The sequence below is a fragment of the Pristiophorus japonicus genome, chromosome 1, assembly GCF_044704955.1.
Source record: "Pristiophorus japonicus isolate sPriJap1 chromosome 1, sPriJap1.hap1, whole genome shotgun sequence".
NCBI classification, from domain to species: domain Eukaryota; kingdom Metazoa; phylum Chordata; class Chondrichthyes; family Pristiophoridae; genus Pristiophorus; species Pristiophorus japonicus.
In genome coordinates this window covers 177,086,901-177,231,079 of record NC_091977.1, presented here as the reverse complement: position 1 = coordinate 177,231,079, position 144,179 = coordinate 177,086,901, and the positions used below count along the sequence as shown (strand labels likewise).

Below are 144,179 nucleotides of genomic sequence, written 5' to 3'. Positions count from 1 at the left end.
TGTTGAGATAGTCCTTTCCTCAGGTTGTTCCCTTTGTCTGTCCACCAGGTGTGGTGTGAGTTCCACATTGTAGTCTGCCTCTGGTTCTGTAGTGTTGTTGGTGAATCTACTTTTTACTTGGTCTACATGCCTCCGGCAGGTTTGGCCATTGTCCATTTGTCCAACCAGTAGCCTGTTTCCTTCCTTGCCTGTTACTGTCCCTGCAAGCCATTTGGGACCCCGGCCATAGTTTAACACAAACACTTTGTCCCCATCTCATTCCACTGCCCCCTCGAATTTCGGTCATGGTACTCAGTTAGCTTCCGGCGCTTTGCCTCAACAATTTCATGCATGTCTGGGAGGATTAACGAGAGCCTGGTCTTTAAGGTCCGTTTCATCAATAGTTGCACGGGGGGAACCCCAGTCAACGAATGCGGACGAGATCTGTATGCCAGCAGCAGTCGAGACAGGCGGCTCTGCAGCATGGGACCTTGGATTTTTAGCATGCCTTGTTTAACGATTTGCACTGCTCGCTCCGCCTGGCCATTGGAGGCCGGCTTGAACGGTGCCGTCTTAATGTGATTTATGTCGTGGTCAACTATAAAATCTTGAAATTCTGCGCTGGTGAAGCACGGACCATTATCACTGACCAATATGTCAGGAATTCCGTGCATTGCAAACATGGTTCTAAGGCTCTCCACAGTGGTGGAGGTGGTCTCGAGTTTAAAATGGTGCATTCGATCCACTTTGAAAATACATCGACGACTACGAGGAACATTTTGCCCATGAATGGGCCCGCATAGTCTACATGCACCCGCGACCACGGTTTGGTGGGCCAGGGCCAGGGGCTTAGGGGGGCCTCCCTGGGGGCATTACTAAGTTGGGCACAAATGGTACACCGCCGGACGCAGAGCTCCAAATCCACGTCAATGCCAGGCCACCAGACGTGGGATCTGGCTATGGCCTTCATAAGGACGATCCCCGGGTGCTCGCGGTGGAGCTCCCGGACAAAGGCCTCTCTGCCTCGCGGGCATAACTACTCGGCTGCCCCACATCAGGCAGTCAGCCTGTAGTGATAGTTCAAGCAGGCGCCTATGGAAAGGTTTGATCTCCTCGGGGCAGGCATTGTGAGCCTCTGCCTAGTCACCAATTAAAACACATCTTTTGACTAAGGATAACGTGGGGTCGCTGGTCGTCCAGGCTCTGATTTGGCGAGCCGTCATGGGCGAACCTGTGGATTCAAAGGATTTGATTGCAATGACCATCTCACAGTCCTGTTCGTCTGACCCTTCCGTGGTCACCAGGGGTAGCCTGCTAAGCACGTCGGCACAGTTGTCTGTGCCTGGTCTGTGCCTTATTGTGTAGTCGTAAGATGCCAGCATGAGTGCCCACCGCTGAATGCACGCCGAGGCGTTGCCGTTTATTGCCTTGCACTCAGATAGCAGGGACGTGAGGGGTTTGTGGTTGGTTTCTAAAAGGTATTGGTGCATCTTTTTGACACCGTACACGCACGCGAGCGCCTCCTTCTCAACCATACCGTACCCGCGCTCCGCTCGCGAAAGTAACCTGGAGGCATAAGCAATGGGTTGTAATTTACCCGCATCATTGTCATGCTGTAAAACACACATGATCACGTACACTGACGCATCACATGTAAGACCTTGGTTTTCTTCTGGGTCAAAAAAGGCTAAAACACTGTTGGAACATAGAAGGTTGCGTGCCTTATTGAAGGCGCGTTCTTGGGCGTCCCCCCAAAACCAATCGCACCCCTTTCTGAGTAGCATGTGGAGAAGCACCAGCAGCATGCTCAAATTCTGCATAAAGTTCCCAAAGTAATTGAGTAGCCCGAGAAAGGCGCGCAGTTCCGAGACATTCCGGGGCCTGGGTGCCAGACGAATTGCTTCGGTTTTGGATTCAATCAGCAGCAATCCTTCTGCCCAAAAATTCAACCTCGGGCGCGAGAACCAGACACTTGGATTTCTTAACTCTTCGGCCTACCCGATCCAATCAACTTAGTACTTCCTCCAAATTGCGGAGATGGGAGTCGGTGTCCCTGCCCGTGATGAGGATGTCATCTTGAAACACAACTGTCACCGGGATGGACTTGAGCAGACTCTCCATGTTGCGCTGGAATATAGCAGCTGCCGACCTGATGCCGAATGGGCATTGATTGTACATAAAAAGGCCTCGATGTGTGTTGATGGTGGTGAGTAACTTAGACTCTTCGGTCAGTTCTTGCGTCATATACGCAGATGTGAGATCTAGTTTCGAGAAAAGTTTTCCTCCAGCCAATGTGGCAAATAGGTCCTCCGCTCTGGGCAGCGGGTATTGGTCCTGTAGGGAGACTCTGTTTATGGTCGTTTTGTAATCCCCACAGATTCATACGGATGCATCAGGCTTCATGACGGGGATGATGGGACTTGCCCAGTTGCTAAATTCCACGGGTGAGATAATGCCTTCCTGCAGAAGGCGGTCCAGTTCGTGTTTAATCTTTTCCCTCATCACATAAGGCACAGCTCTAGCCTTGTGATGGACCGGTCTGGCATTCTGTGTGATGTAGATTCTAACTTTAGCCCCTTTGAAGGTGCCCACACCTGGCTGAAAGAGATGTTCAAAACGACTTAGAACTGTTGAGCAGGAGGTCCGTTCCTCTGACGACATGGAGTGAACATCATCCCATTTCCAATTTAGTTTTGCCAGCCAGCTTCTCCCCAACAGTGCTGGGAGATCTCCAGGGACAATCCACAGGGGAACTCGGTTCACCGTCCCTTTGTGTGTGACTGAGAACATGGCGCTGCCAAAGACTGGGACAATTTCTTCGGTATAGGTCCTTAGTTTGGTGTCGATCCTTGTGAGTTTTGGTCTGTTGCTTTTGTGCGGCCACAGCTGTTCAAATTGTTGGACGCTCATGAGAGATTGACGAGCTCCCATGTCCAGTTCCATGTTGATGGGTATCCCGTTGAGTAGGACCCTCATCATTATTGGAGGCATCTTGTTGTAAGAACAGTGGACATTGATCGTGTTGACCCGCTGTACCTCACTGTCCCGGGCACTGTCCCCACCGTCTTCTGGTCCGCTTTCCGACCCTTCCGATTCGTATACCAGCCGAGCTGCTGTTATTCTGCACATGCGAGCCAGATGCCCTGTATAGTTGCAGTTTCTGCAAACAGCATGCTGAAATCGACATCCCCTTGTTGAGTGCCTTCCCCCACATCTCCAGCACAGACCGCTTCCATTGTTTCCGAAGTATGAGCTGCGTCTGGCTGATCTCTCTTGAGCTTCTCTCAGTCTGTAGTTGATTGCTCGCATTGTGGGTTGATGAGGTGTGAACGGCCGTTCATGTGGCCCTTGATGGCTTCTGGCGCCACTGCCTGCTGTTGAAGGCCTGCTCTCCTGCCTTTCTCTGTGTGTCGGGGTAGTGGCTTGTTTCACGCTGTGAACCCCTTATTCCCATGTTTCGTTAGTTGTCGTACCCACAGTATAGATCAACCTCGTTTGTTCTTCTCCTGCCAAGAATGTCTGTGCGACCAGTGCTGCTGCCTCTAGGGTCAAGTTCTTGGTCTCTATAAGCTTTCGGAATATGCCTGCGTGACCTATTCCTTCAATAAAAAAGTCTCTCAGTACTTCTCTCCTTAGTTCATTGGAGAACTCACATAAACTAGTCAGCCTCCGAAGTTCTGCCACAAAGTCGGGTATGCTCTGGCCCACACAGCGTCTGTAGTTATAGAACCTGTGTCTGGCCATGTGTAAACTGCTCGCTGGCTTCAGGTGGTCTCTCACCAGTGTGCTCAACTCCTCAAAAGACTTGCTTGCTGGTTTCAGCAGGTCCTTCATTTAGGCATATGTTTTCAAGCCACAGCTGGTCAAGAGATGGACTCTTCTCTTGTCTGCCTTATCATCGCCCAATCAGTCTTTGGTTACAAAGCTTTGCTGGAGCCTTTCTATAAAGTCCTCCCAATTGTCTCCAGCATTGTATTTCTCATCTGAACTGTTGGTAGCCATTCTGTGGATTCTGTGATCCCGTAACTCGTCGCCACTGTAAAGTCCTGACCCTGCAGTACAGACTTAGACGAGGCATATGCTGAAGTCAAGGTCACTCTGGACCTGCACCTTTATTTCACAGTTCTCGAGTGCCACACTTGCCTGAGACCTGCCTTTATATACCTGTGTGGAACAGGTATGCAGTGTCTCCGACAAGTGCACCCCTGGTGGTAAAGTATGCTTGTGGTTACAGGTCATATCTAGTTATAGTCATGTATAGCATGGTAAGATACAGTTATATACAGTAGTGTGAGATACATGACAGTTAAGTTTAACCACGATGACCCTATTCCCCTCTTTGTCTATTACAGTACCTTCAAGCCATTTGGGCCCCAAAGCGTGATTGAGAACAAATACGGAGTCACCGATTTCTATACATCTCCCCCTTGAATTACGGTCATGGTACTCATTTTGCGACTGGCGCTTGCCTTCAACAATGTTGGACAAGACAGGATGAATGAGGGACAGCCGAGTTTTGAGTGTGCGTTTCATAAGGAGCTCCACGGGCGGGACCCCCGTGAGCGAGTGCTCAGGAGGCATGCTCAGGACCTATAGGCCAGCAGGAGGCGCAATAGGCGGCATTGAAGGGAGGGACCTTGAATCCTAAGCATGCCTTATTTTATGATTTGCACCGCATGTTCTGCCTGGCCATTGGAGGCCTGCTTGAACGGTGCTATTCTGACATGGTTGATGCCATTACCCGACATGAATTCCCGGAATTCGGGGCTAGTGAACCATGGGCCATTATCGCTAACAAGGATGTCCGGCAAACCGTAGGGTGCAAAGACCGCACGTAGACTCTCCACAGTGGTGGATGTCGTGCACGAATTCAAAATGATGCACTCGATCCATTTCGAGTAGGCATCAACCACGATGAGAAACATTTTCCCCATAAACGGACCCACATAGTCTACGTGAATGCGTGACCATGGCCTGGTGGGCCAGGGCCACGGGCTGAGCGGGGCCTCCCTGGGGGCATTTTCCAGCTGAGCACACGTCGTGCACCGGCGAACATAGTGTTCCAGGTTTGAATCAATTCCCGGCCACCAAACGTGTGACCGGGCAATGGCCTTCATCAGTACGATGCCTGGGTGCTCGCTGTGGAGTTCCCTGATGAAAGCTTCCCTGCCCCTCTGGGGCATGACTACCCGGCTGCCCCATAGTAGGCAGTCGGCTTGGATGGACAGCTCATCCATCAGCTTGTGAAACGGTCTGACCTTCTCAGGGCTTGCTCCGTGTGCGGGCGCCCAATCCCCAGTCAGGACACATTTCTTAATCAAAGGTAGGAGGGGATCTCTGTTGGTCCAGATTTTGATCTGGCAGGCTGTGATGGGGGAGCCTGCGCTGTCAAAGGCATCAACGGCCATGACCATCTCAGCGCTTTGCTCCGCTGCCCCCTCAGTGGTGGCCAGTGGAAGCCTGCTGAACACGTCAGCACAATTTTCAGTGCCGGGCCGGTGCCGGATGGTGCAGTCACACGCAGCCAGCGTGAGAGCCCATCACTGTATGCGAGCTGACGCATTGGCATTGACAGCTTTGCTGTCTGACAACAGGGATGTTAATAGCTTGTGGTCCGTTTCTAATTCGAACTCCTGCCAAAAAGGTACTGGTGCATCTTTTTCACCCCATAGACACAGGCGAGTGCTTCCTTCTCAACCATCCCATATCCACGATCTGCTTGAGAGAGCGACCTGGAGGCATAAGCCACAGGTTGGAGTTGCCCCTCAGCATTGTACTGCTGCAACATGCACCCAACCCCATAGGACAATGCAGCACATGTCAGAACCAATTTCTTACAGGGGTTGTACAAGGTCAACAACTTATTTGAACAGAGTAGGTTACGCGCCCGATTGAAAGCCCATTCTTGACAATCCCCACAAAACCAATCGCAATCCTTACGCAGGAGCATGTGTAGCAGCTCCAACAATGAGCTTAAGTTCGGCAGAAAGTTCCCGAAATAGTTCAAGAGTCCCAGAAATGAACGCAACGCCGATGTGTTGCAGGGCCTGGGCACTCGTCGAATCACCTCCGTTTTGGATTCGGTAGGTCGAATCCCATCTGCAGCAACTCTCCTGCCCAGAAATTTGACTTTGGGAGCCAAAAACACACACTTAGGTTTCTTGAGTCGCAGTCCTACCCGGTCCAGTCGGCGTGGCACCTCTTCCAGGTTGTGGAGGTGTTCCTCGGTTTCCCGACCCATGATGAGGATATCGTCCTGGAATTCGATCGTTCCAGGAATGGATTTGAGCAGGCTTTCCATGTTTCTTTGAAAGATCGCGGCCGCTGATCGAATGCCAAACGGGCACCTGTTATAAACGAACAGTCCTTTGTGCGTGGTGATTGTGGTCAGTAGTTTAGATTCATCGGCCAGTTCTTGGGTCATGTAGGCTGAAGTGAGGTCCAACTTGGTGAACAGCTTGCCGCCTGCCAGCGTGGCAAAAAGATCCTCCGCTCTCGGAAGCGGGTATTGGTCTTGTAGGGACACCCGGTTGATAGTGGCCTTGTAGTCGCCACAGATCCTGACCGAGCCATCCGCTTTTAGGACGGGAACAATGGGTCTCGCCCAGTCGCTGAATTCAACGGGCAAGATGATGCTCTCTCTCAGCAAATGGTCCAATTCGCTTTCAATTTTCTCCTGCATCACATACGGCACAGCTCTGGTTTTGTGGTGCACTGGTCTGGCGTCCGGGGTGATGCGAATCACTACTTTGGTACCTTTGAACGTCCCAATGCCAGGTTGGAATAGCGACTCAAATTGCTGTAGGACCTGTGAGCATGAACTTCGCTCCACAGATGACAATGCGTGCACATCCCCCCATTTCATCTCAGCTAACCAGCTCCTCCCCAACAGTGCGGGACCATTGCCCAGGATAATCCAGAGCGGCAGCCGGTTCACTGATCCATTGTGTGTGACAGCTAACATTGCACTGCCTAGCACTGGAATGATTTCTTTGGTGCACATCCGTAATTGAGTCTCGATGCGTTCTAGTTTGGGTCTGCTGGCTTTGAGTGGCCATAGCTTTTCAAATTGTTGAACGCTCATGAGTGACTGGCTGGCTCCCGTGTCCAGCTCCATGTGTACCAGGATGCCGTTTAATAGGACCTTCATCATCATAGCTGGCGTTTTAGTATATGAGCTGTGAATGTTTGCCACATGAACCCGCTGAACTTCAGCGTCCATTGATTTGCCCCAGGCGTCATCCTGCCTCGCAGACCCCTCTTCTGGTCCATCCACCTCGTAAATTAGCCTGGTCGCAGGTTTCCTGCACATTCTGGCTAAATGGCCAGTGAGGTTACAATTTCTGAAGGCGAACTGTTGAAACCTGCAAGTCCTAGCAGCATGTCTGTCCCCACACCTCCAACATGAACTGAGATTCCCATTGTTGTGAACAAAAGAGCTGTTACCAGGCATTCCTCACTGATTGTCCCTTAGACTGCTCTTGAGCACCCTGTTAGTGGGTGTCAATGGCCCCATCCCAGAATGCATTGTCCACTGGGATGGCGTAAATGTCTGTTCAGTCTGCCATTGTCTGTGTTGAAAGCCTGTTCTGGGATCTGTTGCTGCCTGGGGTATGTCGAACTGCCCTTGCCTGCCTGCTGGGCTCTGAGTCGCGTTTATGATATTGACCCCCTGATCCATCGCCACGTTGGAGTCAGGACTGCGTGCGTATATTATCTTGGTTTCCTTCTCCCCCACCACAAAAGTCTGAGCCAGCAATGCCGCCGCTTCCAAGGTCAAGTCCTTGGTCTCAATTAACTTTCTGAAAATCCCGGCATGACCGATGCCCTCAATAAAGAAATCCCTTAGCATCTTCCCCCTGCAGGCGTCTGTGAACTTACAGAGGCTGGCCAAGCACCGGAGGTCCGCAACAAAGTTCGGTATGCTCTGTCCTTCCCGACGTCGGTGGGTATAAAATCTGTGTTGGGCCATGTGTATGCTGCTCGCCAGTTTGAGGTGCTCACTGATTAGCTTGCTGAGCTCTTCAAAGGTTTTGTCTGCTGGCTTCTCGGGTGCTAGCAGGTCTTTCATGAGCGCGTAAGTCTTAGATCCACAGCTGGTCAGTAGATGAGCCCTTTGCTTGTCGGCCGCTGCATCTCCCAGCCAGTCCTTCACCAACACAGTAAAGTTTCTCTGTGCTAACGGTGGCCATTCTCGTGGGTCGTTGATTCCCGTTTCTCGTCACCACTGTAAAGTCCTTACACAATACCACAAATCCACACGAGGCACATTCTATGGACAAGGTCACTCTGTGACCTGCACCTTTATTCACAGGACCGAGAAGTGATGACCCTGCGTGGGACCTCCCTTTATATACCTGGATGACCAGGTGAGGAGTGTCTCCCACAAGTTCACTTCCTGTGGTCAATGTGTGCATTTCTCAAGTATATACAGTATTGCAGTGTTGTTAAATGAAGGTTACATACATGACACATTCTCTTAAGGAATAAAAACACCACAGAAAAAATGGTCCAACTGTGGCTAACGAGAAATTAAAGATAGTATTAGATTAAAGGAAGAGGCTTATAATGTTGCCAAAAAGAGTAATAAGCCTGAGGATTGGGAGGATTTTAGAATTCAGCAAAGGAAGGCCAAGAAATTGATCAAGGGAAAACAGAATGAGAGTAAACTTGCGAGGGACATAAAACCAGACTGTAAAAGCTTCTATAGGTATGTAAAAAGGACAAGATTAGCAAAAGTAAATGTGGGTCCCTTACAGGCTGAGACAGGAAAAATTATAATGGGTAATATGGAAATGGCAGAGAAATTAAACAAATACTGTGGCTGCGTTTTGCCTACCAGGTCGAGAGCAAGGTGGCCAGGGTCTGGAGCGAGGTACCACCGCCGGATCCATCCTGTGCACTACAAGTGATTTTACCTTGATTGGGCTTGTTCAGCCCGCCCAGCGAGGTTCCCGGCCAATTAAAAGGAAGCGGGTCTGATGACATCATTTGATGATGCGTCATCAGCCGGTTGCCTTAAAGGGACCGTGTCCACATTAATTTTGACAGTTGTGCTGTCAGTGTTCCACAGAATTGAGGTGCTACAAGCACTGCACAAAGGTGCATGGCTGCACCCAGGCTCTCCCATACATATGCTTATGGAGGGAGTCAGAGCACGCAGGGAGGTTTTCTTCCCTTCCAATGGGCAGAAGAGACCTCTCCAGTAGACCAATGCAGCCTGGTTGCACATTGCACAGGAGGGCACAAGCAGGGATGTCGTCAGGGGGACCTGGCTGCAGTGGCACAAACCTTTCAATGATCTCAGTAAATCACAAAAGGTGACTTCAAAGCTACACTAGTCAACATGGATTTATGAAAGGAATATTATGTTTGACAAATCCATTGGAGATTCTGAGGTTGTAAGCAGCAGAATAGATAAGGGGGAACCAGTGGATCTGGTGTATTGGATTTTCAGAAGGCATTCGATAAGGTGCCACACAAGAGGTTATTGAACAAAATTGCTCATGGGATTTGGGGTAATATACTAGCATTGATTAAGGATTGGTTAAGGGACAGAAAACAGAGTAGGTATAAACATTTTCGGGTTGGCAGGCTGTAACTAGTGGGAATCAGTGCTTGGGTCTCAGCTATTCACAATCTATATCAATGATTTGGATGAGGGGACCAAATGTAATATATTCAAATTAAATCACTCATATTGGAACTAGCATAACTCAAACATGTTTACAGCACTCAAGAGTTACACAGATGGTATTATCTGATGGTTTATTTCCCACAAATCACTGGTTCCTGGCACATGACAGACAACAGAGGCTTAAGATCCATATCATCGAACCTCAAACATGAGAGTAACGCTCGGGATAGAATTTTGGTAGGAAGAATGAGGAGAGGCAATATAAACTAAAGGTTATCATTTTAAAGAGGGTGCAGGAATGGAGACCTGGGAATGTATGTACACAAATCTTTGAAGGTGGCAGGACAAGTTGAGATGGGTGTTAAAAAAAAAATATGGTGTCCTTGGCTTTATGATTAGAGGCATAGAGTACAAATGCAAGGAATTTACGTAAAACCTTTATACAACACTGGTTAGAACACAAGAACATAAGAAATAGGAGCAGCAGTTGGCCATTTGGCCCCTCGAGCCTGCTCCACCATTCAATAAGATCATGGCTGATCTGATCATGGACTTAGCTCCACTTCCCTGCCCGCTCCCTATAACCCTTTACTCCCTTATCGCTCACAAATCTGTCTATCTCCACCTTAAATATATTCAATGACCCAGCCTCCACAACTCTCCTAGGCAGAGAATTCCATAGATTTACAACCCTCTGAGAGAAGAAATTTCTCCGCATCTCAGTTTTAAATGGGCGGCCCCTTATTCTATGCCCCCTAGTTTTAGTTTCCCCTATGAGTGGAAATATCCTCTCTGCATCCACCTTGTCGAGCCTGTTATGTATGTAAACCTGTATTTACTCTGTACAGCCACCAGAGGGCTCATCCCCTGGAGTCCCAAGGGATCCCATAATCCCTTGGGAGCACAGGTATTTAAGAAGACTTCACACGTTGGAGAGGCACTCTGGAGACCTGCAACAAAAGACTACGGTCACACGTCACTTTGAACTCAGTGTTCAGTCTGACTCTTTCTCCATACACAACAACTGGCGACGAGATACAGATAGCGAACCTAAAGATGCAGAGAACAGTGGGCATCCTGGAGAAATTCTCGGAGGAAGATGATTGGGAAACTTTTGTGGAGCGACTCGACCAATACTTCGTGGCCAACGAGCTAGATGGGGAAGAGAGCCATGCCAAACGAAGGGCGATCCTCCTCACCATCTGTGGGGCACCAACGTATAGCCTCATAAAGAATCTGCTCACTCCAGCGAAACCCATGGAGAAATCATACGACGATTTGTGCACACTGGTCCGAGAGCATTTGAACCTGAAGGAAAGCATTCTGACGGCGAGGTACCGGTTCTACACCTATAAAACGTCTGAAGGCCAGGAAGAGGCGAGTTATGTCGCCGAGCTAAGACGCCTTGCAGGACATTGCGAATTTGAAGGACATTTAGAGCACATGCTCAGAGACTTTTTCATTCTTGGCATTGGCCATGAAACCATACTTCTCAAACTTTTGACTGTAGAGACCCCAACCTTGAGTAAGGCCATAGAAATAGCCCAGGCATTCATTGTCACCAGTGACAATACTAAGCAAATCTCTCAGCACACAAGTGCTGCTACAAGTACTGTGAACAAAGTGATGTTGTTTTCGAATCATAATGTATGGGGCAGGTCACACATACCTGCAGTTACACGTCCGCAGATGTCTCAGAGTCCACCATCAAGGGTGATGAATGCAAGGCCATTAACACCTTGTTGGCGCTGCGGGGGTGATCATCATTTCCATTCATGCGATTCAAAGAGTACGTTTGCAAGGGCTGTGGAACAACGGGACACCTCCAACGAGTGTGCAGACGAGCTGTAAAGCCTGTTAAACCTGCAAACCATCATGTTGCAGAGGAGGACAGATCCACGAAGGATCACGACGAACCAGAGCCTCAGATCGAGGAGGCAGAGGTACATGGGGTGCGCACATTCATCACGAATTGTCCCACGATAATGCTGAATGTTGAACTAAATGGACTCCCAATGTCAATGGAGCTGGACACGGGCACGAGCCAGTCCATCATGGGCAAAAAGACTTTTTATAAATAGTGGTGCAACAAGACTTCAAGGTCAGTCTTAATTCCAATTCGCACGAAACTAAGAACTCACACGAAAGAACTGATTCCTGTAATCGACAGTGCTACCGTAACCGTCTCCTACGATGGAGTGCTGCACAAGCTACCACTCTGGGTGGTACCGGTCGATGGTCCCATGCTGCTCGGCAGGAGCTGGCTGGGAAAGATACGCTGGAACTGGGACGATGTTCGAGCGCCATCGCCCGCTGACGACACTTCGTGTGCCCAGGTCTTAAACAAACTTCCTTCGCTGTTCGAACCAGGCATCGGGAAATTCCAAGGAGCAAAAGTGCAGATCCACCTAATTCCGGGGGTGCGAACCATCCACCACAAAGCGAGAGCAGTACCGTACATGATGAGAGAAAGGGTAGAGATCGAGCTAGACCGACTGCAAAGAGAGGGCATCATTTCCCCGATCGAGTTCAACAAGTAGGCCAGTCCTATCATCCCAGTCCTCAAGGGAGATTGCACCATCAGAATCTGTGGCAATTACAAAGTAACTATCAATCGTTTCTCCCTGCAGGACCAATACCCACTACCAAAGGCCGACAACTTCTTTGCAACGCTGGCAGGAGGAAAGACGTTCACGAAGCTGGATCTGACTTCAGCCTACATGACGCAGGAACTGGAGGAATCATCGAAGGCCCTCACCTGCATCAACACACACAAAGGTCTTTTTGTTTGTAACAGATGCCCGTTTGGAATCTGATCGGTAGCGGCGATATTCCAGAGAAACATGGAAAGCTTACTGAAGTCGGTCCCGCACACCGTGGCCTTCCAGGACAACATCTTTGTCACAGGTCGGAACACAGTCAAGCATCTGCAGAACCTGGAGGAGATTCTTAGTCGATTGAACCGCATGGGGCTCAGGTTACAACGCTCGAAGTGCGTTTTCCTGGCACCTGAAGTGGAGCTCCTGGGAAGGAGGATTACGGCGGGCGGCATCTGGCCCACCAATGCAAAGACGGAGGCAATCGAGAAAGCACCGAGGCCACAGAACGTGACGGAGCTGCGGTCGTTTCTGGGACTCCAGAACTACTTTGGTCACTTCTTACCGGGACTCAGCACACTGTTAGAACCACTGTATGTCTTACTATGAAAAGGGAACAAATGGGTTTGGGGCAAAAGCCAAGAAAATGCCTTTGTAAAAGCGAGAAAATTGTTATGCTCAAACAAATTGCTTGTGTTGTATGATCCATGTAAGCGTTTGGTACAAGCATGTGATGTGTCGTCATATGGCGTCGGGTGTGTATTGCAACAGGCTAATGATTTCAGGAAACTGCAACCAGTTGCTTATGCATCCAGGAGTCTGTCTAAGGCTGAGAGAGCCTACAGCATTATTGAGGGAGTGCAGCGAAGGTTCACCAGACTGATTCCCGGGATGGTGGGACTGACCTATCAAGAAAGACTGGATCAACTGGGCTTGTATTCACTGGAGTTCAGAAGAATGAGAGGGGACCTCATAGAAACGTTTAAAATTCTGACGGGGTTAGACAGGTTAGAAGCAGGAAGAATGTTCCCAATGTTGGGGAAGTCCAGAACCAGGGGACACAGTCTAAGGATAAGGGGGAAGCCATTTAGGACCGAGATGAGGAGGAATTTCTTCACCCAGAGAGTGGTGAACCTGTGGAATTCTCTACCACAGAAAGTTGTTGAGGCCAATTCACTAAATATATTCAAAAAGGAGTTAGATGAAGTCCTTACTACTAGGGGAATCAAGGGGTATGGTGAGAAAGCAGGAATGGGGTACTGAAGTTGCATGTTCAGCCATGAACTCATTGAATGGCGGTGCAGGCTAGAAGGGCCGAATGGCCTACTCCTGCACCTATTTTCTATGTTTCTATGTTTCTATGTTAGCGTGTGCCAATGGGGTAAAGAAAATGCATCAATACCTGTTTGGGCGAAAATTCGAATTGGAAACTGACCATAAGCCACTTATATCCTTGTTCTCCGAGAGTAAAGGGATAAATACCAACGCATCGGCCCATATCCAGAGATGGGCGCTCACGTTGTCCGCATACAACTATGCCATCTGCCACAGGCCAGGCACAGAAAACTGCACCGATGCTCTCAGTAGGCTGCCATTGCCCACGACGGGGGTGGAAATGGCGCAGCACGCAGATCTAGCCATGGTTATGGAAGCATTTGAGAGTGAGCAATCACCCATCACTGCCCGGCAGATCAAAACCTGGACATGCCAGGACACCTTATTATCTCTAATCAAAAGCTGTGCACTTCACTGGAGCTGGTCCAGTGTCCCAGTGGAAATGCAGGAAGAGATAAAGCTGTTCCAGCGGCGCAAAGATGAAATGTCTATATAGGCAGACTGCCTTCTGTGGTGTAATCAGGTAGTGATCCCCAAGAAGGGCAGAGACACCTTCATCAATGACCTCCACAGTACCCACCCTGGCATCGTAATGATGAAAGCAATAGCCAGATCCCACGTGTGGTGGCCCGGTATTGATGCGGACTTAGAGTCCTGCGTTCACAGATGTAATACATGCTCGCAGTTAAGCAATGTACCCAGGGAGACGCCGCTGAGTTTATGGTCTTGGCCCTCCAAACCATGGTCTAGGGTACACGTTAACTATGTAGGCCTGTTCTTGGGTAAAATGTTCCTTGTGGTTGTAGACGCGTACTCCAGGTGGATTGAATGTGAGATAATGTCGGCAAGCACATCCGCTGCCACTAATGAAAGCCTGCGGGCCATGTTTGCCACACACCAACTACCTGATGTCCTGGTGAGTGACAACGGGCCATGTTTTACCAGTGCTGAGTTCAAAGAATTCATGACCCGTAACGGGATCAAACATGTCACATCTGGCCCGTTTAAACCAGCGTCCAATGGTCAGGTAGAGAGAGCAGTGCAAACCATCAAGCAAGGCTTGAAGTTGGGAACTGAAGGCTCACTGCAGACTCACCTATCTCGAGTACCGCACGAGACCCCACTCACTCACTGGGATCCCACCTGCTGAACTGTTCATGAAAAGAGCACTTAAGACAAGGCTCTCATTAGTTCATCCTGATCTACATGAACAGATAGAGCAGGCAACTTCAACAAAGTACATACCATGAAAGCGCAAATGTGACACGCGAGATTGAAATCAATGATCCTGTATTTGTATTAAATTATGGACAAGGTCCCAAATGGCTTCCCGGCACTGTCATGGCCAAAGAGGGGAGCAGGGTGTTTCGGGTCAAACTTTCAAATGGACTCATTCACCGGAAACACTTGGACTAAATCAAACTCAGATTCACGGACTATCCTGAGCAACCCACCTTGAACCCTACCTTTTTTGATCCCCAACATACAAACCAGTGGCAACCGGCACCACAGTTGACCACAAAGCAGAACCCGTCATCCACAGCAGCCCTGCAGGGCCCAACACACCAGCAATGCTAGCTGCACAGCAGCCCAGCGAGGGCCCAACAAATGATTCAACAACACCAGCTTTCACACCGAGATGATCAACCAGGGCAAGAAGGGCCCCAGATCGACTCACAGTGTAAATCATTACACTGTTGACTTTCGGGGGGGGGGGGAGTGTTGTTATATATGTAAACCTGTATTTACTCTGGACAGCCACCAGAGGGCTCATCCCCTGGAGTCCCAAGGGATCCCATAATCCGTTGGGAGCACAGGTATTTAAGGGGGCTTCATAGGTTGGAGAGGCACTCTGGAGACCTGCAATAAAAGACTACGGTCACACTTCACTTTGAGCTCACAGTGTTCAGTCTGACTGTTTCTCCATACATAACAGAGCCCCCTCATTCTCTTATAAGTTTCAATACGATCACCTCTCATTCTTCTGAACTCCAATGTTTACAGCCCCAACTTACTCAACCTATCCTTATAAGTCAACCCCCTCATCTCTGGAATCAACCTAGTGAACCTTCTCTGAACAGCCTCCAATGCAAGTATATCCTTCCGGAGACCAAAACTGTACACGGTACTCCAGGTGTGGCTGCACCAATACCCTGTACAGTTGCAGCAGGACTTCGCTGCTTTTATACTCTATCCCCCTTGCAATAAAGGCCAACATTCCATTTGCCTTCCTTATTAATTGCTGTACCTGCATATTAACTTTTTGTGTTTCATGCACAAGAACCCCCAGGTCTCTCTGTACTGCAGCACTTGGCAATTTTTCTCCATTTAACTTATAATTTGCTTTTCTATTATTTCTGTCAAAGTGGATAACCTCACATTTTCCCACATTATACTCCATCTGCCAAATTTTTGCCCACTCACTTAGCCTGTCTATATCCCTTTGCAGATTTTTTTGTGTCCTCCTCACAATTTGCTTTCCCATCTATTTTTGTATCATCAGCAAACTTGGCTACATTACACTCGGTCTCTTCATCCAAGTCATTAATATAGATTGTAAATAGTTGAGGACCCAGCACCGATCCCTGCGGCACCCCACTTGTCACTGTTTGCCAACTGCAAAATGACCCATTTATCCTGACTCTCTGTTTTCTGTTAGTTAACCAATCTCTATCCATGCTAATACATTACCCCCAACCCTGTGAGCTTTTATCTTGTGCAGTAACCTCTTCTGTGCAGTAACCTCTTATGTGGCACCTTATCGAATGTGTAATGTATGTACATAAAGTCTGCCCACAACCTGAACTTCACCTTTGTATCTTCACTTCTGGAAGCCATTAAAGATTGACCGGGTTACACCTAGTCACTGGCTCACACGACGGAGTTAATTGTATCATTTCATACACTGCAGAATGCCTTTAGGAAATCAAAATACACCACATCCACTGGTTCCCCCTTATCCCCCCTGCTTGTTACATCCTCAAAGAACTCCAACAAATTTGTCAAACATGACTTCCCTTTCATAAAACCATGCTGACTCTGCCTGACTGAATCATGCTTTTCCAAATGTCCCGCTACTGCTTCCTTAATAATGGACTCCAGCATTTTCCCAACGACAGATGTTAGGCTAACTGGTCTATAGTTTCCTGCTTTTTACTGCCTCCTTTTTTAAATAGGGGCGTTACATTTGCGTTTTTCCAATCTGCTGCGACCGTCCCAGAATCCAGGGAATTTTGGTCGATTACAACCAATGCATCCACTATCTGTGCAGCCACTTCTCTTAAGACCCTAGGATGTAAGGCCTCAGGTCTCGGGGACTTGTCCGCCTTTAGTCCCATTATTTTACCTAGTACTACTTCATTAGTGATAGTGATTGTATAAAGTTCCTCCCTATCTTTCGCCCCTTGTTTATCCACTATTGGAATGTTTTTAGTGTCTTCTACTGTGAAGACCAATACGAAATATTTGTTCAACGTCTCTGCCATTTCCCTGTTCTCCATTATTCATTCCCCAGTCTCATCCTTCAGGGGACCAACATTTACTTTCGCCACTCTTTTCTTTTTATGTACCTGTAGAAACTCTTACTATCTATTTTTATATTTCGTGCTAGTTTGCTTTCATCGGGCTCAATTTTCCCCAAGCCCGTTTTCTCGCGTACTGCCAGAGTTACGCCGGGTTTTCTAGGCCAGAAATGCGGCAGAAATATTTTGCCAAACTTTCCCCGGTGTATATTTCGAATTTGGCGGTGCGCAGCGTGTCCAGTCACCTCGGGGGTTGGAGCCTGCTGTCTGCGCCAAAAACCAAAGCTGCACCTTCTGCGCATGCGCGAAAAAAGAAGTAACATTTTTGACATCATTCCAATGGATGCACATGCTCAGTACAGCTCGGATTTGGCAGTCGGCCATTTTTAAAGAGCCAGTTGTGTGTGTGTGTGCGAGAAGGAGTGCTGTGTGAGAGCATTGGAAAAATCACAGCTGCAGCAATACAAGATGCAGCGTGGACCTAGGACCAAGAATTTCTTGCTGGAAGAAGTGGAGGCACTAGTTACTGTGATTGAGAACAGATGGCAGGAGCTGGACACCAGCAGAGGTCACATAAAAGTTCCACCAAAAGAAATGAAGAAACGCTGGAACCAAGTTGCAGAAGATTACTGTGTAATGGTGACCACCACGAGATCTGGAAGCCAGAGTAAAAAGAAATGGCAGGACCTTGGTCAAGTAGTTAGTGTAAGTAATATTTTCATTTATTCAATGCAATTGTAAATGTGACCAGCTGTATATGTCCCACCCAGCAGAAAGACACCCTCTCTAAAAAGTTGCATTTTCATTTTTGCAGAGGAAGGTGGCACATAATAAAAAGGGAAAGAACTCGAACAGGAGGTGTCCCGGCAAATCTGCACCCACTGACACCCTTGGAAAAGAGGATCACTGCTTTGATGGGTCCTGCCTGGAAAAAAGCAACCAGTACTGCACAAGCTGGGCCCACACTCAAGGGAGAGGGTAAGTCCTGCAAATTCATCGTGGCCCTTCAAATCAGCCTGCTGCCTGGCCTGCGATGTGTGAGCTTACTCATGCCACCCACCCTGCCCCCTCCTCTGCTGCTAACCATTTGACTGTTCTGTTATCTTATGCAGAACTTGAGGCCAACCCTGACAATGCAGAAGAAGATTCAGACGAGGATGACCCTGAAGAGGAGAACATCTTCTAATCCAACCCTCTAGACCAAGAACATGGGGGTGAGGGGGAAGGGATGGAGCTGGCTGAAGCTCCCACTGTTGTACTGACTTTGGAGGAGGTGCCGCTCACGGAGGTGACAGCCCCTTCCGTGACTAGTGGTTTGAGTGTTGGTGGGACATTCCATGGTTTCACAACTTCCGAGGCTGCGGGTCCCAGTGATGTGGTGCAGCCAGGCATACCCAGGGCCCCACCGTCCCAGGCTGCAGGTCCAGTGGGATGCAGCGAGTCACACCCATGGTGAGGAGGGGAAGGGAAGCTCGACCACGCTCTCCTGAGGTGCAGGATGTAACAGATGTGGTTCAGATGATGTCATTGAGTGCGGAGAGCATTGACCTTACCCGATCACTCCTGGACACCATCAGTCGGGTGAGTGATGATGTAGCGGGACTGTCGGGAAAAGAAACAACTCTTGCCGGGACCATCAGTGAGGGAATAGTGGCCATGAGGGAGGGAATGTCAGGGGTTGTGCAAACCACGTCACGAGCCATGAGGGAGGGAATGTCAGAGGTAGTACTGGCCATTAGGGAGGGATTGTTGCAGTCCGCTGACACACTGTCAGGGCGCATGCGGGACGGCATGTGTGAGTTAGCTGCTGCAATAAGGGAACAAGCCCAGACCCTACGCCCATTGACAGAATCAACTGCAACTCCCACTGCAATCCCCAACCAGCCTCTAAAGAGCGCCAACCAGGCCTTCCACATGACCACCTGACCGCGCCCCCCCTCCCCCGCCCCGATCAAGAAGTGCGCATTACCCGAGATGTTAGAAGGAATAAGCTTGGTACCAAGCCCAAAATCACTGCTCCACCGCCTGTGGGCAAGGGTGGTGGGGAGTCCAAGACCCAGCGCAGCAGGCGGTGTTAGACTAAGGGGGATGAGAGATGGTGTAGCCTTTCTTTGCTGCTGTTATTATTATTGTTAGTGTGGTAACTGTTCTCAAATTAAACGTTTTTTGTAAGTTATATAAATTTACAAGTTTATAAGTGATCTTAAAGTTTTTACGTGATCTTAAAGAGTGATATTAAATTAAAGTTTGATACAAGAATAATTTTATTAAAGTTAAGTTAAGTACATTGTAAACTTTTGAATAAAATATATTTTACATTAAAACTGAATCATGTTCCATTAACACAACACAACATTACGGAACAGCTCCAAACAATAAACATGTCCATGTGGAATAGTTGTCGCTGAGCCCTCAGGCATCAGTAAAGCGTTCACGGATGAGCTGCTGGCACAAGGCTCGAGCAATCATTAAAGGAGCATGATCACCCACCTACCTCCGCCGTCATGCTCTGGCCTCAGGCACTTGCATGGGTTCCTCATCCTCATCGTCATTCTCCTCCTCCTCCTCCTCCTCCTCCTGTTCGTCACCTGCATCTTCCACATCATTATCATCAGCCACTCTCACCGCAGGTGGGTCTTCCACTATCAGGTGCTGCTGCCACATGATGGCTAAGTTATGCAGCATGCAGCACACAGCAGTGAACTGACCGACAATCTCAGGGGAGTACAGCAAGTAGCCTCCAGAATGGTTCAGGCATTGGAAATGCTGTTTCAAGATGCCAATGGTCCTCTCAATGATGCTGCGCGTCGCAATGTGGCGACATGTTGTATTCACGGTTAGCTTCCGTCCAGGTTACGCATAGGGGCGTCATGAGCCAGGTGGCAAGGCCGTACCCTTTGTCTCCCTTCTGGCTGCTGCTGCTGAAACATGGCAGATATAATGCTGTCGCGTAGGATGAACGCATCATGGGTGCTGCCAGGGTATCTTGCATCGACTGACAGGATGCGATGCATCTCGTCACACACGAGCTGCACATTAATGGAGTGGAAGACTTTTCTATTCCTGAACATCTTGGAATCCTGCAAAGGTGCTCGCAAGGCGATGTGGGTACAATCAATGCAGCCCTGTACCTTTGGGAAGCTAGCAATCCTTGAGAAGCCCACAGGCCTGTCACGGATTGCTTGGGCAGTCATGGGGAACTTGATGATGTCATTCCTTCATGCATACAGTGCAGCTGTGACCTGATGAATGCAGACATGTGTTGCATGCTGAGAGATGGCGCACACATCCCTAGTTGTAGCTTGAAACGATCCGGAGGCATAGAATGAAAGTACAGCTGTAACCTTCACTTCAACTGACAAAGCAGTTCTCCTGACACTTCTCAGCTGCAGGTCTGGTTTCAGCAACTCACAGATCTCACGGACAACTTCTTTGTGGAAACGCAGCCTTCTGACGCAGTCTGCATCACTCAGGTGCAGGTACGAATACCTGTCTCGATATACCCGAGGTGGGGAAGGCCTCCTGCCCAGCATCCTACGGCTCTGATGTTCTTGATGCGATGAGCTCTAATCAATTGTCTCCTACGTAGCACCATGATGCATAAGGCTCGCATAAGGTATGGCATTGTCAGTATTGCCCCCATACTTAAAGTTAAACTTTCAAAGAAGCTCAAAATGGCAGGAAAACAAGCAACACGGGTTCGCAGTTCTCTCTCTCCCCAAGATCTGTATGGATGGACCACACACAAAGGTCTTGTGACCTCTCCTTTCTCCCTCCCCTCCCCTCCCCCCCCCCCCCCCCCCCCCGCCTTAAGTCTTGTGACCTCTCTCTCTCTCCTCCTCTCCGGGCTACAAGCTGTAAGATCGGCTATCTCTCTCCCTCCCTGGGCTAGAAGCCATAAGATTCACTATCTCTCTCCCTCCCCAGGCTGCAAGCCGTAAGACTAGCTATCTCTCGCTCCTCTCCTCTCTTTCCCCCCCCCCCCCTCCCCCGCCAACCCCACAGCTTGTTTTGTAGCTGAACCCCGAGCCGCTGTGTCCGGACCTGAGGCCGATTCTGCCGGCCAAATCTACAACCCTCCAGGCCTTCTTCAAGACATTCGGTGGTGGTGTGTGAGTGAGTAAAAAAATGAGAAAACTTCTGAAATCCAACAAATTTACATTTCTACGTTGACAGGTAAAAAAAAGTTGAACTTTATTATTGATTTTGACAGTGTTCTTGACTCCCTCCAAAATCTTCGATTTAAAAACAATGGCGTCTTTCAGCGCAGATTTGTGAATATGCGCTGGTTTTCTTAACTCACCAGAAGGTGTTTTGGGAGTGGCCAGATACGGCGAACTAAGAAAAAAATGTTGGCCAAACTGCGAACAATTGAAAAAACCGGCGCAGACATGAAGGAACGACCCCTTTGAGTTGAAAAAAACTGGCCTAGAAAAATCGTAACCAAGTCCATTATGCAGATCGCAGGGGGAAAGTTTGAAAAAAAAACACCAAAAATGTACTCGATACGCCAAAAAAAAGTCTACTCAAAAAAATGGCACAAGTCACTGGGGAAAATTGAGCCCATAATCTATCTTCCCTCTCTTAATCAATTTTTGAGTCGTTCTCTGCTGGCTTTTAAAAATTTCCCAATCCTCTGGCCTCCCACTAGTCTTGACCACATTGTATGCCTTTGTTTTCACTTTGACACCCTCCCTTATTTCCTTAGTTAGTCACGGATGGTTATCCCTTCTCTTACAGTCTTTGCTTCTCATTGGGATATATTTTTGTTGCGAGTTATGAAATATCTCCTTAAATGTCTGCCACTGCTCATCAATCATCCCATTCTTTAGTCTATTTTCCCAGTCCACTTTCGCCAACTCTTCATACCTTTGTACTCTCCTTTATTTAAGTTTAGGACCCTGGTTTGAGAACCAACTTTCTCACCCTTCAACTGAATTTGAAATTCAACCATGCAATGGTCACTCATTCCTAGAGGATCTTTTACTACGAGATCATTTATTAATCATGCCTCATTACACCGTACTAGATCTAAGATAGCCTGCTCCCTCGTTGGTTCCGCAACGTACTGTTCAAGGAAACTATCCAGTATACACTCTATGAACTCCTCCTCAATGCTACCCTGGCCAATTTGCTTTGTCCAATCAATATGAAGGTTAAAATCACCCATGATTATTGTTGTTCCTTTATTACAAGTCTCCATTATTTATTGATTTATACTCAGTCCAACAGTGTAGCTACTGTTCGGGGGCCTATGGACTACGCCCACCAGCGACTTTTCCCCTTTATTATTCATATCTCTGCCCAAACTGATTCAACATCTTGATCTTCTGAGCCAATATAATTTCTCACTAATGCACTGATCCCATCCTTTATTAACAGTACCACCCCACCTCCTTTTCCTTTCTGTCTGTCCTTCCGAATCATCAAATACCACTGAATATTTAGTTCCCAGTCCTGGTCACCTTGCAACCATGATCCTGTAATAGCTATCATTTGTATCTATTTGTGCCGTCTACTCACCTAATTTGTTATGAATGCTACGTGCATTTAGTCAAAGAGCTTTTAAATTAGTTTTTTTACTCTTTTTTCCTGCTTGTTTCCTCTGTCCTTCAAATTCACTTTCTATATTTTTGCTTTCTAATTCCAGCGTTACTCCTCTCCCTACTGAATCTATTCTCACGTTCACATCCCCCTGCCAAGCTAGTGTAAACCCTCCCCAACAGCACTAGCAAACCCTGCCCCCTCCCCCGACCCCCCCGCGAGGATATTGGTCCCGGCTCTGTTGAGGTGCAACCTGTCCGGCTTGTACAGGTCCCACCTCCCCCAGAAGCGGTCCTCAATGCCTTAGGAATCTAAAGCCCTTCCACCTGCACCATCTCTCCAGCCACGCATTCATCTGCTCTGTCCTCCTATTTCTGTACTCATCATCATAGGCAGTCCCTCGGAATCGAGGAAGACTTGCTTCCACTCTTAGCATGAGTTCTTAGGTGGCTGAACAGTCCAATACGAGAACCACAGTCTCTGTTGCAGGTGGGACAGATAGTCATTGAGGGAAGGGGTGGATGGGACTGGTTTGCCATACGCTCTTTCCGCTGCCTGCGCTTGATTTCTGCATGCTCTCGGCGATGAGACTGGAGTTGCTCAGCGCCCTCCCGGATGCACTTCCTCCATTTAGGGCAGTCTTTGGCCAGGGACTCCCAGGTGTCAGTGGGGATGTTGCACTTTATCAGGGAGGCTTTGAGGGTGTCCTTGTAATGTTTCCTTTGCCCACCTTTGGCTCGTTTGCCGTGAAGGAGTTCTGAATAGAGCACTTGCTTTGGGAGTCTCGTGTCTGGCGTATGAACAATGTGGCCTGCCCAGCGGAGCTGATCAAGTGTAGTCAGTGCTTCAATGCTGGGGATGTTGGCCTGGTTGAGGACGCTAATGTTGGTGCCTCTGTCCTCCCAGGGGATTTGTAGGATCTTGCGGCGACATCGTTGGTGGTATTTCTCCAGCGACTTGAGGTGTCTACTGTACATGATCCATGTACAGTAGACATACAGGAGGGCGGGTATTACTACAGCCCTGTAGACCATGAGCTTGGTGGCAGTTTTGAGGGCCTGGTCTTCAAACACTCTTTTTCTCAGGCGGCCGACGGCTGCACTGGCGCACTGTGTTGATTACCTTGGGGCACCAGGAGTAATCCGGAGATTTCTACCTTTGAGGTCCTGCTTTTTAATCTCTCCCCTAGCTCCCTAAACTCTGCCTGCAGAACCTCATCCCTCTTTCTACCTGTGTTCATTGGTCCCGATATGGACCACGACCTCTGGCTGTTCACCCTTTCCCCCCAGAATGCCCTCCAGTTAGGCCCAACGTTCCCTCTTAATTTTTATTTTAGGTGCGCGGTTTCTTCATATAAAAGCCAGTGAGCAGTCTGCGCGGGACTTCCAGACCACTGCCTGGCCACACAGCTTAGCAAGAACATTGGTTACGCACCAGCTGGAGTATTCTGGCCAAATCTGGGCACCACACTTCAGAAAGGATGAAAGACTTCAGTTAAGTGGAGAGACTAGCAAGATTGGGGTTGCTTTCCTTAGATCAGAGAAGGGTAAGGGGACATTTGAGAGAGGTGTTAAAAATCATGAAGGGTTTTGATAGAGTAAATAAGGAGAAACTGTTTCCAATGGCAGAAGAGTCGGTAACCACAGGATACAAATTTAAGGTAATTGGCAAAAGAACCAAGACGACATAAGGAAAACATTTTTTTGCAGCAAGTTGTTGTGTTCGGAATTGTACTACCTGAAATGGAGGTGGAAGCAGATTCAATAATAACTTTCAAAAGGGAATTGCATAAATACTTGAAGAGGGAAATTTTGCAGCTCTATGGGGAAACACCAGGGAAGTGGGACTAATGGGGTAGCTCTTTCAAATAGACAGCACAGGCACAATGGACTGAATTACCTCCTTCTGTGGTGTATCATTCTATGACTCAATGAAGATATATCTTCTAACTTAATATGAGTTGGTAAAAGACCTACTTTGAAAATGTTGTTCGTGTTATTTAACCAGCAGAATAGATGTTTTTTAAATGGAGCAGGTTTCCAACAGGACCTCCCCTGGCCCATCCCACACTCATTCTCCTTCAGCAATAGGATATTAATACTAAAGTTACATGTGATGGAGGAGAAATTCAACTCACTGTCCCCTATTTTTCAGGCATTAAATCAACGTTGGATTTAGAACTTAAAATTTGTGATCTGCTGTGCCTTCACTGCACTGGAAATGTGCTGAACACCGTATCGCTTGGGTGACATTTAGGCCTGAATTTTCCATGGTGGTAGCGGGCGTGATCGGTGGCAGGTCAGGTGGAAACGTTTTTTTTTGACAGCGGGTCGGGAACACGCTGTCATCTCGCTCTTACACGTTTTTTCCACAGGTGCGTCTGTCATCATGGAGCCAACCCAACCTGCAGCAGCGGGGTCCCACTTGAAATCATTATGAGGTACTTTACAGGAACTTAAGAGTCTTTTCCCCCCTACTTTTTAAATTTCCCTGCATTGTCACGGGATTCACACAACTCAGGAATCACATCTGTCAACCTGAGGCATGAGTTCCGTGGCCATTGCTCCAGCTGATTACTTGACAGCATGGAAAACAAACCAAAATAAAAATATGTCAACTAACAGACTGAAGGAGATTCTGTTCGACTTGAAAAGCTACTGGTAAATGTTGATTCAGAAATTCCTGACGGGATGTCAGTGTTACCCTGGGTGGTGAGAAAAATGCATTTTTCACTGGCCATTCTCAGCTGTTGCCTTCCAACTCAACAATAATTGCAGTGAATTGTTCTGCACGATAAAAAATGACATATAGCATTTAAATACATTTTTGTGTTGTTTCTGGTCAGGTTTTTCTCTCAGTATACTGTGATTGTCCAATTACACATTAAATCACGTCATCAAGAAGGCAACAGTGCAGAGTAGCAATAAGGGTAATGATAACCAGAGTGTGGCAGAAGGGACAGAGCATACACACATAAGAGTGCATTAGAAAGTGGGGTCAGAGTAGGGAAAGATGGTAAAAAGACAACATGTAAAGCTGAATACACGCAGCATTTGTAACAAGATAGTTGAGTTGATGGGACAAATAGAAATCAATGGGTATGATCTGATAGCCATTACAGTGACGTGGTTGCAATGTGACTAAGACTGAGAACTGAATATTCAGGGATATTTGACATTTCGGAAGGATAGCCAAAAAGGGAAAGGAGGCGGGGTAGCTCTGTTAATAAAGGATGAGATCAGTTCAGTAGTGAGAAATGATATTGGCTCAGAAAATCAAGATGTAGAATCAGATTGGGTGAAGATAAAAAACAATAAGGGAAAGAAGTCACTGCTAAGAGTAGTCTACAGGCCCCCTAACAGTAGCTACACTGTAGGACAGAGTATAAATCAAGAAATAATGGAGGCTTGTAAGAAAGGTTTAGCAGTAATCTTGGGTGATTTAAATCTTCATATTGATTGGACAAATCAAATTGGCAAAGGTAACCTTGAGGAAGAGTTCATAGTGTATGCGGGATGGTTTCTTAGAACAATACGTTGTGGAACCAACCAGGGAGCAGGCTATTTTAGATCTGGTAATGTGTAATAAGACTGGATTAATTAATGATCTCATAGTAAAGGATACTCTTGGAAAAAGCGATCATAGCATGGTAGAATTTCAAATTCAGTTTGAGGGTGAGAAAGCTAGTTCTCAAACTAGTGTCCTGAACTTAAATAAAGGCAATTACAAAGATATGAAGGCAGAGTTGGCTAAAGTGGACTGGGAAAATGGATTAAAGGGTAAGACGGTAGATGAGCAGTGACAAACATTTAAGGAGATATTTCATAACTCTCAGCAAAGATATATTCCACTGAGAAAAAAAGACTTTCAGATGAATCATCCATGGCTAACTAAGGAAGTAAAGGATGGTATCAAATTGAAAACAAAAGCATACAATGTTGCGAAGAATAGTGGAAGGTAAAAGAATTGGGAAATTTTTAGAAACCAGCAAAGGACAACTAAAAACATGATAGAGAGAAGATAGTTTACGAGAGTAAACTAGCAAGAAATATAAAAACAGATAGTAAGAGCTCTACAGGTACATAAAAAGGAAGCGAGTAGCTAAAGTAAATGTTGGTCCCTTAAAGGATGAGACTGGAGAATTAATAATGGGAAACAGGGAAATGGCAGAGACTTTCAATAAATATCTTTGATCAGTCTTCACGGTAGAAGTCACTAAAACTATCCCAAAAATTGATAATCAAGGGGCTATTGTAGGTGGGGGGACCTAAAACAATCACTATCACTAGAGAAAAAGTACTGGGCAAACTAATGGCACTAAAGGTGGACAAGTCCCCTGGACTTGATGGCCTGCATCCTAGGGTCGTAAAAGAAATGGCTGCAGAGATAGTGGATGCATTGGTTGTAATCTACCAAAATTTCCTGGATTCTGGAGAGGTCCCAGCAGGTTGGAAAACCGCAAATGTAACGCCCTTGTTTAAGAAAGGAGGGAAACAAAAAGCAGGAAACTATAGACCAGTTAGCCTAACATCTGTCATTGGGAAAATGCTGAGTCCATTATTAAGGAAGTGGTAGCAGGACATTTAGAAAAGCATAATGCAGTCAAGCAGAGTCAGCATGGTTTTATGAAAGGGAAATCATTTTTGACAAATTTGCTGAAGTTCTTTGAGGATGTAACGAGCAGGGTGGATAAGGGGGAACCAGTAGATGTCGCGTATTTGGATTTCCAGAAGGCATTCGATAAGGTGCCACATAAAAGGTCACTGCACAAGATAAGAGCTCACGGGGTTGGGGGTAATATATTAGCGCGGATAGAGGATTGGCTTTCTAACAGAAAAGAGAGTCGGGATAAATGGGTCATTTTCTGGTTGGCAAACTGTAACTAGTGGGGTGCTGGGGCCTCAACTGTTTACAATCTATATTAATGACTTGGATGAAGGGACCGAGTGTAACATAGCCAAATTTTACTGATGATACAAAAATAGGTGGGAAAGCAAGTTGTAAGGAGGCCGCAAAGAATCTACAAAGGGATATAGATAGGCTAAGTGAGTGGGCAAAAATTTGGCAGATGGAGTATAATGTGGGAAAATGTGTGGTTATCCACTTTGGTAAGAAAAATAAAAAAATAACATTATTATTTAAATGGGGAGAAATTACATAATGCTGCAGTACAGAGGGAACTGGGGGCCTGGTACATGATACTCAAAATGTTAGCATGCAGATACAGCAAGTAATAAGGAACCCAAATGGAATGTTGGCCTTTATGGCAAGGGGGATGGAGTATAAAAGTAAGGAAGTCCTGCTACAACTGTACAGGGCATTGATGAGACCACACCTGGAGTACTGGGTACAGTATTGGTCTCCATATTTATGGAGGGATAAACTCGCGTTGGAGGCAGTTCAGAGAAGGTTCATGAGGGTGATTCCTAAGATGAAGGGGTTGTCATATGAAGAAAGGTTGAGCAGGTAGGGCCTGTACTCATTGGAGTTTAGAAGACTGAGAGGTGATCTTATTGAAACGTATAAGATTCTGAGGGGGCTTGACAGGGTAGATGCAGGGAGGACGTTTCCTCTCGTGGGAGAATCTAGAATTAGGGGGCATAGTCTCAGAATAAGTGGTCGCCCATTTAAAATGGAAATGAGGAAGAATTTCTTCTCTCAGAGGGTCGTGAATCTTTGGAATTCTCTACCTCAGAGAGCTGTGGAGGCTGAGTCATTGAATATATTTAAGGTGGAGATAGACAGATTTTTGAAGGATAAGGGAGTCAAGGGTTATGGGGAGAGGGCAGGAAAGTGGAGTTGAGGCCAAGATCAGCCATGATCTCATTGAATGGCAGAGCAGGCTCGAAATGCCAGATGGCCTACTCCTGCTCCTATTTCTTATGTTCTTATTAACCGTAACAATTTAATTCTCATCACTCATTCCACTGGTTCAATTTGCTTTCAGTCACTGAATATGACTAATTTAATTTTTTAGTCTGAGACATTAGGGTGAATTTCTACAGAGGTTCTTTCACTTGTCCATTGTTAACTTGAACTTACACTGTTTGTCAGGGATTCCGCAGTTCTCTCGCTGAACTTGCATAAGATTGTAAATCCACTCCTTTACAATGACATTTAAAATCTGCTTAAATTTATGTCTTATCTATACACACATCTTTTATTTGTACCAGTTACTGATATAAAAGTCTATAGATTTGTGACTAATGCACTAATAACTTTCCAATTAATGTATTATTTTAATTATGTTTTGATCATATTTGTAGATGGAGTCATATTACTTAATAATATTATTTAAATATTTCTTTGTCACTCATATATAACTTTTATTATATTATTGTACAGTAAAGATTCAACACTCACTATGTTAGATTAAACTTAAAATTTAATGTGGTCTGGGTCCCTTTAAGGACCCTGGTTTAATACGTGCCATGAATGTCCTCACCAGACTCGCTCTGTTTAATTGGGCCAGGTAACACGGTTGGCAGGCTTAATAGGCCCCATTAAGTTAAGTTCATTTTCTACAGCAGCGGGGTTGCGACCTGCCACGGACACCGGCCGCAACAGACCAGTCAAGGTAAGGAAAATTCCGTCCTTAGTCATCGATGATGCCTGCCTGAAACAGGTGCCATGCTCTTTAAGTATGCAAATTGGGGTACTACTCCAGTTGTAGGATCCCGAAAGTGAAATTCAGTTACAAATTTGCGGAGTTTACGTTGCACAAGGCATTAAGCAGCCATTACTAGTGATCCTTAAAGGGACCATTGGAGGCCACTCAAAAAAGGCCCAAGAAATTTTCAAGTTTTATTTTTGTGGGTGCAGTAGAACATTTGAGGCCGCCCCCCACCAACCCAAACCCAAATTTAGCTCAGGCCTCAACCTGGCACAAACTGACACATGGAGTCGTTTGTCCACCGACTTTAGGCACATTTTGATACTAAAGTCCTGAAATTGTGGGGGCCAGAGAGGGCGGACAGCAAGTTGGGGGAGGGGAGGAAATTAAGGTGGAACCTGGTTTTGCTGCAATTACACCACAATATTCAGGGCTGCAAATTCCAGTTGGAGAGTGTGTGGGCGACTTTAATGCCCACCCCCGCTTCCATTTCAAGGCCCGTTACACCCTTCTAAGGCCAACAGAACTCTCATCAGATGAGAGCTGGCATAAGCTCCATTTTAGGTTTAGTAATGGACTCATGAGTGTCCAAGAAAAAGGTCTTTGCTTTTTCACATGCACTGCATAGAGGTACAGGCCATCCACCCCAATTATTGAAATGACCCTATTTCTGTAATTTGAGAAGGGATCTATATTGATCATTGTGGGAAGCCACAAGTCCTCCTCCGTGGCACTTCCAGCAGTGGAATTTTGGGCCCAGGCACTATCTTCATAAAAATAATTTTGAAAATAATTTGAGGGAAGGAAGAAATAGAAGAGCATTATGTCATTTATGCAATAACGACATTGCGCATGTGACACAATGATACATCTTGGCACAATTTAAGTCATCATAATAAATGTTTATAAACAAATGAGAAAATTGAATCGTGAATGTGGTGGCTCTTTATTGTGTTGGAATGTGTAATATACAGAACTGTTTTTGTATGTAAAAAGTGACAAAGATGCAATAATAAACATAAATAAAATCCACTTATGATTCATATTTACAGATATACGGGCATGAAAAAGCTGTTTTGTTCCACATCGTGAACATTGGATCTAATCACTGACAAATAAGCAAATAAAATGTTATTTACAAAAATAAGTCAATAAAGTTTTGTTTCATTGGGCTGAAGTTTCCCCAGGAGTTGCTCCTTTTTTTGGAGCAATTTGATTTTTCTGAACTATCTTTTTAGTAGCAATTCTGGCCATTTAATTTGCGCCTGTGTAAGTGAGTTGTTTTTTTTTAGTTCAGTTTTTTTTTCAAAATGGGGCGTTCTCAGCCACTTACTCCTGTTTTAGGTGTTTGGCCAGCAAATAGTTACTCCAAACTAACTTAGGCCAACATATGTTGCCACTTCTGTCCGCACAGAAAAATCTTACCTAGAGTTAAGGAATCGGCGCAAGTAATTACATTTAAAGCACCACCAAGCACGAAAGCACAAAAAGTAATAAGCAATTAATTAACAAATAAAATAGAAGGAACCCTGCCCCTAAAGCACCAAGACTAAAGTGTTAAACAATCAATAAATAACAAATAAAAAAATAGAAGGAACCCTGCACCTAAAACACCAAAATCAATCAGTAAATAAAAAATAAAAAATAGAACTCCTACCTTAGGGAACGCAGCGGGCCGCCAATGAGGGAGCCCATTCGGCCAGGGCTAGGGACAGCAATGCTTCGGGCCCCTCCCACACAGCCTGCAGTACGTACTCACAGGTTCGGCCTGCCAGGAGCTACTGCACATGCGCGCAGACTTTAGCGCGCATGTGCAGGGGTCCCGGCGCTGAAAACAGCGTCGGGACCTGGCTCCGCCGCCAATCCATTGGGCCACGCTGCGCCATGACTGAAGAGAGGCTGGGGAGAGGCCTGAATACCGACGTTTTTTTTCGGCGCGCTTGGAGGCGGAAAAAAATGGCGCACCTCAGGTGAGGGCACCAGAAAAACAGGTTAGGGAAACTCTAGCCCATTATTCTTAGGGACTGTAAAAGATAAAATTCTAAGTATTATTTTCTAGGAAGTTTTATTGTATATAATCAACCTCCCCAGAGTTTAAATAAATTGGAAAGACCATACAATGTGTAGACATCTCACATTTATTGATCACAAATGTGTGTGCTTTACTTGTTCCCTCCAAAACTGCTGGTTTAGCATTGTACCCAGTAGTATTCAGTTGGTTGATCATTTGTTGGTGTCAGCTCTTTTCATCAATCCAGGTTCATAGCTACTTAACTTGCAGTTGTCATGCACATTTGGTGATGCCCTGTAAGAAGCAATCACTGTAATTCCATTCACACAGAAATAGAAAATAGAAGCTAAGAAAACACACCTTAAAACACAAGTGTCGTTATCAGGATATAGATATATGTTACTGTTGTTAGGACTCTTCAGTCTTGATTTATAAAATAGGATAATTGGGAGCAATGTGTATTGAAGAATTTGAAGTACTATATTATTATAGCAGTGTGGAGGCATACCACTTCTGGGAGCAGCGTGAGTGCAGGAGGATGACGACTTGGAGAAGGGTGACTGGATTGGACGTCACCAAAATCAAGGTTGCTGATTGGAGCGTGGGCAGGTACAGCAGGAGAGACAGCAAGCAGCAGAGGAGTGGCGAGGTTGGGGCGAAGAAGCGGTGAGAGATTATAGAGCGACGTGATCGGGGCCCAGGAGAGGCATAAGTCTGAGGCCCAGAAGAGGCGAGGGTCCAGGGGAAGCACGGACCAGCCCACACTGCAATATGTGTGCACTGGGTCCGTGCAGCAGAGCAGGTCTCCAGTCATCTTAGTTAATCCTTGCCACTGGACCAAGACCTAGCTCTGTCAAGCCCGTGTGGTGGCTGGTGTGCAACGGCCGCCATATGATAAAAAAATCTACGCACAGGCACCGTCCACCCTTCAATATGTAGTTCGGGACCTGGAATGTCAGGTCCTTCATTGAAACACCTGTGAACTCATCCCTTTTTGGTGTGGAAGCAAGTCATCCTCGATACGCCTAAGAAGAAGACTGTAGTACTAATGGTAGAGCACAGTGGCACATATTTTTCTCTTTGTGTAAAGTTAAAGAAAAAATATTTTACCAAACTATCATTGGTCTACAATAACACCTTAGTAAAAAAATTCTCTTTAATTTTATAAATAGAACAAAATATACTGTAATATATACAAGAAATACAGGCCAGAATGGTCCTAGATGTTGGTGTTTTGGCTATTCGAACGGTGATTCTACAGTAATATATACATTTTCGGCGCAAGTTTCCACAGGAGTTGCTCCTATTTATTTGGAGCAACTAGTTTTTTTTGGAGTATCTTAAAAATCACAATTCTCCACATTTAGTTTGCTCCAATTTCAGTGAGTTAGTTCAGTTTCTTTTTAGATCAACTTTTTTTCAAAAGGAGGCATTACCAGCCATTTATACCTGTTTTGGCCATTTAAGCAAGTTTAGACAGCGAAAAGTTACTCCAAACTAACTAAGGCCAGTGTATGTGTCCGCTCTGAAAAACCTTGCGGACACTTTAGAAATCAGGCGCAGGTAGCCAAAGATGGGGGCGGGACGGGGGGGGTGGGGGGGGAAGGAGACGGAAGTTAGAGGATTTTCCAAAGCACTAAACACCTTCACAACAGCATAAGTACATTTAAAGCACTAAGCACTAAACAAAACAGTACATTTAAAGCACCAAGACTTACAAAGCACTAAACAAAGCACAAAAGGTAATAAGCAATTAAATAACAAATAAAAAATAGAAGGAACCCTGCACCTAAAGCACCAAGACCAAAGTAATAAACAATCAATCAATCAATAACAAATAAAAAATAGAAGTCCTATCTTTATATGAAGGGAAGGCAGTGGGTCGCCGATGAGGGAGAGGGGAGGGAGAGAAGGGGGGGGGGAAGGAGTGAGAGGAGGGGGTTGAGAGGAGGGGGAGGAGATGAGGGGAAAGAGAGGGGGGAGGAGAGGAGGAGGGGGGGAGGAGAGGGGAGGAGGGGGAGAAAGGAGGGGGAAGAGGAGGGGGGGCAATGTTAAACAGACGAGCCTGCCCTGTGAGCCTGAACTTCCATTAGTACAAAACTCTTGCAAGAATCCAACTCCACTTAAACACTTCACACAAGTATTAATTATTGAAAAGAACATCTTGCCAAGGTGTTGAACTCACTATCAGGCTGAACTCTCACTGAGGCTAAATTCCATAGTCGTCTGTACTTTCACAGTCCACTGTTCCCTCGCAGGTCGCAGTGGGGAGCCCATTTGGCCAGGATTAGGGGTGGCATGCTTCGGGCCCCTCCCATACAGCCTGCAGCACACACACACAGAATCTGGGGGCGAGGAGCTACTGCACATGCGTGCACACTAGTGTGCATGTGCAGAGGTCGCGGCACTGTTTTCAGCGCCGGGACCTGGCTCCGCCCCCCAGGCATTCTGCTGCACTGCGCCAAGGGCTTGGATCGATTGGACTGCGTGGAGAATACAAAGGTAAATAATAAGCGCCGTTTCTGCTCTAAAAAGTCGGCGGACCTCATGGAGATGCGCCGTTCGAAGAGTCGGTGGAAACTTGACCCCATAGTTACTGTTGTATCTTACCAATACAATTTTCTGATTTTTAACATGCTTATCTAAATCCTTTACAGTTAATTAGTTAATAATCATAACAATCTGGTTAGTACAAGTATGGAAGCTTACCTAATATACTGTGGACCCTTCTTACCATCAACAACATCCTTATCTACATGAACACCAATGATATCTGAATTAGGGATCTCATACATCGGTTCCAGCAGTAATTGTTCCTAAAATAAAATCAGACATCACCATCCTTCAAAAATGTTACTTTAGCTAGACTGTTATTATGTTTAAATGGCTTATGGTCATGTAATTATATTTGCACCTTGTAGCACATTGGCATCAGTATGAAAATACATTATCTGCAAAAAACAAAATTAGATCACAATATATGATCACTGCTTCATTGCAATGGACCATGGAGTACAAGATAGTTTATGGCCATATTTCTTCACATAATGAGTTTCCAATCCCACCCATGACACTAAACAAGATGGTGAGTGATGTAGTGCCCTTGGGGGCAGCCTTCCTGTCCTGTCAGCTGGAAATGGTGCAGGGAAACATTTGTTGGGGGGGATACAATAAGCACAAGGGGGAGAGGGCAAATCTAATTCGAAGTAAAGCGCTGCACAGACTTTAATGTGATTATGTTGTTTCACAGGTGTATGGAGAACACTAACGTGACAGCAAAGTGTCACATTGAGGGCCTAGAACTTGGACGTTCTCCTTATTAAAAGATGGCATTGTAGGTGCAGTGGTAACAGATGTACTGATACATTAGTGGTATTGATGTAACAGCACCAATATACAGTGCCATAGAGTGGCAGGATGATATAGTTCCTTGTGACTTTGGATCCCAGCAGTACAAATGTTACAAAAGGACTCCACTTGCTTCCTCACAGAAACAAACATCCCAGAAAACTCATCCCTGGTCCACTCTCTTGTATTTTGTATTTTCCAGAATTTCAGAGCAGTATTGGTGAAGACCGAGAAGCAGACCCATTATCTGCCTGCTTGGCTGCAGCTGGAATGTGGTCAGGGAAAGACAAGGAGTAAAATAGAGAAAGTAAATCCTCAAAAGGAAAATAATATAAAAGATGATTACAAAAAAATGGGTGTCTTTTAAAATCTTTAACCATATAGGGATTTATAGGGTATGACCATCACATAAATGGGAGATTCTGGGTTTGCAAACTTTAAAATTCTTGATGGCAAAGTATTCCCTTTACATTGTTCTGTTCTATAAATTCAAGTGTCTGTGTAGATATGTTTAATTCACACAAGTTTATCATTTTGCAGATTATTAAAATAAATAACTTCCAACACAGAATTCTTTAAAAACAATTTATGAATGATAGTGGAAATGTGTGAATGTTTTTCTCTGATTTTCCCAATCACCTCATTCAGCTGTAAGGCTCATACATTTCTATATTGCTGGTGTTGATTTGCAGCTGATGGAAGTTGTGTTTTAGCTGATATAGAAACAAATACAAGTTTTCACCAAACACTCTATTATCATAGTGCTATGCTAAAGAATCCAACTTTGCCTACAACTCTGCTACTTCATGATGGTCAGCAGGAAGGACAGAACTAGTTCTTATAGTTCACCTGTCCTTCCCAACCAGGCCTTTGTTACAGCCTGGAGTGCAATCTATAACAGAACTCAAGAGAAACATTTTGGTTTTGTTCTCTGACTGATTGTCCATGGATCTACCACTGCAGCGACTGGTTTTGACCTTTGTCCTGAAATATTTAAAGTTTTACTTCCAAATGCAACTGCAGTCTTTAATAGATGCAAGAAGTTTGATAAAAGTGAACATACCATGATTGATCTCAGTCCTCTGGCCCCCATCCTCCTTTCAATTGCTTTACGTGCAATAGCACGCAGGGCTGCCTCAGTAATAGAGAAATGACACTGAAATGAAAGGTCCAGGAAGACTTCTGAGAAATATTCTTTGTCACTGCTGTATTATTATTTAAGTTCAACAATATTTTAAGGATCAGTATGCTTAATTTAAGCATACTGATCCTTAAAATAATTTAGTAATCCATTTTAATTTTAAACAATATATTCTACCTCACGCTTTTGGAGGATACTTTTGTAATTGCTTGAATGTACCTCAGAACAGAAGGATAAACACTCTCCACATCTATCAATATCAAGAAGCCACATTGAATCTATTAGAATCTAAAACACAGTATTTTGAATCCGCAGTATTTTGCTTTTGAATTACTGAATCTATTGGGTCTTTCTCTGCCTTATGTGCTGCTTGAGAAACAGTCCCATGGGCAGGAGAAAGTAGCTTACTCCTCACAAGACTGGAAGCCCTGGCAGGGTGGTTGACAATTTATCTTAATATATATATAATGAATTTAAGGATTATTGGTGATAGAATTGCAGTATTTTAAAATTATTGAAGTTTAATGACAGTATAGCAATTCTACAATCAACAGCATAATTTTACAAATACTGATCCATTAATTAGATGCACTCGTATCAGAGGTTTTGCGAACAAATACTCGTGATCATAAAGCATGTGAGACATGAGCTAGAATTTGTGGCTTTGATCAAAATCTATTATTTGTGTTCTGCCATAAGATATATAAAGCAACGAATCCAAATCTTGGTGGAGTTAATGACAGCAGGCTGAGTATTCTGAATCAGCTGAGTTACTATACGAAGATAGAATCTGGCCTTGATAGTGTCTGTTTTTTTAAAAAATTATCATCAGGTTAATTTGCACAGCACTTCCTGTCTCATTAAGCATAACCCCTCCCTTGCCATAGGCATACTTTTCAATGTATTTGAATATATATCACATGTAATGACAAATATACACATTTCAGATATTTCACTAACTATACATGAATATAACAATATAAAAGCATGTGATTGGGACTTGCCCAAATAGGCTGGTCCTCTAAATATCATGAACCACATTGTGCCAACTTCACCCATGTACATCCTGATCTCAGCTGTTCTGAGGAAGGTGATGAGTGCAGGAAGGGGAATTCAAAGGGACAGTGACTTCAGCCATCTTGTAGTGAAAGAAAAAAACGAACTTGCATGTATATAGCATCTGTCATGTCCTCAGGCATCTCACAGCCAATTAAGTATTTTTGATGTTGTCACTTTGTAATATGGGCAAATATGGCAGCCAATTTTCACAAAATGTCCACATATAGCAATGAGGAAACCACCAGACAACCTGTGTTCGTGATGTTGGTTGAGGATAAATGTTGTCCATGACATTGGGAGAATCATAGAGTTAAAATCTATTCTAATCCTGCTTTTTTTCTTTCATTGTTTTTCTGTCCTGAGCTAGGGCTAAAGGTCTGTGTTTATTTACATTGATAGGCACATCCTACTTTCAAGAGGTCAACAACTCATTTTTTGCTTTTGTTTTCCATTTGCCATTTAATGTCAAAGTAGTTAAGCTATTTCAAATGATCATAAGTACTAATCATAACTTCTTTTCCTCTCAACAAACTCGCTCCCAGCTTTCTATTGTATCCAGAATACCACATACCCGACCAATGTAATAGATCCGTGTTTTTATTTGTTTACTACATATTGTTACAAAGTAACACATATAAAAACCTCCTTCATGGAAATGAATGGAACCAGTCTTGCCTCATGGGGCCTATTAAAACTGCCTGAACTCTGCACCACTAGCACTACACAGGAACTGTGTGCACCTAAGGCTAATTGGGTTAATTAGATAATGACGATCAGTCAGTTTGCATAGTTTACTGGCTCCCCACGGGCATCTCTGAATGCACTTTCTGTGAGAAAGTGCCTGACTTCTGGTTGTTGCTTTCCCACGATGGATGCAGTGATTGGAAACTTAGCAGCACAGAAGATTGTGAGCTTGAACCCAAGTCCCATAATTCTGGCAACATATATTGCCGCTTCAAAGCACTGCCACCACCTCTTCTTCTGCTAACACTGATACAGGTAGAATCAGGCCACTGGATTTTTTATGCTCTGTAGCCATATAGGCCCAGAATTGTGTTTCTGTTTTCTGCGACCTTATCCATGTCAAACAGTTTCTTCATACCTTATCCATGTCAAACAGCATCTTGTACTGAGTTATTATTGCATTTTGTGGTTCTGTCAAAATATGAACTAACATGTCCTCATTTAAATTATGCAGTGCGAGAACCACAGGAAATCTTCCTACAAATTCCGGAATCATTCCATATTCTATCAGGTCTCTAGCCTCCACATTATAAAGCAACTTGTCTTTCTCTTGGAACTCTTCATGTGTATTCACTCCAGAGGAATTAGCCAGGCCAGCTGCTGTTACAGCTCGACAGCCAGTGCCCAGGCTAGACGTTGCACCAAATCCTAGGTACTGAGTGAAGAAAATAGATTAGTTTACTTTCTATTCGATTTCTCACAGCTTTATTACGTAAATAAAATTTCAATAGTTTACAGTTTAAATCATGAGAACAGTATTAACATTAAGCGTCAGAACCTGAAACGGTCATTGACCTGAAACGTTAACTGTTTCTCTCTCCACAGATGCTGCCTGACCTTCTGAGTATTTACAGCATTTTCTGTTTTTATTTCCGATTTCCAGCATCCTCAATATTTTGCTTTTGTAGTAACATTTAGCGTTTTTGGTGAATTCTCAGAGTATTGCAGAAAAACTTTTCAAAATGTTATCGATCTCAGTAAATATTTGGTAGAGAATGAAAGTAGCTTTAATTTTTTTTATCTAAAGTTAGGCTTTTAAGATTAAAAAAGTATTTGTAACCTAACTTTCATGGTTTTTTTTCTTATTTGCCCTTCAACAATTTTCTCCCTTCCTCACCTGTAGGATATAATTAACAAGATAAGCACATAAAAAATAAGAGCAGGAGTAGGCCATTCGGCCCTTCGAGCCAGCTCCACCATTCAATAAGATCATGGCTGATATTCTACCTCAATTCCATCTTCCAGCACTGTCCCCATATCCCTTGATTCCCTTAATATCCAAAATCTATTAATCTCAGTCTTGAATATACTCAACAACGGAGCATCCCCAGCTCTGTGGGGTAGAGAATGCCAAAGATTCACAACCCTTTGAGTGAAGAAATTTCTCCTCATCTTAATCCTAAATGGCCGACCCTTTATTCTGAGAATGTGGTCCCTAGTTCTAGACTTCCCAGCTAGCGGAAACATCCTCCCAGAATCTACCTTGTCAAGCACTGTAAGAATTTTATGTTTCAATGAGATCACCTCTCATTCTTCTAAATTCTAGGGCATCTAGGCCGGGTCTCCTTAATCTCTTTCCATATGACAATCCCCCCCCATCCCTAGAATCAGTCTGGTGAAACTTTGTTGCACATCCTCTAAGGCAAATATATCCTTCCTTAGGTAACGAGATCAAAACTGTGCACAGTCATAATCATAAGCAGTCTCTCGAAATCTAGGAAGACTTGCTTCCACTCTAAAAGTAAGTTCTCAGGTGACTGTATAGTCCAATACTGGAATTACAGTCTCTGTCACAGGTGGGACAGACAGTGGTTGAAGGAAAGGGTGGGTGGGACTGGTTTGCCGAACGCTCCTTCCGCTGCCTGTGCTTGTTTTCTGCATGCTCTCAGCGACGAGACTTGAGGTGCTCAGCGCCCTCCCAGATGCTCTTCTTCCACTTAGGGCAGTCTTTGGCCAGGGACTCCCAGGTGTCAGTGGGGATGTTGTATATTATCAAGGAGGCTTTGAGGGTGTCCTTGAAACGTTTCCTCTGCCCACCTGGGGCTCGCTTGCCATGTAGGAGTTCCGAGTTGAGCGCTTGCTTTGGGAGTCTTGTGTCAGGCATGCGGACAATGTAGCCTCCCAACGGAGCTGGTCGAGTGTGGTCAGTGCTTCGATGCTGGGGATGTTGGCCTGATCGAGAACACTGACTACAGTACTCCAGGTGTGGTCTCACCAAGACCCTATATAATTGCAGTAAGACATCTTTACTCTTATACTCCAATCCTTTTGTAATAAAGGCTAACATACCATTTGCTTTCCAAATTGCTTGCTGTATCTGCATGTTAATTTTCAGTGATTTGTGTGCAGGGACACCCAGGTCCCTCTGAACACCAACATTTCCCAGTCTTTCACTGTTTGAAAAATGTTCTGCTTTTCTATTTTTCCAACCAAAGTGGATAACTTCACATTTCTCCACATTATATTACATCTGCCATGTTCTTGCCCACTCACTTAACCTTCATATCCCTTCACAACCTCTTTGCCTCCTCCTCACAACTTACATTCCCACCTAACTTTGTATCATCAGCAAACGTGGATATATTGCACTTGGTCCCCTCATCTAAGTCATTGATATAGATTGTAACTATCTGAGGCCCAAGCACTGATCCTTACAGTACCCCACTAGTTACAGCTTGCCAAGCCAAAAATGACCCGTTTATTGCTACTTTCTGTTTTCTCTCCGTTAACCAATCTGCAATCCATGCTAATATATTACCCCCAATCCCATGAGACTTAATTTTGTGTTACTAACCTCTTGTGTGGCACCATAGCGAATGCTTTCTGAAAATCCAAATACACCGTATCCACTGATTCACCCTTGCCTACCCTGTTAGTTACAGCCTCAAAAAAGCTCAAACATGATTTCCCTTTCATAAATCTGTGTTGACTCTACCCAATCCAATTATGATTTTCTAATTGCCCTGTTACAACATCCCTAATAATAGGTTATAGCATTTTCCCTACTACTGATATAAGATTAACTGTTCTATAGTTCCCTGTTTTCTCTCTCCCACCTTTGGTGAATAGCAGGATTACATTTGCAACCAATAAATCCGTGGGGATCATTCAAGAAATTAGGGAATTCTGGGAGATCAAAACCAATGCATCCACTATCTCTGTAGCCACCTATTTTAAAACTTAGGATGTAAGCCATCAGGTCCAGAGGATTCGTCAACTTTTAGTTCCATTAATTTCTCGAGTACTATTTCTTTACTAATACTAATTTCTTTAGGTACCTCATACTCACTAGACCCATGGTTACCCACTATTTCCAGAATGTTCTTTGTGTGTTCCATGAAGACAGATACAAATATTTGTTTAACATCTCTGCCACTTCCCTATTTCCCATTATAATGTCTCCTGTCTATACCTATCGAATCTTTTAGAATCTGCTTTTATGTCTCTTACTAGTTTACTCCCATTCTATTTTCTCTTTATCAATTTCTTGGTCATCCTTTGCTGAATTCTAAAATCCTCCCAATCCTCAGGATTACTAATCTTTGGCAACATTATAGGCCTCTTCCTTTAATTTAATACTATCTTTAAATTATCTTGTTAGTCACAGTTGGACCATCTTTCCTGTGGAATTTTTATTCTTTAAGGGTGTAAAGTCCTGACCCTGCAATACAGACTTACACGAGGCACATGCTGAAGTCAAGGTCACTCAGGACCTGCACCTTTATTTCACAGCTCTCGAGTGCCACACTTGCCTGAGACCTGCCTTTATATACCTGTGTGGGACAGGTGTGCAGTGTCTCCTGCAAGTGCTCCCCTGGTGATAAGGTATGCTTGTGGTTACAGGTCATACCTAGTTACAGTCATGTATAGCATGGTAAGATACAGTTATATACAGTGGTGTGGGATACATGACAAAGGGAATGTATATTCATTGTGAATTATAAATAATTTATTTAAATATTTGCCATTGCTTATCTACCATCATATATTTTTATCTAGTTTCCCAATCTACCTCAGCCAACTTGCCTCTCATACCTACGTAGTTTGTTTTGTTCAGATTTAGGTCCCTCATTTCAGTCATAAGGTAATCATTCTCAAACTCATCATAAAATTCTATCATATTATGATTACTGCTCCCCAGAGGCTCCTTTACTACAAGTATATTGGCCCTGAAATTCTGGTCGGAGGCTTCCCACGGGCAATTGCCTCCAACCTGAAACGTTTCTATGAAAGTACCTGGTGGTCCGGGAGGAGCCTACGATTCCAGTGGGGAGGCCTTCTCTTCCCGCGCTGCGAAGCGCACTCCCGTCCTCCAGGTTCCCATGCAGAAGGTGCAGTCACGTGTGACTGCTCAGCCAATCAGGTACAGTATTCAACAGCTTTCTCATTAATAGCAATGAGTACTCCGTATCTACAAGTTCTCATTGCTATTAATGAGAAAAAAAAAGTCACTAAACACATGTAATAAAAAATAAAAAACACACCTCACATAATTAAAATTAATTGAAATTAAAGTTAGTAAATATCTGAGAGAATTTTTTTTTTCCCGAGTTTTTAAAAAGATTTTTAAATTATGGTTAAAAATAAATGTACGTAGCGGGCAGGGTTTTTAAAAATAATATGTTTTTTTTCATTTAATTGAATTATATTTTTGTATGTTTTTAAACTCTTACAGCTGTAAAAGTAGGCTATGCGCCTGCTTTTAACAGGCGCAATAATTTTAAGGTCATTTGCTGGGCAAGATATGGGTAAATACATGCAATCTTGCCCGTGCAAATGTCCCTGCTCCCGATATGCATGAGATCTGTCAAGCTCCAGCTTGACAGATCGGAAAAGCCGGTTTTCAGCGCATGCGCATTGTGTGCCTTCCCGGGTCCATAGAAACTTTGTACAGACCTGGGGAGGCTGGAATTTCAGGGCCAATAATTAGGCCTGTCTCATTGCACAATACTAGATCTAAAATAGCCCGTTCCCAAGTTGGTTCCCTAACATACTGATCTGGAAAGCTACCTTGAATGCATTCCATGAACTCATCCTCTGCACTATTACATCAAGTTTGGTTTGCTCAGTCTGCATGAAAATTAAAGTCCCCCATTATTACTGTATTACCCTTGCTACATGCACCTCTAATTTCCTGATTTATAATGTGCCCGACACTTTCCACTACTATTAGGGGGCCTATAACCTACTCCCACCAATATTTTCTGCCCCTTTGTTGTTTCTTAGCTCCACCCAAAGTAAATCTACATTTTGTTTTTCTGAGCTAAAATCCTTTCTCTCTACTGTTTTTATCCGCCATTTATTCTCAGGGCAGACACTTACTGCAGACGTGGTTGGACGGGATCATAATGTTCGCCACCTGGATTGCCATCCCAATATAACATTGTTTTATTTATTTAATTAACTAGAGTTTATGTATTTAATTAGCTTATAGCTTAGTTGTATTAATTAATTACATCATCTAGTTTAATTTATAGATAGATTAAATTAAATATTAACTGTAACATAAACCACTACAAGTATTGGACACAAAAAGCAGCACTTCCTTCCCTGAATTCCCACTCTCTCCACATTCCCAACTTTTACACTCTGTTTAGGTGCAATTTGTTTAAGACCACTGTGTTCAGACTGTCATGTATGTATGCTTGGGGTTACTCGCCACCAGGTAGCGCCACTGTCGGAGGTCACTGGGCTGTATGCACGAGTGTGCGGCCCTGGTATAAAAGGCAAGCCATCATGTAATGTAATCACTTTGGGCATGAATAAAGCAGAGCCAGTTCATAACTGTGTTAGTTTACAGTATTCAGTCTATTGAGTTATTACATACGTAACATTTGGCGACAAAAATGAGCACAATTGGAATTCTGGAGAGATTCGTGGAGGGAGAGGACTGGGCAGATTTTGTAGCTCGTCTGGACCAGTATTTTGTGGCCAACAAAATGGAGGAACCCACTGATGCAGTTAGGCGCAGGGCGGTCTTCCTCACGGTTTGCGGTCCAAAAATCTATGGACTCAAAGAATCTTCTCTCACCTGCAAGTCTAATGGACAAGGACTATGAGGAATTGTGTGCTCTGATAGGTGACCATCTCAAGCCAGAAGAAGGCATCATCATCTCACGATATCGATTCTACAAGCACATTCGTTCTGAGGGCCAGGATGTGTCGGAATTCGTTGCCGACCTAAGACGACTAGCTGGACCGTGTAAGTTCGAAAACACGTTGGGAGACTTCTTTGTAATCGGCATCAACCACAGGGTGATCCTGCGTAAGCTACTGATGGCGGAGATGCTGAATTTGAGCAAGGCCATCACGACTGCCCAGACTTGTATGACGACGGACAAAAACTTAAAGCAGATATCATTGCAAAATCGGAACTCAGCAAGTACTGTAAACAAGATTGTATTGTCGTTTGGCAGAGCTGCGTAGGCAGGGCCTACTCGACTGCGTATGCGAAACCTGTGGCTACCCAAAGTCCACCAACGGGAATGAATCCGATTTCACCATGTTGGCATTGTGGGCACAATCATCGGCCTCATCAGTGTCAGTTTAACCAGTACATTTGTAAAGACTGTTCGAGAATAGGGCATCTCCAGCACATGTGTCTGCAGCTGAGCAAGCGTGCTGCAACTCACCACGTGGAGGATGATGACCAGTATATTGTGGATCTGGATATGCAATCCGAGATACCAGAGGAGGAAGTGTATGGACTGTATTCGTTTCTAACAAAGAGCCAACCAATAATGAATAATGTGAAACTTAACGGTGTGCCGGTACCGATGGAATTGGACATGGGTGCAAGTCAATCAATAATGAGCCAGAGGACATTCACAAGCTGTGGGAAACTAAGGCTGTGAGGCCTAAGCTGAGTCCAGTCAATGCCAAGTTGCGTACGTACACTAAAGAACTCATAACGGTGATTGGCAGTGCAGTAGTCAAGGTGTCGTATGATGGTGCGGTTCATGATTTACCATTATGGATTGTTCCAGGCAATGGTCCAATGCTATTTGGCAGGAACTGGCTAGAAAAAATCAAATGCAATTGGATATCAAAGCGTTGTCGGAGGAGGATGATACTCCATGTGCTCAAGTGCTGAACAAGTTCCCCTCGCTGTTTGAACCAGGCATCAGCAAATTCGCGGGAGCCAAGGTGCAGATCAATGTGGACTCGGATGCAAGACCCGTCCATCATAAAGCTCGGGCTGTTCCATACATGATGAGGGAGAAGGTCGAAATCGAACTGGACAGACTCCAGCGTGAAGGGGTCATATCACCGGTCGAATTTGACGAATGGGCCAGCCCCATTGTTCATGTGTTGAAGAATGATGGTACTGTCAGGATTTGTGGAAACTACAAGGTTACGATCAACACGTTTTAAAATAGGATAAATACCCATTACTGAAGGCTGATGACCTGTCTGCAACGCTAGCCGGGGGGGAAGTCATTCACTAAACTAGATCTGACGTCGGCCTACATGACACAGGAGCTGGTTGAGATGTCGAAGAAACTTACGTGCATCAACACTCATAAAGGACTGTTTATCTACAACAGGTGTCCTTTCGAAATTCATTCGGCTGCAGCCATATTTCAGAGGAACATGAAGAGTCTACCTAAATCCATCTCCAGAACTGTCGTGTTCCAAGATGACATCCTGGTCATAGGTCGTGACACCGCCAAACATCTGAACAACCTGGAAGAGATTCTACATCATTTGGACAAAGTGGGATTCAGACTGAAACGTTTGAAGTGTGTCTTCATGGCATCGGAAGTCGAATTCCTGGGGAGGAAAATTGCTGCTGACGGCATCAGGCCTTTGAACTCGAAAACCAAGGCCATGAAAAATGCACCAAGCCTCAGAATGTGACGGAGCTGCGTTCATTCCTTGGTCTACTCTATTACTTCGGTAATTTCCTATCTAGATTGAGCACTTTATTAGAACACTGCACATGCTGCTAAGAAAAGGCGACAACTGGGTTTGAGGTGCGTCTCAAGACAGATCTTTTGAGAAAGCTACTAACCTGCTTTTCTCTAACAAGCTACTGGTACATTATGATTCGTGTAAGCATCTTGTATTAAACATAGAAACATAGAAAATAGGTGCAGGAGTAGGTCATTCAATAAGATCATGGCTGATCATTCACCTCATTGCCCTTTGATGCTTCGGCATATGGAGTTGGTTGCATGCTCCAACAAGCTAATGAGTCGAGTAAACTACAATCTGTTGCGTATGCTTCTAAAAGTTTGTAAAAGGTGGAAAGAGCCTACAACATGGTAGAAAAAGAAGCATTAGCCTGTGTGTATGGGGTTAAAAAGATGCAACAGTACCTGTTTGGTCTTCGGTTTAAACTAAAAACAGATCACAAGCCACTCATTTTATTGTTTTCGGAAAACAAAGGTATCAATACCAATATATCGTCCCGCATCCAGAGGTAGGCGCTGATATTATCTGCCCGGAAATACTAGGGGACCGAGGGTCTAGCAAGAAGGAGGAACTGAAGGAAATCCTTATTAGTCAGGAAATTGTGTTAGGCAAATTGATGGGATTGAAGGCCGATAAATGCCCAGGGCCTGATAGTCTGCATCCCAGAGTACTTAAAGAAGTGGCCCTAGAAATAGTGGATGCATTGGTGGTCATTTTCCAACATTCTCTTGACTCTGGATCAGTTCCTATGGATTGGAGGGTAGCTAATGTAATCCCACTTTTTAAAAAAGGAGGGAGAGAAAAAACAGGGTCTTATAGACCGGTTAGCCTGACATTGGTAGTGGGGAAAATGTTGGAATCAATTATTAAAGATGTAACATCAGCGCATTTGGAAAGCAGTGACAGGATCGGTCCAAGTCAGCATGGATTTATGAAAGGGAAATCATGCTTGACAATTTTTTTTAAGGATGTAACTAGTAGAGTGGACAAGGGGGAACCAGTGGATGTGGTGTATTTGTACTTTCAAAAGGCATTTGACAAGGTCCCACACATGAGATTAGTGTGCAAAATTAAAGCACATGGTATTGGGGGTAATGTATTGACACGGATAGAGAATTGGTTGGCAGACTTCCCAGGAAACAAAGAGTAGGAATAAACGGGTCCTTTTCAGAATGGCAAGCAGTGACTAGTGGGGTACCGCAAGGTTCAGTGCTGGGACCCCAGCTATTTACAATATACATTAATGATTTAGGCGAAGGAATTGAATGTAATATCTCCAAGCTTGCAGATGACAATAAGCACTAAGCTGGGTGGCAGTGGGAGCTGTGAGGAGGATGCTAAGAGGCTGCAGGGTGACTTATACAGGTTAGGTGAGTGGGCAAATGCATGGCAGATGCAGTATAATGTGGACAAATGTGAGGTTATCCACTTTGGTGGCAAAAACAGGAAGGCAGAATATTATCTGAATGGTGACAGATTAGGAAAAGGGGAGGTGCAACGAGACCTGGGTGTCATGGTACATCAGTCATTGAAAGTTGGCATGCAGGTACAGCAGGCGGTGAAGAAGGCAAATGGCATGTTGGCCTTCATAGTGAGAGGAATTGAGTATAGGAGGAGGGATGTCTTATTGCAGTTGTACAGGACCTTGGTGAGGCCACACCTTGAATATTGTGTACAGTTTTGGTCTCCTAATCTGAGGAAGGACATTCTTGCTATTGAGGGAGTGCAGCGAAGGTTCACCAGACTGATTCCCGGGATGGCAGGACTGACATATGAAGAAAGACTGGATCAACTAGGCTTATATTCACTGGAATTTAGAAGAATGAGAGGGGATCTCACAGAAACATATAAAATTCTAACGGGATTGGACAGGTTAGATGCAGGAAGAATATTCCCGATGTTGGGGAAGTCCAGAATCAGGGGATCACAGTCTAAGGATAAGGGCTAAGCCATTTAGGACCGAGATGAGGAGAAACTTCTTCACTCAGCGAATTGTGAACCTGTGGAATTCAGTACCACAGAAAGCTGTTGAGGTCAGTTCGTTAGATATATTCAAAACAGAATTAGATATGGCCCTTACGGCTAAAGGGATCAAGGGGTATGGAGAGAAAGCACGAATGGGATACTGAAGTTGCATGATCAGCCATGATCATATTAAATGGTGGTGCAGGCTAGAAGGGCCGAATGGCCTACTCTTGCACCTATTTTCTATGTTTCTATGTTTCTATTTCATTTGCCATAGACCTGGCACTGAGAATTGTGCCGATGCACTGAGCCGTCTGCTGTTGCTCACACCGGAGGTGGAGACGCCACAACCTGCAGACCTACTGTTAGTTATGGATGCTTTTGAAAGTGAAGGAACCTTGTCACGGCTCAACAAGTTAAGACCTGGACCAGCCAGGACCCGATATTATCGGTTGTGAAATGCTGTGTCCTTAGTGGTGATTGGTCTGCCATACCCAAGCAAATGGGTGATGAGACCAAACCTTACAACCATCACAAAGACAAACGATCCATTCAGTCAGATTGTTTACTGTGGGGTAATCGTTCTGTTATGCCTAAGAAAGGCAGAGAGAAATGTGTACATGACCTACATAGCACTCATCCTGATATTGTCATGATGAAAGCCATTGCCAGATCTCATGTATGGTGGCCTGGAATTGACTCTGATCTGGAATCATGTGTGCATCAGTGCAACACTTGCATGCAGCTAAGTAAAGCATCAGCGGAATCGCCGCTGAGTCTGTGGCCATGGCCATCTAAACCATGGTCCAGGGTCCACATCAACTTTGCAGGTCCCTTCCTGGGAAAGATATTTTTAGTTGTGGTGGATGCATATTCTAAGTAGATAGAGTGTATAATCTTGTCATCCAGTACATCCACAGCTACCATTGAGAGCTTTCGTGGCATGTTTGCCACTCATGGTCTGCCCGACATCGTTGTAAGCGACAACGGACCTTGCTCCACTAGTCTGGAGTTTCAAGAGTTCATGAAACTCAATGGGATCAAACATGTGAGTTCAGCACTATTCAAACCCACATCTAATGGTCAAGCAGAGTTTGCTGTCCAAACCATCAAGCAGAGTTTGAAACGTGTAACTCAAGGTTCACTGCAGACTCGCTTGTCACGTGTATTGCTTAGTTACAGGACAAGACCCCACACGCTTACAGGGATCCCCCCTGCTGAACTATTGATGAAGTGAGGTCTCAAGACCAGGCTCTCTCTTGTCCACCCTGACTTGAACGATCATGTTGAATACAGATGTCAAAATCAGCAGTGGTATCATGATCATGCTGCTGTGTCACACGACATTTCTATTAACAATCCTGTGTACGGATCATTATGGTCAAGGTCCCAAGTGGATCGCCGGTACTGTTATGGCCAAGGAGGATAACAGAGTGTTTATCATCAAGCTTAAGAATGGGCAAACATGCAGGAAACATGTTGATCAGATAAAGCTGCGGCACACGGATGAACCGGAACAGTCTGAGGAAGACACAATCAGTGACCAACCAACCTACCCTCAATCATTAGAGGACTTTGCTGTCATCAATGGATCTGGACTTTCAATCCCTGACATGGTCATTGCCATCCCATCAGATCGGCTACCCAGCCCCCAGTCATAACAGACTCAGAACGCTCGCTCATTGCCATCCCATCAGATCGGCTACCCAGCTCCCAGTCATAACAGACTCAGAACGCTCGCTCATTGCCACTCCCATCAGATTGGCTACCCAGCCCCCAGTCATGACAGACTCAGAATGCTCGCCCAAGGTTGGAGTTGAACTGAGACGATCAACTCAGGAGTGGAAAGCCCCGAAGCATCTCAATTTGTAAAAATACTGTTGCTAATATCTTAAAGGGAGATATTGTCATGTATGTGCGCTTGGGGTTACTAGCCACCAGGTGGCGCCACTATAGGAGGTTATTGGGCTGTACGCACATGTGTGCGGCCCAGGTATAAAAGGCAAACCATCATGTAATGTAATCACTTTGGGCCCAAATAAAGCAGAGCCAGGTTCGTACCTGTGTTAGTTTACAGTATACGTAATACAGACCACTATTAACATGCCCTCAATACCATTCCTAAGCGATTCATTTTCATGTGTAAATCCAGAAGGTTAGTGACGGAGCTGTGGAGTATGTGCTGGAAGCATTGAGAGGCAGGTCACTGAATCTTGGAATAATACAAGAAGAACTGTAGTGTGAGGGTATTAGGAGTGACAATTTGATCGGGGATCTGACAGTGGTGTGGTGTTATACTGTTGTGAGTAAAGTTATTGACTTTGGGAGCACAGGAAAGGGATGTCAGTGGTTTGGGAGTAGTAGAATGGAATCCTGAGATGTTGTAGTAGAGAACTGGTTCTGAGGTGCAAGAGTACCGTGGAGAGGGCGTGTAAGGTTCTGGAAGGATTGGAGATAAGGACATTGAGATCCAGAAGGGTTGGCAGTATGATGTGGCAATATATGTTGGAGTGTGTGGTCAAAAGTGGTACTAGTGTATGGCAGTGCTGGCAGTATGATGTTTGATTCTGGGAGTAATAGGAGGCAAGAGTCACTGGGTCTTGGTGTAGTGAGAAAGGAGTCTTCTGGTGTATAACAGGAATGGTGTCTTGAGTGTCTGGCAGTGGTGAGAGGGGGCTCTGAGGGAGTGGCTGCGTTGGAAGGGGCTTTCTGGTAGTGTTGTGAGGGGACCAGGAAGCAGGAGTAGCATGGAGATAGGGTTCTGGAAACTTCTCAGTTGATTAAAGTACTTAGTGCATTTTTACAACACATTGGTAAATGAACAATAAACGCACTTGCGCTTTAATCAACTAAATGACAGTTTCTAACTCAGTGCTGTGAAAATCATGCTATTAACCTTCTCCACCTTAAGAAAGACCATAATGCCAAAATTCCCAGTCGTGACTCAATGCTGGTTCTAATTCTTTGAATTGCTTATTGTGCTTGTATTATCTTTCATGAGTCAGGGAAGATACATCAAGTTACAGCAAGTGCTTAAAGGAGCTGAATACTGGTTCCTGGATCAAAGTCAGGAATTTGCACCATGGTGAGTTCTCAAGTTGGGAGTCTGGAGCATTGTGTAGCAGGTCAGGTCAGGAGACAGGTCCAATATACAGCAAAAGTGCAACATGCACTTCAATGAACTAAGAACCTGTTCCTGGCTCAGTGCTGGGAAACCAGCAGGAAGGTAGCAGTATGTTGTGTTGGGTGACAGGCCCAATGTTTAGAAGTTTTGGGTCAGTGAGGGGTGGTTTGTAGGAACACGGCAGCACGTCAGGTCAAGCAAGTGACCCAATTCGGAGGCCTTAGACTCACAGTGCCACTTAGAGCTGGGAGACATAAGTTTGAAGAGTGGAAGACCAGAGGTGTGATCAGTTTTGTGGAAGGTAAGTTTAAGAAGTCATAGCAAAAGGAGACCACTGCAGAGTTCCAGTGGCTGAAATTACCCCCATCAATAAGCTCCACTACTGCCTCTAAGAGGTGGTAATGGAGTAGATAGGCCTTACCCACCGGGGACAGACAGATGAACTGACCCGTCCTAAATTGCACCCAGGCTGCGAGTGGCGGGAACGGGTTTCCACACCGCCCGCATTCCCACCCCGTCGGGCACACACCAACCACATAGCAACCGGTGGCGACCCCCTTTCTAACCCCCGCGGGAAATTGCCCCACAGGAGCGACACCGCCTCCGGTCAGTGCCACTTACAGCTTTGCCCTGTGGGAAGCTGTGTGTGCCTGGGCAGCACATGTGCTCTTAAAGGGAAGGGAGGGCTGCCGCGGCCGTCATTTTATTTTAAATGCCGGCCGACTTTGAGGTCGGCCCGACAATGGTGGCCCGGGTCGCCAACAGGCAGCCCGGCACTTCCTCTTGGGCGCCAGGCCCCTGGCCTGGCCAAAACCCTCCCTAGTGGCCCAATGGACCTAGAAACATAGAGACATAGAAACATAGAAAATAGGTACAGAAGTAGGCCATTCGGCCCTTCGAGCCTGCACCGCCATTCAATGAGTTCATGGCTGAACATGCAACTTCAGTACCCCATTCCTGCTTTCTCGCCATACCCCTTGATCCCCCTAGTAACTAAAATATATGCAGAGTTCGCAACGGCCCATCCCTTTTACTGAAGGGGAGGAACGTTGTGACTCATCAGCGCGATGCGGCATGTCTGTGTCGCGCTGACGCCATAAGCGACGCGCTGATCACTGGGAGCAGCGGCCGACCCGACAGAACAGCACTTCCGCCCGCAGCTGTCCGGAACACTGTCCCGCTGCAAAAAAAATTAAAGTGCTTAATAATGGTAGAGTTTCCGCTCCATGGATTGGGGGCAGAGAAAAACATTAAAAGTTGGTAAGTGCACCCAGTTTGGGGCGGAGGGCAATTTCAGCCCCCAGTCTTTGAATACTGGGCTGACATCCAGTGGGGTACTCATGTCTGATGGGGACAGAGTGGTGACTCTCTATGACATCTGAACAGTAACAACCTAACCACATAAAACAAAAAGGGGGATCTTCCTTATGGAAACGACCCAGAGCATCATCTGCTGAATGTAAAGACAATGCATGAAATAGGTTCCCTCATGTGCCACATGGAGAAGAAAAAGGAGAAGACGTTGAAGAAACCTTGTATAAGATAGAGCGGGGCCTGGACCCCGGAAAGTTAGATTTCTTTCCCCCATAATAATTTGATGGCATTCTCACCAGGCCTACTTACAGCGAACATACACTGGATTCCAAAGACACCTTTATATAGATGTAAGTGGCAAGATCCACCCACCCCTTGGGCACAATGCAGGATCCCAGCCTAGTTTCCAGCCAAACAAGCAAATTCCCCCTGAAATTACAGGGGAATCCACCAGAATGGCTGTGGATCTTAGGGGCCCAGGTTTTTAACATCATTTTGATACGAGAAAAAGTCTAATTTTGTTCAAAATTATGGAAAATCCCACTGTGGACCGAAACCTGTAAAATATTCCATCTCAGATATCATAAAGGCTACAAGAATACTCTAGCAGAACCACCATTGAGAGAACAGTCTGTTAAATTACCATAAACATTGGAAAGAACAGTTATATTTATAGAGTTAAGAACTGACTTTTTCATTTTTCCTCCTGCTGATTACTCTGTCCAGTCCATTAAAAGCTCCTGAACCGACAAAGAGAATGTTGGTGGTGTCCACTGGAATGGTATCCATACGATATCTCCTCGAGCTGCGTTCTGGGACATTTACTATTGTTCCCTCCATGAGTTTCAACAAACCCTGAAAAATAAGGTAAGTACCATTATCATGCTCCACCCATTTGTACCTTAAAGTTGCAGTTTGGGTCCTATGTATGTTAGGACACCGATTTGCACATCACAAGTGATATACCAGCCCTAAACTTAAACTGCAATGCTGTTAAGATGCCTTGTAAGGTCAGTTACCTTGGCAACTTTCCTGAGACCAGAACATTTCTTCATTACTTGCTCTGTGGTTTGGTGCGCAGGTGAGGCAGTATTGTCTCTGCTATTCTGTGCACAGTTGTGGTCTCTATATTATAAGAAAGATAGAGGGACACTGGAGAAGGTGCAAAAAATATTTTGAAGAAGGATACCAGACCGAGTGGTTATAACTATCAGGAAAGACTGAACTGGCTGGGGAGCTTTTATCTAGAAAAGAGAAGGCTGAACGGTGATTTAAAATTATGAAGGTGTTTCAAAGGGTAGACATGGAGACGAACCTATAAATTCAGTAGCCCCCAAAAACGGGCACAGAGTTTGCGATGCGATTGCAATCTGTGCCCATTCATGCTGTCTGCTACTGATTGGCTGAATGCTCAGCATGGGGCCTAAGTTAATGCGAGGCTAGCTCCAATTAAAGCTAGCCTGCACAACTTAAAGGCAGTCTACACCTCTTAAAGGGGTGATGCCTTCTACCTGTAACAGGTAGTGGAAGTGATTGTGAAGGCTGCGGTCAGAAAAACAAGATTGAGTAATCACTCAACAGACAAGAGAAAGGGCTCCAAGATTCTCCAATGCAGCACTGGAGGCATTGGTCCATGAGGACAACTCCAGGAGAGGTCCTCTTCCCACATGGGACCAGGAGGCCCTGCAGGCAACAGACGAGAGTGGTATTAGGAGCAGATATCCAATGTTGTCAATGCGAGCCACGAAGATCTGGACTCAGTGCAGGAAGAAGTTTAATGACCACACACATATGGTCAAGGTCAGTGAATTCATCTTCAAATGCCATATCCCACCAACTGCATCACTAATCTCACACGCTGTTCAATGCACCACACCCCCATCACTCACCTACCAACAATTTCTACCACTCATACCTCACATTTATAGCTTTACCTCACCCTCACACACTTACCACTGCTGCAAGCCTCACACCCACATCTCACAGCTTGAACACACTGTCAGCTATTCAACCATGACAGACTCAGCACCTAAACAAGTTACACGACACTCACTGACATACTTCCCTTTCTTTTGCAGGAAAAGGTGGCACATAACCGCAGGCAGCAGAGCTTAACTGGCAGGGAACAGGCTCATCTGCATCAATTCACCCTGTTGGAGGAGACAATGCTGGCCATTCTTGGCAGGGGTATGGCTGAACCCGTGGCCAGTGGCGGGGCTGAAGGAATTCAAGATGACAGTATCCTCATACGTTATCCACTTTCTCACATCCCACTTCCCCCTCATCCCACAATCTCTTCCAATTTACAATCTGCAGATGGTTTAAGTATGCAGCTTTTGCTTTATCGCTCCCCTCACCACGACCCCACCCTTGTGCCTTGCTCATTTCAGACACCCAAAAATTACAGCCTGCCCAGCTGGTAGAACAAGAGGGAGAGGAGAGTCTAGAAGCAGAAGAAAAAACACTGTCACTCAATTTCACACTTCCAGCTCAGCTCAGAAACTAACACTCTGCTATTTTAGAAGGTTTGACATGGTTCGATCCCAGATATCCCGGCCAGCAAAAGGCTGTCTGGATTGCCCCTCTTGCTCCTTCTCGTTCTCCTCCTTCTCCTCCTGCTCCTTCTCTTTCTGCTCCTCCTCCTCCTGCTCCTGTGCTGGTGGCCGTATCCCTGGTGGCAAGGGCTATGCCCTCATGATGGCCAGATTTTGGAGGATACAGCAGACCACAATGAATTGGACATGCTCCAATGAGTACTTTGGATTGCTCCAGAGCAGTCCAGGTAGTGAAAGCTTTGTTTAAGGATGCCAATGGTCTGCTCTATGATGTTTCGTGTGACAGTGTGGCTTTTGCTATATGCATGCTGGCCACGTGTGGTTGGGTTGCGGAGCGGAGTAATGAGACAGGTGGTCAAGCAAAAGCCTTTGTCACTCAGAAGCCAGCCTCTGGTTTTATGTGGTGGCTCAAAGACTGAGAGAACAGCGAACTGGTGCAGCATAAAAGCATCATGACTGCTGTCAAAATACTGGTCATTCACTATCATGATGTGCTGAGCTTGGTCACACACCAACTACACATTCAGTGAGTGGTACCCTTTGTGGTTGGGGTCCAACTCAGCATTTATATACGGTGCCCGCAAACCCACGTGCGTGCAGTCGATGGCGCCCAGCCCCACGGGGAAGTCCTCTATCCTGGCAAAGTCATGTGCATGCTCCGTCTGGGGAATTCACTCAAATGGTAAAGCGCTTGCTTCGCATGTGAGAGGTAATGGGATCGATGCCCGCATTCTCCACTTCTCTTTTATGAGGAGAGACTGGATCAACTGGGCCTTTATTCACTGGAGTTTAGAAGGATGAGAGGGGATCTCATAGAAACGTATAAGATTCTGACGGGACTGGACAGGTTAGATGCGGGAAGAATGTTCCCGATGTTGGGGAAGTCCACAACCAGGGGACGTAGTCTTAGGATAAGGGGTAGGCCATTTAGGACTAAGATAAGGAGAAACTTCTTCACTCAGAGAGTTGCTAACCTGTGGAATTCCCTGCCGCATAGAGTTGTTGATGCCAGTTCATTGGATATATTCAAGAGGAAGTGAGATATGGCCCTTATGGCTAAAGAGATCAAGGGGTATGGAGAGAATGCAGGAAAGGGAGGTACTGAGGGAATGATCAGCCATGATCTTATTGGATGGTGGTGCAGTCTCGAAGGGCCGAATGGCCTACTCCTGCACTTATTTTCTGTGTTTCTATGTCTGCTTCTCTCTGGTCAAAGAGAAGACAATGAAGTCCCCTCTCCTGGCATCAAGAGCTTCTGTCACCTCTCTTATGCAGCTGTGTAGGGCGAACTGGGAGATGTTACAGATTTCACCTGCTCCAGTCTGAAAGGATCCCAACGCAAAAAATTCAGGGCCACGATAACCTTCACAGCCACTAGCAGTGCTGTCCTTGCTCTGAAGATAGGCTGCAGATCTGGTTGCAAGAGGTGGCAGAGTTCTATGAGAACCTCCTTCGTAAAGCGTAGATGCCTCAGACACTGCTCCTGGCTCAGGGTGAAGTAAAAGAATTTCACTCAGAAGACCCAAAGTGGGTAAGGCCTCCTGCTGAGAGCCCTTCTCCCCCTCCTCCTTCTCCCTCTGCAAGCAATTTGTCCTCTGTTTAAAAAAGGGGGCAGGCAAAAGGCAGGTAACTATAGGTCGGTTAGTTTAACATCTGTAGTGGGGAAATTGCTTGAAACTATCATTAAGGAAGAAATAGCGGGACATCTGGATAGGAATAGTGCAATCAAGCAGACGCAGAATGGATTCATGAAAGGGAAATCATGTTTAACTAACTTACTGGAATTCTTTGAGGATATAACGAGCATGGTGGATAGAGGTGTACCGATGGATGTGGTGTATTTAGATTTCCAAAAGGCATTCGATAAGGTGCCACACAAAAGGTTACTGCAGAAGATAAAGGTACGCGGAGTCAGAGGAAATGTATTAGCATGGATAGAGAATTGGCTGGCGAACAGAAAGCAGAGGGTCGGGATAAATGGGTCCTTTTCCGGTTGGAAATCAGTGGTTAGTGGTGTGCCACAGGGATCAGTGCTGGGACCACAACTGTTTACAATATACATAGATGACCTAGAAGAGGGGACAGAGTGTAGTGCAACAAAATTTGCAGATGACACTAAGATTAGTGGGAAAGCGGGTTGTGTAGAGGACTCAGAGAGGCTGCAAGGAGATTTGGATAGGTTAAGCAAATGGGCTAAGGTTTGGCAGATGGAATACAATGTCGGAAAGTGTGAGGTCATCCACCTTGGGAAAAAAAACAGTAAAAGGGAATATTATTTGAATGGGGAGAAATTACAACATGCTGCGGTGCAAAGGGACCTGGGGGTCCTTGTGCATGAATCCCAAAAGGTTAGTTTGCAGGTGCAGCAGGTAATCAGGAAGGCAAATGGAATGTTGGCCTTCATTGCGAAAGGGATGGAGTACAAAAGCAGGGAGGTCTTGCTGCAACTGTATAAGGTATTGGTAAGGCTGCACCTGGAGTACTGCATGCAGTTTTGGTCACCTTACTTAAGGAAGGATATACTAGCTTTAGAAGGGGTACAGAGACGATTCACTAGGCTGATTCCAGAAATGAGGGGGTTACCTTATGATGATAGATTGAGTAGACTGGGTCTTTACTCCTTGGAGTTCAGAAGGATGAGGGGTGATCTTATAGAAACATTTAAAATCATGAAAGGGATAGACAAGATAGAGGCAGAGAGGTTGTTTCCATTGGTGGGGGAGACTAGAACTAGGTGGCACAGCCTCAAAATATGGAGAAGCCAATTTAAAACCGAGTTGAGAAAAAATTTCTTCTCCCAGAGGGTTGTGAATCTGTGGAATTCTCTGCCCAAGGAAGCAGTTGAGGCTAGCTCATTGAATGTTTTCAAGTCAAAGATAGATAGATTTTTAACCAATAAGGGAATTAAGGGTTACTTGGAGAGGGCGGGTAAGTGGAGCTGAGTCCACGACCAGATCAGCCATGATCTTATTGAATGGCGGGGCAGGCTCGAGGGGCTAGATGGCCTACTCCTATTCCTAATTCTTATGTTCTTATGTTCTACCTCTGCTCCATCCTGTCATGCTGCAGGCCAAGGGTTTAATAACTAGAGCCCCCATGACTGGGAGCAAGTGGTCTGACTAGAACCCTTGAATTCAGAAGCAAGGCATTCTCCACTTGAAGCACCACTCCCTGTCACCTCACCAACTTTAAATATCTCTAGAAAACTCCAAGCAGTTCCACCAACCTACACAGAACCAGTAGAAATCAAAAAGCAAGTTACCTGAAAGTTGTTGATGATCTCTTTAAATACCTCTAGTGGTGGGTCCTTCCTGCTGCTGAATGCATGTTCTTCTGTGCGAGGTGAGGAAAGGCTGTTAGCTCCAGCGATGAAGACGAATATGGCAGCGCTAACATCAAATCAGCGTTGCATGCTGATTGATGTCACAAACTGCCTACTTACCATACTTCTAGCACATGCTGCTAATGGCCGACCTATCGCCTTCACCAAGATGGCATCTAGTGCGGCCCATATCAGAAGTTTGCATGCACTGCTCAGAAGCCATTTTGGTTCCAATTTGGCAACCATAGTCCCAAAACAACAGGTGCTACGGAAGCAAATTTCTAGGCTAAGTTGTTTCCATTTGCGGGATTGTCCAAAAATAGTGGTCAAAAATATAAGTTAGTCACTAATAAATCTAATAGGGAATTTAAGAGAAACTTCTTTACCCAGACATTGGTTAGAATGTGGAACTCATGACCACATGGAGTAGTTGAGGTGAATAACATAGATGCATTTAAGGGGAACCTAGAAAAGCATAAAAACCAGCATAGACCAGTTGGTCCAAATGGCCTATTTTTGTTCTCTAAAATCGGTGTAATTCTCTGTAACTTCCATCCAGTCTGCTCTGGTGCTGTCTTTACCGTAGGGTGGCCCTCTACTCCAAAGGACCATGCTTCTTTGTGGACCTCTTCCAGCAGCACTTCCAACGAGCCATTCTAGTCTGTGCATTTGCATTATATATCCTTTCCCCCCTCTTCAGGAGCATACAGCTTTAACAGTGACCAGAAGCCCTTTAAGAGTTGCTGGTGTCAGATGACCTGTCCCTTGACCCCAGGACACTCCCAGCAGTTCATGCTCTGTTAGCTGGATGTGGTGACAATTTAGTTAATTGAGCTGACTGTGTACTACAGCACCAGGTCAGAACACTGCATGACAGACATGTGCAACATCCAAGATGTAGTGGACTTATCACTCCCCATGAGCAGGTTTTGTTACCCAAACCTGTAGGGGAGGACGAAAACCCCCTCATTTTACCCAGAAGGAAAAGGGCTGTGGGATCAGTCTGTGCTGTGAATTGAAACCGATGGAAGGAAAACTTTGGGACACAAATGGAGACCCCCCCCCCCCCCCAGTGTTTGGACTCATAGGAAAGGGAATTTAATTTGGAACTATCTACCAGAAAGTTTGAAATCCTAAAGTGCACATGGAAGAAACTACGAACTTTAATCGAATTTGGGATTTTTTTTAAAGGTCTGCAAGAAAAGGGGTGGAGTCAATATCAAAAGGGCCAGTTTGGACATTGGAACTAATCAAATTGTCTCGGAACTGTATACCCTCGAAACTTGCCCCTTGAAAACATTAGCATTTAAACAATGCCACATACATATTCCAACACCTTTTTCATCAGGCATAGAAATATCTGGCTCAGGCCAGACTAGCACAATGGCTACAGGAGGCCAATGCAATCAACACCCACTCAAACCTTGAGTAGGTTAAGATCAGTGGGAAAAAAAAAACTAAAAACCTCAAACTGCTGCATTTTTCAAAATCAAAAGTCCACCAATGAGAAGAATCGACTTCAGCAGGAGAGGCGGACTGGATAATCTGGCTATAAAAAAAGGGGTTTCTGACGTAGTGGTATAGAGGAGTGATGATTTTCCCTGCCCTGGTGATTCAACAACCACAACCACAGGCCTCTCGACACTGAAGGAAAACCAGCGTCCGAAGACACCAAAGATAGAAGAAACAAACCACCAGACTGCGGAAGGCACAGTAGTGAGTATAACCTCTGGTCCCCAGAACTCACAACTCAGTTAGGCCAGGAAAGGTGGGAGGTTGGGCATTGTACTGCTAAACTGGTGTAAAGATATTTGTTGTGTCCGTTTAGTGGGATTTAGGGGGATTGTTTTGTTGGTGTATTGCTGTTTGTTGAGTTACACCTTGCCAAATAAATTGGAAGCCTAAAGTTCCTCTTGGAATCACCTTGTCTCAGTTCTATTGTATTACATCTCCTGATCGTGAGTCTTATGTCAGAACCGTGTAAGGGAAGCTAGGAGCGCCTCGAAAACGCTCAACTGTGTGTCACAGGCTAGGGAAGAAGGGGTTAGGAGTGTTTGACACTCACAGGTGCCTCACAGGCTAGGCATAAGCTGTGGGGACGCACGAGTCTCAAAACCCCCTTCATAAGCTGTGGACACAGTCTCTCCAGGGGTGCTCTTGCAGCACTCAGGGTACCTCACAGGCCAGGCATAAGCTGTGAGGGCAGAAGCCCAGAGAGAGACACCCAAGGCACAACAACAACCCTGTGAAAACCCCTTACAAACCTTTTAGTAACCCACATTAACCACTGACTATTGCACAGTCATTTTTAGGTTACATTCTACTTAGTTTTCAATGAGATATCACCATATACACAGACCTACCAGCAAATCAAAGACCCAAATACCTCCATCAGTTAATGGAGGATATTTTTCTGGGTCTGTGCCCAGGCATACTCAATCAACTGGAATATCAGAAAATCAACAAATTGGAGTGCAATCAGTAAAAGAACCTGTCAGATTTCCCTCCATTTAAATGAACAGAGTAAAATCAGGTGGGTTCTTTTACAGGCATGTGGTTCCATGCATCTGGGCAGCAAATTCATGAAAATCTCCTCTAAAATGTGCAAGCAACAAAAATTGTGCAATTTAGGCTGTAAACATTAAGTAAATGTAATTATCATAAAGGTATTGTTTTCTATTTACATACCATCTAAAAACCTCCAGCTGAGTTACTTCTACTACCCTGCCACATAGAAAAATATTTGGCAAAATAGTGTGCAAAAAGTATTTCTCAAAAATTGCTATTTTTTAAATTGTTCCTAGCTAGCCATCACCATTTCTATAATCTGAGCTGTATTTCTACAGCAGATTTGCACCATCAATTAAAAACTTGCCTCTCTGCTGTATCATTGGATATTATCACTCACTTGTTGCACACCTTCTCCCCCTACGTCACGAAGCTGGTGTATTCCTGGAACTGCTCCAATCTTATCCACTTCATCAAGAAACACAATTCCTTACAGATTAAAAAAGACACAAATAAATATTCGAAAACAGTACCATCTCACTGACACACTCTGATACACTCGTATCACAGCCTGCAACACAACGTGCGCTGTTTATGGTTCCACAAATAGAGGAAGATGCACCCTCTGTGGCTGATGATGGTGACCCCTGTTATGTATACAACCCTATGTAACCTGTATCATACTGCCACCAGAGGGCATATCTGTTCGAGTCCCTTGGGAGCACTGTATATAAGCAGGCCTCCCATGCTGTACCAACACTCTGGAGTTTGAATAAAGGAGCTAAGGTCACACTTACTCATGTCTACAGTACTCAGTTACATTACTTTATTATGAACATAACAACTGGCGATGAGATAACAAACAATCACTTAAAATGCAGAGAACTGTTGGTATCCTGGAGAAATTCTCAGAAGGGGACGATTGGGAGGCCTTCGTGGAGCGAGTTGACTCATACTTCATGGCCAACGAGCTGGAAGGGGGTGAGAACACTGTCAAACGAAGGGCGATCCTCCTCACCATCTGTGGGGCAATAATCTATGGCCTCATGAAGAATCTTCTTGCTCCAGTGAAAGCAACAACCAAATCGTATGAAGAACTGTGTACGTTGGTCCGGGAGCACCTAAACCTGAAGGAGAGCGTTCTGATGGCAAGGTATCGATTTTACACATGTCAATGGTCTGAAGGCCGAAGTAAGGTGCCTTGCAGGACATTGCGAATTCGGTGGATTCCTTGAGCAAATGCTCAGAGACTTCTTTTTGTTTGGCATTGGCCATGAGGTTATCCTTCGCAAACTATGGACTGCTGAAACACCGAACCTGAGCAAAGCCATAACGATAGCCACCATTTATGTCCACCAGCAATAACACTAAACAAATTTCGCAGCATAAAGAGGTTTCGGCAAGTACTGTACACAAAGTAACGTCATTTTCAGGCAGGACTGCATATGGCAGAACGTACACGCCTGCAGCTGAACGACCTCAGATGACCCAGAGTCCACCATCAAACGTTAATGCGAGGCAGTTAACACTTTGTTGGTGCTGTGTAGGTGATCATCGAGCCCATCAATGCTGCTTCAAACACTTTGTGTGCAAACGCTGTGGAACAATGGGACACCTCCAGCGAATTTGCAGACGAGCTGCAAACCCTGCAAACCACCACGTTGCAGAGGAGGATCGATCCATGGCGGATCAAGCTTAACTAGAGACTCAAACCAAGGGGGTAGAAGTGTACGGGGTACACACCTTCAGCACGAAATATCCACCGATCATGCTAAAAGTCGAACTGGACGGAATTCCAGTATCCATGGGACTGGACACGGGTGTGAGTCAAAATGCCTTCGACAGGCTATGGTGCAACAAGGCACACAGGCCCAAGCTTAGCCCCATTCATACCAAGCTAAGAACTTACACTAAAGAGCTGATCCCTGTATTTGGCAGCGCAGCAGTAAAAGTCTCCTATGATGGAGCAGTGCACGAACTCCCAATATGGATTGTACCAGGAGATAATCCCACATTGTTCAGCAAAAGCTGGCTGGGAAAAATCCATTGGAACTGGGACGACATCAGAGCGGTCTCGTCCGTTGACAACACCTCATGTGCCCAAGTTCTGAGCAAGTTCCCGTCATTGTTTGAGCCAGGCATCAGAAGTTTCTCGGGGGCGAAGGTGCAGATTCACTTGGCTCCCGGTACACGACCCATCCACCACAAGGCACGGGCGGTGCTATATATGATGCGAGAGAAAGTGGAAATTGAGCTGGACAGGCTGCAGCGAGAAGGTATCATGACAGCATCTGACATGATCTCCAATATTGAGTATTGAATACAGCAGCTCTTGAGGAATTGTTGAGTGTTCAGGAACACTATCCCAGACATGGTTTGAAAAGAGCCAGAGGCTTTAGTTTAGAATATTGTCTTTTCACCATGAACACAAGGAAATGCAACCATGGCACTCATACAAATATTAATTATACTGACAGTAAATGGCTTGATCTGTGGACGTAAAGGAATTACTTGGCTTGCAAAGTAGTAAAATCAATAGCTGCTTTTGTTAAAATATACATATGGAAAGCATTAAACCTCGACATAAGAATATAAGAAATAGGAGTAGGAGTAGGCTATTCTTCCCCTCGAGCCTGCTGCGCCATTCAATAAGATCATGACTGAACTTCTACCTCAACTCCACTTTCCCACCTGATCCCGATATCCCTTGATTCCATTAGTGCCCAAGAATCTATCGATCTCAATCTTGATTATACTCAATGACTGAGCATCAACAGCCCTCTGGGGTAGAGAATTCCAATGATTCACGACCCTCTGAGTGAAGAAATGTCTCCCCATCTTACTCCAAAATAGCTGACCCCTTATCCTGAGACTATGATCCCTAGTTCTGGACATTCCATCCAGGAGAAACAACCTCTCAACATCTACCCTGTCAATCCCTCTAAGAATTTTACATGTTTCAATGAGATCTCCTCTCAATCTTCAAAGCTCCTGAGAATATAGGCTCATTCTACTCAATCTCTCCTCAAAAGACAGTCCTCTTATAGAATGGTTACAGCACAGGGGGCCATTTGGACCATCGAGCCCATGCCGGCTCTCTGCAAGAACACTCCCCGCCCTTTCCGCGTAGCCTTGCATTTTTTTTTTCCTTCAGGTACTTATTCAATTCCCTTTTGAAAGCCATGATTGAGTTCTTTGGGATATATTTTGCTAATTTTGTTTTGTTTAAATTAAAAATGGAAAACTCGACCTCCTCCCAATCTTTGATCGCCATAAAAAAAGACTTCCACTTATATAGCGCCTTTCATGACCACCAGACATCTCAAAGCTCTTTACAGCTAATGAAATACTTTTGGAGTGTAGTCACTGTTGTAATGTAGGAAACGCAGCAGACAATTTGTGCACAGCACGCTCTGACAAACAGCAATGTGATAATGACCATAGAATCTGTTTTTCTGATGTTGACTGAGGGATAAGTATTGGCCAGGGCTCCCATGCTCTTCTCCGAAATAGTGCTATGGGATTTTGTCATCCACTTGAGAGAGCAGATGGGCCTCAGTTTAACATCTCACCCGAAGGATATAAGTCTCCTGTTATAAAACACCCTGGGGGATAAATTGGCCTCCTTTGCGCCTTGCGTTAGTCCCTCCAGGGGGTGATAATGGTGCGCTAACGGCTTTCAGACCTGGCGCGGCAAAAGTACTGACATCCGCAAACTTCCCTTGCAGGTTAGCACTGGTGGTAAACCATAATGACTCAATCACCCGCGCCCCGGAGATCGTGACGTCATGTGCAATGCCCCGTTACTGCCCCAGGTACTAAATTCGCTTCCGCCCCCTGCAGCGTTGCCCGGCGTCAACAATGGCAGCTGCAGGAGGCGTTGTGAGCTCGGCCGGCCGCTTGGGGAGTGATACTTAAAGGCAGTGGTGGCCAGGTAGCCCAAAATTTTATTCAGAGTCTTTTGTGCTGATTTTTGACTGTTTCCCATGGCGCGCTTGAGCAGCCCTGCACTCTCTTACAGTGCTTGGGGCTGCTCTTCATGGATCGCAGGTCGCATCGCTCAGCATTTCCAGGCTCAAATCATGCCAGCAATGGCCCTTCCCTTTAAGGGAAGGAAGGAGCCTGTGATTCTGGCAGCACTAAACTGGAAGTTCGCATCCACTGGAATTGCGCTCCCGCAAAAGTTATCACCTTAAATGGGGCGCGATGCAATTTGTAATCCCCTATCCTTGACATCACCATAAGCAAAACCATCAATGTATTGATGCATTTGAACAAATATAAAAAATGGTAAAGAAAATTCAAATCCCAATATTCACTGATTGCTCTCACTTGATTCTTTTCTTGGCAAAAACAAAAATGCTTTTACCTTGTTGAGCTCTTGCAACATTGAAGTTTGCATCCTGCAGTAGCTTAGCAATAACCGATTCAACGTCCTCACCAACATATCCTGCTTGCGTTAGACATGCGCAGTCACAGATAGCAAATGGCACATCCAAGCACTTTGCCAGAGTCTGGGCCAACAAAGTTTTCCCTATAAAATGCAAACAGAATATTTGAATTTGTAATTAAAAAGTGACAAAAAAATTAAAACATTTTTGTCACTAAAAAAAACTCACTATAATTCAACTTAAAACTTCAGAGATATTGGGCTAAAAATTCTCTATAGCCCGGTTTGAGGCGGTGACACTGACTGGGGACGGATTTTAGCAGCAGTCAATGTTACTGCCTCCAACCGGGATAGAAACATAGAAACATAGAAAATAGGTGCAGGAGTAGGCCATTCGGGCCATCGAGCCTGCACTGCCATTCAATGAGTTCATGGCTGAACATGCAACCTCAGTACCCCATTCCTGCTTTCTCGCAATACCCCTTGATCCCCCTCGTAGTAAGGGCTTCTTCTAACTCCTTTTTGAATATATTTAGTGAATTGGCCTCAACAACTTTCTGTGGTTGAGAATTCCACAGGTTCACCACTCTCTGGGTGAAGAAGTTTCTCCTCATCTCGGTCCTAAATGGCTTACCCCTTATCCTTAGACTATGACCCCTGGTTCTGAACTTCCCCAACATTGGGAACATTCTTCCTGCATCTAACCTGTCTAAACCCATCAGAATTTTAAACGTTTCTATGAGATCCCCTCTCATTCTTCTGAACTCCAGTGAATACAAGCCCAGTTGATCCAGTCTTTCTTGATATGTCAGTCCCGCCATCCCGGGAATCAGTCTGGTGAACCTTCGCTGCACTCACTCAATAGCAAAAATGTCCTGCCTCAAGTTAGGAGACCAAAACTGTGCACAATACTCCAGGTGTGGCCTCACCAAGGCCCTGTACAACTGTAGTAACACCTCCCTTCCCCTGTACTCAAATCCCCTCGATATGATGGCCAACATGCCATTTGCTTTCTTAACCGCCTGCTGTACCTGCATGCCAACCTTCAATGACTGATGTACCATGACACCCAGGTCTCGTTGCACCTCCCCTTTTCCTAATCTGTCACCATTCAGATAATAGTCTGTCTCTCTGTTTTTACCACCAAAGTGGATAACCTCACATTTATCCACATTATACTTCATCTGCCATGCATTTGCCCACTCACCTAACCTATCCAAGTCACTCTGCAGCCTCATAGAATCCTCCTTGCAGCTCACACTGCCACCCAACTTAGTGTCATCCGCAAATTTGGAGATACTACATTTAATCCCCTCGTCTAAATCATTAATGTACAGTGTAAACAGCTGGGGCCCCAACACAGAACCTTGCGGTACCCCACTAGTCACTGTCTGCCATTCTGAAAAGTACCCATTTACTCCTACTCGTACTAATATTAACTATTAGCGTCTCAAGATGCTGTGGAGCGCTAAGGGAAGCGTTCCACGCTACTTTTAGGGTACTACGTAGCGGTAACACTGCAGGGATAATGAAGTTGTGGCGCTAGGAAATAGTTGAAGGGAGGTTTAGAAACATCAGCAGCAGTATATCAGACTTCACAGAATCACAGAAATATTAAAAGATTTTACACTGACCACCCACCTGCTCCTGCCTTATAATATTTGGTAGGAAAAACATAAGGACAAAGTATTATTTAATTGGTGATGGCTTGGGAAGTGTTGATGTACAGAGGGACCTGGGTGTCCTTGTACACCAGCCATTGAAAGCAGACATGCAGGTGCAGCAAGCAGTTAGGAAGGCAAATGGTATGTTGGCCTTCATTGCAAGAGGATTTGAGTACAGGAGCAAGGATTTTCTTACTACAGTTATACAGGGCCTTGGTGAGACCACACCTGGAGTATTGTGTGCAGTTTTGGTCTCCTTACCGAAGAAAGGATATACTTGCCATAGAGTGAGTGGAGCGAAGGTTCACCAGACTGACTCCTGGGATGGCAGGACTGTCGTATGAGGAGAGATTGGGTGGACACAGTCTGTATTCACCAGAGTTTAGAAGAATGAGAGAGGATCTCATTGTAACGTATAAAATTCTGACTGGGTTGGATAGACTGGATGTGGGGAGGATGTTTCCCCTGGCTGGGATTTCTAGAACAAGGGGGCACAGTCTCAGGATACGGGGTAGGAAATTTAGGACCGAGATGATAGAAATTCTTTCACTCAGAGGATGGTGAACCTGTGGAATTCTCTACCACAGAAGGCTGTGGAGGCCAAGTCATTGAATATATTTAAGAGAGAGATAGATAGATTTCTAGAAACAAAAGGCAACAAGGGGTATGGGGGGAAAGTGGGAATATGGTGTTGAGATAGAGGATCAGCCATGATCATATTGAATGGTGATGCAGACTCGAAGGGCCAAATGGCCAACTACTGCTCCTTTTTTCTATGTTTCTATGTTTCTACGTTAATATCGCTCCAGGAGCTTCCACAGAACGCCTGCTCTCCCTGTCGGTGACGGTGCCAGGCAAAAGGAGTGAAGTTCGGGATCGCGGCGCTAAGGTGAGCGAAAATTTTAAAAGTCAAAAAGAAAGAAGAAGGCAATAGTGCAGGGTAGCGTTAGAGGTAATGATAACTAGAGTGAGACATGAAGGGACAGAGCATCAGAAACTGGGGTTAGAATAGGGAAAAATGGTAAAAACATAAATTGAAAAGCTCTTTATCTGAATGCACGCAGCATTCGTAACAAGATAGATGAGTTGATGGGACAAATAGAAATCAATGGGTATGATCTGATAGCCATTACAGAGACGTGGTTACAAGGTGACCAAGGCTGGGAACTGAATATTCAGGGTTATTTGCCATTTCGGAAGGATAGGCAGAAAGGAAAAGGAGGTGGGGTAGCTCTATGAATAAAGGATGAGATCAGTGCAGTACTGAGAAATGAAATTGGCTCAGAAGATCAAGGTGTAGAATCAGTTTAGGTGGAGACAGGAATTAATAAGGGAAAGAAGTCACTGGTGGGAGTACTTTATAGGCCCTCTAACAGTAGCTACACTGTAGGACAGAGTGTAAATCAAGAAATAATGGAAGATTGTAAGAAAGATACAAAAGTAATCATGGGTTATTTAAATCTTCATATTGATTGGACAAATCAATTTGGCAAAGGTAGTCTTGAGGAAGAGTTCATAGAGTGCATTCGGGTTGGTTTCTTAGAACAATACATTGTGGAACCAACTAGAGAGCAGATTATTTTAGATCTGGTAATATGTAATGAGACTGGATTAATTAATGATCTCATAGTAAAGGATCCTCTTGGGAAGAGTCGTCATAGCATGATAGAATTTAGTTTGAGGGTGAGAAAGCTAGGTCACAAGCTAGTGTCCTGAACTTAAATAAAGGCAATTACAAAGGTATGAAGGCAGAGTTGGCTAAAGTGGACTGGGAAAATGGATTAAAGGGTATGACGGTAGAAAAGCAGTGGCAGACATTTAAGGAGATATTTCATAACACTCAGCAAAGATATATTCCAGTGAGAAAGAAAGACTAAGAGAAGAATGAACCATCCGTGGCTAACAAAGGAAGTTAAGGATGGTATCAAATTGAAAACAAAGGCATACAATGTTGCAAAGATTAATGGTTGGCCAGAAGATTGGGAAATTTTTAGAAACTAGCAAAGGACGACTAAAAATATAATAAAGAGAGCGAAGATAGTTTATGAGAGTAAACTAGCAAGAAATATAAAAATAGACAGTAAGAGCTTCTACAGGTATATAAAAAGAGAGTAGCTAAAGTAAATGTTGGTCCCCTAGAAGATGAGACTGGGGAATTAATAATGAGAAACAGGGAAATGGCAGACTTTGAACAAATATTTTTTATCGGTCTTCACGGTAGAAGTCACTAAAAGCATCCCAATAACTGATAATCAAGGGGCTACTGGGAAGGGGGTGGGGAAACTTAAAACAATCACTATCACTAGAGAAAAAGTACTACGCAAACTAATGGGCCCAAAGGTGGACATGTCCCCTGGACCTGAGGCCTGCGTCCTAAGGTTTTAAAAGAAGTGGCTGCAGAGATAGTGGATGCATTGGTTGTAATCGACCAAAGTTCCCTGGATTCTGAAAAGGTCCCAGCAGATTGGAAAACTGCAAATGTAACACCCCTATTTAAGAAAGGAGGCAGACAAAAAGCAGGAAACTATAGACCAGTTAGCCTAACATCTGTCATTGGGAAAATGCTGGAGTCCATTATTAAGGAAGTAATAGCAGGACATTTAGAAAATGATAATACAGTCAAGCAGAATCAGTATGGTTTTATGAAAGGGAAATCATGTTTGATAAATTTGCTGGAGTTCTTTGAGAATGTAATGAGCAAGGTGGATAAAGGGGAACCAATACAGATTGTGTATTTGGATTTCCAGAAGGCATTCGATAAGGTGCCACATAAAAGGTTACTTACTGCACAATATAAGAGCTCACGGGACCGAGTGTAATGTAGCCAAATTTGCTGATGATACAAAGATTGATGGGAAAGCAAGTTGTGTGGAGGATGCAAAGAATCTGCAAAGGGTATAGATAGGCAAAGTGAGTGGGCAAAAATTTGGCAGATGGAGTATTATGTGGGAAAATGTGCGGTTATCCACTTTGGTCGTGCTAATTATTATTTAAATGGGGAGAGATTACAAAATGCAAAGGGATCTGGGAGTCCTTGTACATGAAACACAAAAAGTTAGCATGCAGGTACAGCAATTAATTAGGAAGGCAATTAGAATGTTGGCCTTTATTGCAAGTAAAAAGTAGGGAAGTCCTGCTACAACTATATTAAGGTGTTGCTGAGACCAACTGCGTACAGTTTTGGTCTCCATATTTATGGAGGGAAAAACTCGCGTTGGAGGCAGTTCAGAGAAGGTTCATGAGGGTGATTCCTAAGATGAAGGGGTTGTCATATGAAGAAAGGTTGAGCAGGTTGGGCCTGTACTCATTGGAGTGTAGAAGAATGAGAGGTGATCTTATTGAAAAATATAAGATTATGAGGGGGCTTGACAGGGTAGATGCAGAGAGGATGTTTCACCTCATGGAGGAATCTAGAACCAGCGGGTATAGTTTCAGAATAAGGGGTTGCCCATTTAATGAGGAGGAATTTTTTCTCTCAGATGGTCGTGAAGCTTTGGAATTCTCTACCCCAGAGAGCTGTGGAGGCTGGGTCATTGAGTGTATTTAAGGTGGAAATAGACAGAATTTTGAATAATAAGAGAGTCAAGGGTTATGGGGAGCGGGCAGGGAAGTGGAGTTGAGGCCAACATCAGATCAGCCATGATCTCATTGATTGGCGGAGCAGGCCCGAGGGCACAAATGGTCTACTCCTGCTCCTATTTCTTATGTTCTTAAAATGTTGCGTTGCACACTCATGACATCAACCAAATGGGTGGCGCTAGAGTGTGTAAAGTTAACTGATAGCGCTGCCGCTAAACCACCAATGAAGTTCGCGACAGGTACTAAAGCGCAGCGCTCGGGCAGCAAGCGCTTAGTGGCCCGTTAGTGCCCCTCTTGGGCACTAACAAACAAATTTTTAGCCCGCAGCTAGCTAAATTGGACTGCAATCTCCTCCCACTATCTCATCATCATGTGGGAGGAATGCCTCCTGCCCCCTGGCGAATAGAGGATGCGCCTCCTCCTCTCTACCTCCTTCACCAAGCCCTCCAGTGCAGTATCAGACAACCTTGGTGCACTCTGCCATTGTTCCAACTTTCAATCAAGATTCCTAACAAAGGCACTAACCCATTTATTTAAACTAGGTTAGTGCTTTTGTTAAAATTCAGAACAAAGAAGTTTCACAGGAGCATGTTAGCACATTCGTTATTAATATCGCACAACACAATTTTAATCTATAGTGGTTCTACCAAAGAAATGTAAGGAACAGGACTTAATTTGAATCCAGGTATTGAACTGGAAATGGCAATTTGGCAGGGAGTACAGTTCCAGTTGATGCTACCATTCGCTTCTGAATCAGTGGGTTGTAAGTTCAAGCACCACTCACAAACTTAATCTATCCAGACATTTCAGGGAATTCTGCATTTTTGGAGGTACCATGCTTCGAATGAAATGTTAAATGAAGATCTTGTCTGGCTGCTCCAATGATTCAGGTGGGCATTCAAAGTACAGCAGGGAGTTCTTCAAGTGTTCTGGACATCATTCCTCCCTCAACTAATACCAACAAAAGCAGATTAATGGGTTGTTCATCTCATTGCTGTTTTGGGATGTTCCAGTGTGCAAAATGGCTGCTGTGCTTGCACTTCAAAACTAATTAATTGGATGTGATGCTTTTGGGCTGTTCTGAGAAACATGGCATTATATAAATGCAGATTCTTTCAATGTACATGCCAGATTCATTCTTACCCAAACTTGATATGAAACTACAGGTAATTTTCTTTGTACTATATTGGGTCACTGAAACAAAAAGATAACATGAAATGGTACAATAGTTAGATTCATATTTCTGATCCTACTGAAACTCCATTATACCTGAACCAGTGGGTCCAAGCAGAATGATATTACTTTTGTCAACATTATTTCTCAAACTTCTCTGTGGTAATGGCTGTTGTGATAAATAAGATGAGGGCGGAATCAATCTTGTCAATTGCAGCAGTTCTATTGGAAACAAATGGATGAACACCTTAGAAAACTTTATTTTGTAATGTTGCTCTTCATGTTAGTGATATTCTTGCAAAAGTTCAATCCAGCAATGAAACTATAAACAGAAATAATCCTGCCTCACTTACTCTAGTCTCATATTATTTAGTTTTAAAAATGTTTCCATCAAAGCAATTTTCTTTCACATTTTTACTAAATAACGGTATATGGCTTTTGAGGTGGACTATTATGAATAGTGAGCATTTTATGAATGCAGCAATAGAGACGAGAGAACATTTTAAAATTATTTTTAGAGACCATTCCATCTTGCCCCATTAGACAATTTTGCACATCAGCACTTATTTTTATATTTTGTGCAAAGCATGTGGAATTACACTTTGAACCAGCAATGGCACCATCACAAGGAAATGTGTGACCTAGTGTATGGTATTTAGACACAGTGTTCTGCAATGTAACATGCACCAATGTGATATACTTTAAAGGAAATCCCACAAACTATCCAATGTAAAGAACTAATAATTTACTCTCCTTATCCCTCTCTCTTTTTCCAGTGACTTATGCTGGAATGGTTCCACAGACACTAGCAGCCTTCGTATCAAACCCAAGAAATCATTCTTCACAAGTGGGTGTGGATAGTGACTGTTAGCTAAAGCTATTCATCCTTGGGGGAGGCATACAACCAGCCCCAAACCTGTCCTCACCTGATCAGTATAAATACAAAGGTGGGTTGTGGGAGGGGGTGGGGGGGGGGGGGGGGGGCGAAATTGGCTAACCCTTGTAAACAGGCACGTGGAATGCAGTACGAGATTAGCCCAAGCATGTTCATCGTGTTGCAAGCGGTCTGCTGGTTCACATGATTACTGCGTGCACTGTTCATTGGCTGCACGCATCAGCAGGGGGCAGAATATCGCGAGTGGTTAGTGCTACTTAAAAGCAACCTGCGCCTCTTAAAAGGGAGGTTTAGTGTGTCTGGAAGAAGTGGTGGAAGTCCTTTGTGAACTGACTGAATCCGTGATCTAATATTTTGAAGAATCGCTCAATATGCAAGAGAGCAAGCAACAAGATTTTCTGATGCTGTGCCGGAGACCTTGGTGTAGGAGGTGGAATAAGGAGAGACATTCTATATCTGCAGTTGGGCAGGAGGCACTCGCGACATATGCTCAGGAGGCAGTGGGAGGAAGTAGGGGCAGAGGTCATTGCTAGGAGTATAGCTCTAAGAACGTGGATGCACTGCCAGAAGAAGTTTAATGATCCAACACGAGTTGTCAAGGTGAGTTCAATCTTCAAATAGCACATCCTACCAGCTGCACAATTAGCCTCATCATCTACTCGATTCACTGCACTCATATCACCCACCTACCAACATTCTCTATCAATCAGTACTTTACCTCATCCTCACACACTTAGCACCGTTGCAAGTCCCACACCCACAACTCACTACTCACACACACTGGCAGTTATTCAACCATGAAAGCCATATCACCCAAACAAATTGCAGGACACTCACTGACACACTTCCCTCTATCTTGCAGGGCATTGGCTGTTGTATGGAGTTCCAAATTTCCAGCAGTGGCTTAAAATCTGCATTGCACACAGATTAGCATCATGATCTGCCTGCTTTGCATGCTGCCAGCGATTGTTAAGTGCGTGTGCGCGTACAAACCAGTTTACCAAGATCCTGTCAAAACCCTAACCCCATTTTGATGGCTGCATAGTGCCTAAAAAATGGGTGCGATGTGGCTCAATTTAACACCCAAACACATTTCCGGCAGGAGTCACTTTAATTGGGATCAGTAGAGTCATAACTGATTTCATTCTCTTCCCCTTGATGTAACCCTCACTGTTCCCCTGGCTGAAATTGGCTAATTCAGCACTGACCAGAGATTGAACTTAGGACCTTCTTTTCCAATATAACTGCAAAGCTTTTCATTTTAATGCCTCGAACAAAAGTGATTTAAAGTTGCTGATTTTGCTCGGGCCATCTATGCTGTCAAGTATTATCGATTTTAACCTGTAGGGATTTACAATTATAAAGATCAAAAGTCCCAGATTAGATTTACCTTTAGAAGAGTTGGAGTAGCCATCACCATAAGTATGCTGTGTGACTTCAGATGAAATATTGTTTTTAAGTCGTTTATAGTGATTGTAGACAGCGACTGAGAGAACTTTCTTAGCTTGGTTTTGACCAATAACATATTTATCCAGAAATTGATGGAGCTGAAACCAAAGACAGTTAACAATTTACCATAACGTGTGAAGTACCAGGTCATTAAATTGAATTTAAAATAGTTTATTTAATTAAAAGCAGGATTCAAATGTTAACATGTTCACTTAGAGACATGGGGGCCGAAATTGCCCACCGCCCGAAACGAGGCGCACCTGCCACTTTTTGCCGTTCACTGCCACTGGAATGGATGCGGCGGTCATTAGAGGGAAATTCAGCACTTTTGCTGAAAAAAAGGTGCGGTGCGGTATTGGTGGCGGGAATGGGCTCTTTGCAGCGGTCTGCGTGCGGAGTCACTGATTAGGCCGCGAACTTCGGATGTTGCTGATTTGCTGATAACGAGGCAGCTGCTCCCTGGCCTTCGTAAAGGGCAGGTTTTGCAGCTAGGCCCTGAGCACTGAGTTTGTCTCTGTTGCTTGCGAAGGTATGGCTAATGCCAGAGTTCTAAAGAGGGCCAGCCACTATACTGATGTGAAACTTGAGACCCTGAACCAGCTGTGTGTCATGTATCCTACATGGCTACTATTGGTACTATCACAAGGTTTGCCACCAGAGGGCACAGCAGTGGGAGACTTGTAGGTTACCTGTACAGGTGTACCTGGCCTAGTATAAAAGGCAGGCCACCAGGTGTGATCCTCACTCTGGAGTTAACTAATAAAGGACTAAGGTCACTACCGTTCAAGTACAACACACTGCCTCGTGAAGTCATTATTATAGCATCCAAGGACACAAACATTGGCAATGAGATTACGAACCTTCACGCGAAAATGTCTACCCTTGGTACGTTGCAGCAGTTCGCTGATGGTGATGATTGGGATGCCTTTGTGGAGAGGTTCAACCATTTCTTCACAGCAAACGACCTAGCAGGAGACGACCCGGCCACACTGGCTGATAAGCGCAGAGCTATCTTGCTAACAAGTTGTGGGCCCACCGTCTATGGCCTCATCAGGGACTTGCTGGCACCAGCGAAGACAACAACCAAGACGTAGGAGGAGCTCGTAACCCTTATCCATGAGCAACTCAAACCCAAGGAGAGCATCCTCACAGCCAGACATCGGTTCTACACCCACCGACAGCCTGAAGGCCAGGAAATCGCGAAATATGCCGCAGATTCAGAAGGCTGGCGGCACAGTGCGATTTCGGCAACCACCTCAATGAAGCGCTACAAGACATTTTTGTCACTGGAATCGGCCATGAGGGCCTTCTTCATAAGCTACTGTCGGCAGACCACAGTCACACTGCAGAAGGCCATCTCTGTGAGCCAGGCATTCACGACCTCGACCTGCGGTTCTAGGCAGATGACTCACCCTCAGGATTCAAACCCAGCAGGTACTGTGTACAGAGTGCCATCTTTTAGAAGCTGGACTGTAGAACATGAACCCTCTCAGAGGAGAGAGAACAGGCTCCCGAGTCCCTTAACTCAGAGTCTGCCGAGGGGGGCTAATCGAGTAGCTCCATGCTGATGTTGTGGAGGGAATCACAGGGCTCACCAGTGCTGCTTTAAAGACTATGTAAGCAAGGGCTGCAGCACAAAGGGCCACCTCCAGCGAATGTGTAAGAGAAATATGACTCACTGTGTTGATGAAGAGTCTGCAGATGGTCATGAATCAAGCGAGGATGATGAAACGATAGGCAGAGAGGCAGCTCAGCCCCACGATGAGGTGTACGGCATGTTTACTTGCACCACCGAGTGTTCCCCGTTGAGGATGGAAGTCGAAATAGATGGCGTTCCCGTCTTCATCGAAGTGGACATGGGTACGAGCCAGTCAGTAATGAATCAAGAAGCCTTTGAGAGGCTATGGGACAATCAAGCTGAACGACCCAAGTTGGTCCCGGTTCAGGCAAAGCTGCGCACCTACACCGATGAACTTATCCCAGTTGTTGGTAGTGCGAATGTAAGCGCGGTGCACAAGTTACCCTTGTGGATTGTTGCAGGTGATGGACCAATGCTACTCGGAAGAAGGTGGATGGAGAAGATCCATTGGAAGTGGGAAGACTTCAAGCCTCCAGCGATCGACGTCCTCCGCGTTCGGAGGCACCAGAGAGCAGACCAGCACAGCATCCGAAGCACAGACTGCTCAGCACGACTGCGTGGAGATGATCCAGCTGGGACGACCCGAACTTACCTTCCAGGCTCCAGTGGCAGGACTCCGGAAGAAGAAAATCAGATCCAAAGGCGACTTCCCAATTTCGGTGGCAGAACCCGGGGAGAAGAGGATCACCGCAGTCGACATCGTGGATGGAGGATAGATGGCGCCCAAACCACAAGGTGAGGCGCTGAAGAAAAAGATGGCCGCTGCCAGACCACGTGGTGCAACGCTGATGGAGCAACACGTGGCACCAAACGGAGAAGCAAACTGTGGTAAAGAAAGCAAAGCTCTAAAAGGAGGCCTGCAACCCACTACAATTAAAGGGACAGTTTCACACACAGCAACTGTATATTAGAGACAAAATGTGTAACTGATGTGTACATGCAATAAGCAAGGAAGGTCACGCGATCACGATCGGAGCTACAGAATATCCACAATAAGTAATGAAAAGTTGTGCGATGTAGGATTTCAACTGCACTCAGCCAATGGAGCGGGCAGACACCCATCGGGAGCACACAGGTCCAGCGAGCTACCCAATGCTGTAGTCTGCGTACCTGGGACCAGTGTTATGCACCAGGGAGTGTGGCCACAAGCAGCCAATACATACGAGCTGCAGAGCAAGCAATCTCAGGAGGGCAACGGCACCGGTATCGATACCCTGCCCCTGATCGGCTCCACCTCTCAGGTACCCGATGGCACCAACCGCCACGAGCCTGAAAGAGCAAACTGTGCTAAGGCGCAGCCCCTAGACCCCATCGCCACCAAGGCCATACCCAGAAACGAAGGGTCACCCGCTACAGTCCTCCCAAAGGGGACCGGGACCTGCCAGGATTCCAAACCAAACAACGGCCAGGCTAGCGAGTCAGCAGTTCCCTGTGCACTGCTAGACAACAGCTGCTCAGGGAGCAGCAGCGATCCAGGGCGCAAAGAAAGAATAGGGAGGTCACAGGCATCTGTGAACCTGCCCGACGCTAGGAACCATGGCAACAGCCTTAAGAGCAGGCAACTTGAGCCAACTGGGTTCCCACTGCCAGCACTGGGCACCGCGCCACCTCCAGCCTGCAGGGACACCATCCAGCAGTTCTGGAACTAGTTTGTCCTTACGCACCGGTCACTGCATCAATAATGTATCTCACCAGTCTAACGTACTTGTCTCACAACAGAACCACAAATGTAATGCAACCTTGTTTTTCTGAACTTGAATGTATATGAATGCAATGAGCCTCTGGCATAATCTATATGTCGGGGGGGCGGGGGGGGGGGTAAGAGAATGGAGTGGTCAGGGACACACACAAACAGCAACCACCAGCACTCCACTGCACTAACCACTCACCCAAGATCGAAATGACCTGCCAAGGGTCAACCAGATAGAGCCCAGATACAGCTAAGCCCAGAGCACGGTCAATGCAGAGGCGATTTGCACTAAAGGCTTAGGGGAGAATGATGTCATGTATCCTACATGGCTACTGTTGGTACTATCACAAGGTGTGCCACCAGAGGGCACAACAGTGGGAGACTTGTAGGTTACCTGTACAAATGTGCCTGGCCTAGTATAAAAGGCAGGTCACCAGGTGTGATCCTCACTCTGGAGTTAACAAATAAAGGACTAAGGTCACTAAAGTTCAAGTACAATACATTGCCTCATGGAGTCATTATTAGAGCATCCAAGGACACAACACTGTGGAAAGAAGGAGGCATGTTCCGTATCCAGACACAGGCAGACCGACTCGCACCATCTTTGTGAATGCCTGGAGAGAGATAGCTGTGGAGGTGTTGGGGACCTCCATTCATGACCTCATCGCCACCCACTGCCGCAAAAGGCTGAACGACATAATTCGACTGATAAAAGTGAGTACATGTTCCCCCAACTCCTCTGTTATGTCTGTAATGCACTTATGAATGACTCCACGAGGCAATGTGTTGTACTCAAACTGTAGTGAGGTTAGTCCTTTATTCGGAACTCCAGAGTGAGGCACAAGCATGGTGGGCAGCCTTTTATACTGGGCTCTGCAAATCTATGCAGGTGACCTTCAGGTCTCCCAACGCAGTGCCACTAGAGGGTGCAACTGATGGAAACCCCGGTCTCCATCAGTTGCACCCTCTAGTGGTGCTAGCATAGTATATACACAGTGTAAACCTTATTGAAGTCCATCAGGTAAAAAGTCTCCATCTTATGCAACTATATAGTGACTACACAGAGAGTATATCTATAGTCTGCATATATAATATCACTCTCCCCCAAGTCCTTTGTGCCGATTACCTTTGCACTATGTGCTCTGGCTTAGCTCTACCCAGACTTAAGTGCAAATAGCTCTTGCACCTTGGCTGTGCTTTGGCTTGGCACTCTCCCTGTTAACCCTCAAGTCCTGTTGCTACAACGTTGGGTAGTGGTTACCAGTTTGGATGATTCAATGAAGCAGTGGAGGTTCCAGTGGGTTCTGGGTGTGATCCATGTACGTGTACATGGCTACATACATCCATTTCCCCCGCCCCACAACGAGATCACGCAGCCGGCCCGTTACATTAATGTACAGGATCAGACACAGTGCAAGTACAAAGAAAGGAAGTGACAGTTTGTATCGTGACACCTTGGTTCAGTACATTTTGCAGTCGTGCACCAGGATTGGGTAGATTGCATTCGTGGTTCAGTCATGGTAAGTACTGAGGTAGCAGTACAGGTTTGCGAGGATGCAGGTTCCAGAGCAACCAGACGGGGTCCTAGTCATCTGAGAGCAGCGCTGCGCCACTTGCTAGCGGGGTGGGCTTGGTTCGCTCACCTAGCCAGGACTCAGGGCCTTTGCCGTTGCCTAGTGGTGGGCAGAGCCACAAATGTGTGTGGCCTCCCTGTCCTCCTTTGAGGGCTGCAGAATCTTCTGCCTGCTCTCTAACGGTGTTGGGAACCTGGCTGTTCCAGGTCGCATTTGGAGAACTCGTTGGTTCTGACCTTTCGCTCCAGGACATGACCGAGGTAGTGACTGGGTCTTGGGGCTGTGCCGTCTCCACCGGGGTGGTGGGCAACGGCGGCCGACTGTGCGTATTGGTGGTGTTTTTGTTTCCAGGTGCGTGGTGAATAGTGCCATCGGGTGCCTGCAACGTGGGATAGACCTGGGGCAGGGTATCAGGATCAGTGCCTTCACCCTCCTGAGGTCGCTGGCCTATAACTTGTGGGGACACCTGGGGCAGGGCATCAGGATCAGCGCCTTTACCCTCCCGAATTCACTCGCTTGCTACTTTTGGGGACTCTCTCGTCCCGACATCTCGTAACAACATTTTGTTCACAATCTTAATTGGTTCGTTACATTGATTGCCATGCATACAATGTCTCTTTAAGCTCAGTTCGTTGCAGGTCTCCTTTAAGAGAACCCTGCTGGCTTTACCCCAATCAAATCCTTTGTTAGACACCACGTGTTGGTCCCTCAGTGTTGCACCTTGTGATATGGCCATGGCCATCTTTTTTTTCAGCCACGTTGCACCTCGCTGCAGCAGGGACGCCATCTTGCCTCTGTCTTCGAGGTCGACTGCCTTGATCCTTCTCTCCCGCGATTCTGCCACAAAAGCTGGAAGAGTACCTGTGAATTCGATCTTCCTCCCCAGGAGTCCTGCCACTGTAGCCGGGAAGGTACTTTTAGCTCATTCCAGTCAGATCATTGCCACGCAGTCGTGATGGATGGTCTGTGCCTCAGGTGCTGCGCTGGTCTGTTCTCTGCTGCCTGGCCCAACTGAAGGTGAGATTTTGCTCTGCCTCTGAGCATGGGGGTCATCAATTGCTGGAGTGAAGAGGTCTTCCCATTTCCACTGGATCTTCCCCATCCACCTTCTTCCGAGTAGCATTGGATCGTCACCTGCAACAATCCACAGAGGTAACTTGTGCACCACGCCATTATGGATTACACTTACATCCGCACTACCAAGGACTGGGATCAGCTCCTTGGTGTAGGTGCGCAACTTTTCCTGTACTGGAACCAGCTCGGGTTGTTTTTCGTTCCATAGCCTCTCAAAGGCATCCTGGCTCATTACTGACTAGCTCGCTCCCGTGTCCACTTCCATGAAGACTGGAATGCTGTTTATTTCGACTTCCATTTTCACTGGAGGACAATCGGTGGTGCAGGTATACACGCCATACATTTCTTCTTGGGGCTGAGCTATCTCTCTGGCCAAATCATCATACTCCCCGCTGGATTCAAAGTCATCTATCGACTCCTCTGCTAGATGGTGAGTCGTATTTCTTTTACACATGTGCTGGAGGTGGCCCTTCATGTTACAGGCTTTGCATACGTACTCTGCTAACCGACACTGGTGAGCCCTATGGTTTCATCCGCAACGCTAGCATGATGCTACTCGATTAGCACCCCTCAGCAGACTCTGAGTTCTGGAACACTGAGGTCTGTGCTCTCTGTCCTGGGCAGAGCCATGTTCTACAGTCTTGCCTGTGAAAGGCACCATTCTGTGTCCAGTACTTGCCGGGTTTGAGTCCATAGGATGAATAATTTGCTTGGTGCTGCAGGTCGAGGTCATGAACGCCTGACTGATACTGATGGCCTTCTGCAGGTTGACTGTGGTGTCGGCAGATAATAGTTTGTGAAGGAGGTCCTCGTGGCCAATTCCCATAATGAAGATGTCTCGCAATGCTTCGTTGAGGTGCGTGCCGAAATCACATGGTGCCGCAAGTCTCCTGAGGTCGGCAGCATATTTTGCAATCTCCTGGCCCTCAGGTCTGCGGTGAGTGTAGAATCTGTGCCTGGCCGTGAGGGTGCTCTGTTTTGATTTTAGTTGGTCGCGAATTAGTTCAGTCAACTCATCGTATGTCTTATCCTTGGCCTTCGTGGGTGTCAGCAAGTCCCTGACGAGGTGGAAGACCTCAGGCCCACAACTGGTCAGCATTTTAGCCTTGCGCTTCTCCGTGAATGTGTCCGTCTCCCCTGCCAGGTCGTTTGCCACAAAATATTGCTCGAGCCTTTCCGTGAAGGCATCCCAATCATCACTCTCTGCGAAGTCTTTTAGTGTGTCAAAGGTAGTCATAATTGCGTGAAAGTCCGTATTCTCATCGCTAGTTGTTATGTCTGTAATGCACTTATGAATGACTCCACAAGGCAATGTGTTGTACTCAAACTGTAGTGACCTTGGTCCTTTATTCGTAACTCCAGAGCAAGGCACAAGCATGGTGGGCAGCCTTTTATACTGGGCCCTGCACACCTCAGGTCTCCCACCGTAGTGCCCTCTGGTGGACAGCCTCTGCCACAGAGGCAGGAAACCCCGGTCTCCACCAGTTGCACCCTCTAGTGGTGCAAGCATAGTATATACACAGTGTAAACCTTATTGATAGTACATCAGGTAACAAGTCTCCATCTTGTGCAACTATATAGTGACTACACAGAGAGTATATCTATAGTCTGCATATATAACATCCTCAGCTTCCATCTGCGAGCCTCTCCTTCATCTTCTCTTATTTCCCACCTTCACTATATAGTCAGTGAAGCACCATTTGATTTGTGAGGCCTGTATATATATATGTGCATTCTCACAATGGATGCTCCCTTTCATGTGAGAGTTACATCTGCATGTAATGGACCCACACTTGCACTAATTGCCGAGGCACCATGATACTCAGCAACCCTTCTTTGCTTTGTAGGCCAAGGTCTCTCACAACTGTTTGGAGCAACAGAGGACTGGTGGGGGCGAGGCCGATATCCAGCAGCTGACTCATATTGAAGAAAGTATGCAGCAGATAGTGGGCCCACATGTTGCCTTCCCTGTGGCCGCCGGTTGTGTGGATCCTGCTGGGGGCAGCATTGGTAAGTGAAGGCCTTCCTTTAATGCCATCTCTCCCTGAAAGTCTAAGCACCTACCAGTCAATTGCTTATGATTGTGTGCAAGTTGCTTGCTGCATGTTGCAATGCCCTACCTCACCCTCATGGGACCCCTTGTGCCATTTACGATTGCAAATGAGACCCCGAGTGTGAGCCACAACGAGACCGAGACTATTGAGGCGACTGGGATCCATAGTCAGGAGGAGAACCTTGAGGCAACTGGGAGCCAAAGTCAGGAGGAGACCCTTGAACCCATTGCAGATATTGTCGCCATGTCCGATGAGGCTGAGGAAGAGGGGGACAGTGCAGCCAGCACCGTGTGCCTACACTCACACGTGCCAGCTCAGATACTGGGAGTATGCGGTCAGGACAGATAAATTTAGCAGAGGGGTCTGCACTGGGTGATGCACTGTGGGCTAGCAGGCTGCAGCATGGTGAAGGGCAAAGGGAATCTCTGGTGCCATCTCTCCGGGGGAGGGTTCACACACGAGCCCTGCTGCAGAGGACTCAGACAAGCCCATCGATGTTGGGGCTTATGAAAGAAAGGTGGAGGCCATGCATTCGCAGATGTTGGGGGCAATGGCAAGGGTGCCAGAGAGCTTGTCGCAAGTGGTCAGGAGCATGGAGGAGTCTGCCTCCCGCATTGTGGACAGCTCTGTGGACACCATGGAGCCCATCATTGCCAGTGTGCAGACAATGGTGGACTCCCAGAGTGACCGTGTGGATCCAGTTGTGATGATGCGTATCGTGGGCGACGTGGCAGCTGCCATTACAGCACAGACACAAGGGAACGAACATCTGAGTGCTGCTCTGGAGAGGATGGCCGCTACCTTGGAAACTCAGAATGCTCTCATGCACTCTGGGCAACAGGCCACGGAGCGTTTTACTGCCGTCATCTCTGGTGGCATCGAGACTGTGTCTGATCTCATGCAGTCTCAGCTGGACGCCACGCAAGATCTGACAGCTGTCTTCATGGCTGGGTTCACCGCAGTCCATCGGGGGCCTTCTAGAGTTGCACCACCCCAGCGACTTGTGCTCCAGCAGATTGGTGGGGATGGTGAGATGTTGCCCCCGGGGGTGTGTTGCAGGCTCCTAAGACCAGGATCCTGATGTGCTCTCTCAGGATCACAGCATAGAATCACCCCAGCCAATTCCGACTGAAGGCACCGAGGAGGATGCGGCCCAGTCTGCAGCCAGCCCTTCCAGGACCAGAGCTGGTCGAGAAGGACATCTGTACCTTCTACACCTGAAACACAGTAGCCTTCCCAGAACCATGATGCAGCCACAAGGGAGACACTGCGGCGTAGTTCGAGAATAGGAAGGCGCAAGGGGGTTAGAAGGAAATGCACAAGGGTTCGAACTGATAATGTCTATGTTTTGCGCATCCATTATTTGTGGTGTAATAAATCTTTATTTTGTGTTTCAATCTCTGTATAGGTCTCTCATTTCACTGTGGTGAATGATGGGTGAAAGGGCTCATTGGTTTGCCCATGGAGATGCACAGATGAAGGGTAAAGTATGCATGAACTCAGCGGAAACGAGCAGCAATGAGACAGTTTACACCCTCCCTTGCAGGGTCCAGATGGCGCCGCTGCCTCCTGCATGACCGACGACCCGCATCCTGGTCCTTCTCCTCCTCCTCCTCCTCCTGTGCGTCATGCTTCTGCGCCTCCTCCTCCTGGTCCTCCTCCTCTGATGGTACTGCTCCCTCGTCCTCAAATGGTTGTAACCTCATGATTGCCAGGCTGTGAAGCATGCATCAGATGACTACGGATAAGGGGACCCGCTCAGGCGAGTACTGCAACATTCCTCCTGAGCAATCCAAGCAATAGAACCTCTGTTTATGTATTCCGATAGTCTGCTCAATTATGCACCTGGTGGCTGCATGAGAGTCACTGCAGGACTGCTCCAAGGAGCTAGCCCCAATCTTGGTTTGGCCCAGTAAAGACGCCTGGCACACCAGTCTGGCGCAGGATGAAAGCAACATGGCTGTGATTTTGTGGTTGTGGTCGCACATCAGCTGGACATTGAGGTAGTGGAATCCCTTTCGGTTTCTGAAGATCTCGGGATTGTTCTGCGGCGTCCTCAATGCCACGTGGCGCCCTGAACCCTGGAGAAGCCCGCAATCCTCACAAATCTGGTCTGCCACTCCAACTGCTTCTCCCTGCTCATAGGGAAGGATATGTAGTCCCTCCTCCTCTTATAGGGAGCATCTATCACCTGACAGATGGAGCTATGCACAGCAAACTGGTAGATGTTTGAAATGTCTGCTGTTACAGCTTGAAAAGAATCAGTCACATAGAAATTTAGTGTGATGGTGACCTTTGATGCGACGGTCAGAGTTGTCCTCAACCTTGTTTGAGGCTGGAGGTCTGGCTGCAGGTGATTGCACAGCTCCGTCATGATGTCCTTGCAGAATTGCAGTTTCCGGAGACTGGTAATCAATCAATCCATGGATGAGAACTGCTGTTTGTAGACCCTTTGACAATAGGGCCTTCTGCCACCACATCGATGTAGGCGTCTTCCTCTGACAACTGCCTCATTGCCTTCTCTCCTGCTCTAGTTGGTCTTCACCCTCTGCAGCCTGCTGCTGGCAAATATCTGCCTCCTGTGCATGCTGCCTCCTGTCCATCTGGGCCACAATGTGGTGCGGTGGGTTTGTGTACCTCACCCTCCTCCTGACGGCAGGCCCTTCCTGAGGTCTTTCCTGGTGCACCTCTCTGGGTTCAGCTCAGTTGCCATATCCATGGCCTCCTGCATGTTCCTCAGCCATGTGTGCTGCGTCCCTTGCCCGCTGACTCTCCAGCTGTTGGAGCCTGCGCTGTCTTCTCCTGCATGCCTCCCCACCGCATATAATGTGCAGGAGGCATTCCGCTGCCTGCATTGACCCCATTTTGTTATCCTCCACAAGCCCAGCCTCCTCAATCACGGCTCTCTGTTGTCGAGATTGAAGATCCTGCCCCACTATCAATCAATCCAGCTGTCAACAAGGCAACTACCAATGTTTGAAAAAGTCCCAGAAAATCCTCTATGGTGCAGAGATTGAGGCCTATTTTCACTCAATCCCACTGTCAACAAGGCAATTCGGAATGTTTGAAAAAGTCAGAAAAAATCTCGGCAACAAGAATGCCGTTGCACACAACACGCCTTTAAAGGCCGCTGGAGGTCTTGAGCAAGCACTGTGTACCAACCCAAAAACCTGTCGTTGGCACCGACAGACAGCCGGAAGACTACTTGAGGTGAATTTCGGGTCCGTGGCAGTACGCCCTCTGTTGACGTCATTAACGATGCATCTGCAGGATCGGGGCAGTAGTGGGGGGAGTTGGTGAATATCCTCACCGCCGGAAAAAATGTTCAGGGCAATGCTGCCAACGTCAGCCCGTCCGCCGCGACTCAGCGACCATTCTGCACCGCCTTGTCAGAGACCTTATCCAAAGGAGCAATTTCAGCCCCATGATCTGCTGCAGTGTGAGCTTTTGACTGAAAGCAGTTTTTGATTAGATGACGGAGGTTTAAAATTAATAGTGCATTATTCTGTAGTTATCATCAATATGCAATGTATTTAACTCAGTTTCGGAAAGAAAAGTGGTCCTGAAATTCCTTGGGGGTCGACCAGTTGGCCACTATAACTGTGGTGGAAGTTACGATGGAAAACTAGCAGAGCCCCAGGGAAACAGTACAAACAGACATTTTCAGTTGTTTTTATATTGTGTAAAATCTGTGCTATTGGCCCCAGCGGAGTCAGAGGAAATGTATTAGCATGGATAGAAAATTGGCTGGCTAACAGAAAGCAGAGAGTCGGGATAAATGGGTCCTTTTCGGGTTGGAAATCGGTGGTTAGTGGTGTGCCACAGGGATCGGTGCTGGGACCACAACTGTTTACAATATACATAGATGACCTGGAAGAGGGGACAGAGTGTAGTGTAACAAAATTTGCAGATGACACAAAGATTAGTGGGAAAGCGGGTTGTGTAGAGGACACAGAGAGGCTGCAAAGAGATTTAGATAGGTTAAGCGAATGGGCTAAGGTTTGGCAGATGGAATACAATGTCAGAAAATGTGAGGTCATCCACCTTGGAAAAAAAAACAGTAAAAGGGAATATTATTTGAATGGGGAGAAATTACAACATGCTGCAGTGCAGAGGGACCTGGGGGTCCTTGTGCATGAATCCCAAAAAGTTAGTTTGCAGGTGCAGCAGGTAATCAGGAAGGCGAATGGAATGTTGGCCTTCATTGCGAGAGGGATGGAGTACAAAAGCAGGGAGGTCCTGCTGCAACTGTACAGGGTATTGGTGAGGCCGCACCTGGAATACTGCGTGCAGTTTTGGTCACCTTACTTAAGGAAGGATATACTAGCTTTGGAGGGGGTACAGAGACGATTCACTAGGCTGATACCGGAGATGAGAGGTTACCTTATGATGATAGATTGAGTAGACTGGGTCTTTACTCGTTGGAGTTCAGAAGGATGAGAGGTGATCTTATAGAAACATTTAAAATAATGAAAGGGATAGACAAGATAGAGGCAGAGAGGTTGTTTGCACTGGTCGGGGAGACTAGAACTAGGGGGCACAGCCTCAAAATACGTGGGAGCCAATTTAAAACCGAGTTGAGAAGGAATTTCTTCTCCCAGAGGGTTGTGAATCTGTGGAATTCTCTGCCCAGGGAAGCAGTTGAGGCTAGCTCATTGAATGTATTCAAATCACAGATAGATAGATTTTAACCAATAAGGGAATTAAGGGTTATGGGGATTGGGCAGGTAAGTGGAGCTGAGTCCACGGCCAGGTCAGCCATGATCTTGTTGAGTGGCGGAGCAGGCCCGAGGGATTAGATGGCCTACTCCTGTTCCTAATTCTTATGTTCTTATGTTAATATTTAGGGAGAAGCGGGGAGGGAGCAGGGGTGCCTGTCAGCGGCCGGTAAAGCTGGAAGTACTGGATAGGCAGAGATCTTGCCGAATTTAACGGCAAGACCTCATGAAATCTTTTTGACTCTTGCGCAGCCAGCTGCCGGCCAAATTGAGAGGCTGGTCAGCTGCTGGATGGAGAAGTCTGTATTTTAAGACAGCAGCCAGGGAGCGCTGGGGACAGTCCTTGGCAATCAAGAAGATCGGGGGTCGGTGGAAGTAATGTTTTTCAGATTTAAACACACATCATGGGTAGGGGCGGGATTAAAATACCCCCATTGTTTCCATCAATCACCACTAGCTGGCTTCCTGCCCTGGAGGTAAAATTGCCCCATTTTCTTTCTTTAGTGTAAATGCCAGGATGCGGGTGTACTGAAATTCAACCTAAACAACACCAGTAGAAAAACGATTGATGAGAGAGGCATCATAGTTCAAATGTACAATAAGTATCAGCAAAAGAAAAGTGTGCACCCTACTTCTTTTGGTGCTGGTCGAGTCACTTGACATTCACTCTTATCAGCTGTATGCCACAACTCTACTTCTTTATGGCTGTTTGCAAGGGATTGTTTTGGCCTCACCATCAAAAAGAAGTGTTGGCAATTTTTGCATTTTACAAATGGCGTGAAGTCTAGAAGAAAAAAAAACACTTTAATGTTGTATCTATTACATCATGCACAACATACAATTTTCTGCTTTAAATTTAAAACCCAAAGCCCAACATGTTAGTGCACTGCATCACAGACTGGGATATTTGCATTAGAATCAAAATGTGCCAAGGGGCTTTTGGAAGATAAAATAAAAAAACGAGTTAAAATTTTCTGCTGATTCATTATCGCTGTGTTGGGCTACCACTCAAGACCCAATTTCATCTCCTCGAAGGGCTGACCAAAAGCTTGGTCAAAGAGGTAGGTTTTAGGAGGTGTTTAAGGAGGGATCAGCTCTTTGAAAGTGCAGTTGAGCATAGTCCCACATTCCTGCTTTTTGTCTGTAACACTGTAAGTTCCTCATCCTCAAGTAGCTGTCCATTTTAACTCCATTTTAAAATTATTTATGGAATCAGCTTCCACCACATTTTCAGGTAGAGCGTTCCAGACCCTGACAACCCTGAGTGAAAATATTTCTCCTCATCTCCCCTCTAGATCTTTTGCCATTGATTTTAAATCTATGATGCCTAGTTATTGACCCACTCGCCAAAGGGAATAGTTTTTCTCTCTCTACTCTCTCAAAACCTCTCATCATCTTGAAAACCCCTATTAGGTCACCTCTTAACCTTCTCTGTTCCAAAGAGAACATTCCTAACTTTTCCAACCTCTCCTCATAACTGAAGTCCCTCATCCCTGGTAACATCCTGGTAAACCTCCTCTATAGCCTTTCTAAGGCCTTTACATCTTTCCTGAAGTCTGGTGTCCAGAATTATCCACAATACTCCAGCTGAGGCCTAACCAGTGATTTATAAAGTTCGAGCATGATCTCTTTGTTTTTACATTTTATTCATGTACTTGTAAACCCAAGTAAACCATATGCTTTTTATAACCACCTTATCAACTCGTCCTGCCACTCTTAAAGATTTGTGTATATGGACACCAAACTTTCTGTTCATCTACACTTTTCAAAATCGTGCCATTATAGTATACTGTCTTTCCAAATTAGTCCCTTCAAAGTGAATAATTTCACACTTCTCCGCATTAAACTCCATCTGCCATGCTTCGCCCCATTTCCCTATCCTGTATAGGTCATCCTGAAGTCTATGGGCTTGAAAATGCATAGCGCCCCATTTGGGGCAATACCATTTCGGGAAGCGCAAAAATATCGGCAGGAAAAAAATATTTGCTGCTGCTAGAAACGTCCGGTTTAGCAGTCCAAGAGGGAAGTAGAGCATTTCCCTTCGAACACTAAAGGGAGTGAGAGAGGCAGTATTGGCAGAGCACTGAGCAATGTTCAGTGCAGTGCTGCCGTCTTTACAGATTCCTTCCCTCGCTTAAAGGGAAGAGCCAATGATGGGTTGAATGAATCTTCATCCTGTGTCTTTTGGGCCGTTGGGCAGGCCACATTGTCCGCATGCCAGACACAGATTCTCAAAGCAAGCGCTCTTCTCAGTACTCCTACATGGCAAGCGAGCCCCAGGTGGGCAGAGGAAACATTTCTAAGACACCCTCAAAGCCTCCTTGATAAAGTGCAACATTCCCACCGACACCTGGGAGTCCCTGGCCAAAGACTGCCCTAAGTGGAGGAAGAGCATCCGGGAGGGCACTGAGCATCTTGAGTCTCATCGCCGACAGCATGCAGAAAACAAACGCAGACAGCGGAAGGGGTGTGCGGCAAACCAGACTTCCCACCCATCCTTTCCTCCAACGACTGTCTGTCCCACCTGTGACAGAGACTGTAATTCCCGTATTGGACTGTTAGTCACCTGAGAACTCACTTTTAGAGTGGAAACAAGTCTTCCTCAATTTCAAGGGACTGCCTATGATGATGTTGGCCCACGGCACCTGCACTATGTGCATAGCAGCCCCAAGCAATCACGGGGACAAAAGAAATCAGGAGGCACCAGAATGTGGAGGTAAATACATTTTGCCTACCTGACCACCACTGCCTTTAAATATTGTTCCCAGGCGGCCAGCCGAGGTGACAATGCCTCCTACAGCCGCCTTTGTTGATGCCCAGCGATGTTGTAGGGGGTTGGAGCGAATATTACATCCCGGGCAGTAACTGGCACTGCGCACTGGATCACGTTACGATCTACGGGGCACAAGAGAGCAAGGCGGTAAGTCTAACGCCAGCGCAAAACTGCCAGGGAAGTTTATGGGCATCGATGATTTCACCACGCCTGGTCGGTCACCCCTTAGCGCCCCGTTACCACTTCCGGCAGACACTAACGGAAGGCGCAAACCAGCCCAATTTCTCCCCCTATAAATATCCTCATCGCAATTTACTACCTTTCCACGTTTCATATCAGCTGCAAATTTTATAGTGCTGTTCCTTACCTGAGTCTAGGTTGTTGATAAAAATTGTAAAGAATAATGATGGACCCAAAATTGGCCTTTGGGGAACACCACTGCAAACGATCCCCCAGTCTGAAAAACATCCATCCACATCCACCCTTTGCTTCCTGTCACTGAGCCAATTTTGTATCCATACTGCCATTTTTCCCTTAATTCCAAGGGCTTCCATCTACTTAACAAGTCTTTTGTGTGGCACTTTGTCAAATGCCTTTCGAAAATTCATATATACAGCATCTACTGCACTACCTTGATCAACCTTCTCTGTTACCTCATCAAAGGCTTTTGATAAGGTCTCACATGGCAGACTGGTCACGAAAGTAAAAGTCCATGGGATCCAGGGCAAAGTGGCAAGTTGGAGCCAAAATTGACTTAAAGGCAGGAGGCAGAGTGTAATGGTTGATGGGTGTTTTTGTGACTGGAAGCTGTTTCCAGTGGAGTTCCCTTGCTTTTTGTGGTTTACATTAATGATCTAGACTTGAATATAGGGGGTATGATTAAGAAGTTTGCAGATGATGCTAAAATCAGCTGTGTGGTTGATAATGAAGAAGAAAGCTATAGACTGCAGGAAGATATATGAATGGTAGGCCACTGAGAAGTGAAGAGGAACAAAGGGACCTTGGAGTGCATGTCCACAGATCCCTGAAGGTAGCAGGCCAGGTGGATAAGGTGGTTAAGAAGGCATACAGAATGCTTCCCTTTATTAGCCGAGGCATAGAATACAAGAGCAGGGAGGTTATGCTTAATTTGTATAAAACACGGGTTAGGCCACAGCTAGAGTACTGTGTGCAGTTCTCATCATCGCATTACAGGAAGGATGTGATTGCACTGGAGAGGGTACAGAGGAGATTTATGAGGATGTTGCCGGGAGTGGACAATCTTAGCTGAGGACAGATTGGATAGGCTGGGTTTAGACATAGAAACATAGAAAATAGAAACATAGAAAATAGGTGCAGGTGTAGGCCAGTCGGCCCTTCGAGCCTGCCCCACCATTCAATAAGATCATGGCTAATCATTCCCTCAGTACCCCTTTCCTGCTTTCTCTCTATACCGCTTGATCCCTTTAGCCGTAAGGGCAATATCTAACTCCCTCCTTGTTTTCCTTGGAACAGAGGAGGCTGAGAGAAGACTCATTGAGGTATATAAAATTGAGGTGCCTAGATATAGTGGATAGAAAGGGCCTATTTCCCTTTGCAGGGGGCATAAATTTAAAGTAATTGGTAGAAGGTTTAGAGGGGTTTTGAGGGGAAATTTCTTCACCCAGAGGGTTTTGGGGGTCTGGAACTCACTGCCTGAAAGGGTGGTAGAGGCCAAAACCCTCACCACATTTTAAAAGTACTTGGATGTGCACTTGAAGTGCTGTAACCTGCTGGGCTATGGACCTAGAGCCGGAAAGTGAGGTTAGGCTGGATAGCCTCTTGTTGGCCCGCACGGACACGAAGAGCTGAAATGGCCTCCTTCTGTACTGTAAATTTCTATGATTGTTCTATGATTCTATGAGAATTCAATCAAGTTAGTCAGACACGATTTGCCTTTAACAAATCCATGCCGCCTCTCCTTGATTAACTCATGTCTTTCCAAATGAAAGTTTATTTTGTCCCCGATAATGGTTTCCAGTAATTTCCCCACCAGTGATGTTAGGCTGACTGGCCTGTAGTTTCTTGGTTTATCCCGTTCTCCTTTCTTGAATAGTGGTATAAAATTAGCAACCCTCCAGTCCTCCGGAATCACTCCTGTATCCAACAAGGATTGAAAGATTGAGACCAATGCCTCTGTTATTTTTACCTTTGCTTCTTTCACCAACATAGGATGCATTCCATCTGGACCATGTGACTTACCAGCTTTCGGTAATGCTGATCTTTTTAGAACATCTTCTCTATCTATTACTATTGTGGCTGCAATTGCGGTCGGAGGCTTCCCGTGGGCAATTGTCTCCGACCTGAAATGTTTCTACGAAAGTACCTGGTGGTCCGGGAGGAGCATGGGATTCCAGTGGGGAGGCCTTCTCTTTCCCCGCTGCGAAATGCGCTCCTGTCCTCCAGGTTCCCACACAGAAGGTGCAGTCATGTGTGGCTGCTCAGCCAATCAGGTTCAGTATTCCACAGCTTTCTCATTAATCGCAATGAGAACCCCGTATCGACGAGTTCTCATTGCTATTAATGAGAAAAAAAAACAAACACACTAAACACATATAATAAAAAATAAAAAACAAAGTTAATAAATATCTTATAGAAAAAAAAATTCTGAGTTTTTAAAAAGTTTTTAAAATTATGGTTAAAAATAAATGTAAAGTACTGGGCAGGGTTTTTAAAGATAAAATGTTTTTAAAATTTAATTTAATTATATTTTTGTATGTTTTTAAACACTTATGCCTGTAAAAGTACGCTATGCACCTGCTTTTATCAGGTGCAAGAATTTTGAGGACATTTGCTGGGCAAGATATGGGAAAATACCGCAATCTTGCCCATGTAAATGTCCTCACTCCCGAGATACAGAGGATCTGTCAAGCTCCAGCTTGACAGATCGGAAAAGCTGGTTTTCAGAGCATGCGCATTGTGCGCTGAAAACCGGCTTTTCCGATGCCTTCCCGGGTCCATAGGAACTACGTACGGACCCAGGGAGGCCGGGATTTCCAGGCCAATGTGTCCATAAATTCCCTCTCTTTTAGTGTAACCTTCACATCATCCGCTTCCTTTGTGAAGACAGATGTGAAGTACTCATTCAATACGTTAATCATGTCCTCAGCCTCTTCATGAAGATTTCCCTAGGGTCCTTAATAGGCCCAACATTTTCCCTAGCTAACCGCTTACCCTTTATATGTTTATAAAATATATTAGGGTTCAATTTAATGTTGCTTGCTAATCTGTTCTTGTAACCCCTCTTAGCCTCCTGTATTTACTGTTTCAATTCCCTCATCAACTTTTCATAATCTTCCTGGTTATTAACTGAATTTTTCTACTGACATTTGTCATGAGCCTCCTTTTGCTGTTTTATTTTAACTTCTATTTGCTTTGTCATCCAAAGCACTTTAGCTTTAGATGATCTATCTGTTCCCTTCAAAGAAATATGCCTATTTTGTCCCTGAAAGATTTTTTATCTGAATGCCTTTTTTTGCTCCATTACTGCTTTACCCTGTAATCGCCTTTTTCAATCTAACTATGTGTTGTGTATGCAATAACTGTTAGACTGAGTACTGTTTAACCAAGAGGTATGACCTTGGCTCTGCTTTATTAGGCTCAAAGTGACTAATATACAAAATGGCTGGCCATTTATACTTGCGCTGCACACACGTGCATGCAGCCCAATGGCCTCCAACATCTAGTGGCTAGTGATCCCAAAAGTACATAAATGACACTACCCCCCTCTGAGATATTAACACATTCTTTTACAAATTGAGACAGTCCGGTGTTTTACGCTCCCGGGTTGACCATCTCAGTTCAACTCCAGCCTTAGGTGAGTGTTCAGAGTCTGTTGTGACTGGTGGCTGACCTGGTGGGAGTGGCAATGGCCATGTCAGGGATTGAAAGTCCTGATTCACTAATGGCCATTGAGTCCTCTGATAACTGGAGGTAGGTTGGTTGGTCGTCAATTGTCTCTTCCTCCGACTGTTCTGGTTCGTCTGTGTGCCGCAGCTTTGTCTGATCCATATGTTTCCTGCATTTTTGGGCTTGACAGTAAATGTTGCCCTCCTTGATCATGACAGTACCAGCTTGGGACACTGACCATAATTCAGAACATATACAGGATCATTTACAGAAATAGTGCATGACACAACTGCGCGATCATGATACCCTTGCTGACTTTGTCGTCTATATTCAACATGATTATTCAAGTCAGGGTGTACAAGAGATAGCTTGATATTGAGACCTCTCTTCATCATTAGTTCAGTAGGTGAGACCCCGGTAAGCATGTGTGGTCTTGTCCTGTAACTAAGCAGTATGCATGACAGGCGGGTCTGCAGTGATCCTTGAGTTACTCGCTTCATACTCTGCTTTATGATTTGGACAGCACGTTCTGCTTGCCCATTGGATGCAGGTTTGAACGGTGCTGACCTTACATGTTTGATACCATTGAGTTAAAAGAACTCTTGAAACTCCTGACTGGTGAAGCACGATCCGTTGTCGCTAACAACGATGTCAGGCAGACCATGTGTCGCGAACATGACACTGAGATTCTCAATGGTAGCTAAGGATGTGCTAGATGACACATGATTATACACTCTATCCACTTCGAACATGCATTCAGCACAACTAAAAACATCTTTCCCAGGAAGGGACCTGCAAAGTCTATGTGGATCCTGGACCGTGGTTTGGACAGCCACGACCATAGACTCAGCGGTGATTCCGCTGGTGCTTTGCTGAGCTGCATGCAAGTGTTGCACTGATGCACACATGATTCCAGCTCAGAGTCAATTCCCGGCCACCATACATGAGACCTGGCAATGGCTTTCATCATTACAATGCAGGGATGTGTGCTATGTAGCTCACGTACAAATTTCTCTCTCCCTTTCTTGGGCATAACAACACGATTGTCCCACAGTATACAATCCGACTGAAGAGACAGTTCGTCTTTGCGACGAATGTAAGGTTTGGTCTCCTCGCACATTTGCTTAGGTATGGCATCTCTTCACCACCGATAAAATCGGGTCCTGGCTGGTCCAGGTCTTAATTTGTTGAGTCGTGACAGGGGTTCCTTCACTCTCAAAAGCATCCATAACTAACAATAGGTCCGCCGGTTGTGGCATTTCCACCTCCAGTGTGGGCAACGGCAGACGGCTCAAAGCATCGGCACAATTCTCGGTGCCAGGTCTATGGTGAATGACATAATCATACGCGGATAATATCAGCGCCCACCTCTAGATATGGGATGAAGCATTGGTATTGATACCTTTGTTTTCAGAGAACAGTGAAATGAGCAGCTTGTGAACTGTTTCCAGTTCAAACCGAAGACCAAACAGGTACTGATGCATCTTTTTAACCCCATACACACAGGCTAGTGCTTCTTTCTCTACTATGTTGTAGGCTCTTTCCGCTTTAGACAAATTTTTTGAAGCATACGCGACTGGTTGAAGTTTACCTGACTCATTAGCTTGTTGGAGTACGCAACCAATTCCATATGACGAAGATCCACAGGCCAATACTAAATGTTTACATGGGTCATAATGTACCAGCAGCTTGTTAGAGCAAAGCAGATTGGTGGCTTTCTCAAAAGCTCTGACTTGAGACGCACCCCACATCCAGTTGTCGCCTTTTCTTAGCAGCATGTGCAGTGGTTCTAATAAGGTGCTCAATTTAGGTAGGAAGTTACCAAAGTAATTGAGTAGACCCAGGAATGAATGCAGCTCCGTCACATTCTGCGGCCTGGGTGCATTCTTGATGGCCTTGGTTTTCGCGTCCGTGGGCCTGATGCCATCAGCAGCAATTTTCCTCCCCAGGAATTTGACCTCTGGTGCCATGAAGACGCACTTCAAGCATTTCAGTCTGAGTCCCACTTTGTCCAGATGATATAGAACCTCTTCCACGTTGTTCAGATGTTCCTCGGAGTCACAATCTGTGACCAGGATGTCATCTTGGAACACGATGGTTCTGGGAATGGACTTCAGTAGACTCTTCATGTTCGTCTGAAATATTGCTGCAGCCAAGCGAATTGCGAAAGGGCACCTGTGATAAATAAACAGTCCTTTATGTGTGTTAATGCACGTAAGTCTCTTCGACATCTCGACCAGCTCCTGTGTCATGTAGTCCGACGTCAAGTCCAGTTTGGCAAATGACTTCCCCCCGGCTAGCTTTGCAAACAAGTCATCAGCCTTCGATAATGGGTACTGATCCTGTTTCGAAACCCTGTTGATCGTAGCCTTGTAGTCCCCACAGATTCTGACTGTGCCATCACTTTTCAGCACAGGAACAATGGAGCTGGCCCATTCATTAAATTCAACCAGTGATATGATCCCTTCACGCTGTAGTCTGTCCAGTTCGATTTTGACCTTCTCCCTCATCATATACGGAACTGCCTGAGCTTTATGATGGATGGGTCTTGCATCTGAGTCCACGTGGATCTGCACCTTGGCTCCCGTGAAGTTGCTGATGCCTGGTTCAAACAGCGAGGGGAACTTGCTCAGTACTTCTCCGACGACAATGCTTTGGTGTCGTTCCAATCGCATCAAGTTTTTACAAGCCAGTTCCTGCCAAATAGCGTTGGGCCATTGCCTGGGGCAATTCATAGCAGTAACTCATGAACTGCACCGTCATATGACACATTAATTATGGCACTGCCAATCACCGTTATGAGTTCTTTGGTGTACGTGCACAACTTGGCATTGACTGGACTCAGCCTGGGCCTCAAAACCTTAGTATCCCACAGTTCGCTGAATGCCCTCTGGCTCATTATCAATTGACTCACCCCCGTGTCCAGTTCCATCGATACCGGCACCCCAATAAATTTCACGTTGATCATTATCGTTTTGCTCTTAGTTAGGAACAAGTACAATCCATATACTTCCTCCTCTGGTATCCTGGATTGCGTATCCAAATCCGCACTAGTCTGACCATCATCCTCCACGTGGTGTGTCGCAGCACGCTTGCTCATCAGCGGACACTTGCGCTGGAGATGCCTCACTCTCAGGCAGCCTTTGTAACTATATTGCTTAAATCGGCACTGCTGGTGCCGATGATTTCCCTCGCAACATCAACATGGAGAAATCGGACGCATTCCCGCTGGCGGACTTTGGGCAGCCACAGGTTTCACGTACGCAGTCGGGTAGGCCCTGCCATGTGCTGCTCTACCGAACGCCGAATCAATCATATTTACAGTACTTGCCGAGTATCAATTTTTTACTGATATCTGCTTTAGACTTCTATCCATCGTCATGCATGACTGAGCGATCGTGATGGCCCTGTTCAAGACCAACCTCTCCACCGCCAGTATTTTACGCCGCCAGGATCACCTCGTGGTTGATGCCAATTACAAAGAAGTCCCGCAGCATGTCTGCCAACACAGCCCCGAACTTACACGGTCCCGCTAGACGTCTCAGGTCGGCACGAATTCCGTCGCATTCTGGCCCTCTGAGCGAACGTGCATGTAAAATCTGTATCTCGAGATGATGATGATGCCTTCGTCTGGCTTAAGGTGGTCCTGTACCAGTGTACACAATTCTTCATACATCTTCTCTGTTGGACTCACAGGCAGGAATAGATTCTTTATCAGACCATAAATTTTTGGATCGCAAACCGTGAGGAACACTGCCCGACACCAATCTATGTCGCCGACCTCCTCCATTTTGTTCGCCACGAAGAACTGGCTCAAATGGCTCATAAAGTCTGCCCAATCGTCTCCTTCCACAAATTGCTCCAACAATCCAATTGTGATAATTTTGCATCAAAAGTTCTTGTTGCCTCGTCGCCAAATGTTGTGGATGCAATAACTGTTAGACTGAGTACTGTTTAACTCCAAGAGTATGACCTTGGCTCTGCTTTATTAAGGCCCAAAATGACTAATATACAAAATGGCTGGCCTTTTATACTTGGGCTTCACACACGTGCGTGCAGCCCAATGGCCTCCAACAGTGATGCCATCTAATGGCTAGTGATCCCAAAAGTACATATATGACACTATGCTAGGTCCCTTCTTAAATCATTGAAATGAGCTCTTCCGCAGTTGTGCAATTTTACCGTAGATATTTTCTGGTCTCTTTCCATAATTACTCTAAGCCGAATTATGTTGTGGTCACTGTTAGCTAGATGATCGCCCATGGTAACTCACTCCATTTGCCCTCCTTCATTTCCCAGAACTAGATCCAGCACTGCTTCCTTCCTTGTTGGACTGAAGACATATCGATCGAGAAAGTTCTCCTCGACACAAATTAGAAATTCCTCTCCTTCCCTACCCTTAGCACTATGTTTTTCACAGACTATATTAGGGTCATTAAAGTCTTCTAATCTTCTTACTCTATTTTTGTTATACACCATTGAAACATGCCAACAAATTTGCTCATCTATCTCCTTCTCATCGTTTTTTAGAAAGCTACAAACATTCAGCAATGTAACAGCTCCCCCTTTGTTCCTCAACTCAAGCCAAATAGACTCCCGTCCTACAATAATCTAGTAAATACTTTTTATTTAGAACTGTAACATTTCTCTCTCATTACTGAATACTTGGTGACCAGGAATATTCAGAACCCATTTCTGTCCCTGTTAATGCAACCATGTCATAATCCCATGTAGCAATTTGTGCCTGCAGCTCACCAACTTTATTAGTTACACTACGGACACTGACAAACATGACATTTAATATCTCCTTCATCACTTTTGCTATTTTCCTCAATCTAGTGCCTGCAATTTTTGAGATACTTCTAATTTTACTGCTGTTTATATGTCTCTAATCTTTAATCTCATTTCTGCTCCTTTCTGCTATGTTCTGTAGCCCTGAAGGTTACGGCACCTCAAGTACATATCCAAGTACTTTTTAAATGCTATGACGGTTTCTGCCTCTACCACCTTTCAGGCAATGAGTTCCAAACCCCCACCGCCCTCTGGGTGAAAACATTTCTCCTCAAATCCCCTCTAAACCTCTTACCCATTACTTTAAATCTATGCCCCCTGGTTATTGACTGCTCTGCTGAGGGTACTAGGTCCTTCCAATCCACTTTATCTAGGCCCCTCATAATTTTATACACCTCAATTAGGTCTTCTCTTTGTCTACTCTGTTCCAAAGAAAACAACCCCAGCCTCATAGCTAAAATTCTCCAGTCCAGGCAACATCCTCGTAAATCTCCTCTCTACACTCTCGAGTGCAATCACATCTTTCCTGTAATGTGGTAACCAGAACTGCATGCAGTACTCTAGCTGTGGTCTAACTAGTGCTTTATACAATTCAAGCATAACCTCCTCGCTCTTATATTCTATAATTCAGCTAATAAAGGCAAGTATCCCATATGCCTTCTTAACCACCTTATCGACCTGTCTTGCTACTTTCAGGAATCTGTGGACATGCACTCCAAGGTCCCACTGTTCCGCTACACTTCTCAGTGTCCTACCATTTATTGTGTATTCCCTTGCCTTGTTAGCCCTCCCCAAATGCATTACCTCACACTTATCCAGATTGAATTCCATTTGCCATTGTTCTGTCCACCTGACCAGTACATTGATATCTTCCTGGAGTCTACAGCTTTCTTCTTCATTATCAACCACATGGCCAATTTTTATATCATCTGCAAACTTCTTAATCATACCCCCTATATTCAAGTCTAAATCATTGATAAATACCACAAAAAGCAAGGGACCTAGTACCAAGCCCTGCAAAACCCCACTGGAACTGGCCGTCCAGTCACAAAAGCACCAATCGATGATTACCTTTTACTTCCTGCCTCTGAGCCAATTTTGGATCCATGGGCTTTTACTTTCGTAACCAGTCTGCCATGTGAGACCTTATCAAAAGCCTTGCTAAAATCCACATACACTGCATCAAATGTACTATCCTCATCGACCCTCCTTGTTACTTTCTCAAAAAATGCAATCAAGTTAGTCAGGCATGACCTTCCTTTAACAATCCATGCTGACTGTCCTTAATCTGTGTCTTTCTAAATGAAGACTTATCCATTCCCTCAGAATTTATTCCAATCATTTTCCCACCACCGAAGTTAGGCTGACTGGCCTATAATTACTCGGTCTATCCCTTTTTCCCTTTTTAAACAGTACAACGTTAGCAGTCCTCCAGTGCCACATCCGTAGCCAGAGAGGATTGGAAAATGATGGTCGGAGCCTCTGCCATTTCTTCTCTTGCTTCTCTTAACAGCTTGAGATACATTTCTTCCGGGCCTGGGGATTTATCCACTTTCAAAGCTGCTAAACCCCTGAATACTTCCTCTCTCACTATGTTTATTTTGTCTAATATTTCACACTCCTCCTCCCTGGTTGCAATGTTTGCATTGTCCCTCTCTTTTGTGAAAACAGATTTCTTAAGGTGGTGGATGGAGTGTCAATCAAGCGATGGTTTTGTCCTGGATTTTGTCGAACTTCTTGAGTGTTGTCGGAGCTGGACTCATCCAGGCAAGTTGAGAGTATTCAATCACACTCCTGACTTGTGGCTTGTAGATGGTGGAACAGCTTTGAAAAGTCAGGAGGTGAGTCACTCGTCACAGAATACCTAGCATCTGACCTGCTCTTGTTGCCACAGTATTTATGTGGCTGGTCCAATTCCTGTTCAATGGTGATCCCCAGGATGTTGGTGGTGGGGGATTCAACAACGGTAATGCCATTGAATTTCAAGAGGAGGTGTTTAGACGTTCCTTTTTTGGTGATGATCATTGCCTGGCATTTGTGTGGCGCAAATGTTACTTGCCACTTATCAGCCCAAGCTGGAATGTTGTCCAGGTCGTGGTGCATGCAGAGATGGACTGCTTCACTATCTGAGGAATAGTGGATGGAACTGACTTTATGATGGAGAGAAGGTCATTGATAAAGCAGATGAAGATGGTTAGGCCTAGGACTCTGCCCTGAGAAACTCTGCAGCGATGTCCTGGGGATGAAATGATTGGACTTCAACCACCACAGCCAGCTTCCTTTCACCCTGATTCCCATTGACTTGAACTTTACTAGGGCTCCTTGATGCCACACTCAGTCAAATGCTGCCTCACCTCACCTCACCTCTGGAATTCAGCTTTTTTCCATGTTTGGACAAAGGCTGTAATGAGATCTGGAGCCAGTGGTTCTGATGGAACCCAAACTGAGCATCGGTGAGCAGGTTATTGGTGAGTAAGTACCGCTGTATAGCATTGTCGATGACACCTTCCATCACTTTGCTGATGATTGAGAGTAGATTGATGGAGCGGTAATTGGCCAAATTGGAGTTGTCCTGCTTTTTATGGACAGGACATACCTGGGCAATTTTCCGTTTTGTTGGATAGATGTCAGTGTTGCAGCTGTACTAGAATAGCTTGGCTAGAGGAGTGGTTAGTTCTGGAGTACAAGTCTTCAGCATTACAACCGGGTTGTTGTCGGGGCCCATAGATCTGCTGTATCCAGTGCACTAAGCCGTTTCTTGATATCACGTGGAGTAAATTGAATTTGCTGACAACTGACTTCTGTGATAATAAGGACCTCAGGAGGAGACCCATGGATCATCCACTTGGCACTTCTGGCTGATGATGGTTGCAAATGCTTCAGCCTTGTTTTTTGCACTCATGTGCTGGGCTCCGCCGTCATTGAGGTTGGGGATATTCATGGAGCCTCCTCTTTGCGTTAGTTGTTTAATTGTCCACCACCATTCACGATTGGATGTGGCAGGACTGCAGAGCTTTGATCTGATTCCTTTGGTTGTCAGATCACTTAGCTCTGTCTATAGAATGCTGTTTCCGTTGAATATGTTGCAGCTTCACCAGGTTGGCACCACATTTTTAGGTACATCAGGTGGTGCTCCTGGCATGCTTGTCTACACTCATCATTGAACCAGGGTTGGTCCCATGGCTTAATGGCAATGTTAAAGTGAGGGATTTGCCGGGCCCTGAGGTTACAGATTGTAGTGGAATACAATTCTGCTGCTGCTAATGATCCACAGCACCTCATTGATGCCCACTTCTAGGCTGCTAGTTCTGTTCTGAATCTATTACATTTAGCATGATGGTAATGTCATACAACACGATGGAGGGTGTCCGCAGTGTGAAGACAGGATTTCATCTCCATAAGGACTGTGTGGTGGTCACTCCTACTAGCACTGTCATGATCAGATGGATTTACGACAGATAGATTGGCGAGAACACCATCAAGTAGGTTTGTGCCTCATGTTGGTTCTCTTACCACCTGCCACAGGCCCAGCAGCTATATCCTTCAGGATTCAGACAGGTCTGCCAGTAGTGGCGCTACCGAGCCACTCTTCTTGACGGACATTGAAGTCTCTCACCCAGATTACATTCTGTCCTTGCTACCCTAAGTGCTTCTTCCACGTGGTGTTCAACATGGAGGAGTACTGATTCATCAGCTGTAGGTAGTAATCAGCAGGGGGTTTCCTTGCCCACGTTTGACCTGATGCCATGAGACTTCATGTGGTCCAGAGTCAGTGACTTCAACGTCAGGGTTGGCAAGTACACAGACCTCTGCGGGGAGGGCGTGATTGGCAGAGAGGGCGTAGGGAAAGCCAACTCCAGTGGTACCCTACTCCTGACAAAATGTCTAGAGCACGAACTAGTCATCACCAACACCCTGTTCCTCCAGAGAGACAAATAAAAGGCATCGTGGCAACACCCTCACTCCAAGCACTGGCACCTGCTTGATGATGTCATCGTCCGAGCTAGGGATCACAAGGATGTGTGCATCACCCGCGCCATGACGGGAGCCGACGACTGCTGGACGGACTCCCGTCTAATCCGATCCATCATCGACATCAACATTGCCCCAAAGCGGAGGGGGCAGCTAAGCAGTGCTGCAAAAAAGTCAATATCGGGGCACTAAAGAACCCAGCTAAGAGAGCCCTATACAGCCAGCGCCTCACAGCTAACCTGGCATGCCTTGACAACCCCAAGATGCAGAATGCCCACAGTGCTTGGTCTGCCCTCAGGGCTCCATAACCAGTGCCTGCACTCGGTTACTCAACCAGGAAACACCAGGACTGGTTTGATGAGAATGATCAGGAGATCCAAGAGCTAATAGATCGCAAGCGCAGAGCATTTCTGAGCCTGAAACAACAACCCAATGCGGGAGTAGCAAAACAGCATTACAGACGGCTCAATGCTGAGGTCCAACAAAAAACCCGGGACCTAAAGAACAGGTGGTGGATGAAGAAAGCACAGGAGATACAACAGCTGGCCGACAACCATGATGTGCGAGGATTCTTCATCGTAGTCAAGACCACCTACGAGCCCAACACCCAAGGCCCCACCCCACTGCTGGCCAAGAATGGGGAAACACTCATCAAGGACACCGAGGCAGTCAGGGCCCGCTGGAAGGAGCACTTTGAAGATCTCCTCAATCAAGACTCGGCCTTTGACTCGAGTGTTCTCGACTCCATCCCGCAGCAGGCTACCCGCCACCACCTCAGTGAGAACCCAACACTGCACGAGGTAGAAAAAGCCATAAGACAGCTCAAAAACAACAAGGTTACGGTTGCGGATGGAATCCCTGCTGAGGCATTGAAGTATGGCGGAGAAGCACTGCTGGCTCGAATACACGATCTCATCTCCCTCATCTGGAGCGAGGAGAGCATGCCCGGGGATCTCAGAGATGCAGTGATCATGACCATTTTTTAAAAAGGGGACAAATCCGACTGCAGCAACTACAGAGGAATCTCCCAGCTATCAGCCACTGGGAAAGCCGTCGCTAGAGTCCTCCTCAACCGTCTTCTTCCCTTGGCCGAGGAGCTCCTCCCAGAGTCGCAGTGCGGATTTCGTCCCCTACGGGGCACAACAGACATGATTTTTGCAGCGCGACAGCTGCAGGAAAAATGCAGGGAGCAGCACCAGCCCTTATACATGGCCTTCTTCAACCTTACAAAGGCCTTTGACACTGTCAACCGCGAGGGTTTATGGAGCGTCCCCCTCCGTTTCGGATGCTCGCAAAAGTTCGTCACCATCCTCCGCCTGCTCCACGACGACATGCAGGCCGTGATCCTTACCAACGGATGCATCACAGACCCAATCCACAACTGGACCGGGTTCAAACAGGGCAGCGTCATTGCCCCAACCCTCTTCTCAATCTTTCTCGCCGCCATGCTCCACCTCACAGTCAACAAGCACCCCGCTGGACTGGAACTAAACTACAGAACCAGTGGGAACCTGTTCAACCTGCGCCGTCTCCAGGCCAGATCCAAGACCACCCCAACCTTTGTCGGTGAGCTACAGTACGCGGACAACGCCTGCGTCTGCGCACATACAGAGGCTGCACTCCAGGACATAGTCAACATATTTCTCTGAGGCATACGAAAGCATGGGCCTTACACTAAACATCAGTAAGACAAAAGTCCTCCACCAGCCTGTCCTCACCGCACAGCACTGCGCCCCAGTCATCAAGATCCATGGCGCGGCCCTGGACAACGTGGACCACTTCCCATATCTCGGGAGCCTCCTATCAACAAGAGCATCGACCACACGATCCAACACCGCCTCCAGTGTGCCACTGCAGCCTTCGATCACCTGAGGTAACGAGTGTTTGATGACCAGGCCCTCAAATCTGCCACCAAGCTCATGGTCTAGAGGGCTGTAGTAATACCCGCCCTCCTGTATGGCTCAGAGACATGGACCATGTACAGGAGACATCTCAAGTTGCTGGAGAAATATCACCAACGATGTCTCTGCAAGATCCTACAAATCCCCTGGGAGGACAGATGCACCAACATCAGCGTCCTCATTCAGGCTAACATCCCCAGCACTGAAGCACTGACCACACTCGATCAGCTCCGCTGGGCAGGACACATAGTCCGCATGCCAGACACGAGACTCCCAAAGCGAGTGCTCTACTCGGAGCTTCTTCATGGCAAATGAGCCAAAGGTGGGCAGCGGAAACGCTACAAGGACACCCTCAAAGCCTCTCTGATAAAGTGCAACATCCCCACTGACACCTGGGACTCCCTGGCCCAAGTCCGCCCTAAGTGGAGGAAATGCATCCGAGAAGGTGCTGAGCACCTCGAGTGTCAACGCTGAGAGCATGCAGAAATCAAGCTCAGACAGCGGAAAGAGCGTGCGGCAAACCAGTCCCACCCACCCCTTCCCTCAATGACGATCTGTCCCACCTGTGACAGAGTCTGTGGCTCTCGTATTGGACTGTTCAGCCACCAAAGAACTCACTTCAAGAGTGGAAGCAAGTCTTCCTCTATTCCGAGGGACAGCCTAGGATGATGATGATGGACTCCCAGGGCCACTCCCTCTCGACTGTAAACCACTGTGTCACCACATACCTAGGGATGGCGATGGAAGAGTCCTGGATGTTGGCTGAAAGGTGAGTATGAATATGTCACGCTGTTGCTTGACTAGTCTGTGGCACAATTCTTCCAATTTTGGCACAAGTCCCCAGCTGTTTGTGAGAAGGACTTTGCATGGTCGACTGGACAGGGTATAGAAATATAGAAACAAAGAAAATAGGTGCAGGAGTAGGCCATTCGGCCCTTCGAGCCGACACCGCCATTCAATGAGCTCAAGGCTGAACATGCAACTTCAGTACCCCATTCCTGCTTTCTCGCCATACCCCTTGATCCCCCTAGTAGTAAGGACTACATCTAACTCCTTTTTGAATATATGCCTTTGTCATGTCTGAACCCAGTGCCTAGGTCGATGTCGGGTGGTCCATCTGGTTTTATTCTTATTATTGTTTTTCATAGTGCTTTGATAAAACTGCGTGGCTTACTGGGCTATTTCAAAGGACAGTTCAGTGTCAACCACATTGCTGTGAATGCAGGCAAGGCGTGAAATGAGGCTGTAAGAGTGAGTTAGCACAGGTGCCTGCTGGGTTAAGTGCTGGTTTGCAGAGTCTGCACACGTAGAGGCTCAGAGGCTGGTATCTAAGAGTTGTCGAAAGATGTTCTCACTTTGACCACCCGAGTGAAGTCGCTGAATTTCCTGCGATATTGGCTGTCTACCACCATGCTGCCTGACATCTCCACAGCCACCTCTGCACACATGACCCAAAAAACTGCGAAATAGGCCTTCTCCCAGAAGGAGGGAACAGTACCTCCTTTCTTCCCTCGATTGCCCCCACCAATGTCTCCAATGCCAGGTTGCTGAACCGAATGCTCCTAGCAGAATGCTTTGAAACAGCCATCGCACACTTTCCTTGCAGCTCAGTCAAGTGAACAAATGATGAGATTGACTAATGCTGCCTGAAACAAAATCCCCTCGAAGAACTGTATGAACAGCAGCTTCATTATCAATGAATGAAAGTCAGGTGAAATTGGGTGCAGCCCCAGTAATAGTGCCCCTGCAGCACCACACTGAGGCTATTAGCGCTTCCGATACCACCTTGCTTCATTTCTCAGGGTAAAGTGCCAGATTTCCCACCATTTTGCAGGCCATCTCACGGGTGCTAAATCGTCAATCTTTTAAAACTTAGCGCCCCAAATGCGATGCTACCAAATTTCAGATTTATTTAAAAAACGTAGTTTAAATTCCCGAGTTGCCGTGGTGGGATTTTGAACTCAAGGCTCTGGATTACTAATCCAGTAACATAACCACTGTGCTACCATACCCCCTATCTTGTACAAGTGCCCCTTCCCCCTTTGGAGGAACAAAGGGAGGGGGGATGCACGAGAGGCCCGAGTCAGAACAATGGAGAGTTCCACGAGGATGGCTGGTATTTGGGAGCAGTTGGAATCTGGGGAGGAATGGCTTTTAGTTAGAGGCACACAGGGAAACTGGAATCTTAGACCACTGATCGGGCTGAATTTTTGTTTGACTTTTCATGGCTTGGTTGGAGGACTTTGTGGGCTGGAATGGCAGCTCTCAAGGAGGCTTCTGAGTACAGTGGGGCTGAGGTTTGGAGACATTTTCAGAGTGTTTTAGTTTCAAGTTTATTATTTTATTGGCCCAGAGTTTGCTGGACTGGGAATTTTGCGACATGCTTATTCGTGCGTGTCATGTATCCTACATGGTTACTGTTTGTACTATCACAAGGTGTGCCACCAGAGGGCACTGCAGTGGGTGACTTGTAGGTTACCTGTACAGGTGTGCCAGGCCTAGTATAAAAGTCAGGCCACCATGTGTGATCCTCACTCTGGAGTTACATTAAATGAACTGTCACTACAGTTCAAGTACAGCACATTGTCTCATGGAGTCATTATCAGAGCATCTGAAGACATAACAATTGGCGGTGAGATTACGGACCTTCACGCGAAAATGGCTAACTTTGGTACATTGCAGCAGTTCGCCGATGGTGATGATCGGGGCGCCTTTGTGGAGAGGCATTTCTTCATGGCAAACGACCTGGCAGGCGACAATCCGGCCACACTGTCTGATAAGTGCAGAGCTATCCTGCTAACCAGTTGTGGACACACAGTCTATGGTCTTGTCAGGGACTTGCTGGCACCAGCGAAGACAACGACCAAGACGTACGAGGAGCTTGTAATGCTGATCCAAGAACAACTCAAGCCCAAAGAGAGCATCCTCACAGCCAGACACCGGTTTTATACACACCGTCGGCCTGAAGGCCAGGAAATCGCACAATATGCTGCAGACCTCAGGAGGCTGGCGGCACCGTGTGATTTCGGCAACCACCTCACTGAAGCGCTGCGGGATATTTTTGTCATCGGAATCGGCCATGAGGGCCTTCTTCATAAGCTACTATCTGCTGATACCACAATCACATTGCAGAAGGCCATCTCCATGAGCCAAGCATTCATGACCTCGACCTGCGGCTCTAGGCGGATGACTCATCCTCAGGACTCAAACCCGGCAAGTACTGTACACAGAATGGCGCCTGTTAGAGGCTGGACTGTAGAATGTGAATCTTCTCAGGGGAGAGAGAACGGGCCCCGGGTCCCTTAACTCAGAGTCTGCCAAGAGGGCTCATCGAGGAACACCATACTGGCATTACGGAGGGAATCACAGGGCTCACCAGTGCCGTTTTAAGGACTTTGTATGTAAAAGCTGCAGCACAAAAGGCCACCTCCAGCGAATGTGTAAGAGACATATGACTCACTGTGTTGATGAAGAGTCTGCAGATGGCCATGAATCCAGCATGGATTATGAAGCGATAGTCAGAGAGGCAGCTCAGCCCCACGATGAGGTATATAGCATGTTTACCTGCACCACCGAATGTTCTCCGCTAAGGATGGAAGTCGAGATAAATGGCGTTCCATCTTCATTGAAATGGAAACGGGGGCGAGCCAGTCAGTAATGAATCAAGAAGCCTTTGAGAGGCTATGGGACAATCAGGCTGAACGATCCACGTTGGTCCCGGTTCAGGCAAAGCTGCGCACCTACACCAATGAACTTATCCAGTCGTTGGTAGTGCAGATGTAAAGGTATTCCATGATGGCGCAGTGCACAAGTTACCCCTGTGGATTGTTGCAGGTGATGGACCAACGCTACTCGGAAGAAGGTGGATGGAGAAGATCTATTGGAGCTGGAAGATTTCATCCCTCCAGCGATCGACGTCCCCCATGCTCAGAGGCAAAGCAAGCCCTCACCCGAGGTTGGATCCGGCACCAGAGAGCAGACCAGCACAGCACCCGAGGCACAGAACACTCAGCACAACTGCGTGGAGATGATCCAGCTGAGACGACCCGAACGCACCTCCCAGGCTCCAGTGGCAGGACTCCGGAGGAAGAAAATCGGATCCACAGGCGACTTCCCAGCCTCAGTGGCAGAACCCAGGAGAAGAGGATCACAGCAGTCGACATCATGGATGGAAGAAAGATGGCGCCCAAACCACGAGGTGAGGCGCTGAAGAAAAAGATGGCGGCGGCCAGACCACGAGGTGCAGCGCTGATGGAGCAACACGTGGCACCAAACGGAGAAGAGGATTGGGGTAAAGATAGCAAGGCTCTCTTAAAGGCACTCACCACACTTAAACGGACAGGTCCACACTCTCAGTCAATGTAATAGCAACTGTGAGTTAGACGCAAAATGTGTAATTGATGATCAGAGTTGTGTACATGCAATAAGCAAAGAAAAGTCACACGATTGCGATCGGAGCTACAGGCTATTTACAATGAGTAATGAAACGTTGTGCGATGTAGGATTTCAATTGCAAACTGTCAATGCAGCGGGCAAACACCCATCGTGAGCACACAGGTCCAGCGAGCTACCCAATGCTGTAGCCTGCGTCCCTGGGACCAGAGTGGTGCACCACGGAGTGTAGCCACAAGCAGCTAAGATATACAAGCTGCAGAGCAAGCGATCTCAGGAGGGCAACGACACCGGTATCGATACCCTGCCCCCGATCGGCTCCACCTCTCAGGTACCCGATGGCACTAACCGCCACGAGTCTGAAAGAGCAAACCACGCTAAGGCGCAGCTCCCAGACACTATCGCCACCAAGGCCATACCCAGGAATGAAAGGTCACCCGCAACGGTTCTCCCAAATGGGACTGGGACCAGCCAGGATCCCAAACCAAATAACGCCCAGGCAAGCGAGTCAGCAGTTCCCTGTGCACTGCTAAACGACTGCTCCTGAGGGAACAGCAGTGACCCGGGGTGCAAGGAGACGACAGGGAGGTCACAGGCATCTGTGAACCTGCCCAACACTCGGAGCAATGGCAAAAGCCCTGACAGCAGGCAACTTGAGCCAAACGGGTTCCCACTGCCAGCACTGAGCACCCGCCACCGCCAGGCTACCTGGACACTATCCAGCCGTTCTGGCACTAGTTTGTCCTCACGCACCGGTGCTGACCCCAGCACTGACTCCAAGTATATTCCAAGTATGTACCTCACCATTCAAATGTACTTGCCTCTCCACGATACCATGAATGTAATACTGTAATTGCAATTTTTTTTTGGACTTGAATGTAATGAGCCAATGGCATAATTTGTACGTGGGGGGGCGGAGAAAATGGAGTGGTCATGGACGCACAAACAGAAACCACCAGCACCTCTACTGCCAACGAAACATCACCTACTCACCCAAGATGGAAACAACCCTCCAAGGGTCAACCAGATAGAGCTAAGCCCAGAGCACAGTCAATGCAAAGACGATTTGCACTAATGACTTGGGGGAGAGTGATGTCATGTATCCTACATGGTTACTGCTTGTACTATTACAAGGTGTGCCAGGCCTAGTGTAGGTTACCTGTACAGGTGTGCCAGGCCTAGTGTAAAAGGCAGGCCACCATGTGTGATCCTCACTCTGGAGTTACATTAAATGGACTAAGATCACTACAGTTCAAGTACAACACATTGTCTCATGGAGTCATTATCAGAGCATCTGAAGACATAACAGTGCATGTTTAGGTTTTAAAATTTTTGCCCATAAAGTTGTTGGAAGTACGAGTGAGGAAAACAGGGCATCTGGGACTTTGGTGAACAATGGGACAAATAGTGCATCTCCTTAACTAGATACAGAAAGAGAAACAAAGAGGTACAGAAGGAGAAATAAAGAGAAGGAAAGAAAGATTAGATTAAGAGATTAAAAAGAGATAGAAAAGAAAAGTAAGAAAAAAAATATTAAATTAAAATTTTAACATTTCAAAAATCTCCAACAAGAGTTCACAACCTGAAGGACTGAGACTCCACAGTTTTAATTTTCAATTTCTGGGCAAGAGAGGGTGATGGGCAGTCATTAACTATTATCAAATTCTTAAAAGTGTACTTGCACAAGTAATTACTAGATTTAACTTTCTATGATGAGTTCAATCAGCAATTTATGTGCAAATGCAACAACTTCATGGAAATGATGGGGAGGTTAAGAACGATGCCTTATTCACAAAGCTAATGGAGCGGCTCAAATCGGCCAGCAACTTGTGCCAATTTGTAATTTATTGGGTATCTCTTCCTCGTCATAAGTTGTTGGCCAATTTGTGCATTAATAACGGCATGCACTGCTCAGATGCTGTTATTTTTCAACAAAATCAGGGCTATTGTGTACATTGTCTTTAGTTATTTTTGACCCCGAATTTAGCTTCCGCTCCCATTAACTCTCCATCACAAAGACCACCTACTTCCAACTTTGTAACATTGCCCATCTCTGCCTCTGTCTAAGCCCCTCTGCAGCTGAAACACTCATCCATGTCTTTGTCACTTCCAGACTTGACAATTCCAATGCTCTCCTGGCCGACCTCCCATTCTCCACTCTCCATAAACCATCTCATCCAAAACTCTGTTGTCCGTACCTTAATCTGCACCAATTCTCATTCATCCATCACCCCTGTGCTCAATGACCTATATTGGCTACCAGTTATTTTTCTTTATTATTTTCTTAATTGATCTTCCCTGATCTTACTCTTGGACAAAAATGAAAGTAAAACTTGTATCTTTCTTGCTGTAACTGTCTCTTTGCTTCTCTTTTAATCACTAATTATTTATTTTACTGTTTATCCCTGGTATATTCATTTTAATGAACCTGCAAATGGGTTGTTTGTAAATGTATTTACAGATTTGTTAACACTAACGCAGAGAAGGAAATATGGAATTATGGGCTGGATTTTCGGCCCGTTAGTGCCTCAGTTTGCTCCCCAGAAGGGCGGTAAATGGTGTTTCTCGACGTAATGCTGGGCATCCAGCTTTTACCGCCAAGCCGGTAAATTCGGCTCCTGGTTTGCGACCGCGCAAAAATTTACCGTCCCGTCTTCCAGTTTACTGAGATCATGACATCAATCGTCGTGCAATGCTCCGCTAGCGCCCTCATTAAACGCCCATCCCAGGAAATGTCTGAAAAACCAGGCATTCCCAGGGTTCAGCAGGTGGTATTGACGGCATATTTAAATGAAGGGATGAGGATCCTACATCACAGGTCACATTGACTGCAATGGTTGGACACAGCACGCTGCGTGAAGCTCCAACTTGCAAATGGTACTTTTATCTGCCATTACAGTGTCCTTACAAGGTCAGTGAGAGAATTTAATGGTGGCATTACTAGTTCACCGGTGTATCATACTGGTTGCTATTGCCAGGCGATGTCAAGCTAGAAGAAGGGCTGCTGGCCATGTCAGCCCAACGATGAGGAGAGGCCGAAGACATCTGGGGAGGAGGGCTTACCCCCCACAGACTTATAGGCGCCAATGCTCATACCTCCGGTTCTCTGATGAGCAGTGTGTGAGAAGGTTGTGCTTCCAAAAGGAAATGCTGACAGAGATATGCCACCTCCTACAGGCAGACCGATGCCTGGACTGCTCTGGAGGCAGCCTTCAGTACTCCCCTCAACAGGTATCCGAATTCATTGTGGTGTGCTCCATGTTGCACAACTTGGCCACCATGAGGGTTCAGGCATTGCCAGTGGGGATTGCATGCCCACATCAGGAGGAGGAGGACGATGAAGAGGAGCCTGGCGAGGCCCCCATTAGATAGTCACACCATCCACAGGGAGGCAGCGTGGAGATGCTGCCGGACCAAGAGTTGCACGTCGCCAGCTCATAATGGGCCGGTTCTCCGAAATGGAGGAAACTGAGGGATGGAGCTAATGCTGGGCACGCCATGTGCCCCCATACAGGCACATTTCCAGTGAAAGTTGGAATGATACACAAGACACCAATGGCAAAGGATGAATCATAAATTTTACTGCAACAAAGTAACAAAAACTCCCCCCGCCAAAATAAAACCATAAAATACACAACGTAATGTTGCAGGGGCAAAATACTGCGGATGCTAGAATCTGGAATAAAAACAGAGAATGTTGGAAATCTCAGTGGGTCAGATAGCATCTGTGGAGAGAAAAATAGAGTTAACGTTTCGGGTCGATGACCCTTCGTCAGAGTTCAGACCCGAAACGTTAACTCTGTTTTTCTCTTCACAGATGCTGCCTGACCCGCTGAGATTTCCAGCATTCTGTTTTTATTATAGTAACGTTGCAGGGCACTGAACAACAATGAAGTTCCTTAAAGCAACAAAACCTTTTTAATGCCGCGATTTTCGGCTGGGGCACAAAAGCTTCCTTGTGTAATGCCTGATTTTGCGCCCCCGATTATGGAACCTCATTTTTTGCCGAATTTTGCTGACGAGGGCACAAACTTTTTTCAGGCGGTATCAGGATCGCCCCGCCGCCATTACCGCCCCGAAATCACTAAAGCCGAAAATCCATTCTTTCCAGTGGGGTTCCGCAGGGCTCAGTACAAGGTCCCTTGTTTTTTGTGGTATATATCAATAATTTTGATTTCAATGTAGGGGTTATGATTACGGAGTTTTTAGATGATACTAAAATCGGCTGTGTGGTTGATAATGAAGAAGAAAGCTGTAGACTGCAGGATGATATCAATAAACTGGTCAGGTGGGCAGAACAGTGGCAAATGGAATTCAATCCGGAGAAGTGTGAGGTAATGCATTTGGGGAGATCTAACAAGGAAAGGGAATATACATTAAATGGTACGACATTGAAAAGTGTAGAGGAACAAAGGGACCTTGGAGTGCATGCCCACAGATTCCTGAAGCTAGCAGGCCAAATAGATAATGTGGCTAAGAAGGAATACTTAAGAACATAAGAAATAGGAGCAGAAGCAGGCCATTTGGCCCCTCGTGCCTGCTCCGCCATTCAATAAGATCATAGCTGATCTGGCCATGGGCTCAGCCTTAATTGCTATTATTAGCCGAGGCATATAATACAAGAGCAGGGGAGTTATGCTTGAACTGTAGAAAACATTGGTAAGGCTACAGATGGAGTACAGCATTCAGTTCTGGTCACCACATTACAGGAAAGATGTGATTGCACTTAGAGAGGGTACGGAAGAGGTTTATGAGGATGTTGCCTGGACTGAAGAATTTTAGCTATGAGGAAAAATTGGATAGGCTGGGTTTGTTTTCTTTCGAACAGAAGGGGCTGAGGAGAGACCTTATTGAGGTGTACAAAATTATGAGGTGCCGAGATAGAGTGGATAGGAAGGACCTATTTCAACAACCAGGGGGCATAGACTTAAAGTAATTGGTAAGAGGTTTAGAGGGCATTTGAGGGGATATTTTTTCACCCAGAGGGCGGTGGGTGTCTGGAACTTACTGCCTGAAAGGGTGGTAGAGGCAGAAAGCCTCACTACATTTAAAAAGTATTTGGATGTGCACTTGAAGTGTAGTAATCTACAGGGTTATGGACCAAGAACTGGAAAATGGGATTCGGCTGGATAGCTCTTTGTTGGCCGGCGCAGACACAATGGGCCGAAATGACCTCCTACCATGTTGTAAATTTCTATGGGCTAGACTTTCCACTTCACATCGCCCATATATCGCCCATATATCAACCAAAATGGACCTCTATCGCCCATTTTGACCAAAAAATGGAAACTAGGCCAGAAACATTGCTGGAAAATTAAGCCTCCAAGTTTCGGCTCACATCGCTGAACTGATCGCTGAGGTGATCGCCCGCACATCGTCCATCCCAACTTTCCGCACATCGCCGGCACTTCGCCGGGCTGATTGCTCGCCAAGAACATCGCTGGATAATAATTGCTTTTCCCGGGCCTTCCTCATCGAAATGGGCACTACGGACGCCATTTTGAATTTTGGAGGAAGGGAGGTGCCAGCAAAAAAACTGCAGCTGAGATATTTGTTAGTTATTTAAGACTATTTTACAGATAGAGCGACTCAGATTTATACTTATATTTCATTGTACAATTGTAGCTTAGTACATTAGGCATTTTTTAACTGAAAAGTGCATTTATAACAAGTGAAAAAAATTATTGCTAGTGATGGGGCCTATGTTTTCTGTGCCATTACTTGTAACTGCTCACACGCTGGTTTCTGAAAGGATCAATCAAAGAGGTAGCAGAGTAATGCGTAGACAGAGACAGAGGAGACAGAGGAGGTGAGCATACAGCCAACGAAGGTACTTGGAAAAGCAATCTTACCTCAACGTCTGAAAACACATTTCTAAGGAGGCTGCGCTTCCAGAAGGAGTTCATCAATGAGATTGGCGAGCTCATCAAGGGGGATTTGCAGCCTTCCAGCACCATCAGAACCGCACTATCCGTTGAGGTAAAGGTTACTGCAGGACTAGCCTTCTACGCATCGGAATCCTTTCAGGCTTCAGCTGGCGGCATCTGTCGTATCTCTCAGCACGCCACACACTGCTGCATTTGGCAGATGACTGAAGCCCTTTACGCTCACAGAATGAACTTTACAAGCTTCCCTATGACCAGGGAGGCACAGACCTGGAGGGCTTTGGGTTTGGGTTTCTCCAGAATAGCAAACTTCCCTAAAGTGCAGGGAGCAATAGACTGCACGCACATTGCCCTGAAAGCACCTTTACAGGATGCGGAGGTGTTTCGTAACAGAAAGTTGTTGTTGACCACAGCCAACTCATTCTGACAGTTAATGCTACATTTCCTGGCAGCATCCAGCATCCATGTGAGAGTGCTATCCCTGACCTGTTTATCAATCAGCCAGAAGATAATGATTGGATGCTGGAGGATAAGGGATATGGCCTTGCCAGCTGGCTGATGACCCCACTGTGTAATCCCATCACTGAAGTAGAGAAACGTTACAACGAAAGCCACATTGCGACATGGAACATTATCGAGAAGACAACTGGAGTCCTAAAACAACGCTTCAGATGCTTGGACCACTCTGGTAGCAGCCTACAGTACCACCCTGACCAGGTTGCTAAGTTTATTGGGTGTGTTGCATGCTACATAACCAAGCAATAAGGAGAGCACAGCAAATGCCTGATGGGGCTACAGGTCCACTTCCAGAAGGAGGGGAGACGGAAGAGCCAACCGGTGAGAAGCAAGAGGAGAAGGAGGAGCAGGAGAAAGAGGAGGCTGGTGAGGACCTCGGCGAGGACCAGCCTGGTGATGTAGCCATGGTCCTACCAACCCCCCTTCCAGAAGACCGGTACCCCGTGGGAGTTACGCAGCCACAAAGCTGTTGCGCCAGCAGCTGATAAAGGAACAGCTTTACATGAACTTACATTGGGGATCATCACATTTACATTTAGATTTACGTTTATACAAAAGTTGCATTTGCATTGAGTTATGTTGAGTTACGTTTTGCCTTGCCTGCACTGGCCTGGCCTTTGTAGTGCAGCATTTGCATTAATGCTTAACTTAAGTAATGTTATTGCAAGAGAATAAAGATGTTAAATTAGTCAAAATGCCTCAGTTAATTAACCTTATTAGAGAATGCACAACAATTGTTCAAATCATTAACAAAATTTATTGCAACCAGAATTATTTTCAAACACCCCTCTCCCCACCCACCCATTCCCCCGCAACAATGAACAAACATTTTAAACAATTTAAAATACAATGAACAATGAACTCTCCTCTCTCCTCTTTGTCTTTGCCTTCCTCCTCTCTCTATCCTCTCTCTCTCTCTCTCTGCCCCTCCCTGTGTCTTCTGCACATGTGTGGATGACCCCTGACCTCCCACACATGCGCAGAAGCCCGTTGTTAGGGGAGCTTTTGCCTTTCACATCGCTGGCTGTTTGGTGGGCAAACATTACAGCGCCGACATTTCGGATCGCCCATTTCACATCGCTGGCCTATCGCCGAGTGGAAAATTGCTCAAAAAAAATGGGCGATGTTCCAGCGATCAGTAAGGCTGAGACGTCGTACATCGCTGGAACATCGCCCGTTTTTTGGCCGATGGCCAGCAAAATGGAAAGTCTAGCCCATAGAATCTATGATTCTATGAAAAAGCTGCAACTAATATAGTCAATTTACAGCTGTGTACAATACTTCTAACTAATCATTACTGAAAAAGTGAAATTCAAATTAGATTAATTTCGCCAAGAAAGTAATTGATCTAGAAATTGGATCATGCCCAAATTGAGGCGTGATCCTGATGCACAAAATTTTGCACATGCCTAATGAAGCCAGCAGCAGGACCACGTTAAATTGGTCCACCAGCCTCATTAATAGAGTGCATGCTGCGGTCATTCGCAAACCAATTTCTCAAAGGAGCCTGAAACACGTATTGTGCCCCCAATTTGCCTATGTACTGGGCTTAACGCCAGGGTCTGGCATTCACCATGTATGCCTGCTGAGCAGTGCTAACCTATATGGTGTCTGGTGCACGTCCAGCGTCGAATGATCATGCGCACACCGGCCGCCATATTGGACCATTAGACACTCGTTTTAGGCCTGTAAAATTACCCTTATTTTTACAAGACCCTACACAATATTTGGAGTAATATGTGGTGAAGACTCATAGCTGCTGTACTGATATTACAGCAGGTCTACCAATACAAACTACTAAACCTCGGCTTACATGTAATTGTCTCCAGGTGTATGCTTTGACTTCCACACTTTGAACAGCATAACTGATCTTGATTTTCCCCAAAGGATTTTTTTGACTGTTGATATGTTATCTTCATTCCGTTTTTATGATTATCCTGTTAAAATATATTGAAAACACAAATTAACCCGAATTTTAACTCAGGACACAAATCGGATGGACATGGGGAAAGGTAGGCGGGAGGCCCGGGTAATATTAACTCCTGGATCTCCTTTCCATTTTACTGATGGGCTTCCCTCCTGATCGGGTTGGGAATCAGGCAACCCCCCCACATGACGTACACAATTTCTGACACGACTTCCGAAGCCTATTTAAAATGGGAATGCGCCTCTTAAAGGTAGGTTGCAATCTCCGCTTTCATTTTTGCTGGAAGAAAGCTTCCAAATATTGTGACAAAACAGTTGAGTAGAAGGGCCAGGATAGAGGTAGCTGACAGGGTCAGTGCCACCAGCATTACTCCCAGATACAAAAAGATTGTACGATGTCATAAGAGCATCAAGGGTGAATACAGCTCTTTAAGTTTCCAGCTTTCCTGACAGCACCGGACAACACTGCTTTCACCTCCCCTTCACCCATCAGTCTCACCAATTCCCTCCCTACCATCACATGGCGTAGCTAAAAATGAGGTGCCAACCTGGGGAAGCTACAACACAGGACTATAGGCATGCAAAACAGTGGACGGAGCATGCTATAGACAGAGCTAAGCAATCCCACAATCAACAGATCAGATCAAAGCTCTGCAGTTCTGCCACATCCAGTCATGAATGTGGTGGACAATTAAACAACTAATGGGAGGAGGAAGCTCCATGAATATCCTCAATGACGCCGGAGTCCAGCACATGAGCGGAAAAGACAAGTCATTTGCAATCATCTTCAGCCAGAAGTGCCGAGTGGATGATCCATATCGGCCTCCTCCTGAGATCACCACCATCACAGAAGCCAGTCTTCAGCCAATTCGATTCACTCCACGTGATATCAAGAAATGACTGAGCGCACTGGATACAGCAAAGGCTATAAGCTCTGACAACATCCCGACTGTCGTGTTGAAGACTTGTTCTCCAGAACTAGCCGCGCTTCTAGCCAAGCTGTTCCAGTACAGCTACAACACAGACATCTACCCAACAACGTGGAAAATTGCCCAAGCATGTACTGTCCACAAAAAGCAGGATAAATCCAATTCGGCCAATCACCGCACCATCAGTTTACTCTCAATCATCAGCAAAATTATGGAAAGTGTCGTCAACAGTGCTATCAAGCGGCACTTACTCACCAATAACCTGCTCACCGATGCCCAGATTTATGTTCCACCAGGACCATTCGGCTTCAGACCTCATTACAGCCTTGATCCAAACATGGACAAAAGAGCCGAATTCCAAAGGTGAGGTGAGAGTGACTGCCCTTGGCATTAAAGCAGCATCAAGGAGCCCTAGAAAAAATAAAGTCAATGGGAATCAGGAGGAAACGTCTCCACTGGCTGGTGTCATACCTAGCACAAAGGACAATGGTTGTGGCTGTTGGAGGTCAATCATCTCAGCTGCAGGACATCATTGCATGAGTTCCTCAGGGCAGTGTCCTAGGCCCAACCATCTTCAGCTGCATCATTGATGACCTTCCCTCCATTATAAGGACAGAGGTGGGGATGTTCGCTGATGATTGCATCGTGTTCAGTTCCTTTCGCAACTCCTCAGATCATGAAGCAGTCCATGCCCACATGTAACAAGGCCTGAAAGACATTCAGGCTTGGGCTGATAAATGGTAAGTAACATTTGCACCACACAAGTGCCACTCAATGACTATCTCCAACAAGCGAGAGTCTAACCACTACCCCTTGACATTCAGCGGCATTACCATCACCGAATCCCCCACCATCAACAGTCTGGGGGTCACAACTGACCTGAAACTTAACTGGACCAGCCACATAAATACTGCAGCTACAAGAGCAGGTCAGAGGTTGGTTATTCTGCAGTGAGTGTCTCACCTCCTGACTCCCCAAAACTTTTCTACCATCTACAAGGCACAAGTCAGGAGTGTAATGGAATACTCTCCACTTGCCGAGATGAATGCAGCTTCAACAACACTCAAGAAGCTCGACACCATCCAGAACAAAGCAACCTGCTGGATTGACACCCCATCCACCACTTCAAACATTCACTCCCTCCACCACCGGCACACCGTGGCTGCAGTGTGTACCATCTAGAAGATGCACTACAGCAACCCACAACCTAAAGCACCGAGAAAGACAAGGGCAGCAGTCACATGGGAGCACCATCACCTGCAAGTTCTGCTCCAAGTTACACACCTTCCTGACTTGGAAATATATCGCCATTCCTTCATCGTTGCTGGGTCAAATCTTTAAACTTCCCTAACAGCACTATGGGAGTACTTTCACCACATGGACTGCAGCGGTTCAAGAAGGAGGTTGACGACCACCTTCTCAAGGGCAATTTGGGATGGGAAATAAATGCTGGTCCCAGGAACAAATAAATAAAAAATTCTTCAACACACAATCACAACGGCACACTCATTGCAAACAAACTCCCCTCTTCCTTTCCTCTCTCCATCATCATCATCATCATAGGCAGTCCCTCAGAATCGAGGAAGACTTGCTTCCACTCCTGAAGTGAGTTCTTTGGTGGCTGAACAGTCCAATACGAGAGCCACAGACTCTATCACAGGTGGGATAGATAGTCGTTGACGGAACGGGGTGGGTGGGACAGGTTTGCCACACGCTCTTTCCGCTGCCTGCGCTTGATTTCTGCATGCTCTCGGCGTTGAGACTCGAGGTGCTCAGCGCCCTCTCGGGTGCATTTCCTCCACTTAGGGCGGTCTTGGGCCAGGGACTCCAGGTGTCAGTGGGGATGTTGCACTTTATCAGGGAGGCTTTGAGGGTGTCTTTGTAGCGTTCTGCTGCCCACTTTTGGCTCGCTTGCCGTGAAGGAGCTCCGAGTAGAGCACTTGCTTTTGGAGTCTCGTGTCTGGCATACGGACTATGTGGCCTGCCCAACGAAGCTGATCGAATGTGGTCAGTGCTTCAATGCTGGGGATGTTAGCCTGAATGAGGACATTGATGTTGGTACATTGATGTTGTCCTCCCAGGGGATTTGGAGGATCTTGCGGAGACATCGTTGGTGATATTTCTCCAGCAACTTGAGGTGTCTCCTGTACCTGGTCCATGTCTCTGAGCCATACAGGAGGGCAAGTATTACTACAGCCCTGTAGACCATGAGCTTGGTGACAGTTTTGAGGGTCTGGTCTTCGAACAGTCTTTTCCTCAGGCGGCCGAATGCTGCACTGGCGCACACTGGAGGCGGTGTTGGATCTCGTCGTCGATGCCTGCTCTTGTTGATAGGAGGCTCCTGAGATATGGGAAATGGTCCACGTTGTCCAGGGCCAAGCCGTGGATCTTGATGACTGGGGCGCAGTGCTGTGCAGTGAGGGCAGGCTGGTGGAGGACCTTTGTCTTACGGATGTTTAGCGTAAGGCCCATGCTTTCGTACGCCTCAGGAAATATGTCGACTATGTCCTGGAGTGCAGCCTCTGTATGTGCGCAGACGCAAACGTCGTCCGCGTACTGTAGCTCGACGACAGAGGTTGGGGTGGTCTTGGATCTGGCCTGGAGACGGTGCAGGTTAAACAGGTTCCCACTGGTTATGTAGTTTAGTTCCACTCCAGCGGGGAGCTTGTTAACTGTGAGGTGGAGCATGGCAGCGAGAAAGATTGAGAAGAGGGTTGGAGCGATGACGCAGCCCTGTTTGATCCCGGTCCGGACGTGGATTGGGTCTGTGATGGATCCGTTGGTAAGGAGCACATCCTGCATGTCGTCGTGGAGCAGGCGGAGGATGGTGATGAACTTTTTAGGGGCATCCGAAATGGAGGAGGACGATCCATAGCTCCTCGCGGTTGACAGTGTCAAAGGCCTTTGTAAGCTCAAAGAAGGCCATGTAAAAGGGCCGGCGCTGTTCCCTGCAATTTTCCTGCAGCTGTCACGCTGCAAATATCATGTCCGTTCTGCCCCGTAGGGGATGAAATCCGCACTGTGACTCCGGGTGGAGCTCCTCGGCCACAGGAAGAAGTTGGTTGAGGAGGACTCTAGCGACAACTTTCCCAGTGGCTGATAGCAGGGAGATTCCTCAGTAGTTGCCGCAGTCAGAGTTGTTCCCTTTTTTAAAGATGGTCATGATTTCACAATTACTGCATCTCTGAGATCCCCAGCTTGCTCTCCTCCCTGCAGATGAGAGATGAGGTTGTGTATTCGCGCCAGCAGTGCCTCTCCGTCATACTTCAATGCCTCAGCAGGGATTCCGTCCACACCTGTAGCTTTGTTGTTTTTATGCTGTCTGAGGTTCTGGTTTGTCATGATCCTCCGTGGATCTGTCCTCCTCTGCAGCATGGTGGTTTGCAGGTTTAACAGGATTAACAGCTCGCCTGCACATACGCTGGAGATGTCCCAATGTTCTACAACCCTTGCAAACATACCCTTTGAATGGAAACGATGTTCACCCCCACAGCGCCAACAAGGTGTTAATGTCCTTGCATTCATCACCCTTGATGGTGGACTCAGACATCTGCAGACATGCAGCTGCAGGCATGTGTGACCTGCCCTGTATATTGCGATTCGAAAACAACATCACTTTGTTCACAGTACTTTTAGCAGCACTTGTGTGCTGAGAGATTTGCTTAGTATTGTCACTGGTGGCAATAAACGCCTGGACTATCGCTACGGCCTTATTCAAGGTTGGGGTCTCTACAGGTTTGCGAAGAATGGTTTTGTGGCTAATGCCAAGTACGAAAAAGTCTCTGAATTGTGCTGCAAATATCTTTAATTAGGGATGCTTGCAATAAAGGTACAGCACTTATAATGGGCAACTTTAATCTACATATTGATTGGGCTAACCAAACTGGTAGCAGTACGGTGGAGGAGGATTGCCTGGAGTATATTAGGGATGGTTTTCTAGACCAATATATTGAGGAACCAACTGGAGGGCTGGCCATCCTAGACTGGGTGATGTGTAATGAGAAAGGACTAATTAGCAATCTTGTTGTGCGAGACTCCTTGGGGAAGAGTGACCATAATATGGTAGAATTCTTTATTAAGATGGAAAGTGACACAGATAATTCAGAGACAAGGGTCCTGAACTTAAGGAAAGGTAACTTCGATGGTATGAAACTTGAATTGGCTAGAATAGACAGGCAAATGATACTTAAGGGTTGACGGTGGATAGGCAATAGCAAACATTTAAAGATCACATGGATGAACTTCAACAATTGTACATCCCTGTCTGGAGTAAAAATAAAACGGGGAAGGTGGCTCAACAATGGCTAACATGGGAAATTAGGGATAGTGTTAAATCCAAGGAAGAGGCATATAAATTGACAAAAAAACCCAGCAAACATGAGGACTGGGAGAAATTTAGAATTCAGCAGAGGAGGACAAAGGGTTTAATTAGGAGGGGTAAAATAGAATATGAGAGGAAGCTGCTGGGAACAAAAAAAAGCTGACTGCAAAAGCTTCTATACATATGTGAAGAGAAAACATTAGTGAAGACAAAAATAGTCAGAATCAGGTGACTTTATAATGGGGAACAAAGAAATGACAGACCAGTTGAACAAATACTTTGGTTCTGCCTTCACGAAGACACAAATAACCTTCCGGAAATACAAGGGGACCGAGGGTCTAGTGAGATGGAGGAACTGAAGGAAATCCTTATAAGTCGGGAAATTGTGTTAGGGAAATTGATGGGATTGAAGGCCATGAAATCCCCAGGGCCTGATAGTCTGCATCCCAGAGTACTTAAGGAAGTGGCCCAAGAAAGAGTGGATGCATTGGTGATCATTTTCCAACAGTCTATCGACTCTGGATCAGTTCCTATGGACTGGAGGGTAGCTAATGTAACAGCACTTTTTAAAAAAGGAGGGAGAGAGAAAACGGGTAATTATGGATCGGTTAGCCTGATATCAGTAGTGGGGAAAATGTTGGAATCAATTATTAAAGATGAAATAGCAACGCATTTGGAAAGCAGTGACAGGATCGGTCCAAGTCAGCATGGATTTATGAAGGGGAAGTCATGTTTGACAAATCTTCTTGAATTTTTTGAGGATGTAACTAGTAGAGTGGACAAGGAGAACCAGTGGATGTGGTGTATTTGGACTTTCAAAAGGCTTTTGACAAGGTCCCACACAAGAGATTGGTGTACAAAATTGAAGCACATGGTATTGGGGGTAATGTACTGACGTGGATAGAGAACTGGTTGGTAGACAGGAAGCAGAGAGTCGGGATAAACGGGTCCTTTTCAGAATGGCAGGCAGTGGCTACTGGGGTGCCGCAGGCTCAGTGCTGGGACCCCAGCTATTTAAAATATACATCAGATTTAGATGAAGGGATTGAGTGTAATATCTCCAAGTTTGCAGATGGCACTAAGCTGGGTGGCAGTGTGAGCTGTGAGGGGGATGCTTAGAGGCTGCAGGGTGACTTGGACAGGTAAGGTGAGTGGGCAAATGCATGGCAGATGCATTATAATGTGGATAAATGTGAGGTTATCCACTTTGGTGGCAAAAACACGAAGGCAGAATATTATCTGAATGGCGGCAGATTAGGAAAAGGGGAGGTGCAACGAGACCTGGGTGTCATGGTACATCAGTCATTGAAGGTTGGCATGCAGGTACAGCAGGCAGTGAAGAAGGCAATTGGTATGTTGGCCTTCATAGCTAGGGGATTTGAGTATAGGAGCAGGGAGGTCTTTTTAAACATAGAAACATAGAAAATAGGTGCAGCAGTAGGCCATTCGGCCCTTCGAGCCTGCACCACCATTCAATAAGATTATGGCTGGTAATTTACCTCAGAACACCTTTCCTGCTTTCTCTCCATACCCCTTGATCCCTTTAGCTGTAAGGGCCATATCTAACTCCCCCTTGAATATATCCAATGAACTGGCATCAACAACTCTCTGCGGTAGGGAATTCCATAGGTTAACAACTTTCTGAGTGAACAAGTTTCTCGTCATCTCAGTCCTAAATGGCTTATCCTTTATCCTTCAACTATGTCCCCTGGTTCTGGACTTCCCCAACATTGGGAACATTCTTACCGCATCTAACCTGTCCAGTCCCGTCAGAATTTTATATGTTTCTATGAGAGCCCCTCTCATTCTTCTAAACTCCAGTGAATACAGGCCCAGTCTCTCCTCGTATGTCAGTCCTGCCATCCCGGGAATCAATCTGGTGAACCTTCGCTGCACTCCCTCAACAGCAAGAATGTCCTCCCTCAGATTAGGAGAGCAAAACTGAACACAATATTCCAGGTGAGGCCTCACTAAGGCCCTGTACAACTGCAGTAAAATCTCCCTGCTCCTTTTCTCAAATCCCCTAGCTATGAAGGCCAACATACCATTTGCCTTCTTCACTGCCTGCTGAACCTGCATGTCAACTTTCAGTGACTGATGTTCCATGACACCCAGGTATCGTTGCACCTCCCCTTTTCATAATCTGCCGCCATTCAGATAATATTCTGCCTTCGTGTTTTTGCCATCAAAGTGAATAACCCCACATTTATCCACATTATACTGCATCTGCCACGCGTTTACCCACTCACCTAACCTGTCCAAGTCCCCTTGCAGCCTTTCAGCGTCCTCCTCACAGCTCACACCGCCACCCAGTTTAGTGTTATCTGCAAACTTGGAGATATTACATTCAATTCCCTCATCCAAATCATTAATGTATATTGTAAATAGCTGGGGTACCAGCAATGAGCCCTGGTACCCCGCTAGTCACTGCCTGCCATTCTGCCTGCCACCATTTATCCCGACACTCTGCTTCCTGTCTGCCAACCAGTTCTCCATCCACATCAGTACATTACCCCCAATACTATGTGCTTTAATTTTGTACACCAATCTCGTGTTTGATACCTTGTCAAAAGCCTTTTGAAAGTCCAAATACACCACGTCCACTGGTTCTCCCTTGTCCACTCTACCAGTAACATTCTCAAAAAATTATCGCAGATTTGTCAAGCAGGATTTTCCTTTCATAAATCCATGCTGACTTGGGCCGATCTTGTCACTGCTTTCCAAATGTGCTATTTCATTTTTAATAATTGATTCCAACATTTTCCCCACTACAGATGTCAGGCTAACCGGTCTATAATTACCCATTTTTTCTCTCCCTCCTTTCTTAAAAAGTGGTGTTACATTAGCTATCCTCCAGTCCATAGGAACTGATCCAGAATCGATAGACTGTTGGAAAATGATCACCAATGCATCCACTATTTCTTGGGCCACTTCCTTAAGTACTCTGGGATGCAGACTATCAGGCCCCAGGGATTTATCGGCCTTCAATCCCATCAATTTCCCGAACACCATTTCCCGCCTAATAAGAATTTCCTTCAATTCCTCCTTCTCACTAGACCCTTAGGCCCCTTATATTTCCGGAAGGTTATTTGTGTCTTCCTTGTGAAGACAGAACCAATGTACTTATTTAACTGGTTCACCATTTCTTTGTTCCCCATTTTATAAATTCACCTGAATTTGACTGCAAGGGACCTATGTTTGTTTTCACTAATCTTTTTCTCTTCACATATCTATAGAAGCTTTTGCAGTCAGTTTTTATGTTCCCAGCAAGCTTCCTCTCATACTCTATTTTCCCTCTCCTAATTAAATCCTTTGTCCTCCTCTGCTGTATTACAAAATTCTCCCAGTTCTCAGGTTTGCTGCTTTTTCTGGGCAATGTATGTGCTTCTTCCTTGGATTTAACACTATCCTTAATTTCCCTTGTTAGCCACGGTTGAGCCACCTCCCCCATTTTATTTTTACTCCAGACAGGGATGTACAATTGTTGAAGTTCATCCATGTGATCATTAAATGTTTGCCATTGCCTATCCATCATCAACCCTTTAAGTATCACTCACCCGTCTATTCTAGCCAATTCACGTCTCATACCATCGAAGTTACCTTTCCTTATGTTCAGGACCCTAGTCTCTGAATTAACTGTGTCACTCTCCATCTTAATAAAGAATTCTACCATATTATGGTCACTCTTCCCCAAGGGGCCCCGCACTACAAGATTGTTAATTAGTCCTTTCTCATTACACATCACCCAGTCCAGGATGGCCAGCCCTCTAGTTGGTTCCTTGACATATTGGTCTAGGAAACCATCCCTAATACACTCCAGGAAATCCTCCTCCACCGCATTGCTACCAGTTTGGTTCACCCAATCAATATGTCGATTCAAGTCGCCCATGATAACTGCTGTACCTTTATTGCACGCATCCCTAATTTCTTGTTTGATGCTGTCCCCAACCTCACTACTACTGTTTGGTGGTCTGTACACAACTCCCACTAGCATTTTCTGCCCCTTGGTATTCTGTAGCTCCACCCATACCGATTCCACATCATCCAATCTAATGTCCTCTCTTACAATTGCATTAATTTCCTCTTGAACCAGCAATGCCACCCCACCTCCTTTTCCTTTCTGTCTATCCTTCCTAAATGTTGTATACCCCTGGATGTTGAGTTCCCAAGCTTGGTCATGTAGCCATGTCTTCCTGATGCCAATTACATCATATCCGTTAACTGCTAACTGAGCAGTTAATTCGTCCACCTTATTCCGAATACTCCTCGCATTGAAGCACAGAGCCTTTAGGCTTGTCTTTTTAACACACTTTGCCCCTTTAGAATTTTGCTGTAATTTGGCCCTTTTTGCTTTTTGCCTTGGGTTTCTCTGTCTTCTACTTTTACTTTTCTTTCTATCTCTTGCTTCTGTCCCCATTCTTCTTCCCTCTGTCTCCCTGCATAGGCTCCCATCCCCCTGCCATATTAGTTTAACTCCTCCCCAACAGCACTCACAAACACTCCCCCGAGGACATTGGTTCCAGTCCTGCCCAGGTGCAGACCGTCCGGTTTGTACTGGTCCCACCTCCCGCAGAACCGGTTCCAATGTCCCAGGAATGTGAACTGCTGCCTTTTGCACCACTCCTCAAGCCACGTATTCATCCGAGCTATCCTGCGATTCCTACTCTGACTAGCATGTGGCACTGGTAGCAATCCTGAGATTACTACTTTTGAGGTCCTACTTTTTAATTTAGCCTTTAGCTCTCTAAATTCGTCTTGTAGGACCTCATCCCATTTTTTACCTAAATCGTTGGTACCTATATGCACCACGACAACTGGCTGTTCACCCTCCCTCTTCAAAATGTCCTGCACACGCCTCGAGACATCCTTGATCCTTGTACCAGGGAGGCAACATACCATCCAGTTGTACAGGGCCTTGGTAAGGCCTCACCTGGAGTATTGTGTTCAGTTTTGGTCTCCTAATCTGAGGAAGGACATTCTTGCTATTGAAGGAGTGTAGCAAAGGTTCACCTGATTCCCGGGATGGCAGGACTGACATATGAGGAGAGACTGGATCGACTGGGCCTGTATTCACTGGAGTTTAGAAGGATGAAAGGGGATCTCATACAACATATAAAATTCTGACGTGACTGGACAGGTTAGATGCAGTAAGAATGTTCCCGATGTTGGGGAAGTCCAGAACCAGGGGACACAGTCTAAGGATAAGGGGTCAGCCATTTAGGACTGAGATGAGGAGAAACTTCTTCAATCAGAGAGTTGTTAATCTGTGGAATTCTCTACCGCAGAGAGTTGTTGATGCCAGTTCGTTGGATATATTCAAGAGGGAATTAGATATGGCCCTTATGGCTAAAGGGATTTAGGTATATGGAGAGAAAGCAGGAAAGGAGTACTGAGGTGAATGATCAGCCATGATCTTATTGAATGGTGGTGCAGGTTCGAAGGGCCAAATGTCCTCCTCCTGCACCTATTTTCTATGTTTCTATGTTTCTAAGGCGTCTTAGCTCGGCGACATAACTCGCCACTTCCTGGCCTTCAGATCTTTTGTCGGTGTAGAACCGATACCTCGCCATCAGAACGCTTTCCTTTGGGTTCAAATGCTCTCAGATCAGTGTGCACAAATCATCGTACGATTTCTCCGTGGGTTTCGCTGGAGTAAGCAGATTCTTCAGGAGGCCATACGTTGGTGCCCCACAGACGGTGAGGAGGATCACCCTTCGTTTGGCAGCATTCTCTTCCCCATCTAACTCGTTGGTCACAAAGCATTGGTCGAGTCACTCCACAAATGTTTCCCAATCATCTCCCTCTGAGAATTTCTCCAGGATGCCCACTGTTCTCTGCATCTTTGGGTTCGCTATCTGTACCTCATCGCCAGTTGTTATGTATGGAGAAAGAGTCAGGCTGAACACTGTGAGCTCAAAGTAAAGTTTGACCTTAGTCTTTTATTTGCAGGTCTCCAGAGTGCATCTCCAATCTGTGAGGCCTCCTTAACTACCTGTGCTCCCAAGGGATTGTGGGATCATTGGGTGGAGAGCGATATGAGGATGTGCAATTGACACGGTGGGACTAGCAAGACCCCGAGAGATGCAAGCTCGAAGGGGTGGCCATAAATATGGGTTGGGGAGATTGCATGAAGGGTGAGATTAAGGGAGGATAGGAGGTTAGTGAACTCAGAGGAGAGAGAGCATGATGAATTGAGAAGAAGGTTGAAATTACCGAGGCTGAAGAGTTGCTTGATGCAGAGGCTGAGAGAGAAAAGCAGTGAAGATACTTCTGTGATAACATTTTTATGATAATTGGGAGGACGGTAGAGAAGAGAATTATAAATGAGAGGTGAGAGGGATGGAATAAGATGAGATGCTCAAAGGAGAAGAAAGTATCAGAGGAGTAGGGGGACAGACCAAGGTGTGATATGGTGATGAGAGCCTCACCGCCACCATGATAGTCTGGGCGGGGCAAGTGGTGGAAGGTATAGCCAGGCAGGGAGGCTTCATTTAAGGGTAAGAATTCAACCATGTTTCTGTCAGGACCATAATGTCGATGCAATCATTCACGATGAACTCATTTATGGCAAGGGCCTTGTTTGCAAGTGAACGGCCATTCGCGAGGGAGATGCGGAGAGGGTTGGTGATCGCTGACCCTCTGCCAGCATCCACAGGGTCAGCGCTTGGAGGGGTGAGTTGGACTGGGAGGAGATTGGCATTATTCGTCCCCTGCGGACGTGCTGGATGGGAAGGTCAGCGAGAGAGTAGGAGGGGACAGTTGGGGTTGCTGCTCATGAGGAGGCAGCGACAAGTGCCACGGTGGGCCTTTCGGAGGATGTCAAGACAAGAAATAGAGGGAAGCTGAATGCTTATCTACAAGGGAGTCAAGCCTGGGGTAGCGGTAGGAGAGGAGTATGGTCGAAGAGTAATGAAGCATTGAGGCAGGGATTTGGGAGGGCAGAGTATCTGAGAGAGGAGAGGTGAAAGGAGGCATGATGACAGGAGATAACGGTCGTGGAAGGATAGAGAGACAAGGAAAAGGGCGGGGGGAGCGGATTGGGAGAAAAAAGTGGAAATAGAATTGAATGGTTGAGTCCGGAGCGGCAGCCAAAATGTGCACACGAGTGGACACAGGGAAAAACTCAGGTTACATATGTACATGGTTATGCAGCAATTAATGTGATACATATTTCCTGGTAGTAGCAGGGAATAGGTTGGAGACGATAGTAGGGAGTCAGAGTTAAAGTCAGAGGTCCCGTGGAGGGAAAAGGTTGATGTAGGTAGGATGGAGTCAGCATAGAGCATTGACGAACTGTTGTCCAAGTTTAGACACAGGTGTAGCAGGCGAGTGAAATCCAGGAGCTATTTGAAGGGTAGAGAATTGGAGGATGGCGGTTATTGCTGTCGGAATGAGAATCGGTTGCAGTGCAGAAAGATGACAGCGAAGTTGACGCAAGTTGGAGGTCACCATAGATCAGAAGCGGCGTAGATAGTGTAAAGCCACTAGCCAATAACCAAAGAGGCTGAAAAACCCATTGAACGAGTTACCCAGTGAAACAGCAGCAGCTAGCCAGAAGCCAACAAAGCTGAAAAACTAGTCGAATCAGCTCAGCAGAGAAGCAGATAGTTTAAAAGTTATTTCAATTGTTTGGTTGGATTCTCGTTGGAATGCTTGACATATCAGAATAAAGGAAGAATAAGAAATGGAAAAATAAGTAAATCTAAATGCTGCCTGTATCAAGGTTATACCAGCAAAAGGCAAAATGTAAAACTGCACTCATACCTGTTTGTTTCTTGAGCGATCTTTATCACAGCCTTCATCTTTTTTGCCAAATGTAGGAGTTACAGAAAATGTTCTAAGTGGGCTGCATGCTGGCTTATGGATCAGTTCACAAGATGTTGTTGCTATGGCCAGAATTTTTGAAGTTGGTACTAAAAGCTGGCAGGCTAAAAAGAATAACAAAAAATTCAAACACTCAGAACATACCGTCTGTTCATTTAGAGTTGCGAATCTAATTATTTTCATTTCCAAACCTTGTCATTTTTAATTTCAAAATAGTCCTAACCTAAGCTCTATATCCTCTTTCATTGTAAAAACACTTTAGCCCCGATTTTAACCCAGAGCAGGAATCGGGCGGGCGGGTGCCAACCCTCCCACAGGCCTCAGAAATATCAGGCACAGACAAGTTTCACTCCTTGGCCTCATCTATATGCTACTGGTCAGCTGACTGTTGGCGGGCAGGAGTAACATTGTGGGCCGGCATCAAAAGAACGGTCACTGGCAACAAGGTCAGTCACAGAGAAACGGTTTTGGGAGGACCCTATTCATTCCGGCCCCACAAGGAAAGTAAAACAAAGTTAAAAAAACATACCTATTTGGGCTTCTTCTGGTATGGATCCTCTTTCGCTATCTTCAAGTGGTGGGAAAGCCTCAAATGCTTCTCCACTCAGGTCACCCTTTCAAATTGCATTTGGAACCTAATAATATCATCAGACCCCAATCTGCAAATCTAATGAAGGACTGCTGGCTTCAGGCACCTGCATAACCCTTTACAAGAATCACATAATAACTCACTCCCACTCTTTCTGCAGGACAAACTGCTACACAACACAATGGAGAACACCCAAACTGAGGTAGGGCCAGCCTCCATCCAAGCCCTTACCTAGATGGAATGGAAGCTGTTATGTCTTTAGCTGCTCTGATAATGACTCCACGAGGTAATGTGTTGTATTTGAACTGTAGTGACCTTATCCTTTATTGATAACTCCAGAGTGAGGATCACACATGGTGGCCTGCCTTTTATACTGGGCCAGGCACACCTGTAAAGGTAACCTGCAAGTCTCCCACCGCGGTGCCCTCTGGTGGCATACCTTGTAATAGTGCAAGCAGTAACCATCTAGCATACATGACATCAATCTCCCCCAAGCCTTTCGTGCAAATCGACTCGGCATTGACTGTGCTCTGGGCTTAGCTCTATCTGGTTGACCCTTGGCGGGTCGTTTCTATCTTGGGTGAGTGGTTGGTGTTTCGTTGGCAGCAGAGTGCTGGTGGTTTCTGTTTGTGTGTGTCCATGGCCACTCCATTCCCTCCCCCACCCCCCACCACATAGAGATTATGCCGGAGGCTCATTACATTCATATACATACAAGTCCAGAAAAAAAAAATTACATTACATTTGTGGTTCAGTTGTAAGGTAAGTACATTCGACTGTTGAGATACATTATTGATACGTACTGGAGATCGGTAACCGGTGCGCAAGGACAAGTTAGTTCCAGAATTGCTGGATGGTGTCCCTGCAGTCTGGTGGTGGCGCGGTGCCCAGTGCTGGCAGTGGGAACCCAGTTGGCTCATGTTGCCTGCTCTTGGGGCTGTTGCCGTTGCTCCTAGCGTCAGGCAGGTTAACAGATGCCTGTGACCTCCCTGTCCTTTCTTTGCGTCCTGGGTCGCTGCTGCTCCCTGAGGAGCTGTCGTCTAGCAGTGCACAGGGAACTGCTGACTCACTAGCCTGGGCGTTGTTTGGTTTGGGATCCTGGCTGGTCCCGATCCCCTTTGGGAGAACTGCTGCGGGTGACCCTTCGTTTCCGGGTATGGCCTTGGTGGCGATGGGGTTTGGGGGCTGCGCCTTAGCACAGTCTGCTCTTTCAGGCTCATGACAGTTGGTGCCATCGGGTGCCTGAGAGGTGGAGCCGATCAGGGGCAGGGTGTTGAGACCGGTGCCATTGCCCTCCTGAGATTGCTTGCTCTGCAGCTTGTATGATTTGGCTGCTTCTGGCCACACTCCATGGTGCATAACTCTGGTCCCAGGGACGCAGGCTACTTCACTGGGTAGCTTGCTGGACCTGTGTGCTCCCAATGGGTGTCTGTCCACTGCATTTACTGAGTGCCGTTGAAATCCAACATCACACAACGTTTCATTACTCATTGTAAATAACCTGTAACTCCGAGCGCGATCGCGCGACTTTTCTTTGCTTATTGCATGCACACAATTCTTAACATCAATTGCAAATTTTACATCCAACTCGCAGTTGCTCTTACATTGTTTGAAAATGTGGAACTGTCCCTTTAAGCGTGGTGGGTTGCAGGCCTCCTTTAAGAGAGCCTTGAATTCTTTACCCTAGTCCTCTTCTCCGTTTGGTGCCCTGTGTTGCTCCATCAGCGCTGCACCTCGTGGTCTGGCCGCCACCATCATTTTCTTCAGCGCCTCACCTCATGGTTTGGGCGCCATCTTTCCTCCATCCATGATGTTGACTTTGGTGATCCTTTCCTCCCCGGGTTCTGCCACCGAAGCTGGGCGTCGCCTCTGGATCCGATTCTCTTCCTCCGGAGTCCTGCCACTGGAGCCTGGAAGGTGCGTTCGGGTCGTCTCAGCTGGATTATCTCCACTCAGTCGTGCTGAGCAGTCTGTGCCTCGGGTGCTGTGCTGGTCTTCTCTCTGGTGCCGGGTCCACCCTCAAGTTAGGGCTTTCTGTGCCTCCGAACGCAGAGGGTGTCGATCGCTGGAGGGATGCAGTCTTCCCACTTCCAATGGATCTTCTCCATCCACCTTCTTCCGAGTAGCGTTGGTCCATCACCTGCAACAATCCACAGGGGTAACTTGTGCTCTGCGCCATCATGGAGTACCTTTACATCCGCACTACCAACGACTGGGATAAGTTCATTGGTGTAGGTGCGCAGCTTTGCCTGAACCGGGACCAACTTGGGTCGCTCAGCTTGATTGTCCCATAGCCTCGCAAAGGCTTCTTGATTCATTACTGACTGGCTCGCTCCTGTGTCCACTTCCGTGAAGACTGGAACGCCATCTATCTCGACTTCCATCCTCAAAGGGCAACACTCGCTGGTGCAGGTAAACATGCCATATACCTCATTGTGGGGCTGAATTGCCTCTCTGCCTATCGTTTCATAATCCGTGCTGGATTCATGGCCATATGCACACTCTTCATTAACACAATGAGTCATATTTCTCACACATTCGCTGGAGGTGGCCCTTTGTGCTGCAGCCTTTACATACATAGTCTTTAAAACGGCACTGGTGAGCCCTGTGATTCCCTCCACAATGCCAGCATGGAGCTACTCGACTAGCACCCCTCGGCGGACTCTGAGTTAAGGGACTCGGGGGCCTGTTCTCTCTTCCCTGAGAAGGTTCGCGTTCTACAGTCCAGCCTCTAAAAGGCGCCACTCTGTGCACAGTACTTGCCGGGTTTGAGTCCTGAGGATGAGTCATCTGCCTAGAGCCGCAGGTCGAGGTCATGAATGCCTGGCTCACAGAGATGGCCTTCTGCAGTGTGACTGTGGTATCCGCAGCTTATGAAGAAGGCCTTCATGGCCGATTCCAATGAAAAAATGTCCCGCAGTGCTTCGGTGGAGGTGGTTGCTGAAATCACACGGTGCCACCAGCCTCCTGAGGTCTGCAGCATATTTTGCGATTTCCTGGCCTTCGGCCCGTCGGTGTGTATAAAACCGGTGTGTTAGTGAAAATAAATTCACATAGACTCTGGTAAGGTAAGAGAGACAACTTTATTGCTAACAGAGCTCTGGGAGAAGAGTTGAGATCCCGCGACCTGCGAAGCACCTTCTCCCCGAGGGCCTGGTGCCGCGGGGTTATAAGCAGTTTACAGAGGGCGGAATACAATCATTTTAATTCATTTACATACAACCAATCAATTCATATGGCAATGCAATTCATTTACATACAACCAATCATATTGTTGCACAACTTTTTAGTCCTACTGAAACCTGATAGCATGGCGCGAGTTTGGGGGTCCTTCCTCTGTATCTTCTTTTGTGGTTAGTTATTCTGTTGCAAAGCTTTCTATGAAACAATGGCCTGCATGTGGCCATGAGTCACTTGTTGCTGCAGAGTTCATATCAGTGGACAGCAGATAGGCTTCTTGGTCCAAAATTCATTTAGTGGCAAGGCAGATAGTTGGCTTACCCCATCATGCTTTGTCCGAAAATCCACTCCAACACTGTGTCTGGCTGTGAGGATGCTCTCCTTGGGCTTGAGTTGCTCTTGGATCAGTATTACGAGCTCCTCTTACGTCCTGGTCGTTGTCTTCGCTGGTGCCAACAAGTCCCTCATGAGGCCATAGACGGTGGGCCCACAACTGGTTAGCAGAATAGATCTGCGATTATCAGCCAGTGTGGCCGGGTTGTCGCCTGCCAGGTCGTTTACTGTGAAGAAATGGTCGAGCCTCTCCACAAACGCATCCCAATCATCACCACCGGTGAACTGTTGCAACGTACCAAAGGTACCAAGGGTAGCTCGAGGGGCCGTATGGCCTACTCCTGTTCCTGTACAGGTGTGCCTGGCCTAGTATAAATTGCAGGCACCATGTGTGACCCTCACTCTAGAGTTATCAATAAAGGACTAAGGTCACTACAGTTCAAGTACAGCACATTGCCTCGTGGCGTCATCATCAGAGCATCTAAAGACATAACAATTGGCGACCCTGACTACTACTTGTGCAGGAAGTGTGTCCAGCTGCAGCTCCTGTCACACCGCAGTACGGCACTGGAGCTGCGCATGGATTCACTCTGGAGCATCCGCGATGCTGAGGATGTTGTGAATCGCAGTGAGTTGGTCACACCGCAGGTAAAGGTTACAAAGGCAGATAGGGAATGGGTGACCATCAGGCAGAGCAAGGGAAGGAACGTATTGCAGGAATCCCCTGCTGTCATCTCCCTCCAAAACAGATATACCACTTTGGATGCTGATGGGGGAGATGGCTCATCAAGGGAAGGCAGCAGCAGCAAAGTTCATGGCACCATGGGTGACTCTGTTGCACAGGAGGGCAGGAAAAAGAGTGGGAGAGCAATAGTGGTTGGGGATTCTATTGTAAGGGGAATAGATAGGCATTTCTGCGGCTGCAATCGAGACTCCAGGATGGTATGTTGCCTCCCTGCTGCAAGGGTCAAGGATGTCTCAGAGTGGCTGCAGGGCATTCTGGAGGGGGAGGGTGAACAGCCAGTTGTCGTGGTGCATATAGATACCAACAATATAGGTAAAAAATGGGATGAGGTCCTACAGGCTGAAATTAGGGAGCTAGGAGATAAATTAAAAAGTAAGACCTCAAAGGTAGTAATCTCAAGATTGCTACCAGTGCCATGTTCTAATCAGAGTAGAAATAGCAGGATAGTTAAGATGAATACGTGGCTTGAGGAATGGTGCAAGAGGGAGGGATTCAAATTCCTGGGACATTGGAACCGGTTCTGGGGGAGGTGGGACCAGTATAAACCGAACGATCTGCACCTGGACAGAACCAGAACTGATGTCCTAGAGGGAGTGTTTGCTAGTGCTGTTGGGGAGGGTTTAAACTATTATGGCAGGGGGATGGGAATCTATGCAGGGATACAGAGGGAAGTAAAATGGTGGCAGAAGCAAAAGGTAGAAAGGAGATAAGGAAAACTGGAGGGCAGAGAAATCAAAGGCAAAAGTCAAAAAGGGCCACATTACAACATAATTCTAAAAGGACAAACAATGTTAAAAAAAACAAGCCTGAAGGCTCTGTCTCTCACTGCGAGGAGCATTCATAATAAGGTGGATGAATTAACTGCGCAGGCAGTTATTAACGAATATGATATAATTCGGATTACGGAGACATGGCTCCAGGGTGACCAAGGTTGGGAACTCAACATGCAGAGTTATTTAATATTCAGGAAGGATAGACAGAAAAGTAAAGGAGGTGGGGTAGCGTTGCTGATTAAAGAGGAAATTAATGCAATAGTAAGGAAGGACATTAGCTTGGATGATGTGGAATCTGTATGGGTAGAGCTGCGGAATACCAAAGGGGAGAAAACGTTCGTGGGAGTTGTGTACAGACCACCAAACAGTAGTCGTGAGGTTGGGGGCAGCATCAAACAAGAAATTAAGGATGCGTGCAATAAAGGTACAACAGTTATCATGGGCGACTTTAATCTACGTATAGATTGGGCTCACCAAACTGGTAGCAGTACGGTGGAGGAGGATTTCCTGGAGTGTATTAGGGCTGGTTTTCTAGACCAATATGTCGAGGAACCAACGAGAGGGCTGGCCATCCTAGACTGGGTGATGTGTAACGAGAAAGGACTAATTAGCATTCTTGTAGTGCGGAGCCCCTTGGGGAAGAGTGACCATAATATGGTAGAATTCTTTATTAAGATGGAGAGTGACACAGTTAATTCAGAGTCTAGGGGCCTGAATTTAAGGAAAGGTAACTTTGATTGTATGAGATGTGAATTGGCAAGAATAGACTGGAAAATTATACTTAAAGGGCTGATGGTGGATACGCAATGGCAAACATTTAAAGATCACATGGATGAACTTCAACAATTGTACATCCCTGTCTGGAGTAAAAATAAAACAGGGAACGTGGATCAACCCGTGGCTAACAAAGGAAATTAGAGACAGTGTTAAATCCAAGGAAGAGGCATATAAATTGGCCAGAAAAAGCAGCAAACCTGAGGACTGGGAGAAATTTAGAATTCAGCAGAGGAGGACAAAGAGTTTAATTAGGAAGGGGAAAATAGAGTATGAGAGGAAGCTTGCTGGGAACATATAAACTGACTGCAAAAGCTTCGATAGATATGTGAAGAGAAAAAGATTGGTGAAGACAAATGTTAGGTCCCTTACAGTCAGATTCAGGTGAATTTATAATGGGAAACAAAGAAATGGCAGACCAATTGAACAAATACATTGGTTCTGTCTTCACGAAAGAAGACACAAATAACCTTCCGGAAATACTCGGGGACTGAGGGTCCAGCAAGAAGGAGGAACTGAAGGAAATCTGTATTAGTCAGGAAATTGTATTAGGGAAATTGATGGAATTGAAGGCCAATAAATCGCCAGGGCCTGATAGTCTGCATCCCAGAGTACTTAAGGAAGTGGCCCTAGAAATAATGGATGCATTGGTGATCATTTTCCAACAGTCTATCGACTCTGGATCTGTACCTATGGACTGGAGGGTAGCTAATGTAACACCACTTTTTAACAAAGGAGAGAGAAAACGGGGAATTATAGACCAGTTAACCTGACATTAGTCGTGGGGAAAATGTTGGAATCAATTATTAAAGATGAAATAGCAGTGCATTTGGAAAGCAGTAACAGGATCGGTCCAAGTCAGCATGGATTTATGAAAGGGAAATCATGCTTGACAAATCTTCTAGAATTTTTTGAGAATGTAATTAGTAGAGTGGACAAGGGAGAACTAGTGGATGTGGTGTATTGACAAGGTCCTAAACAAGAGATTGGTGTGCAAAATTAAAGCACATGATATTGAGGGTAATGTATTGTCGTGGATAGAGAACTGGTTGGCAGACAGGATGTGGAGAGTCGGGATAAATGGGTCCTTTTCAGAATGGCAGGCAGTGACTAGTGGGGTGCCGCAGGGCTCAGTGCTGGGACCCCAGCTATTTACAATATACATCAATGATTTTGATGAAGGAATTGAGAGTAATATCTCCAAGTTTGCAGATGACACTAAGCTGGGTGGCAGTGTGAACTGTGAGGAGGATGCTAAGAGGCTGTAGGGTGACTTGGACGGGTTAGGTGAGTGGGAAAATGCATGGCAGATGCAGTATAATGTGGATAAATGTGAGGTTATCCTCTTTTATGGCAAAAGCATGAAGGCAGAATATTATCTGAGTGGCGGCAGATTAGGAAAAGGAGAGGTGCAACGAGACCTGGGTATCATGATACATCAGTCATTGAAGGTTGGTATGCAGGTTCAGCAGGCGGTGAAGAAGGCAAATGGCATGTTGGCCTTCATAGCTAGGGGATTTGAGTCTAGGAGCAGGTAGGTATTGCTGCAGCTGTACAGGGCCTTGGAGAGGCCTCACCTGGAATATTGTGTTCAATTTTGGTCTCCTAATCTGAGGAAGGACATTATTGCTATTGAGGAAGTGCAGCGAAGGTTCGCCAGACTGATTCCCGGGATGGTATGACTGACATATAAGGAGAGAATGGATCAACTAGGCCTGTATTCACTGGAGTTTAGAAGAATGAGAGGAGATCTCATAGAAACATATAAAATTCTGACGGGAATGGACAGGTTAGATGCAGGAAGAATGTTCCCAATGATGGGGAAATCCAGAACCAGGGGACACAGTCTAAGGATAAGGAGTAAGCCATTTAGGACCATGATGAGGAGAAACTACTTCACTCAGAGAGTTTTTAACCTTTGTAATTCTCTTCCGCAGAGAGTTGTTGATGCCAGTTCATTATTCAAGAAGGAGTTGGATATGGCCCTTACAGCTAAGGGGATCATGGGGTATGGAGAGAAAGCAGGAAAGAGGTACTAAGGTGAATGATCAGCCATGATCTTATTGAATGGTGGTGCAGGCTCGAAGGGCCGAATGGCCTACTCCTGCACCTATTTTCTATGGTTCTATGTTTCTTTGTTTCTAAGATGGATAGTGACACATTTAAGTCAGAGACTAGGGTCCTGAACTTAAAGAACTTAAAGAGACGTGAATTGGCTAGGATAGACTAGCAAATGATACTTAGAGGGTTGACGGTGGATAGGCAATGGCAGACATTTAAAGATCACATGGATGAACTTCAACAATTGCACATCCCTGTCTGGAGTAAAAATAAAACGGGGAAGGTGACTCAACTGTGGCTGACAAGGGAAATTAGGGATAGTGTTAAATCCAAGGAAGAGGCATATAAATTGGCCAGAAAAAGCAGCAAACCTGAGGACTGGGAGAAACTTAGAATTCAGCAGAGGAGGATAAAGGGTTTAATTAGGAGGGGGAAAATTGAATATGAGAGTAAGCTTGCAGGGAACATAAAAACTGACTGCAAAACCTTTTATAGATATGTGAAGAGAAAAAGATTAGTGAAGACAAATGTAGGTCCCTTGCAGTCAGAATCAGGTGAGTTTATAATGAGGAACGAAGAACTGGCAGACCAATTGAACAAATACTTTGGTTCTGTCTTCATGAAGGAAGACACAAATAACCTTCTGGAAATACTAGGGGACTGCATGTCTGGCGAGAAGGAGGAACTGAAGGAAATCCTTATTAGTCAGGAAATTGTGTTAGGGAAATTGATGGGATTGAAGGCTGATAAATCTCCAGGGTCTGATAGTCTGCATCCCAGAGTACTTAAGGAAGTGGCCCTAGAAATAGTGGATGCATTGGTGATCATTTTCCAACAGTCTATCGACTCTGGATCAGTACCTATGGACTGGAAGGTAGCTAATGTAACACCACTTTTTAACAAAGGAGAGAGAAAACGGGGAATTATAGACCGGTTAGCCTGACATCAGAAGTAGGGAAAATTTTGGAATCAATTATTAAAGATGTAATCGTAGCGCATTTGGAAAGCAGTGACAGGATCGGTCCAACATAGATTTATGAAAGGAAAATCATGCTGGACAAAGCTTTTAGAATATTTTGAGGATGTAACGAGTAGAGTGGACAAGGGAGAACCAGTGGATGTGGTGTATTTGGACTTTCAAAAGGCTTTTGACAAGGTTCCACACAAGAGATTAGTGTGCAAAATTAAAGCACATGGTATTGGGGTAATGTATTGACCTGGATAAAGAACTTGTTGGCAGACAGGAAGCAAAGAGTAGGAATAAATGGGTCCTTTTCAGAATGGCAGACAGTGACTATTGGGGTACCACAATGTTCAGTGCTGGGACCCCAGCTATTTACAATATACATTAATGATTGAGACGAAGGAATTGAATGTAATATCTTCAAGTTTGCAGATGCCACTAAGCTGGGTGGCAGTGTGAGCTGCGAGGAGGATGCTAAGAGGCTGCAGGGTGACTTGGATAGGTTAGTTGAGTGGGCAAATTCATGGCAGATGCAGTATAATGTAGATAAATGTGAGGTTATCCACTTTGGTGGCAAAAACAAGAAGGCAGAATATTATCTGAATGGTGACAGATTAGGAAAAGGGGAGATGCAACGAGACCTGGGTGTCATGGTACTTCAGTCATTGAAAGTTGGCATGCAGGTACAGCAGGCGGTGAAGAAGGCAAATGGCATGTTGGCCTTCATAGCAAGAGGAATTCAGTATAGGAGCAAGGAGGTCTTACTGCAGTTGTACAGGGCCTTGGTGAGGCCACACCTTGAATATTGTGTACAGTTTTGGTCTCCTAATCTGAGGAAGGACATTCTTGCTATTGAGCGAGTGCAGCGAAGGTTCACCAGACTGATTCCCGGGATGGCAGGACTGACATATGAGGAAAGACTGGATCGACTAGGCTTATATTCACTGGAATTTAGAAGAATGAGAGGGGATCTCATAGAAACATATAAAATTCTGACAGGATTGGACAGATTAGATGCAGGTACAATGTTCCCGATGTTGGGGAAATCCAGAACCGGGGTGACAGTCTTAGTATAAGGGGTAAGCCATTTAGGAACGAGATGATGAAAAACGTCTTCATTCAGAGAATTGTGAACCTGTGGAATTCTCTACCACAAAAGGTTGTTGAGGCCAGTTTGTTAGATATATTCAAAAGGTAGTTAGATTTGGCCCTTATGGCTAAAGGGATCAAGTTGTATGGAGAGAAAGCAAGAATGGGGTGCTGAAGTTGCATGATCAGCCATGATCATATTGAATGGTGGTGCAGGCTCGAAGGGCCGAATGTCCTACTCCTGCACCTATTTTCTATGTTTCTATGTTTCTATTCTATGTATGGCCTCACCAATACCATATATAACTGTAGCAAGACTTCCCTGCTTTATACTCCATCCCCTTTGCAATAAAGGCCAAGATACCATTGGCCTTGCTGATCACTTGCTAAACCTGCATACTATCCTTTTTTGTTTCATGCACAAGTACCCCCAGGTCCCGCTGTACTGCAGCACTTTACAATCTTTCTCCATTTAAATAATAACTTGCTCTTCGATTTTTTTCTTCCAAAGTGCATAACCTCACACTTTCCGACATTATACTCCATCTGCCAATTTTTTGCCCACTCACTTAGCCTGTCCATGTCCTTTTTCAGATATTTTATGTCCTCCTCACACATTGCTTTTCCTCCCATGTTTGTATCATCAGCAAACTTGGCTACATTACACTCAGTCCCTTCTTCCAAGTCGTTAATATAGATTGTAAATAGTTGGGGTCCCAGCACTGTCCCTGCGGCACCCCACTAGTTACTGGTTGCCAACCAGAAAATGAACCCTTTATCCTGAATCTCTGTTCTCTGTTAGTTAGCCAATCCTCTATCATGCCTAATATATTACCCCCAACCCCGTGAACTTTTATCTTGTGCAGTAACCTTTTATGTAATACCTTGTCAAATGTCTTCTGGAAGTCCAAATACACCAAAGCCACTGGTTCCCCTGTATCCACCCTGTTCGTTACATCCTCAAAGAATTCTAACAAATTTGTCAAACATGACTTCCCCTTCATAAATCCATGCTGACACTGCCTGACCAAATTTTGCTTTTCCAAATGTCCTGCTACTGCTTCTTTGGTAATGGACTCCAACATTTTCCCAACCTCAGATGTTAGGCTAACTGGTCTATAGTTTCCTGCTTTTTGTTTGCCTCCTTTTTTAAATAGGGGCATTACATTTGCAGTTTTCCAATCTGCTGGGACCTCCCCAGAATTCAGGGAATTTTGGTAAATTACAACCAATGCATCCACTATCCCTGCCGTTACTTCTCTTAAGACCCGAGGATGCAAGCATCAGGTCCAGGAGATTTATCTGCCTTTGGCCCCATTATCTTACTGAGTACCACCTCCTTAGTGATTTTGAATGTGTTAAGTTTCTCCCCCCCCATAGCCCCTTGAATATCTACTGTCGGAATATGTGCCATGCTAGCTCTTGGTTCTCTCCCTTTTTCTAAATCCATCTGAAAACTTAGAACCTGCAGAAGGACACTGGGAAGAGGATTACATGGGATATATGGCACAGAAACAGGCCATTCAACCCAACCAGTCCATGCCCGTGTTTATGCTCCACTAGAGCCTCCTCCCAGTTTTCCTCATCGAAATCTATCAGCATAAACCCTCTATTCCCTTCTCCCTCATATGCTTGTCTAGCCTCCCCTTAAACGCATCTATACGATTCGCTTCAATCACTCCCTGGTGGTAGCAAGTTCTACATTCTCACCACTCTTCGCATAAAAAAGTTTCTTCTGATTTCCCTATTGGATTTCATGGTGACTATCTTATATTGATGGCCTCTAGTTATGCTCTTCCTCACAAATGGAAACATTCTCTCTGTATCCATTCTATCAAAACTTTTCACAATTTTAAAGACCTCTATTAGATCACCCCTTTGTTATGTCTTGAATAAGGAATCTGACCAGATACTGTAAGCTTAAAGTAATGTGTGACCGTAGTCCTTTATTGCAGGTCTCCAGAGTGCCTCTGCAGCCTCTGAGGCCTCCTTAAGTACCGGTGCTCTCAAGGGATTGTGGGATCCCTTAGGACTTCAGGGGATGAGCCCTCTGTTGGTTAAACAAGGTAGTTACAGGTTTACATATATAACACTCCCCCCCCCCCACAAGTCAATCGTGTAACTATTTACAATGTGAATTGATCTGGGGCCTTCCTTTCCCTGGTTGATCATCTCGGTGCAAATGCTGGTTTTGGTGAGTCGTTTGTTGGGCCCTCGCTGGGCGGCTATGCAGCTGGCCTTGCAGGGCTGCTGGGTGTGGTGAGTCCTGCTCGGCTGCTGCAGGTGATGGGTTCTGCTTTGTGGTCAACCGCTGGGTCAGTTGCCACTGGTGTGTGTGTTGGGGGGTCAAAAAAGGTAGAGACTATTGTGGGTTGTTCTGGATAGTCCGTGAATCTGAGTTTGGTTTGGTCCAAGTGTTTTCTGCAGGTGAGTCCATTTGAAAGTTTGACCAGAAACATCCTACTCCTCTCTTTGGCCAAAACAGTGCCGGGAAGCCACTTGGGACCTTGTCCATAGTTTAACACAAATACAGGATCATTCATCTTGATTTCGCGTGACACATTTACGCGATCATGATATGTATTCTGTTGAAGCCGCCTGCTCTCTACCTGTTCATGTAGATCAGGGTGGACTAATGAGAGCCTTGTCTTAAGTGCCCTTTTCATGAGCAGTTCAGCAGGGGGGAACCCCAGTGAGTGAGTGGGGTCTTGTGCGGTAACTAAGCAGGACTCGGGATAGGCGAGTCTGCAGTGAGCCCTCTTCAAGCTCTGCTTGATTGTTTGCACTGCTCGCTCTGCCTGATCATTGGATGCTGGTTTAAACGGGGCTGATGTGACATGTTTGACCCCATTGCGGGTCATGAACTCTTTGAACTCGGCACTGGTGAAGCACGGCCCATTGTCACTCACAGGGACATCAGGCAGGCCGTGCGTGGCAAACATGGCCCGCAGGCTTTCAATGGTGGCAGCAGACGTGCTTGCCGACATTATCTCACATTCAATCCATTTGGAGTACGCATCTACAACCACAAGGAACATTTTACCAAGAATGGGTCTGCATAGTCAACATGGACCCTGGACCACGGTTTGGAGGGCCAGGACCATAAACTGAGTGGCGCCTCCCTGGGTACATTGCTTAACTGTGAACATGTGTTACATTTATGCATGCAGGACTCTAAGTCTGCATCGATACCGGGCCACCACACGTGGGATCTGGCTACCGCTTTCATCATTACAATGCCTGGGTGGGTGCTGTGGAGGTCACTAATGAAAGTGTCCCTGCCCTTTTTTGGCACCACTATCCGATTAACCCATAGGAGGCAGTCTGCCTGTATAGACATTACATCTCTGCGCCGCTGATATGGCTTTATTTCTTCCTGCAACTCTAACTCGACACAAGACCAACTTCCGTGGAGCACACAGTTTTTTACGAAGGTCAGTAAGGGGTCCTGGCTTGTCCAAGTTCGAATCTGTCGGGTGGTAACAGGTGATTGCTCACTCTCGAATGCTTCCATTACCATAACTAAATCTGGGGGCTGTGCCATCTCCACCCCGTGGGGAAAATGGCAGCCTACTGAGAGCATTGGCACAGTTTTCTGTGCCTGGCCTGTGGTGGATGGCATAGTTGTATGCGGACAACATGAGCGCCCATCTCTGGATGCGGGCCGATGCATTCGTATTTATCCTCTTACTTTCAGAAAAGAGGGATATTAGTGGATTATGGTCGGTTTCCAATTCAAATTTGAGCCCAAACAGATATTGATGTATTTTCTTTACCCCATAAACACACGCTAATGCTTCTTTTTCGAACATGCTGTAGGCCCTCTCAGCCTTAGACAGACTTCTGGATGCATAAGCAACCGGTTGCAATTTCCCAGATTCATTAGCTTGTTGCAATACACACCCGACACCGTATGACGACGCATCACATGCTAGTACCAAACGCTTACATGGATCATACAACACAAGCAATTTTTTTGAGCATAACAGTTTCCTAGCTTTCTCAAAGGCATTTACTTGGCTTTTACCCCATACCCATTCATCTCCTTTACGCAGTAAAGAGTGCAGTGGTTCTAACAGTGTGCTAAGACCCAGTAAGAAGTTACCACAGTAGTTAAGGAGTCCTAGAAACGACCGCAGCTCCATCACGTTCTGTGGTCTTGGTGCAGATTGTCTCCGTCTTCGAATCGGTAGGCCTGATGCCGTCCGCCGCAATTCTTCTCCCCAGGAACGACACTTCAGGTTCCAGGAAAATGCACTTCGTGCATTTTAACCTGAGCCCCACACGATTAAACCGACTAAGAACCTCTTCTAGGTTCTGCAGGTGCTCGACGGTGTCCCAACCTGTAACCAAGATGTCGTCCTGGAAGACCACGATGCGTGGGACCGACTTCAGCAAGCTTTCCATGTTCCTCTGGAATATCGCCGCGGCTGATCAAATT

At 46.1% G+C, this 144,179-nt stretch overlaps 1 protein-coding gene across 1 annotated transcript; it reads right to left on the bottom strand.

Moving 5' to 3' along the window:
• Positions 1-33,942: 33,942 nt before the first annotated feature.
• On the bottom strand, positions 33,943-132,344 carry LOC139259705 (ATP-dependent Clp protease ATP-binding subunit clpX-like, mitochondrial). The gene is made up of 13 exons (XM_070875330.1): positions 132,249-132,344; positions 129,760-129,844; positions 129,171-129,334; positions 116,044-116,167; positions 86,766-86,917; positions 73,326-73,482; positions 71,137-71,262; positions 64,604-64,768; positions 60,635-60,723; positions 52,540-52,704; positions 37,888-38,184; positions 35,649-35,741; positions 33,943-34,053 (listed from the first exon to the last, which is right to left on the bottom strand). Exons 1-13 carry the CDS (start codon positions 132,342-132,344, stop codon positions 33,943-33,945), a joined length of 1,824 nt encoding a protein of 607 aa, XP_070731431.1.
• Between the last annotated feature and the right edge of the window lie 11,835 nt (positions 132,345-144,179).

Excerpts from the sequence above, each read along its gene's own strand:
- LOC139259705 (XM_070875330.1), bottom strand. The coding sequence starts at position 132,344 with ATGACTCATTGTGTTAATGAAGAGTGTGCATATGGCCATGAATCCAGC. Across the intron at positions 129,335-129,759 it reads ACCAGAAGAAGCCCAAATAG|CCTGCCAGCTTTTAGTACCA; the intron begins GTATGTTTTTTT and ends TATTCTTTTTAG. Across the intron at positions 73,483-86,765 it reads CTCGACCAGCACCAAAAGAA|CTCCATCAATTTCTGGATAA; the intron begins GTAGGGTGCACA and ends CTTTGGTTTCAG.